The sequence below is a fragment of the Aotus nancymaae genome, unplaced genomic scaffold (genome assembly GCF_030222135.1).
Source record: "Aotus nancymaae isolate 86718 unplaced genomic scaffold, 86718_ANA_hifiasm-v0.15.2.pri h1tg000036l, whole genome shotgun sequence".
NCBI lineage: Eukaryota > Metazoa > Chordata > Mammalia > Primates > Aotidae > Aotus > Aotus nancymaae.
The window spans coordinates 26,012,241-26,156,419 of NW_026988450.1; positions in this window are offsets into that span (position 1 = coordinate 26,012,241).

Sequence of the window (144,179 nt, forward strand, 5' to 3'; positions counted from 1 at the left end):
CTGGTAATTGTTAGGAGAGAGGGAGAGAATGGATGGTGGGAGAGTAAAAAAGTATAGTGTGGTAGTGCTACATTTTATAAATACATTAATATGCTTGGTTTTTCATTCTTTTTATTTTAAAAAGGACTATTTATTCTGAACCAGAAGATGTCATTAAAACCCCTTTTTGTATTTGAGTTGGGTAGGTTGAAGTGATCTGTTCTAACCTACTTTAAAATATGTGTTGTTGTCTAGGCCAGAGAATTTTCCCTTCATTATCACCTCATAAAACAACTATGAGAGGAGACTAGGCTTCTTACTCTAATGCAGTTGTAATGAAGTGAAAGTTTTCTGGTTTGCTTTTGGATTCTTCCTCACAGAATTTTGCAGCTCAAGCCAGCACACACCTTGGCTCATGTATTAGCTCATTTTTCTTTCACCAAAATTAAAGTTTAGAGACTAGAGAGATCAAATAAAAACATGGAATTCTTTTTTTTTTTAATTGCATTTTAGGTTTTGGGGTACATGTGAAAAACATGCAAGGTTGTTGCATAGGTGCATACGTGGCAGTATGATTTGCTGCCTCCCTCCCCTTCACCTATATCTGGCATTTCTCCCCATGCTATCCCTCCCCAACTCCCCACCCCACCGCTGTCCCCCCCTCCTAATGTGTGACTGGTCACATACTGAGAAAAGGACTGAATTTCACAAAAAGAAAAATCCCTGTTAAGTTGTAAGAAATCTTCATAATAATACGAACTTTTATCAGGTTAAACATACACATTTTAGAGGAAGCTCCTTTACTATCAATGAGTGCCGGATTCTTGAAATCAGAGAAACTAATTGTAGCCTCAAATATATGCTTAAATTGATGAACTACTTCTAAGGAACTAGAAACTATTGACAAGTAGATTCAATATTTGTGTTGTGAAGTCTACATCTATCTTCTTCTGTTATACTAATTGAAAATCAATACTAGTTTAAACTCCACTAGAGAATTCTAATTGGCAATAGTGAAATTTTTGTTGGTTTTATCCTGAAATCTTACTACAACACCTTAGTCTAAAAAAGTTATATGAGTTGATCATAATCTCTATTAAGTGTTTAGAAAGAAAAGGAAGCAACTCCTTAAAGCACTTCTTTTATGCACTAGCAATTTCTACAGCACTGATTTTACAAACATGCCCCTTCAACTGCTCTCAGAAAAATTCTACTTTCTTGATAACTATCACTGAAGTCTTTCTTTAAAAAGCACACAACCACATACAAGCTCCTGAAGTCTTTCTTTAAAAAGCACACAACCACACTCATGGAGCATAAAACAGTGATTTCTACAGATATTTCACAGAACAAATTGTACAATATTAAATATATATTTTTCCAATTTGTGAAAGTTAAAGAGATGGTTGGTTGAACAAAATTATGTAACAGTGTACCCTTTATTTTGTTATTTGCATTTTAGTATTTAGGTATCAATTTAGGAGACAAATGGAAAAAGGAAATAGAAGAGTAGCCATTAAAGGTAAAATATTTTAATGTCACATTTTCTTGCTTTCTCTAAGAAATATGTTCTAGGATCGTTTTCTTTTTGACTTTCTGAGTAAATACCACTACATCTTTGAATATCCCTTATCAGTCCAATGTGAACTTCCAGTGTGTGTCTCTTTTCCTAATTTAAAGTTAACAAACACATTAAATATCTATTATGCCTTAATAACAAATATGATGTTTATTGAATTAAGGCAATTTAAAACTTTTGTGAAGACCTCCAAGGATTATATATATATGAAAATATTGTCATGGAAGAAAAAAATATATTACATTTGTGTCAAATTCAATTTAATTTCCAAGTAAGTGGCATGTTTAATAATGAATTTGAATATTCTTCCTAATTTGGAAGAAATAAAAGAGACTATAAAAGAATTCTCGTACCTGACAGTATAAGCTTTAGAAAGGAAAAGCATAGCCTAATTGATAAATTTATTTATGGACTTTATCACAAGTTATACATTATTTAATATTTGTGAGTGCCAGGGAATCTACCTAAATGTTACAGGAAAACGGAGCTGTCCAAGGCAAAAAACCTGGTCATGCACTCAAATGTATTCAATTGTGTTTGAAGGGGTAGTGGTGCAGTCTACTGGAGATCTAAAATATATAAAATATATTACTATATATATGGAATAGTCATTTTATTGTAAAAATAGATGAATATTGGCATTTTTTGGTTCAAACTAATGTCTTCACTCGGAGACTAAAAATCTCATGAAAAATAAAATCTTCGTTAGGTAAAAGAAAGCCCAGAGAGAGAATAGATTTAAATAGATTTCAATGTGTGCTAAAACTTAAGAGTGAGAAATCTGAGAGAAAAGAAGAGCTCTGTTTACAACAGTGTGTTTAAGAAAGATGAAGGAGACCTGGCACAGTGGCTCATGCCTGTAATCCCAGCACTTTTAGAGGCTGAGGTGGGTGAATCACAAGGTCAGGAGTTCAAGACCAGCATGGATAATATGGTGAAACCCCACATCTCTTCTAAAAATACAGAAGTTAGGCAGGTGTGGTGGCAGGCACCTGTAGTCCCAGCTACTCAGGAAGCTGAGGCAGGAAAATTGCTTGAACCTGGGAGGCAGAGGTTGCAGTAAGTCAAGATCCCGCCATTGCACTCCAGCCTGGGAGACAGAGCAAGACTTCATCTCAAAATAGAGAGAGAAAGAAAGAAAGATAAAGGAACAAAGCAGCCCTGCGTTATGGACCAAGGTTTTGTGAAAGTTATTTATCCACTTCAGCATGGGAGTGAGAGTGAAACAGTATAGAAATATCATGAGCTAATTCTCATATTTATTATTATACTTGTATGGGATGATTAATTGCTCTGATGCTTTTATTAATTTATTCATTCCCTCAATAAATATTTACTAAGCTTCCACTATATATTAGGAAAAATGAAAGGTTCTGGAGATAAACTTGGAAACTAAGTGCTTAATTTTGTTTCATATTATGTGATAACTCAAAAAAAAGATTGGATAATGTGAAAAAATATTATAACGAAGCAAGGATAAGATACTAGAAGAGTACAGAGAAAAAGCATATAACTAAAAGTATGTCATTCAAAAGTTTCTTACAAAAAGAGATATCTGAAACAAGGGTTAGAATGTTTAAAAAGACAGAGCAAGGAAGTGCTAGTCAATATCTAACTTCAGTATTTTTCATTAACAAAAAGACCTATTTCTCCTTTTTGTACATTGTCCATGTTCACAACCCTTAACGAACAATAGAATGTATGGTCACCTGGGTGTGACCGATGCCCGCTGTGCCCTGCATGATTCTGTGCCACCGCTGCTGCATAGTTCCCAGCCCCATCCTGTCTTGCTCACTCATGGGGGCTTCCAGATCCCGGCCCCACCAGTGCTTGTGTCATAGGGAGCCCTTTGCACTCCTTGTGTGTTGGCAAACGCAGTTAATAAAACAATGTTTTCTGTGAAAAAAAAAGAAAGAAAGAGAGAACTCAAAGAAATGGTCCCAGAAAAATTCAATAATATGCATAATTTACATAGTTTTGCAAATCATGTTCACAACATTTGGATTTATCTTAAGAGCAACAAGAAAAACACCAAATTAATCCAAAGAGATTGAATTGTGGGGAACAGACTGAAAGAAAGCAAAGCTAAAGCAGAAAAACTGGCTGAAAGACTGCTGTGATAATCCAGCTTAACAAGTATGATGATCCACGCCCTATCATTGGCAGTAGGAATAAATATAAAAGAATAGACATAAAGCTCAGTGTTTAATCAAATGGGTTTGGTCACTAATTTGTTGGTGATGGTAAGGGAGCTTAAAGAGTAAAAAAATATGTAAAGCCAGGCAGGCATCTTCTTGAATAAATTGTGATATTCATCTCATGAAGAACCAAAAATGGATTGCAATTATTCACCCTCAAAGTGATGTTCTTTAAATTGTGTTTGGTCTGAGATATCCCTATGCTGACTTTGTCATTCCGCTAACATCAGTATGATCAAGTTCCTTTTAGAAGTAGTTATATCAGATTCTGCATTAGTTTTGCTCCACTATCATTCCTCTCCCTCTCCCTCTCTCTCTCTCTCTCTCTCTCGTCTCTCTCGTCTCTCTCTCTCCTCTCTCTTTCCCTCCCCTTACTCTTATTTTTCGCCTTTGTTGGCAGTTATTTTTTTTTCTTCTTTTGAGACTGTCACCAGACTAGAGTGCAGTGACGCGATCTCGGCTCACTGCAACCTCCGCCTCCCGGGTTCAAGCGATTCTCCTGCCTTAGCCTCACGAGTAGCTGGAACTAAAGTACACGCCACCACGTGCACCCTAATTTTTGTATTTTTAGTAGAGACAGGGTTTCACCATGTTGGCCAGGATGGTCTGGATCTTTTGATCTTGTGATCCACCTGCCCCGGCCTCCCAAAGTGTTAGGATTACAGGTGTGAGCCACCGCGCCCAGACAAAAAATTTTAAATCTCTCTCTTTCTTTATCTTCCATTAGTTGCTAGTAAATTCAAAAGGCTACTACTAGCAAAAAACTAGCAAGGAGAATTTATGAATCTTAGTCATGATTTTGGTTTAATTTCCTATCCTAATTCTGTCCTTGCCTCAAACTGCTTTCCTGTTTGTTTTGCCTGTTTTATCTTGGAATGAGGGAGATAATAAACAAAGTGGAAATAGCACTACTAATAAATGGATATTACTGTGCTCTAAGAATCAGTTGTATACTCTAAACTGTTATCTTGAATGAGATCTAGATAAAGTAGGAAAAATGCAAAATTTAAAGTCAAAAGACCTAAACATTAAATTTTGTGAAACATTTATCCTTTGTGAGGGGATAAATAGCAACAACAGGAATTATGATACAGTTGAGAGGAGGTGATAAGTTGCATTGTGGCTTGGCAAGTGGTAGACTTTCAGCAAATGTTGATTGAATCCAACTCTACAATGTCTAGATTAAGATAATTGTAGGAGGGCCTTAAGATTTTTTATTGGAATCATTAAATAATGGAATCATTATTTGGTGGCCCTGTCCTCCTCCTACTTAGATTATAATCTATACCTCTATTTCACTCTCTAAATTAGTTCACAGCCCTGTAAAAAAGTACAAAACATCTGAACCCCAATAAAGTGACTCCTTTCATCCTCTAACTACTCACTCAGCCTCAGTCTTCATTCCAAATTTTTTGGATGAAGAATCCATTTCCTTTAACTCTAGTTAAAAGACCAATAAAGATAAAGAGAGATAAGACAAAACAAAAAAGATCTAACCTAAAGGAATTTGTAATAAATGTGCATGCTAACAATTGCTAGAGAAGTTACTGTTTTGCTATATGTCCATAGTCTGTCTTTTACTGATATCTCTTAAATATATTTTTACTTGCAGGACTAAGATATAAATCTTGCAGGTGCTTTTTCAAGGTAGCTGACCAAAAACTTTATGAAGAAATTGTGCCTAGAGTGGTTTGGAGAGCTGCTACTACTGCTGCTGAAGCACCAAGAATATTATTTGGAACCCTGCATTAGAAATGATCCTTCACTCACCTTCCTGTCAGACACTGTTAGGAGCTCCACTGTACCTCCCATCCCTGTTTTACAAGGTCACTCCTGGAAGCCCATACCTCCCCTTTCCTTCCTTCTCTCTTAATATTTTTTGTAAACGTCAGCCTTCTCAGCCTTCCCAGAACTCCTGGATCCTCTGGAAGTTCCAGTTAGTGATCAATTAACTTTATATATGTCTTAGTCCATTCTGTGCTGCTAAAACAGAATATCCGAGACTGGATAATTTATAATGAAATTTATTGGCTTCCAGTTTTGGAGGCTGGGAAATCCAAGATCAAAGTGCTAGCACCTCACAGGGACCTTCGTTCCACGGTGAAGAGGAGAAGGGCAAGAAAAAGCAAGAGGCAACCAAACTTGACCTTTTATAACAGCACCAACACCACCCATGAGAGTGGAAACCTCATGGCCCAATCACCTCTTCAAGGTTCCACTTTTTAATACTGTCTGGCAATTAAATTTAAACATGAGTTTTGTGGGGAACAAATATTCAAATTATGGCACCATTGTTTTAGTTAGTTATTTGACACCTCCTTTCTTTAAGTGAAATGAGATATTTCCCAAAATCGCTGCTTCCCTGGAAGTCTTTTCAAATGGAAGCTACGTTTCCAGTCAGCAATCTGACATTTCCTAGTAGAAAGTTGAAATAAATATCTGCTTTGCTCCCTAGAATTGCTTTAAAGATGTATATTCTTCCTGTAAAACCTCTTTTGAGGCTCCTGTCTTCAAGATGGAATATTCCGTCTCCATTGTCATTGCTAGTCATTCATGTAAATTTCACTGTCATTTATTTAAACCTCCAACTCTTGACTCAAAATCTTCAGAGTTACTGAAATCTAGCAGCTTTCCTGCCAATGTTCTGGCTACTCATATGGTTCCAGCTACTTTACACACACACACACACACACACGAGTGCAAATAGACTAACAACAACTAAAATTTTTGTGTGAATAATTACATGACATTTACAGGTCCTAAGTGCTAGATATGAGTCTCTGTAGAGACACAAAACTGAATTTAAATAATCAAACCTTAACTTATTGTGTCATGCTGGATTGGAGTGTTGCAATGCTCTCCCAATCTAGATTGATGTACAAGTAACTCCTCATGACTCCTGAGCAACACATGTCTTGCTTTCACCTTCACACTGCTTCATCTTTCACTCATCCTCCAGAGAATATAACTGCACCCTTGCTTAGGCATTCATTATACAGCAGGAGCGGCATTTATTGTCATCATATTATTTCACAGTGAGTAAGCCACTTCCTTGGTGATATTGGAACATGCCCACACAGGAACCTTATTTTCAGGACCTTTCACCTGCTCGGTGTGCTAGTTACAGCATTGGAAAGCCAGCTTTTTAGAAAAACAACCTATATATAACAAGAGTTATAAATACTTCCTTTTATCTAGCTTTTCGGGATAATTTGTCAAGAAATAAATGTTGGGGTTAATGAAGATGAGCACTTTATGGCTCCTAGCAAGGGTTAATGATCCCATAGATGTTTCTTTAGTTCTAATTATTATGACCATTTAACATATCGATGACAACTCCTAGATTTATATTTTTTCCACTTCAATTGCTGTCTCCATACATGAAGGCTTCAAAACATGTATGAATGGCACAACTTACACACTGATACATACTTCTTCATCCCAATGACTGTTTTCTACCTTCCATCTCCATTTCTCCCAGAAAAAATGTTAGACACATCTAATTTCTAAGATCTCTGTTGCTAAAACCCCACTCTCCAACTAAAACATATTTCTTTCCTGCTTTAGAAGTGCTCCTTCCATAGAAATATTTTGTCTCAATGCAAAAATCCATTGACCCCTACCACATTCTTCTCCCAATTTCTCAATCTACTTTATTTTTTTCTCCTGCTGCAGTTGTAATGAATTTCATTATAATTACTCCTTTGCTAATATCTTCACCTCTGTCATTCTATTTCTTTTGATGAAATATACATAATGTTTATTTCTCTAGATGAAAATTGGGACATACTTTATTTAATCTCTTGCATAGACAAGCCCTTCCTATTTACTGAACCAATTAGAAACAGAAGTTTGGTAGGTTATCATTTTAAAGACTATAGAATGGCTGCAGCACTTGCTCCCTGTTCCTCTTCATTCATCCGCTTTCCTTAGTGTTTCTCCTGCTAAACTTAGAAGTTCTGCTTCTCCGAGTTGTAATGTGTCACGCTAAAGGTGCTTTTTTTTCCCCTGTCATTGTTTATTGTTCCTGTCTGGCTTTAGAATCTGCCCCTGTGGAATATACTATCCTCTCGTTTTTTCCCTTCAAGCACTCCTGAGGGCAGTTTTGATAAGAGTTCAGACTATTTTGCTTTTTGGTAGGATTAACATAAATATTTGCATTCAAGGCATTCTTTCCATTTACTTCTTGTGGAATGATGCTAAATACTACATTGCATTCCTACAGCACCTACATATTTTGTTTTGTTTTACAAGGCATTTCTGAGTTGGCTTTTTAGAATTCAAGTATTACTGAAAAGAATTTTTTTTATGAACATAAGCATTTATAATTCCACTACCCACAAATATTTAAAAATTTATTATTGAATTGAATCTTAAATATCTTACTCATTTCTTTTGCTTTGTTTTATTGTGATATTGAATCTATTTACTCTCTTCATGAACACAGGTTAAGGAAGTTTCTCCTCCTTGTCTCACAAGTTTTCACATTCCTCCTGCTTTTCTGTCGTATTTGGATGTCTTCACTCAAGGAAGGGTAGACTCAGCTGCACATTATCTATATACCTTGATTCTTGAGTTGGAAATATTTCTGGGGGGAAGAAGCATTTAAGATGATAACACTAAATCTGTGCTAACCAATCTTAGTTGAATACAAAAAATGATTCCAATAGATGATGCTCAATTCTAAGTTACAGATCACCTCTTCCAATCATCTTGCCTCAAGCCCTCAAACATATACTATATTCCATATCTCTAAGCAGAAACTTTAGTCTTCTACTATATTGAAAATTTAGATGAGATTCAACCTCAACCCTTTTCCCTTATTACTAAATACTACTTGTATATAATCACCATTGTATACATCAGAGAAAGACAAACCATTCCTTTTTAAGGCAAGGCCATCATTTGTGATGGTTGATGTCATACTAGTCTTTCAATACTTCTTCAATAGTTATTTCCTCTGGCTTTCATGTATATTTATTTAACCCAACTCTTTTCTACTGGTCTTCAAATATTTTGACATTTCCTTAGGCTAGCACTTCTTGGATCATGATTTCTTCTGGATCTATTCCATATTCCAATCTTCTCAATTCCCATTAGCATCAGGTGACATGATTGAAACTCTTCCTTCTCTGACTTTGCTGGCTTGCCTGCTACAAACCTGGACTCTCTTGTCCTCCTAAATTTATGATCTTTTTTTTTCAATCTACCTCCCATTATTGCCCCCAGTATTGTTTCTTTTCACACACTTCACTTCAGTTGTAATGTCAGACATTTGTCAATGTTTCAACTGTCATTTCCATGCAAAAGTCTATGAAAGCTTTATCTCTAACTATATTTTCTTTCCTAATATGTGAAAATTCTTCTTTCCACTGCATTCTGGAGTGCTTCTCATGAGCCATCGGAAGAACTTTCAAACTCAGTGTTTTTCTTTCAAACTGTTCCTCCTCCTAGTTTCCCAGTCTCAGGCAAGAAGACTGCTGTCCTCTTTGTCTACACAATTACTTGAAACCATTATTCTGCCTTCTCAGTATCTTTGCATTCATTCCTCAGTTCTTCAATAGCATAAATTAGATCTCCACTTTCACTTGGACATAATGGTTTACATGTTCCTCACCTAAAAGCCTTAAGTGATAGGCTAAAAATGAATAAAACAAGACTAAAACAAAATAGACGGTAAAAGTAATTTAAGTGACAGGCTCTTTTGTTCCTTTGTTTCAATCAGAAATACTGAGTTTTATTCATAAACTTTAAATTATCACTCTCATCATCAGAAAACTTTGAAAACAACCTAATCACAAAAAGTAACTCTAAATATTACCCCAGATAAAACACAAATCAGTTAGCTAAGCACAATTATAATTACAAATGTTTTTAATGGCAGACTACAGAAAGTATTCTGATTAAAAATATTTCATCATTTATCTCTTGAGCAAACTCATCTGTAAAACTCCATTTTCTCTACATAAGTTGACAAAGAAAAAAAGTGTTCCCTAGCTCTTGCTCTCTTTTTCTTTGCTCTCTCTTCCCTTTCATTCAAAAGAAAGCATATTATTTTTGGTAAATTGCACTTAAACTAAGAGGGGAAAGATTGAAGTTTTGAGAGCAGATAAATGGGATGTTTTCTGCAGACAAGAGAGAGAAGAATCTTTAAACCTCTAAATCCTCAACTTTCACATCTGTGTCCCACTACAATTCTGTGTATGAGTGTACCTCAAAATGTGGAACTTTTAGAGGAGGAGAGGTTGCTGTAGTTCATCTGCTCAAGGAGGCTAAGAACTCTGAAACTGAGTGGTAGAAGTGAAGGTAGAAGTAGAACAGAGACAGAGAGAGAGCAAAGTAGTCATCTCACATTGAAATGTCACGCACATGTCCCTACATAAGTACAAACAGAAGAGCCAATGTAAGTGAAGAGCCTCAGTTGTGACACTGAGCACTGAATCATTCCTGAGAGATCACATGCCAGCTGAACAGACAAGTATGAGATGCAGTAAAGATTCACAGACCAAGTTTCTTTGTTTGATCAATATTGATAAAAAAAAAAAAAAAGCTAGCTACAAGAATGTTTGTAAATAAAGGGATTAAGGGATTCCATTACTATTTCTTCCTCAGAGCTTGTTTACCAAGAATACAAACATAGAAAGTATCCAATCCACAGAATTTCTCCAAGATAGTAGTTGAACGGTCATCTTCTTTTAATACAAATTTTGTATAGTTTCTAACACCTAGTGATGATGTGATGTGTCGGGTTTCCACTATTGATAAAGGATGTTACAGAAAGTCAATCCAAGTAATTTGTGTGTCTCAGCTCATAGCTCTATTTGTATGTGTATATATATATATATATATTTTATATATATATATATATATATATCTCCAGACAGAATGCTTTGAAAGCAGAGATTATAACTTCTTTATTCTTGTATACAACCTATTGTATCTGGCACAGTATCTTGTATAATAAACGTGCTCATACAAAATTATTAAATCTAAATATTTGATGTTTTCAAAATTAAAAAGATAATCTTTTCATAGTAATTGCTGCAGAAATAAAATTCAAAATACGAAAATTGTAAATATTTCAAAATATCTTCTATATCAGTTTCTATGCCATTGTATATTTTCATGGATGAGTTAGTGAATTTTACTTGTAACTTTCTTGCTGTACTATCAGAACACAGATGATGATGTTGCTCTTCTTTGGTATTTCCAAAAAAAATCATTCTAAAAGTATAAGTTGTTGAATTCATAAAACAAGCCACTTCAGACTATCATTCTTATTTTGTTTATAAAATATTAGCTATTGATAGATATAATCTACTAAGCATACATTGAATAAATGCAAGTGAAGTTCTAGTGGCTTTAAGTATTTAATTTAGGCTAACAGTCTACAGGACTAAAATTAACTTTTTTTTTTTTTTGAGACAGGGTCTTCTCTGTTGCCCAGGCTGGAGTACAGTGGCACGGCACGATCTCGGCTCACTGCAGCTTCTGCCTCCTGGGTTCCAGCAACTCTCCTGCCTCAGCATCCCAAGTAGCTGTGATTACAGGTGTGTGCCACCACACTTGGCTAATTTTTGTATTTTTAGTAGAGACAGGGTTTCACCTGTTGGTCAGGCTGGCCTTAAACTTCTGGCCTCAAGTGATCCACCTGCCTTGGCCTCCCAAAATGCTGGGATTACAGGCATGAACTACCATGCCCAGCCAACATTTTAAAACTCTAGAGATTTCAATTCTCCCAAATTTGGATTTTACATTATCATTTAAATTACTGTATTTTTCTTGTAGATGTTTTTGTCTTCATTTTCTGCTGGATTTATTTATTCATTCAACAAATATTTACTAATTGTGTTTATACACCATATTTTTTATATATATATATATATGTTACTGAGTTTATAACATTGAAAATACACATTCTTTGCCCTTACAATTCAGATTGGAGCCAGAGAAACAATTACAATATGCTGTGTCAGCTGCTTCACTGGAGGATGGAAGATATACAGAGGAAGCAGATGCCCCTGCCAGGCTAATAAGGTCTGGAATGTTTAATGGGGACATTCACAATTGAATTGAGACTCATGTAATATGTGGGATTTTGTTGAGATCAATGCAGATGAGGTATTACAAGGAAGTGCTCTCCAGGTGGAGTTCTATATAAAGGCTCCTAGCCAAGGGGTGAGGGGAAAAAATAAAGCTAAAATGTGACTCTGCGTCCATTTTCAAGGCCATCTTCCTTGGAGCACAGCTGATTCAAACCAAATAGAGAGATCCTTTTCTAATTTATCTGTTCAGAGTAAATATCCTGTAGTCCTTCTGTCTGTGGGGCAGGTGGGTGGTGGGCAGGAATTTTAAAGACTACATATGCAAAGCAACCTATATGGCATCAGAAGACATGGACAACTCCTTGCAAAAAATGTATGAGCTGGGAGGCAGCAGAGGCTATGATATTCAGGGTCAGAAAAAAGTGGTGACGGAAGGAAGCGTAACATATGATTTGAAATGCATCAAAGAGGTTAAGGAATTTTAGAATTTTAAAATATCCGTTAAATTTGGCAACAGGGTAATTACTGATGAACCTAACTAGCATGAATATGTTTAGTGGAGTGATAAGGGGTGAACCTGGTTGCGGCAGATATTGTGGTGATGGCATTGAGGCAGGAAATGTGGTAAAAAGAGACCTGCAAGGGGCAGGTTTGGTGAATATTATGTTACACATGTATATCGACTACTCAATTCAAGATATGGAAAATTTCCAGCTTCACAGAGGACTCCATTTTGTTTACTTCCAGTCAAAACCTCCCATCCCAAGAACAAAACCACTGTACTCACTTATGTCAGGATAGATTGCATTTGCCCTTTCTTTAACCTCACACAGGTGTGCAGGGATTCTTTCTGTCAAATGTTCATTGCAAAATTCATCCATCCAAAATGTGTTCTTTTCCATTCCATTGTATGAATATATCGGATAGTTTTTAGTCACTACTTTTTTAGTCACTATTGATAAATAATTCTTAGTTATGACATCTATTGCCCATTCTTGGTTATTACAATCAGTGCTGCCATTAATTCTTATAGCTTATCTTTTGGGAACTATGTACCCATTTATCTTGGGTATACATCTAAGAATGAAATTGTTAGACCATAGTGTAGGCATACATTTATCTTTAACAGAGAAATGCCAAAACTTTCCAAAATGATTGCACTCATTTACACTTCCACCAACAACCCATGAGAGTTGTTACGTATCTTCACTAAAATTTGTATTTTCCATATTTTTCATTTTAGCCAGGCTGGTTGTTAGTTTTCTCTGTTTCATTTTGGTTTCATTCAGTTTTCATTTGTATCTTTCTGAAAGTTAATTAAGTCAGTGTTCTTTTATGAAATGCAGATTCAAATCTTTTGATTGTTTTTCTTTTTATTATTGATTTCTTGGTGTCCAGTATATATTCTATGTACTTTTTCAATATTTAAAATAGAAAATATGAAAATTATGTTGCAAATATATTTTGTCATATCATGACTTGCCTTTCCCAGGTCTTAATTATGTTTTGATAAAAAGAGAAATTTTTAATTTTAAGTTTAATGAAGTTCAACTAATTAATATTCTTGTGTTCTGTTTACTGTGTCTTTTTATTCTGCTCAAAGTTATGAAAGTATTTTTGTTTTTGTAAAAATCTTATTATTTTGCTTTTTATCTAAAAGTCTACAATCTTTCTGTGATTAATTTTGTATATGCTATGATGTATGGATCCAGTTCCCCACTCCTCTATATAGATATTCAAGACAAACACCATCATTTATAAGAAACAAATCCTCGTACAACTCTTTTGCAGCTTTTTTGTTGTTGTTGTAAAATAGGTGGCCGTATGTGGCTGGGTCTATTTCCACATTGCCTATGCTTATTTCCTTGTCTATTTGTCTATTCTTGTACCAATACAATACTGTAACTTTAAACATTACAGTAACTCTTTAAGTTAGATACTATATGTCCTCCTTCATTGTTGTTGTTTCAATATTACATTAACTATGCTTGCCCCTTTGCTTTTCTACATAAATATTGGAACTACAGTCTGTACATAGAACTTGAATAAACTGCTGAGATCTTTTGTAGGTGTAGAGAATTTTTAGAACAGCTGGGGTACAACAGTAGTGGATTTTCGTATCCATCAAACTGAGTTCTTTATCCAATTTATTTATATGTAATTACTACATACTTTTTTGTAAAGAACATCTTATAAGCACATTGTATTCTATTTATTTCTTATTTTTTGTTCTATCATTTATCTTTTATTGAGTTACTATAAACCAATAAAATATTTTTATTAAATTTTTCTCGTTTATCAGTTTAATACGTATTCACTTACTATATCTAACCAGATATAGCCAAGAGATTTTTCAAATAAGTGAGTGTAGAATTTTGTCAGATGCCTTCTGAATCTTATTGAAGGGCAAGACAAACATCATGCCATAAGTTAAACTATTATAGCTCAACTCTGAAAGCTCTTGTAGCTCGTGGGCCACAGGAACATGACCATAACTGTCTTTTTCTTTTCATTGTCTTCTCTTGTACTTTGGCTATGGTCATATAAGAATCTACCCTGAGAACTTTGGGGACCAAATCATATTAGTTTTATTTATTTATTTATTTTTGAGACAGGGTCTTGCTCTGTCACTGAGGCTAGAGTAGAGTGGCACAGTCACAGTTCCTGCAGCCATGAACTCCTGGGTTCAAGCAATCCTCCCAACTCAGCTTCCCAAAGCCCTAGGATTACAGTGAGCTACTGCACCAGGCCCAATTCTAATTCTTGAGAGTCACTACTGGAGTTTCTGAGTGAGCTAGAGATTATAGCTAGATAATATAGATGGTAGCGAATGTGATGTGAGTGTCCCATTTGGCATTTTAATTTCACAAAATTGGTTCCTTGTGAATAACATGTGCTTTATTTAGTCTTAATATATCATCTTTAAAGGAAGAATAGTAAATGTTAATCAATTAATCTATTATAGTGCCCCTTTTCTCCTACCTACTGTACTCCGCCAGGAGCCCAGACAGTTCTGATCCAACTCCTTTAAGATTATGTCAGAAGTAGAGGATTAAGAGTGGTTTTTAAAAAGTATACTTCTAATTATCATGAACTTAATAGTTTTATTTTGCTTATCAAGATGAACTTTAGAAATATTAATAATCAAAACATCCTGATGGCAAGGTCTAATTTTCAGTATCTTTTATGTACTGAAGATAGTGTATGCGGAGCCAATACTAACTCAATGTGATTTTTTTTTCTTTACACATGGTGTATTAATCATAGACCCTATTGCATAGCAAACTATCTCCAAATCCAGTGACTTAAAACAGCAGTTTTCTGCTATCGTTCACATGTCTGTGGGGTTCAGCTGCTGTGGATTGTGTCTAACTGGGCAGCTTTGCTCTGCATCCCCCTAGGACTAACGGGCTAGCCAGGGCGTATTATTCTTATGGCAATGGCAGAGTGCAAGGCAGCAAGCAGAAACTTGTGAGAGCTCTTATGACCCAGGCCATAACTGGCATACTGTTGCTTGTGCTTATTTATCACTGGCTAAAGCAAATTACATATCTAAGCTCAAAACTCAGGGAACGGGACACGATACCACACCAGTCATGAGCCATGGCAGAAGAGTTGATGAATGGAGGGATAAAAACTGGGGCCAATCATGCAATGTACTTGTCCTCCTCTTCCAGTTTCTCATGCAGGGCTCAGGATCTTTCTTAGAAGTTACTCGTTGTTTGTGTAGAGAGAAACAAAGTGCAGAGGCTTGTTTGGTTGTCATCATTTTTTTTTTCTAACAAGCATAAGGAACATCTGGAGCATAAAGGCTTCTCTAACACAGAGTGATATTTATGTTCCTAACTACCCTTGAACTAAGCATATTTACTTGCATACCTGGAACTAAGGTAAGAAACAATATAGCAGAATGATGACAGAGAATGAGCTTTATAGTTAAAAAGACCTGGATTACCGTCCCAGCTCCAGGTTGTTTTAACTGTCAACTGTGCTGCTTGGCCATCATAAGTCTGTCTTCCTCATTGCCAAATAAGAATATCAATAGTGCTTACCTCTTTTTGTCTCTATGGGGATGTGTAATTAAATGAAATAACAGGCACATGGCTGGCATAGAGTCAATGATCAAGAACAATAGTTATAATTATTTCCACAGAATCAGTCTCAGAATATGGAGGACTGGCGTACAGAAGTAATGAATTACTCTTATGATGAGAGTGAGAATGCCTTCAAAGAGGTAATGATATTTGAAACAATGTTTAAAGGATTTTGCTGGTCAGTGAAATTATTAAAGGACAATTTAAGAATTAATTATCAGATTATATACATAAGAATGATAAAATTATTAAAGTAATGAGACTTATGAATTTCTAAAATTTTTAGGAATTTCTCCATGCCCTGTACTGCTGCTCACGAAGTATAGTATTTATCATCTTGTCACTCACCAATGCCTATGTGACATCTGCTTTTTCAGTTTCCTTCATGTAAACTAAAGCTGAGAAGGGCATGAGCCATGGGTTCTTTGAAACCAGTAAAGCTGTTAAAGCATTCGCTTGGTTACTAGAAACTGAAATGGAACTTTAAATAGCATTCATTAAATTAAACTGCAAAGTAATTTTCTTCAAATGCTATTACTCTATAGGTTTATAGAAAATTATATATTCCATATAGATAAACACACTATTTTTTTTCCCCACTGAAGACACAATGATTTAAGTTGAAAACCATGAAAATGTTAAGTTACAATCAAAGGCCACTTTCAACTTTGCCATTTAGAGGCTCACTTATTGTTCATAACTCTTATAATTGAATCCTTATTATATTATCCTGCTGCACAGCGTGATTTCCTGTTATTTGTCTAATGTTTTTTAAAGAACAGTAATTTAATAACTATAGTGATATTCATCCGCAGCTTCTAACAAATGTGCTATTTCATGAGGCCTGTTTGTAAAACACTGTTGGAGTCAACATATATTCCAGGCTAGCCATCAGGTGACTTAGAAAGCAATGTAAAGCAGAAAAACAACCAAAACATAATTTTGGGAAAAAAAGTGTTAAGTATTTACCTTTCTATTTCAGATTCTGCGATGAAATTGTTGAGAATAAGTAAATGTTTAACTTATTACGTAGTGAATGAGTAAGGAGAAGAGAGAGAGAATATTTTATATATAGTATTTCTTTAATTTTATGTATGTCCAAATATGAATCTTTCTGATGATAGCTAAGTAGATATCAGAATCCTAAGATGATATAATACATACACATTTTTAAGTATGCTTTTATATACTGGAAAGAAAAATATCAGACTTAGGGAGTGTTTTGTGTACCTTCCCAATATCTTGAATAAGCATCAGAATTAAGACACTTTCAACTTTTACACTTATTTAATTATGGAAACAAGTAACTGTGGTCAAAAACTAGAGAAAAAAATACCCCTATTTAGTAATCAAAATATAATATTAAGACTGTAAAGGAAAGAGGCTCTTAGGCTAGCTACACCATGCTGGAATAATAGGAATGTGTCTTCCTAGGAATTAAAGTAAACACAACTTCTCTAAAATCATACTTTTGGTATACTTTATGCTTACTTTCCTCATTCATTACTTGAGGCAGAAAATATACCTTTACTTTTCCAAACATATCAAACCAGTCCTTTATTATCATACAGTAATTTTGAAAATTTAAACCAAAAAAAGCAATAGAAACTTTATTCAAATTGATTATCTATCCTGAATCTAAGGAAAAATTATTTTCTAAAACTCTCCCATAATTTCTATCTCAAATAATTAGAATCCAAACATTCCTTTATTAGAATATTTTATACTAGAATTCTCTTATAATTTTATTTGATTGAATCTTATTTATTAATGAGTTTTGAGAAAGAATTCCTGACATGTAGCTGCCCAAGTTAGATTTTTTTTTAAGTTTGCAATTTCTGCCTATTGTCTTTTGGCTTGTGAGTCATTTTATTTTGTGAATTTCCAATCTGACAAGTACAATTTCAGACCTTTGAAAATATATTGTCTTTTTAAATATGTGATAGCTAAAGCCTTTAAGTTGTTCTGTTGGCTTTTTAAAAAACTATTAATACAAGCAAAAGATTGAAAGTTACATGATTCTGTCACATGAGTGTATATAACTAAGCAGTGAGGGGATATTCACATAGATTATCACTACAAACACAAACACCCAGATACACTGTCAACTGTTCTCACTTCTTAATGAATACTTGTTCAGTGAGCACCTCTGAAGTGACTCCAGCATGAGCTGGAGTTGTGGTTTCTGCGGCCTTCACTTGCTGGTAGTGACCAACAGCAGAACTAAAATCAATCTCTGTCAGGCTTGTAATTGAGCACTTCCCTAATTTATGAGACAGTTTTCCCATTAACAACAAAATCTTGAGAATTAAATAAAAACAGACCTTCACAAGTGCTGCTGCATAGGTGAGTGTGGAATAAACATTGATAAATGTACATGCCGGCTGAAAGCCTGACTTTGAAAAATTCTGTGTCAGAGTTTTAGGTCACATTCTGACAACAATTAGGAACACTGAAATAAATAGTTGCCAATCCTTCTTGGTTATGACAGGGGATGTAAAACCATCTTTACCAAGAAAAAGCCTATTTTGTGGATATGAAATTCAGTATGCCCAGCCATCTTGCTGTGACTGAGAATCTGTAGGCACATCTTTTATAAACTAGAATAGAATGCTTTTGAAGATTTAAAAAGTTTGGTTAAGCTGTTTTCACCTCATTATTTGTAAAATCATTGTGCCAGTGCAATTCCATGCTTCCTGTAGAACCCACAAAATGGTTTTAAAAAACCTTAAATGTCAAGTTAAAATTTATTTTTAGTATGGAGTATCTAACCATAATATTTTGTGAAATGTTCTGGCAAAATCTAAATGACTCAAGAGGGCTGGCTGAAATTCTAAGTCTTTAAAGTTTGTTCTAATTTGATGTCATTTATAAACTTCAAATTCACATGTTGAGAGCATAATCATTAGTTAATGTTTTTTGATTTTTAAATGATATGAATCTGTATATTTACATTGATCCAAAGAGGATAATTGATAACAGGAAACAGTGATATTTCATTGGTCAGATACAAAACTACCAGTCTATTTGGTCAGAAATTTGAGCAAGTCCTATCAAGAAGCGGCTAATTGATTATTTGAACTGAGTGTGTCAAATCATTGAAAAACTAATTAGTAGCTTCACATCCCATACAATCATTCCATTAGTCAACTTACCCAGGATTTCTCTGAAAAAAAAAAAAAAAAAAAAAATTAAATAAAACAAACAAAAAGCAGCTGTTAAAAATGCATTAAGAAATAAAAGTTAAAGTATTAAAAATTCTGGAAATTGCAATGTGATATACACAATCTGTAAATTTAGAGCCAGTAATTAACATGCATATAGAGTTCCATGTATAGCCGTACATGCAGACAATACATTGTGCTATTTTAAGTGGTCTGGATTATGGGAACCTCCCTCCAAATAAATAGATGAAAAGTTTGTTTTCCCCTCATATAACAGTCCGAATGGATTTCCTGGTTGGTGAAGATGCAAGCTTACGAAGCATGGCTCTTGTCTACTTGATGATTCAGAACCTTCAACTGCCTTCCATTCTGTGGTTCCACCACCCACCAGGGCCATGTTATGTAGCCTAGATATCAAAGAGAGCATGGAAGTATACTCACATCTTAAAAGCCATCACCTGGAAGTGGTACGTATTCCTCTCTCTCACATTTTATTGTCTAGCTGTCAGTCAAATGGGTACAGCTAACCACAGTCTAGCTATGATATCTGCTAGAAAGAGGTGAACATAGATTTGGTCTGCTGCACTTATATAACAACCCTCATTAAAATGTCAACTTTACCTACTTAAACTAAATATTTAGCAACCTTCTATAACTGGAATGCAGCAGTCATTAAGCAAAGAAGTGCTCAAAGCATCTAAAATAGATATTGCAAAGTATGGGAATTAAAGTACCTGAACATCACAGATTATAAGGACATTAATTAGAGAGATACTAATTAATTTTTGCTTCTAGTGTAGTCTTGACATATGTTACTTGATTTCTGAGTCTACCATAAATTAAAAGAAATAAATGAGAATTAGAAAAAGAATAGATGTTGCCATAGTCTTACACTGAAAACAGCCTCCTACACAAGTAAGGATATAAGACAGGTAAATAAATATATAATCAATCAATCATGGTAATTCAAAGCTACTTAGCATATGGTGCAACCTTCTAACCATCTTGGAAAACATATTTCCAGTATCATGTCCTTTGTAAAGCCTTCCTTGATTCTTAGTCAGAATTATCACCATCTTTTCTGAGCTTTGAATCCCTCAATATTTTTTACTTACCTCCACTATGGCGTTTACAACATTTTTTCCTTTTCAGAAATGCAAGTTTTTATAGACTGGAGATAACTGTTTTTTAATTTTACTTTTGGATTTTTCTCCAATCTCTGTGCTTAGCACAAAGTTTTCCATAAAAATATGTAAAATGAATGAATCAAACCACATTCCAAAAAATATCAGATAAAATCCAGTATGACAGCAGGGAAAAATACAAGTGCTGACATTCAAGACATTATCATATTAAAAGTGTTAAAACTTGCTTATTACATTTTGTTTGTAATGAAAAAAATATAATCCAATTTAGAAATGAATGTTCAGATTATAATTTTGTTGTCCTTATAGAAGCAAATTTTGATTTACCATAAAAGCTTATCTATCTACATATACTATGTAGATATTTATTTATAATATATGCTAATTATATGTAAATTTAAATGCATATATAATGCTATATATAATCAATTTATTATACTATTATTAAATATTAAAAATAGAAATAATTCTAATGCCAATGTGGCCATTATATGAATTTCACTTTTCCGTAGCTTAACTAGAACTTGTCTAGCATACATCTAGACATGAACAATTGAAATACTGTCAGTTAACCTTTCCACAGATTTCACTTGGAGCCTTTAGCACCATCTTCTATCACTTTCTAGGAATGGTCACAAAAAATACATATAACCAAGCATGTAAGTTTTCATATGTTCTATAATTCATCTTGACTTCTATGGTGCTAGGACACAATACCACAGTGAAATATTTATTTATAGGTTATTACTGCTTGAAGTCTCAAATATACATCTATGCATTAAATGAGTCATCTATGTCTAGGAAGCCCAACTAACTCTAAATTAACTGTTACTGGTTTAGAGACAAGACAGCTTTATATTGTTTAAATGTGCAAAAATATAAACCACACTTTATTAGTCAATTGTTTAAAATCCTTTTTATATCTTAAATTCTGCTAAGTGAACAAAATTGTCTTATATGAGGTACATTTATTTTTTTACATATTATGCTATCATATTTAGAAAGTTCTCTATTATGAACATTTCAGTAAAAGATCATCTTGATGGTAATTTTTCTATTTCAAAAAATACCATTTCTGTCAAATCTCTATCTGTGAGGTAGATAAACATATTTCCTTAGTCTTTGGAAGCTGGAAATCATCACAATTTTTATAAATAAAAACATAATAATATATGCTATTCATAAAGTGTTTAGGGTATTAAAACTACTTCTGTTGATATCACAATTGTGTCAAATTCGTTACTAAGACAAAGATCCCATAAGAATAGAAAATATCATTTGTTTTCCTGAAAATGTCAAAAGTATGGCAAGGATAGAGACTTCAGTTTTATTAACTTTTAAAAGCAGAAATATGTGGATCTTAGATGACACAAAGCCAGTTTTTTTCCCTTAAAATAAATTAAAACTGCTAAGATATATACTCCCTGAAAAATGGAGTTTATAATGGAAATAGAAACTGACCCTTAACTATAGCAGCACTACCGGATGCCGTTATAATAAGCTCCCCTAGATGCCATAGTGTAAATGTATTAGCTGTACTAAGAGACCCACTCCTGCTATAATTATGTTAGGAACCAATAAGACAGCTCAGAAATCAATATGCTAAGACAGATAGAGTAAAGGACCATGGCCAGCCCACTGGGAATAGATTATTCTGGCAGGTCCCTAGCTGAGCCATGAAGAAGGGGATATCTTTGCTGTTGTAGAAAGCCATTAATTGTAAATTTTCCTGAACAAGGAACTTGAAGGGAAAGCTTAAACTTCCTTGTTCATACCACTCAAAGAAAACTACAACTCTTATTGATCAGGAGTTAAGCTTTTTATTTTTATTTCAAAATCCAGTGGTGCAAAAACCTAAACATTCATAGGGATTTTTGAAGTTTTTTCCACAGTGCAACTAAAATTTCTCTTTGGTTATCAATTTGTTTGAATATTTTTAAAACTACTAGATCTATTAAATCATATTTAGGCAATGGACCTCCACACTAACAATGGGCTTTACTGGTGTGATATCAATTATCTAATCAATTAATATTCATGTGTCATAAAATGTGATAAGAGAAAGGATATATTCTTTCAGTGTTTTTCCCAAGTTGGCAATCACCTATTAAATATTACCAAGTTTAGTTTAATAATAACTAAATATTACCAAATCTAATAATAACTAAATTTAATAAATTACTAAATGATAAGGAGGAAAGACTGCTGCAACTTACTTCAACTATTTCTGATTGAGTTTCTTCGCATTATTAGCCACGTCTAAACTGCTTAATAGACAAACATAGTAAGATATTGTAGTTTTGCTAAGAAAGAAAAAGAGAAGGAAAGGAAGAAAAAAGGAGAGAAAGAGAAAGTAATAAAGAAAGAAAAAAAGAAACGAGAAGAAAACAAAAGGCCGACCTTTTGTGGTTACAGTTTGGCACATCTGCTCACGCCCAATCAAGCTTTCAAACACAGAGTAGTAAACAAAAGCAGCCATCAAGCAAGGACAAAGTCAGAGACATAAGTGGTTTGAATGAGTGTGCAATTTCTGCCCATATGACCATCCTGACACAATTGCTCTAATTTTCTTTCCAGAAATGACTGATAAAAGATTTAGGTAATTGCTATGGAGACAGACTTCCTTCCATCACTAGGTATCTTGAATAATACAGCCTCAGGGTCATAAGATGGAGTGTCAGTTTCTGCAGAGTCCTAAATTAATACTTGTCCCTGCCTGCTTTGGCTACACTTCCTGTACATCTAATGAAGTGAATGTAATTTATTTTGACAATGTATTGAAAATCACTTGATCAAATGACTATTCTATAATGAACACAAAAGGTAATATAGACTTGCAAACTATAAACTCCAAAGGAACATAAATATATATCAATTTCTCAAAGTACATTTTTCCTAAGAAACTGTATGTGTGGTTAGAATAAATATGAAACAAAATAGATTCTAAAAGCATAATAATTAATGTGAATGTGAATGTTAATTTTTTTTTTTTTTTTTTTTTTTTTGCTCTGATGCCTGAGATTGACCTATCTCCATTCAGCACATGACCTTGTCCCCTCTAATCACACTTAATTTGTCTGGTTGATCTTTGCATTTCTAAGTATTAAGCTGCCTACAGAAAGAAAAGCAGAAAGCCATAAATAAGCTAGTACTTACAAGGAAATTCTAAAAATATTATAGATCAGCCTTTCCAGAAATTTTACCTTCACCTGTGAACAGTCAATTTACAGGGGAATTTTAAACATGTCCACTAAAACTTCACAGCATGAGAGAGACTATGATTTTGCTGCCTCCTGAATGTTATGACATTACCAGTAGTTAATGAAATCAGCTGTGTGCTAATGAAAACTCCCTCTACTGACATCATAAATGATTAGAAGATTACATAATTTGTTCAAAGATTACACATGCAAGACTAATTTAAAAGACAGATTTTTGTTTGTTTGTTTAAATTACAGGAAAACTGACTTAGGTCTTGTGATAAGGTTTTTATGTTTTCCCCTAGTGGAAAATAATAACTCAGATTTCAAAATATTCAAATACTTGAATTACCATATAGTCAACTATACCTAAAGCAATTGCAAATTTTCTTTCCTTAGCAAACTAGAAGAACACCTTGGAAGCTGACAGAGGTAGTGTAATTGGAAAATTTGGTTTGCACTAAAATAAATACCCTTGGCACCATTTTGGCAAGAGAGCCACAGCAAGGCAAGTGTCTGTACAGTGGCACTGTGAAAGTACAATGTAGTGTTTAAATACAGCCAGGCAGAAGCCAGTGGATAATGCTCAGTAATGGGTTAATCAATACTTATTATGGTTTTATTGGTTCACTAAAGAGGGAACAGAACCTAGTGAGCACAGAGTCGAAAAAATCACTGCATCTGATCTAGATAACATCTACTCTCCCTAAGGGATTTCCCTATTCAAGAATCCAATTTAACATGCCTGATTGACAAGGATTGGATCCTAGGGAATCACATAACTCTTTTTAGGACCCAATAAAATCCTAATGGATTTGTCTGACTGGCCAGGAGACTTCTAGTTTTACTAAACTGAGGTGGTTTCTTGCAATTAGCCTTGATTCCACTTGCAGTTAAAAAACTAGGCTATTAGGAGTCATCCCCTCTTTATAAATGCTGGAGTCATGCTGGGATGTGCTTGCTGGAAGGAGATACTGTGCTGTATAAAGGAAGACCCTTATGGTAAATTGTAAACATTTGAAAGCTTCTGAAAAAATGGTAATCAAAACAGGATTCAAATGAAAAAGGTGGAAAGTCCAACAAAATTGCACCTTCAAAATCCATTTATAGGTCACTTAGCCTTTACAATTTATTTCTCATTCGGGTAACTGTATCAGAAAAGAACCTCTCTCTTTGGAAGAAGCTTTGAAATATACACCTTTTGCGATCTGAGCTTCTCCTTTAATAGCTGAAGTTTGAAAAAAAAAAACATTCCACAACAATAAAAATCTTGTATACGGTTGTCTCTGTCCCAGGTCTTTTTTTCTGGAGATTATGTTTTTACTAAGTAGCTAACTTGTTCAAGTACATTGGATTTTTAACGTGTCTTGGTGCTGTTAAGAAGTCAGAAAACAGTGTATATGATTATTTGAAGTCATGACTGAAATGCAGTTGAAGGAGAACTTTTAAATAATATAGATCATATTTTGAAGTAAACATTCCTTTAATATAAAAATCACTGGTGCAACCCATATCCCTATAGAATTGTGTCTGCTCTTTCATGAGTCATAAATGACACTTTAAATGTGTTTAAATTGAATGGACTTCTTAATCAGAAAGACATTCACTTGTGAAATGTCTTGGAATAGACATCGTGATTTACTCTTTTCCCCTTAGATTGGAGGGGTCTTGGTGATATTCAGAGAGATCACATCAGCTCACGTTACCAGCACCCCAGACTATAGTTTCCAACTCCAAAATCTCCAGTTAAAAGGCTGTGCTAATTGAGTGCAAAATACATACTTCCCCTAAGAGATGTGTAACTGTGATAATAAATATTGGAAATACAAAATGAACACATGAATTCAATGTTTAAACATACAAAATTATGTAAACATAGATGTAGAATACCTTCATATCTAACTCTATATAATATACTTTTTAATAATGGCATTCTAGCTCAGTGTCTGTTAGGAAGACAAACAAATTGCTGTGTATGATAATTATAGAGAAAAGCTGAAATAAATACAAAAAGGAGGAAAGGGGGAAGCAGAAGAAGAACAAAAAATGGAATAGAAGGAAATTAATAAAATATTAACATGATTTTTAAAGTAAAATTGCAAGTGATTTAAATTTAGGGTTTTTTTGCTGTACATTTAAAAATAAAGACGCTTTTGTTGTATAATAAGAAAAGTGTTAATTTGTTTAGAAATTAAAGAGTGATGTGTGATCATGCATGATGGTGTAAAATTATCTTTAAAAAAGTGTAATCGCCAGATAGCCTCCAAAGGGTTAGAGTTCTAGTGTAGGAGATGAATGATATTGGTCCTTCTGTCTTTATGTGGCCAGATTTATGTAGGGTTCAAGATTATGCTATAAGTATGGTGTTGAAGTTTTCTGTGGTAAGTTCCAAGTAATTCTATAACTCTAAAAATGAAATATTTTGGTCTGTTTCTAATGTATTTACTTTATCCTAGCATACATTGAAGGGTTTCCAGAGACTGAGAAACTTATTTAAAGATGTCAAAAGAAGTTAATTTGAATCAGAATATTTAAGAAATACTATTGAAATTCAAGAGAGAATGGTTCAGGACATGATTAAAATGTTCCTCATTAGGATCTTTCACATTTGTTTATAATTATGATTCCTGTTGTTACTGTATACCTTTAAATGATTTATTGTTGTTGGTTAAAAAATTAGTAAGAATTCTTTTATTTTACGTAATATCAATTTATTGCTCATATATGACTTGTTAATTCATATTATTGAATTTTTGTTTGCTGCTAATGTTACCTATGGCACAACTAGCAGTATTTAATTGACACATTACTGTAACGTAATTTTCAACCTCTTATAATTATTAAAGGCAACTCAATTCAAGAGATTCTTGTTCAAAAACATTAATATAGCTATTTTAAAAAATAAAAATGATTCTAGTTTTTTTGTTTTGTGTGTGTGTGTGCGTGTGTGTGTGCATGTGTGTGTGTTTTTAGACAGTGTCTTGCTCTGTCGCCAGGCTGGAGTACAGTGGCGCTCTCTAGGCTCACTGCAGAGATCAGGTTCAAGCGATCCTCCTGCCTCAGCCTCCCGAGTAGCTGGGACTACAGGTGTGACACCGTGCTCAGCTAATTTTTTGTATTTTTAATAGAGACAGTATTTCACATGTTCGCCAGGATGGTCTCGATCTCTTGAGCTCTTGATCTGCCTGCCTCAGCCACCCAAAGTGCTGAGATTACAGGTGTGAGTCACTGTACCCAGCCAATGATTCCAGTTTTAAAAAATGGCATAAATCATACATTCGTTTATCTTTTCTCATGAAACTCAACTGTAATGTCAGCAAAGAAATGGTTAAATATATAAACCCAGAAAAGAAAATAAGAATCAGACATAAATGAGAAAATATGAAGTTGAACAAAATTCTGAAACACAAAATAGGTGAAAGCATGTCAATAGATGAAAGAGAGGTGTGGAAAACTGTATTTTCCAAAAGTGACTACAGCAATATTTCCAACTCCACACGCTACTGAAGAAGCTTGCTTTTCCCTCACGAAACACTAGAATCTCTTTTTCTTCCCTTGAAATTGGGTGGACCTGTGTCACTGTAAGGATGTGTATAATATGGCCGAAAAGATGCTATGTGACTCCTGAGACTAGGTTGTGAAAGGATATGGCCTTTGCCTGGCTCTCTTCTTGGGACTCTTGCCCACAGAATCTAGTCCTAATGTTGTGAGGAAACCCAGGCCACATGGAGACATCCTGTGGAGTAGATATTCCAGTTACCAACCCCGTTAAGGTCTCAGCTGACAGCCGGTATCAACTGGGGTATATATAAGTGCAAAAATCTTCATATGATTCTATTCCTTAACTGTCACCCCAGCTGATGCCAAATGGAGCAGAGGCAAGTTATCTCTGTTAAGCCTTCACTAAGTTGGGATATCATGATCAAAATTAATGTTACTTTTCTTTTAAGTCATTAAGCGTTGGGGTAGTTTTTAGGTAGCAATAGGTAACTGGGTAGTGTGCTATTATTACACATGTAAAATGTGTGGTTTCGGGGTCAGCTAGCAGGTGGAACCTGTAAGAGCTTTGAGGAAGGTATTAGGGAAAGACTATGGAACCTTGAAGAAGATTATTAGCAAATCTTTGATGGCCCTCTAGAAGGCTGCTGGGTGGTGGCTTAAATGATAATGATGAAAATATCACTCAAAGCTGGAGAAAAGGAGACATTTGTTACATAGTGGCAAAAATTGGAACCACACCTTGTCTGTGGTAATGTGAAAATATACATAATGAACTGGATGACACAGTTAAGGAGAGTTCTAGGTAGAATACTTAAAACGTCACCTGGTTTCTTCTTACTGACTTTGATAAAATGAGAGGAAAAAAAGCAAGTTAGCTAAAATATTGTCATTTAAGTGAAATCGAAAGGAGCTATAAAGCAGCCAGGTCTCAATGAGTTCAAAAATAACAATGTTCCCCACCAATAAAAAATAAAATAAATAAAATAAATAAAGTGCTTCATATTATTAGTCTCTCTGAGATTTTTAAATGACAAAAAACTTCCAAGTAAATATCAAATTCAATGTGGGAAATGACATTATTCTTAATACTACAGAAGACTTAAGGATTGCCTGAGCAATTCACTTACTCTAATAAAGCCTTCTGAAAGTCTAATGGATCTTCTCTATTAAACAGTAGGGCTAAAATTTTTAAGGGTGTTGTATATCAGAAGGCCTGTAAGAAGCCAAATATGAAGGAGAATTTACTTCAAAAAGATTGTTGGGTATGACTTGGCTAGATAAACAACAAGATTCATGGAAAACCCACTGAATTTTTAAAAGGAATTATGTGGTTAGAAACATTACCAGCTTAGACAAAAAGATACAGTGACATTACAAAAGGAAAAGTGATTTTTAGATCCCTGAATCACTATAAACATAAAGCAAGTTGATAACATTATTCAGCTGCAAACAATAGCCGCTGTTTATGGAAAAGAAAGGATGACTCTGAGGATAATACCCAGAGTCTAAGAGTCACAGTGAAACTGTGGAGAATCATTCCCAGGCAGTAGTGCTGAGCCCTAATCAATGAGCTGAAATATGTGCCTGAATGAATCCCAGAATTATTATGAAACTTTGAATACTATGTGCCTCCCACTTTCTCATTTTTTGAACAGGAGTATGTATAGCAGTTATCCTATGACCCACCCACCACTGTTTGTTGAGTATATTAAAGTCAAAGAAGATATCCCTTTTAATTCACTGATCTATATATTGAGAACTATACTTAACAAGTTTTACCAAGGGAGACACACATGAGAAAATTTATTCACACCTAGATCTGATTTAGTTGACAAAATTCTGGTCCTCGAGCATAAAATGGATGCTATAACGGATGATAGTTTGGATTTCCTTGGGGGAAAAGTTGTGATCCTATCAATATTTTGCATGTGATGATGAAGTGAATTGTACTTGGAGTAAGGATAATAATAGATGGCATTTTCTAGCAGTGATTACTGCAACATTTCTTTTCCAACACATAAAAAAAGAAGGTTTTTTCTCCTTCTTTTGAATTTTGGAAGGACTTTGTAGCTACTTGGATGAATAGAATGCAGCAGAAGTGGCTGTGCATGACCTCTAAAGCTGAACCATAAAAGGTAATATGACCTTCATCTGGCTCTCTTGGATGATTACCCTTGAAATCCAGCCACCACATACTAAGGAATGTATCAGGCCATATGGAGAAGATGTCGTATTTTTGCCAAAAGCCTCATATAGGGTTTTAAATACCAGACGTGAGAAAATGAAATTTCAGATTATTTCGGCCCCCAGCCTTCAAATGGCTGCGATGAATACTGAGAGAGTCAAAGATGAGTTATGACTACTGAGCCCCACCCAAACAAGAGTTTAGCAAGCAGCATATTAATAATTATTGTTGCTTTAAGCCAATTGGTTTGGGTGGTTTGTTACACACATTAATAATAGAGCAAGAATAAGGGAAGACAGCACAGCCAATACAGGCAAATAGGAAGAAAGAATAGATTGAAGAAGGGGGAAATTAATTGAAAGTCTGTCTGGAGCAATGGTTATCAAAGTGTGGATCCATAGCATCCAACTAGCTGAGAACTTACTAAAAGACGAATTCCTAGACCACGCCCAGACATACTGAATCAAACACTCTGGAGTACATATGGCTACTTTGTGTTAGCCACACCAGATAACCTTTCAGATAATTCTAATAGACACTAAAGTTTGAAAACCAGAGGACTAGAAACTGCCTGTTAGTTCCCTCTGCAGTTACTGGAAGATAATTCATTAAATTCCCACTAACACTTATCTGAATGTATTATCTAGAAAGAACTAAGTATGCTAGTATGTGAGTTACTGTCACAGAGTAAAACCATTTTCCTTCCTGCTCATCGATATGCTTCTATTATATGCAGACTTTCCAGGAAGCCTCCCATTTCCATTTCCATTTCAGAGGAGATACTTACAGGGAATACACATTCTACATACACAGTAACAAAGGAAACCCACACCAGTTGCCCAGAGAAATCAATTAAAACTTGAATTTTGTAAATATGAATGATCAGTGAAGGATAATAATTTCCCTCGATAAAAAAAAGTAAAAAAGACCAGCTTACCCCAGAGAAACTAAGATAATTCAGGAAGAGAACTTATTAATAACTTAGTATAGCCTTGGAGAGATTTAAGAATATAGCACACCTACAAAAACAAAAATAAGATGCCTCAAAATAGAAAAAGTAGAAGACACTAAAGTGTATTTTTAAAATTTATAAAAATTAAATATCTAAAAAGTCAAAAAACTGGATTAACTATAAAATTAATAATACATGCCCAGATGTGGGTAAAAATAGCAGAACTGTTAAAAAACAGAGAAAATATTAAATATATAAATTCTCAATAATGGATGTCTAATATTTAATATATAGGAATTCAAAAAGAATAAAATCTAAAATAGAAGTAATGAAACTATGAAAAAGTTTAAAGATAATGTATCAGCTTCATCTGAAAGAGAAAGGGACAGCCCAAAATTAAAAGAAGGTGTCAGATTCCCAACCTTCTTTGGGCAGGAACAAGACTGAGAACACTTCTGAGCTAAAACAACTCATTTATTATGGGAAAGGTAGGACTCAGAGGGCTGAACCAAGTTTTTAGAAAACACAGCTGGAAGCTAAGTAGATTCCTTCTCAGGAAGCAGATTTGGATTTTAATGAAGAATATGATGACACGTGTCTGGCTAGATTTCAGTTTCTATGGGCAATTGAATTCTAAGTGTCTGCTGTTCTTTCTCCTATTAAAGAAAAGTGTCTATTGTGATTATTTGATGCCTGTTTCACCATAAAGTTTTGGAAATGTAGGGGGCAGGAAACTTGCCTATTCGCTATTAATCAAGTCCACAGAGAGAAAAATCACACTCTAAGAGCGTCATCTATACCTAGACCTGGTTTAGGTGATGGTAAACTAAACTTCAGTCCAATATATTGTGCTAATGTATTTAGGATCTTGGGAGTGGGTGGTATTTTGTACATGAAAAGAATGTAAATAACTTGTGGCCCAAGTTTGGACTATAGTACATCAAAGTTCGTTGCAAGTCTCGCTCTTTCAGATTCTCTCCAGTTGAAAGGTCTATGTTTCCTTCCCTTTAATTTGGGAAAGCTCTGTGACTAATTGACCTGTAGAATATCTTAGAACTGAAGTTTTGCCAGTTTCTAGGTCTTGACCTTGAAAGACTGGCAGTGTCTACTTTCTGTTTCTTGGATCACATGCTTAGAGGAGGCAGCTGCCACTCTGTGGGAAATCAAAGCATTCCCATGGACAGGCCCATGTGGAGACAACCTGAAGTCTCTGGCCAACAACCCCCACTGTGCTCACAGGTGACAGCTAATACAAATTGCAGCTATGAAGGAAGCCTATTTAGAAGTGGATCCTCAGCCCCAGTTGAGCCACTTCAGGTGATGTTGTGTTCATCAGAAACTAGCCATCCATACTAAACTCTGCCAAAATGCATATTTGTACACAAAGAAATTATAGCTATTTTTAAGTCACTAAATTTTAGCATGATATTTTATGCATCAGTAAGTAAACAGAGCAAAATATTTAGTTCTGTAATTTGTTATACAATAATAGGTACAATATATACTTGTGAAACTTCAGAATAAAACATTAAAATATATTTTATATCATTTTTATATGTACTTATATGTAATAAGGGTGAAAAGTCAAGAAATTTACAAAGAAATAAGATCAAATTGATATTAGACTTTTCTTCAGCACATGATAGAATACATTAGATCAATGCCTTTTAAGTTCTGAAGGAATAATTTTGAATCAAGAAAATAATTTTTTTAAAGTATATATACAGGAGTGTGTGTATACACACACACATACATATACACACACACATATATATATACACGTACACATACACATACAGATATATGTATGTGTTCTCTTAAAAGAAACTAAATAGTTATAATACATGATATATAATCAATTGTGTTGTCATTTTACCACATTAAAATTTTACTGCTTTTGTTGTTTCTTTATTAGCACAACAGGTTATGAATTTGTCAGAGTTACATTGTACTTTTCCTTACAGATCTCAGTGCTCTGTAATAACAATAGATGAAATTTTATTTTAAAAACTCAACTAGGGATGAAGTGAGGATGGTGGTTAGAATTGGGGACAGATTAGAATTCCCTCAAACTGTAACTATTCCTTTTCCTATTTGCCAAGTTTTTTTTGATTGTTTAGAAAATGACTCGAAGGACAGCATCCCTATCAATGTTGCAGAAAGAGAGCTCATTTCCGAGCTTTCCCTTTGGTTAAGCCAAAGAACAGCTGCCTAAAACACATCTAATTACAGTAGTAATTAAAGTTCTTACCTTACCTGTGTAGTCAAGGACACAAGGACTTCTAATGGGAACAAATCTAGATACAAAGGCTTGCTGTCAATTAGCCCTGATGGTTTGAAAAAGTAATGAAGGAGAATGAAGGTTGAGTTACAGCTCTGTACAAAACAAATACAGTAATTCAGCACCTCTTTCTTTTCCTGGATCCAATGCAAGAGTTTGGAAGAAGAAAGACAAGAAGATTATTTAGGTAATATGATCTTAAGAATATCAATGGATAATGGTGTCCTCCGTCAACTTTGCGCTAGTGCTTACCTCTAACAAAAGATGGGACTGCTAAAAACACAAGCCCTTCAATCTGAAAACAACACAACTGTTCAGGCTCTTGTCACAGATTCTGTCAATAGAATGAAGACAAAAAAAGGAGAAAAGAAATGTGATTCGGCTGTTGGCAGTGTTTTCTGCTCCATCCTCTCTGAGCAAAATTGTCTTTCCTGATAAGCCTGACTTTTTCAAGCTGATAATATATTTAGAATACGTTTTTCCTAGGCTTAAAAAAATTATTTTCTATTTTGATAGGGAAAGAATTATAATAAAATGTGAGAGAGCTAAATTTATGTAATGAAAATTGTTAAGGTATTCTTTAAAAAATAAGTGTCTTGGAAAATCTTTTTCATCCATAGTATATCTTGACTGTATTGTGTATTAATCTTAAAAACAGATATTATATGTATTATTTGAAATGTTGTTGCTTCTATGCCCTCCCAAATTTGCCACTTGATGCAGAAGGTAATCTACATACCTGTCTTCTTATAGATTAATATTATGGACAAATCCCAGAGACTCTATGACCAGCAAAATGTAAATGTTCAATCTGTTTTGATCTTGTATTTAATGTCAATTTAAATTTTGCATTAATTATACTAAATACACATTATATTGATTATAATGAATATCAAGCATTTCATTAAGAATAATTATGTATGCTTTATGCATTTCATATTTAAGATTTTCTTTCAAATTTTATTTTTGATGCAGAAGGTCCATATGCAATTTTGTTACGTGGGTAAATTGTGTGTTGCTGAGGTTTGCTGTATAAATAATCCCATCACCCAGGTAGTGGGCAGAGTACCCCTTAGGTAGTTTTTCAACCCTCACTCTACCCCTCCTCTCCCCGCTCTAGTAGCCTCATGCCCCAACAATAGATATATTGTTCCCACGATTATGTTCCTGTATACTTATCTCCACTTATAAGCGAGAACATGTGGTATTTAGTTTTCTGTTCTTTATGCTTTATTTATGTTTTGTTCTTCTCCCATTTTCTCACTTATTCATACAGAGGGACATACGTTTATTGTGATGGTTAGTTTCACCACTTTGGCTAGGCTACAGTATGGAGTTTTTAATGAAACACTAATCTAGGTTTTGCTGTGAAGATATTTTGTACATGTGGTTGTAATCTACAATCAGTTGACTTTAAGTAAAGGAGATTGTCCTTGATAATTTGAGTGGGACTTCACCCAAACCATTGAAGACCTTAAGAACAAATATTTGGGTTTTCCGGAGAAGAAGAAATTTTGCCTCAATACTGCAGCATTAACTCCTGTTCTCTGAATTTTCTACAGATTTCAGCCTTGCCAGTTTCCACAATCTTATGAGTTGACTTTTTAAGATAAATCTAGGTATATACAAGGAAGACTTCCAAAGTTCATAGGAAAAATAGAATTAAAAGATAAAAATGTGAAATAAACTTTTTTTCTCAGCATTAAGTTCAGACCTTTTTTTTTTCTTTTTTTGAGACAGAGTCTCGCTCTGTCACCCGAGCTGGAGTGCCATGGTTCTATCTCAGCTCACTGCAGCCTTCGCCTCCTGCGTTCAAATGATTCTCCTGCCTCAGCCTCCCTGGTAGCTGGGATTACAGGCACCTGCCATCATACACAGCTAATTTTTAGTAGAGACAGGGTTTCACCATGTTGGTCAGACTGGCTGGACACAGTGGCCACTCCCGTAATCTCAGCACTTTAGGAGGTCGAGGCGAGTGGATCACCTGAAGTCAGAAGTTCAAGACATTTTTATAAGCAATGGTATCAGCCATTTAGTCTATCCATAAAGAACTAAGGTACCTGGGAATTTAAGCATGTCAATGTAGTTTTTTTGAAAGAATTAACTAAAGAAAAAATGGTTCTCTTTAATATCTTCTTTAAGATTAGGAAACAAAAAGAAGTCAGAAGGAGAGAAATGAAGACTGTAAGGTGGATGCTAATGAATTCTTGTAAAAATACTCACAAAATTGCCCTTACTTGATGAGAGAAATAAGTAGGATTATTGTTGAAGTTAAGAAAGTCTCTCTTTCATGCTAAAGCTTGGCTAACTTCCTTAAAACACTCTCATAAGAAGTAGATACTGTCATTCTTTGGCTCTCCAGAAAGTCAACCACTAAAGTGTGTTGAGCATCCCCACAAAATGTTGCCATTACCTTTGCTCTTCACAGGTCTGCTTTTGCTTTACTGGGTCACTTCTACATCATGGTAGCCATTGCTTTGATTGCGCTTTGTCTTCCAAATCATAGTGATAAAGCCACGTTTCATCTCTTGTTACAGTTTTTTGAAGAAACACGTAAGGATCTTGATCCCAATTGTTTAAAATTTCTGATGAAAGCTCTCATCTTGTCTGCAGCTGATCTGGGCCCAACAGTTTGGCACTCATTCATAGAGTGGAAAGTTTGCTTAACTTATTTTTCAGTCAAAATTGTTTAAGCTGAAGTAACTATGATGTCTTTGTTGTTGACTACTGTGTCTGCTGTTAATTGTTGGTCCTCTTTCAATTCTTGTTTATTCAAAAATAAAGAAGATGATGTTTTTTTTTCTCACAAATCGATGTGGATGATCTGCCATGACAGGCTTTGTCTTCAACATTGTCTCCTTCCTCCTGTTTCTTCTTAAAATGAGTTACCTGTTTGTAAATTGCTGGTTTCTTAGGTGCATTGTTCCCATAAACTTTTCGTAAAGCATCTATGATTTCATCATTTTTCCACCACAGCTTCAGCAAAAATTTGAATGTTTACCATAAATATTCTTGTGTCATTTTAACAGAATTTATGTTACTCTGACAGGGGCTCTTTTCAAACTACTATCTTATCTTTCTTTTTCTTTTGGAGTTGGAGTCTTGCTCTGTCGCCCAGGCTAGAGTGCAGTGGCATGATCTCAGCTCACTGCAACCTCCGTCTCCCAGGTTCAAGTGATTTTCCTACCTCAGCCTCCTAAGTAGCTGGGACTACAGGCACATGCCACCACACCCGGTTAATTTTTTGTAAAGACAGGGTTTTACTGTGTTAACCAGGATGGTCTCCATCTCCTGACCTTGTGATCTACCTGCCTCAGTCTCCCAAAGTGCTGGGATTACAGGCATAAGCCACTGCACCTGCCCTGTCTTATCTTTCTTAATGCCTCCAAACTAGATTCTGTTCTGTTCAGACATGTTATAATAAGTTAGTAGGAGTTTATGTTCTTGCAAAAAATGTTGAAATTCATGATAGCTTTTTCATAACACACATTCTTTATGAACTTTTGAAGAAGCGTGTGTGTTTGTTTGTGGTGGGGTGTGTGTATGTGTGTGTGCGTGTGTGTGTGTGTTTTCCTGAAGAAGGCTTACTAATATATAATTTTAAGACAAATGGAATATATATGAAATTTTATAATTTCAGGGAATATCATGAGTTTTTATTTGTCTCTATGTTTGTCATTTACTGCTTTATGTTTTAATACCACATCTTTGTAGTCAGTAATAGAAATGCAAATATGTACTTTGAAACTATCTAGAAAAATATTTTAAAAGATCAATATGAAAAGCTCATGAATTATACGTTTTACTGTATCAATTAGGGGAACGATTTCAATTTCTTTCACAGTATCGTTAAACATTGAATTGAGTTTACTTAGACAATGCTTTTTAAAACAGATCATCTTTGATGGTTTATAACTTAAAGCAATGAACAATACTAAAAGTTTAAGAGTATGTAAGATTTTTTTTCTATCTCTCAAATGAATATGGGCCAATAAACTGGAATAAACACATACAGCATCAGCATATCTAAGTACATAGATTTTCTAACCTATAATTTTCAATTTGCATGAAAGAATGTTAGGGCTTTAAGTATTATCAATATATTATCTAATTTAGAAAGAAGATGCTAATTATCATGGATTGCAAGAAATGGTGGATCTTCATATTGTATGAATTTTGAGGCTGAATCCAGTATCAGATAGAAATGATTAGGATGTCTGGTATGGACATGGTTTGGAAGACTGGGTAAGGTCAGGTAATAGCAGTTGTTTAAGTTATTTAACGGAACTGATCAAATCTATTTTAACGTACTTAATCATTAAAACAATTTTATAATTTCCTTAAATTATCTAAGTATGTTAAATTCTTATCCAAATAGAAGCATTTCAAAATAAATAAATACTATCACTTATGCAGAAAATAACTCTACATTAAACAATAAGAAGAAACATATTTTATAAATTCTAAGGCCTTAGAATTTATAAATATGAATTTAGAATAGGTCCTTCTATTGGTAATGCAGCCTTAGGCCCAACTCACTTCTCTAATAACCTTAAAGAATAATTACATTAAACATCAATATTGCTCTTACATTAAAAAAAATAAATTTAAGACACATTATTCTGTGATTGCATATTGACTCACAATTTTTTGGTTATGCACATTATCTACAATGCCTACAAACTAAAACATAGTTTGAGGTAAATGTCTATCCCAGTTCCCCATAGTTCTTGGTATTGAAACTCTTCAGACTAACACAAAAATTGTAACATAAGTATTAGAAAAATACAGATTGTAAGACTTGGAAAATACTTATATATAGTTGGAATATATGTGTGTGAGTGTATACATAGATTTTCCAGCTATAATTTTACTATATATGGTAAAATTATATATATATAATGTTATATATTACATATATGTTTATAATATATTCATTTGTCCACCATATATATAATGTTTTTGAATCTCCAGGTTGATTACTATTGTCTTCAAAATATGTTCATCTACCATACATCATATATATATTATATACGGTAGAAAATTTTTGTCTACTATATATTATATAATGTTATAAAACATTATATATTTGATACATTACACATATATGATAGTATATATTATAATATATATTATAACCATATATATTATAAAATTTATAGCAGTAACCAACCTGAAGATTCAAAAACAGATGGAGCTTCCCAATTCACACTCTTGATGACATTGTGGGACAGTAAGTCTTCAGCAAAATGCATAAAATAATGATTATATTGTTATCATTTTAATTCCTGTTGTTTTATTTTTCTTAGAAAATAGATCATTAAGAAATATAATGGGTGAGACACCTTACAAGTTTTCCTGAAATGTCAATATAATCATGTCTTTTCTACCAGTACAAAAAGTTGTCATAGTTTTCTATTACACACTGGCTTAGGTTTAAACTTTTCTGATCATCTTCAAGGCTCCTCAGAGTATGCTCAACTCTATCTATCCATATTATTTCCCGATAATTCATGATATTATTTTCCCTTTGTGTTAAGCAGGTTTATCATCTTGCTAATTTCTTGAAACTTTTCACTTTTCTTCCACTTATAAAGCCTTTATTCTCTGTTCTCCTGCCACTTACGTCTCTCTATATCCTTTTTGTTCCTCAAAGCCCAGCTTAAAATCTTGCCTAAACATAGCACTCAGTCAGAAAATAATTGTTGATTGTCTGTATGAAAGAATAAAACTACACAAAAAATGACTCAAACTATAAACTATAGGCAAGCGAGTTATGAATGATGGAGGTATACACTGCATGTGACAAAATGATAAAATGTGTTATAAAACCTGTAACAAGTATTAGTTATATTATATAATCTTTGTTGGCAAATTTTCATATCTAATAAAAGAATAATAAAACTCATAGTGGTCTAATAATTTTAAAAACAGGGAAATTGCAATATTATAACTAAATTAATAATATAGAATGTCTATATTTAGCCAAGTATTTTCTCTTGATAGCTTCCATTATTCCACATTTTATTCTCTACCTCTTGTTCATGCTATGGACGCATAGTACCAAATGAGCTTGTTCAGGAAAGAGGTTGTACCTTATTCATCACTGGATTCCAAGCATCTAACATTGGGCCTGACCATGTTAGACACTAAATAGATATTTGTGAAATAAAGAAATTATTACATTTTGTTTTCTATGAATTGCGATGTTTTCAGATGTGACATAAATTTTTATTTACTTTTTGTATTTCTCAATTGCTTATCTACTTCCCTTTTTACCAGCTTACAAATTGGAACGTATCTTTGAATTTTCCCCAAGTTTGGATGATGTTGGTTGTCCTTGCCCTACTATTTTCACTCTTTATGCTGTTTGTGCTTTTGCTCTTACTAATTTCCTAAACTATAAAGCATTCATAGCTTTTTGTACTCATTGAAATCTTACAACTCCTTCAAGGCCCAGCTCATTTTTTTTGAGAACCCTAAATAATAATTATATTAAATAAAAATCTTACTTTACATTTTTTAAAAAAATCTTAAACTCAAGACACAATATTTTTCTTTTTTTAAATTTTTCCTTTTTTTATTTTTATTTTTATTTATTTTTATTGCATTTTAGGTTTTGTGGTACATGTGAAGAACATGCAAGATTGTTGCATAGGTGTATACGTGGCAGTGTGATTTGCTGCCTTCTTCCCCTTCACCTATATGTGGCATTTCTCCCCATGCTATCTCTCCCCAACTCCCCATCCCCCACTGTCCCTCCCCTATTTCCCCCCAACAGACCCCAGTGTATAGTGCTCCCCTCCCTGTGTCCATGTGTTCTCATTGTTCAATACCCACCTATGAGTGAGAACATGAGGTGTTTGATTTTGTGTTCTTGTGTCAGTTTACTGAGAATGATGGTTTCCACATTCATCCATGTCCCTACAAAGGAGGTGAACTCATCATTTTTGATGGCTGCATAATATTCCATGGTGTATATGTGCCACGTTTTCCCTGTCCAGTCTATCATCGATGGGCATTTGGGTTCGTTCCAGGTCTTTGCTATTGTAAACTGTGCTGCAATGAACATTTGTGTGCATGTGTCCTTATAGTAGAATGATTTATAATCCTTTGGATATATACCCAGTAATGGGATTGCTGGGTCAAATGGAATTTCTATTTCTAGGTCCTTGAGGAATCGCCACACTGTCTTCCACAATGGTTGAACTAATTTACACTCCCATCAACAGTGTAAAAGTGTTCCTATTTCTCCACATCCTCTCCAGCATCTGTTGTCTCCAGATTTTTTAATGATCGCCATTCTAACTGGCGTGAGATGGTATCTCAATGTAGTTTTGATTTGCATTTCTCTAATGACCAGTGATGATGAGCATTTTTTCATATGTTTGTTGGCCTCATGTATGTCTTCTTTTGTAAAGTATCTGTTCATATCCTTCGCCCACTTTTGAATGGGCTTGTTTGTTATTTTCTTGAACTGGAAAAAACCACCTTAAACTTCATATGGAACCAAAAGAGAGCCCGCATAGCCAAGTCAATTCTAAGCAAAAAGAACAAAGCAGGAGGCATCACACTACTGGATAACAAACTATACTACCAGGCTACAGTAATCAAAACAGCATGGTACTGGTAACAAAACAGAGATATAGACCAATGGAATAGGACAGAGGCCTCGGAGGCAACACAACATATCTACAACCATCCGATCTTTGACAAACCCGACAAAAATAAGCAATGGGGAAAGGATTCCCTGTTTAATAAGTGGTATTGGGAAAACTGGCTAGCCATATGAAGAAAGCAGAAACTGGACACCTTCCTGACACCTTACACTAAAATTACCTCCAGACGGATTAAAGACTTAAGCATAAGACCTAACACCATAAAAACCCTAGAAGAAAACCTAGGCAAAACCATTCAGGACATAGGCATAGGCAAGGACTTCATGACCAAAACACCAAAAGCATTGGCAACAAAAGCCGAAATAGACAAATGGGACCTAATCAAACTCCACAGCTTCTGCACAGCAAAAGAAACAGTCATTAGAGTGAATCAGCAACCAACCGAATGGGAAAAAATTTTTGCAGCTTACCCATCTGACAAAGGGCTGATATCCAGAATTTACAACAAACTAAAACAGATTTACAAGAAATATTTTTCTTTATATATTGCTTAACTTTTTGGCAATTTAACATATTGTTTCCTACCAAATGAAAAATAATGCCCTCGATCATTATACTATTTTCTATAGTGTGTACAAAACATATAGAGCAAATATTCATTAAAATTGTCCTTGAATAAATCTGAAAAAGACTTTGGTCAAGAAAAATTACTACATCCTAATTATTAGACATGGTGTACCATGACCTGTGTTTAGTGGCTATAAGTACTGGCAGAAAGTATGACATAATAGTGAGCATTTTTCTTTGCAATAATAATTGAGCAAAATGGCTTTAAGATTAGAAATAAACAAAATCATGCAATTAATTTGAAAATATTAACTACAATTAAATACCCTTAAGTGCTTAAAGAAACCAGAAAAGATTGTTAAATATAAAATATACATATTTTTAATAAAAATGTATGAAAAATAAAAGGACTGGTTATCATATGGAGAAGTATCTCATATAGAGGTTTTTAAATGTTTTGGTCTCAAACCCTCTTCACACTGAAAAATTATGAAGCACTTCAATTAATTTTCTTTTTTTGAGTTATATTTACTTATGGACACTCTTAAAAATAAAAGCATGCATTTAAAAATATTTATTTCTTTATTTTAAAATAACAATAATAAGCTTATTTTATTTTATTATAAATGTAATATTTTGTTTTTAAAAGTAGCTATATTCTACTTTTTAAAATTTTGATTATATTTTTATTTTTTAGATTTTTAAATTTCTTTAATACTTGGCTTAATAGAAGACAGCTGGATTCTTATATCTGTTCAGCACTCAATCTGTTGTGATATCATCACACATTACATAGGACCTGATAAACTCAGTGTATATTTGCTAGAAAAACTAGTGAAGAAAAGGCAAATCACCTCTAGTGTCATTATACAAGTTTTTTATAACTTGAAAAAAATCAAGAAAAAAGTCTCATCTACAATAACCACAATAAATAAACAAACAAACAATATACCTAGGAATTAATTTAATTAGCAGCAGGATAGATCTCTACAAGAAAAGCTCTAAAACACTGATGAGAGAAATTGAAGAGGATATCAAAATATAGAAAGACATAATATGTTTAGAGATTGGAAAAAATAATATTGTTAAAATGATCCAAAGAAATTTTGCAATCCCTTTCAAAATATAAGTGACATTATTTACAGAAGTAGAAGTACAAATTATAGAATTTGTATGAAACCGTATAAGACCCTGATTAGCCAAAGTAATCCTGAGCCAAAATAACAGAGTTGGAGGCATCACACTACCTGACTTCAAAATATACTACAAAGCTATAGAAACCAAAACAGCATGGTACTAGCACAAAAACAAATGAAACAAAATGCAGTATATATACACAATGAAATACCATTCATCCATAACAATGAATGAAATTCTTTCATTAATGGAGACATAGATGAACCTGGAGGATATTATGTTAAGTGATGCAATCCAGGAACCAAAAAGACAAATACCACATATTCCCAAATATATTAGAAAGGAAAATAGTTGGTCTCATAGAAGTTGAGAGTAAAAGAGTGGTTACAAGAAGGTAAGAGGGATAGAAAGAAGGGGGAAATAAAGAAAAGTTGCTTAATGAAATAAAATTAGAGCTAGACAGGAGAAATAATTTCTAGGGTTCTATAGCCCCATAGAGTGAATATAGTTAACAACAATTTATTGGATATTTTCAAATAGCTAGAAGAAAGAATTCTGATGTTCCCAACTGAAAGAAATTATAAATGTTTGCAGTGAGGGATATGGTAATTAATCTGACTTGATCATTATGCATTGTGTACATGTATCAAAATAGCACACTGTACCACAGAAATATGCACAGTTATATCAACTCATAATAAAAAAGTCAAGGTCCTAGACAACTTCCTACCTTTTAACAGTAAAATTCATTTCCAATAAAAATATAATTATGCTGACAAAATAAAATTTACTAAACCACACTTTGAGAACCACTGCCTGCAACTTCTCTTTCTCATTTGATTATAAATCCTTTCAGCAAATGCTAAAAATAGCCAGTCATATTTATTAAATTAGGAACTGCCTCCCTCTCTGAACCAAACCATACATTAATATATTTTTTAATTGAAGGATGAAAAACTAAAGGCAGGATTTATCCTGCCTTTCTTTTTTTATTCAAATGATGTCAAACAAAGCCAGAATAGCAACTGCAGTGCTTCTAGCCAACTACATGAAAATGTGATTATTTAATTTTCCATAAGTTTTTGAGCCGTACAGCTGTCATTACTAATCAAAGGAGTAGGAATCCTAGTGTTACCAACTCCGTGCCACTCCACCTCTAAAGGCCAAACTGGGACGCCATTTCAAGGGGCAGAGTTGCACTGAACCCTTTCAGTTTTGTTTGTTTTGTTTTGTTTTGTTTTGTTTTGTTTTAGTAGACACTGCAACCACGGTGAGATCTAGCAAAACTTTCAAGACTTTGAGGAGCAGTAGCTTCCTATTCTCTTACAGGAGAACAAATAGCAAGGAAGCATGCTTTCAAAACCACAAGAGAAACATTTGCAGGTAAAACATTTGCAGACACACTGTGTTTTACTTTCTTCTCTGAGTTACTTAGCCTTTACGGAAGGCATACAGATATCTTAAAATTTGTTTAAAAACCATAGTCATAGTATGTTATTACCACTTTACCTTATAAAAAGAAATAATAATTACAGGGCAGCATCCCAAGTGTTTCCCATAATCTTTAGACAACTAATTTCAATTTTAGTTTTTAACAGTTTTAACTAATGTTTTCACTTTCTTCAAGTGTAGCTCTTTTGTTTCGAATACACAGAGTCTATAAATTTGTTCAAAGAAAAATTAGAGTTTATCGTAAAGCCTCATAGAATCTAGGAACCTGCTATTCCTTTTCTATCTCACAGGCCACATGATATCTTCCTTATGGCATCTCAGCTTTCCTCCGTGTCTGCCTCCTATAACTTTGCCATGATCTCTTTTTGTTTCATGACTCTTCCTATACGTATATACAACCATGTATAACTTTAACATATTAAAGAGTTTTCCAATGTATTTTAATACTTTAAGGATATTATTTCTCTATATTCTGATTTTTATTTTTTGCTATTAAGAAAACCAATCTCAAGCTTATTTTTTTTTTACTCTTATTAAAGTAATATATTTTTGTCAGTAAATGGTTTTAAAATGTTCTCTCTATAATTGTTTTTTTGCAACTTTGCTCGTTTTCTTTGTATTAATTTTGCATGAGATCCACAGTGATTCTTAAATCCGAAGCTTGATATGTTTTATCAGTGTCAGAAAATTCTCAACAGCATTATCTTTTTAAACATTGATCCTGCCTATCTGCTTTTCTCTCTCTTTCTAAAACTCCAGTTACATCTATCCCTGATCTTCTTTATATACTATTTATCTCTTTCCTGCTCTTTTAAAATGCATTTTTCACTCTTTTATTTTTCCATGCTTCTTCTAGATACCTTTTACTGCCGTATACATTATGTAAGTGCTTCTGTTTGCATCTGTGTCTAACATAATGTTAAACACATTCATAATTTTAAATTCATTTACTGATTTTTTTTTTTAATTCATGAATTTTCATCTGGCATATTTTTGTACATTTGTCAGTCAAAATTTTCAATCTTATCTTGAAATCCTTAATGATTTCAAGCTCAACCATTTCAAATTCTGTGTCTCATTATTCCATTTACTGGATTACCTTAGATTGTATTTCTACTTCTATTGTTTTCCTTGGTTCTAAATCTTATAGTCTTATTACATACCTTGTTATTCTGACAGAGTGCCAGGGTTTATAATATCGTAGAAATAATTTGAGGGCTAGAATGGTTATACTTTCCTTTATAGAGAATATACTTTTGTACTTGCAGATGGCTACAGGCACTTGGAATTTCAGATCACATAATCCAATTTCAAGGAGATGAGCAGAAACTGTGCTTTAGTCCCTGAAATGACTAAACTATTTCTGATTAACCCTTACGTCTATCTTGTAGACCTTTATGACCTAACATAAAGCCTGAGGGCCTTGGATTCCAGTTTCTGTCCTCAGGCTCCATAAGGCTGTCAAAGCTTTGTTCAGCTTCTCAACCCTTCAGTCACCTCTGCAGTAATCAGAAAAATCCCCTAAGTACAAAATCTCCTAAGTAAAAGCATTCTAAAATGATGGGCTGATCTCTTTAGGTTTCGTTTCTCTTCAACTATTTTATATCTTGACCCCATATTTCCTTATTAGCTTCTTAACTTTCCAATGTCTTCAAACAGCTTTATTTTTCCAGCTTTTCTAGGTGTTTTCAATGTCAGTATTATTCTGAATTTCCTACTGCACAATTAGTATTACTAGAAATGGCCCCTCCTAAATTACATTTTTAATTAGACTAATTAACAAGTAAATAAAGTGATAAATAACAAGTCAGATGCAATAAAAACGAAAGCTAAAAACAGGAGTAAAAATCATTCCAAATCCACTACTCATTAAAGTGCATAGTATTTTTTAGCTATTCAATAAATCATTATTGCTATTTAATAAGGATTTTTCTAGAAGAGATATGAACACTGAAAATAAAAGGTTTTTAGAATATAATTAAAACTAGGGTCTGTTGATAATTATGTTTTTTAAAAATACTACTATAAGAAAGAAATTTCAATTTTCATTATTTGATAAAGATTTTATGAAGTGAGTCAAGCTCAAATTTTCTTTTGAGGTAAGCAACCAATGTATTAAATTAACTGGTGGTAAACATACACTTGACCTAAACAATATGAATTTGAACAATGTCGGTCCATTTGCTTGCAGATTTTCTTATGCTTCTCCCATCCCAAGATAGCAAGACTAACCCTTCCTCTTTCTCCTTCTTCTCAGCTTACTCAACATTAAGACAGCAAAGATGAAGACCTTTATGATGATCCACTTCTACTTAATGAATAGTAAATACATTTCATCTTCCTTCTGATTTTCTTAATAACATTTTCTTTTCCCCAGTTTCCTTTATTATAAGAATACAGTATAAAATACATATAACATTCAAAATGTGTTGAATGTTTCAGTTACCAGTAAGGCTTATGATCAACATTAAACTATAAGTAATTAAGTTTTTGAAGAGTCAAAAACTTTTGGAGAGTCAAAGTTATACATGAATTTTTGACAGCATGGAGTGTTGGCATTCCTAACTCCCACATTGTTCAAGGCTCATGTATATAAGCATTATAAGTCAAATGAAAAAAATAATCAATGGAATAATTGGAATTGCACTGAATCTACATAAGATCCTTGAAAGAACTCAAAGATGAAATAATGGAAATGACTAAAGTTATATGTTATTATAAGTGGACATTCTTTTGAAGTATTGGCTGATTGACTATTAACTCCCTATAGAGGCTTTAAAAGATGACCTGTAAACCAAATCATCTCATGTCATAGTTGGCAAATTTCCTAAGATTATATTCAATAGTAGGGATCTTCACTGCATAAACAACTCAACCTACTGGCATTTTATGAAGCTTATGTCAAAGGAAGTCAATATTATCTGGAACTATTGTAAGGAATAAAGTATGTACATAAAAAGAGGTTATTTTACCTTTGCATTCTAAAAATTAAAAATAGAATACTTGTAACACATTTCTGTGATGGTTATCTTTCAAAACGACACTAAAAATTGGAGTTTAATTTAAAAAATGTGTTTGATTATTTTTCTAAAAATTTTATATCAAGGAAACATCTTCTAGCATCTTAATGTCATAAAAAATTCTATTAAAATCCAAAGTTATATTTAGTAGTTCAGGCATATTTTTAGACTCAAAGTAGGATAGGATAGTTTCAAATCTAAAGTAAATTCAATAGAACTTTCCATTTTAAGTTTTTAAGAGTAGATCTTGAGATGTTTGGCATCTGCTTAAGATGAAAACTGGAACGATTATCACTCCCATATAACAAAATAATGGCAAAGAATGCAAGTTCAGAGCTTTTCTTATGCTTATCAGAGAGCTGAGGTTAAAAGTTAACTAAGTAACCCCAAGTCTAAAAAAATACAGATGTATCAAAGAAGAGGCATAATGTGAGCACTTATTCATCAGTGACAGATGATGCTGGACACCATAAAATTGGGAAAAAATTTATTTTTAAACAAATTGTTTAAGTGGCTAGCATAAAAATATAGAAGCCCTAGTAGCTGCAGGCACAAGAAATACTCACACTGACTCACAGCTCTTCTCTACATACATCACTAGGTACTCACAAGAAAGATCAAGGACAGGACAAGAGTTCTGAGAAAGTGAACTCTCATGATACAGGCTCGGGGAAGGGAGCAACAGTCACTACAATAAAAACATAAAGCTCTTCCCAAATTCATCTTCTCTCTCTGTCTAAAAAGGTAAAAGCTTTCAACCACCTGGAAAGAGCAGACAACTTCGTTGCCCTTCGGACACTTTGAAGACCAACAGAAGCTAAGGGAAGGAAAAAGGAAAAAAAATAAATATATACATTTTTTACCCTTGCAGTGGAGCATACATTTACCCTGAAACCAGACCATTAGACGTCTACTACTATGGTTAGCAGGATAGGACAAATGAGAATACCCTATACCAGACACCCAGGGAAACAACGGATGCCTCAGACTGACACATAAACTGAAACCAGAAGAGCAAAGAACATTCTCTTCCCATTCCCACCACCAGGCCAACAAGCATGTTGAATGACATGTAACAGAAGGCTATCTGAGAGCAGGGAGAGACAGTCTCTGAGGCATGTCCACAAAAGGAAGACCTCGAGGTGAAAGTAGAGTAGATATTAAAAATAATCCTCTGGAAAACTAGCCACCATTCTAAACATAAAATAACACAGAGAAATTGAACACTTGTGATGCACTGAATGTAACCATGGCAACAACAGCTGCCAAAACCATACCCAACAGGAGAAGGTATATCAATATCAGAGACTTTAAAACAAAGGATATTACCAGAGACAAAGGAAAATATTATGTAATAGCAAATGGTTAACTTTCCAAGAAGTTATAACAATCTTAAATGTATAGGTACCTATCAAGAGAGCTCCTAAATATAAGATGTCAAATATGATAGAACTTTTAAAAAAATAAAAATAGATAACTCTACAACTACTGTCAAAGACTTTTACAATTTTCACTCAGTAATGATGGTGCAAATGACCAGAAAATCACCAAGGCTATAGAAAAGCTGAATACCACTATCAACCAACTTGGCCTAATGAACCTTAGGCCAGGTGCAGTGGCTCACACCTGTAATCCCAGCACTTTGAGAAGTCAAAGCAGGCGGATCAGCTGAAGTCAAAATTTCAAGACCATTTTCGCCAACATGGTGAAACCCTGTCTCTACTAAAAATGCAAAAATTAGCCTGGGCGTGGTGGCACACACCTGTAATTCCAGCTACTTGAGGCAGGAGGGTGGCTGAGGCAGGAGAATCACTTGAACCCAGAAGGTGGAGGTTGCAGTGAACAGAGATCATGCCACTGCATTCCAGCCTGGGTGACAGAGTAAGATTTCATCAAAAAAAAAAAAAAAAAGTATAGAACACTTCATCTAACAATAGCAGAATAGACATTTATTTCAAGTACACATGGAACATTCACTAAGAAAGAGAATATTCTGGGGATAAATAAATTAACAAAATTTTTAAAATTTAAATTATTTAAACATACAAACCACACTGTAAAATACCTAGAAAAGCAATAACAGAAATATATATTTAAAATCACCAAATATTTGTGTTATGAGTTGAATTGTGTCTTCTAAAAATTCATGTGTTGAAGCCTCGACGACCAATACTCCAGTATGTGACCATATTTGGAGATAGAGCCTTTATGGAGGAAATTAAGTTAAAATGAGGTCATTAGGGTGGGTCCTAATTCAATCTGATTGATGTTCTTATGAGAAGAGAAGATTAAGACAGACAGAGACACCAGGCATGCATATGCATACAGAAAAAGATCATGCAAGAGCACAGCAAGAAGCCAGTCATCTGCAAACAAAGGGGAGAAGCCACAGAAGAAGCTAAACCTGCTGATACATTTATCTTGGACTTGTAACCTCCAGAACTATAAGAAATAAAATGCTGTTGTTTAAGTCACATCATCCGTTATGGAAGTCTTAGGTAAATTAGGCAACATATTTCTAAATAGCCCATCAGTCTAAAAGAATATATCAAGGGAAATTAGAAAATATTTATATTAAATAAAAATGAAAGCACATTGAATAAAAATTAACAGGATGCAACTAAGGGAAATAGACATTTTAACTGCTTAGGTAGAAAAGATGAAATGTGTCACATAAATAACAAAACCTCCAATATTAAGAACCTTCCAAAAAAGGAGCAAATTTAACCCAAAGCAAAAAGGAAAAAAAAAACTTTTTGAAGTAGAAATTGGTATAACTAAGAACAAAAAAAAATTTAAAAATTAGTAAAAACAAAACCTGGTTCATTGTAAAGATCAGTAAACACGATACATTCTTAGCCAGTCTGACAAAGGAAAAACTGAATAAATATATATTACAGATAAAGGAAATAAAAGAGCAGGCATCACTGTAAATCCTATGGGCATTTAATGGATAATCAAAGAATAGTACAAACAGTGCTAGGCCCATAAATCCAACATCTTAGATAAAATGCATAAACTTCTTGAAAGATACAAACTGCATTGTAACTATTTTTAGAAGTGAATTGAGTTAAAAATGTTTTAACATAGAAAATTCCAGGTAAGATGGTTTTACCTAGAGAGGAGCTTCGAGACGGCTGATTACAGGCATCTGGTACTCACGTTCTCCACAAAGAAGAGCCAAAATCACAGGTAAATAATTATATTTTAAATAGATCATCTAAGAGCGAAAACTGGAATCCAACAGAGAAGTGATAGAGAACACCTAAAGCGGGGAAGGAGAGGTAAATGAGACACCCTGCTCTGCCAGGATCAGCTGGGAGTCTGGGTAGGCTTCTCAACGAAGGTAAATGGTAAGTGAGAGAATCCCAAAAGGCCACATGACTACTGCAGATTCCTTCAACCCTAGCCACAGGAGAACCCCTAGACCATAATAGGCCCAAGTCTAACAAAGGAAGCTGTCTGGAGACTACAAAATAGCATTGTTCCAGAAAGGGTCTCACACCCCTAGTCCTAAGCAGCCACAGCAGGTGCCAAATCGACAGCCCAGCCCCCAGCATACTGCCTCCTGCCTGGGGGCCCAACAGCTCCTGTTCATATCCATGAAGCCCCACTGACAATCCCCATGTCCAGTCACCACCAAAGGTAGCTACTGCTGCCAGGGATGAAGTACAAATCACTGACAATTACTCCACTGCCTACAGTGAAGCACTCATGCATTTTCACATGCCCCAAGGACAAACTCCCCTGCCTACAGACACTGCTGCTGTGGGCTGCCACCACTGGGGCCAAAATGTGAGTGAAGTGCATGCTACCCAACCACCTACATATGTCTGTTGCTGCTAAAAACAGCCCCACCCTCCTCAGTAGCAGGGTTGCAATACAGCTGTTGATGTCTCTACCAGAACATTCCACTGGAGGCATGGGACATCATCCTGTCCCTGCCTGACACGGACACCATCTGCATGCACCATCAGGGGGCCAGAGGAAAGGTCTATCCAGCCTGGTATTGCCCCCAGTCAGGGCCCAAGCATGGCATCTAGGGGCCTGGGAACTGCCCAGTTGACTCTGCCAGCTTTACCTTAGCACTCCTCCTGGGGGGCTGAATTTGGACCCACCCAACCTGCCACTACCACCACAGCTAGTACCTTCACATGTCACTGGTGGGCCTGGATACTGGCCTGCTCAACGCATTACAGCTACCATAAACACCAGCATGGACCACTTGAGAGCCAAAGGCCTGTCTTGTCATTACTACTGCCATTGCTCATACTATGTTTGTTTCCCATTGGCCAGAAAACGTGCCCACCCACCAGGCGCAACACTGCTAGTACTGACACCTGAGTAAACTCCTGGAAGATCAAGAATCAGCCAGCCTAGGACCAATAACACTGGTGCCAGCACAGGCCACCCTGGGGACAGGCAAGCTCAGCCTACCACTGCCACCACTGGGACCCAAAGATATAGTGTACGCAGATCTAGTTACTGCCTCCATCAAAAATTTATCACAGCCTCCACTATAAAAACACCCCACACCACCAAGAAAATCAGACACCACTGACATTGTTTAGAGCTGCAGAAATAATGCAGAGATTAAATTACTGCATGTACCGTGAATCAAAGCCAAAGCACTCTTTAAAACCAATAGCATAGATACATGTTCAGGAAAAAGTTCTCCACTATAACAAACAAACAAACAAACAAACAAACAAACAAAATGGAAGAAGGAACTGTTACACCAGATGCACACATATCAACATGACACAAGAAATGTAAAACAGCAAGACAATATGACACTCCAAAGGAAAACAATAATTCTCCAGCAGCAACAGATTCCAATGAAAAAGAGATTTATAAAGTCCCAAAAAAGGAACTTAAAATAATGATATCAAAGAAGCTTGGTAAGATTCAAGAGAATATAGAAAAAACAATATAAATAAATCAGAATGATTTGGGAATATAAATGAGAAATTTATCAAAAAGATAGAACCCCCCCAGAAAATTTTGTAACTAAAGAATTTATTAAATAAAATACAAAATACATTTAAAAGCTCCAACAATAGACTAGATCAAGCAGGAAAAAGAAATTCAAAAATTGAAGACAGATCTTTTGAAATAATCCAGCCAAACAGAAATAAAGAAAAAAGAATTTAAAAGAATAAACAAAGCCTACATGACATATGGAACATCATAAAATTACCAAATTTTTTAAATTTTCTGGTGTCCCAGAGAGTGAAGACAAAACAAAAAAGATTTAAAAACTCCTACTTAATAAAATAATAGCTGGAAATTTCGGAAGTCTAACAGAAGATGTAGACATCCACATATTGGAAGCTTAGAGATTTCTAAACAGATACAATTCAAAAAGGTCTTCTACATGGCACATTATAGTCGAGTAAATTCAAAGACAAATAGAGCATTCCATAAATAGCAAAAGAAAAGTAACCTGTCACTTATGACAGAACCCCCGTGAAACTAAGAATGGACTTCTCACCAAAAACCTTACAGGCTAGTAGAAAAAATAGGATCATATATGCAAAGTGCTGAAAGAAACAAACTTCCATAATTAATAATATACCCAGTAATGTTATATTTTATAAATGAACAAGAAATGAAGTTTTTACCAGACAAGCAAAAGTGAAAAAAATTTATGACCAGTAGACCAGCCATACTAAAATTGCTTAAGGGAGTCCTATACCTGGAAGCAAAAGGATGATAGCTACAATGAAAATACATGAAAGTACAAAATCTGCTAATAAAGCAAACACACAGATAAGGAAAAGAAAGGAATCAAATGTTACCAATCAGTAAACCACCAAATGACAATGATAATAAGACAGAGAAAAAGAAACAGAAAAAATACAAAACAACTAGAAGTCAATTAAAATAATGATATTAATCATTTTAATATCAGAAATCAATTCCTAATAAAATAGTAGGAATAAGTCTTCACATATCAATGATAACTTTAAATGTAACGGATTAACCTTTCTACTTGAAAGATACAGAGTGGCTGAATGAATAAGAAAATGACCTAACTATCTGATGTCTCCAGGAAACTCACCTCACCTGTAAAGATACATACAGATTGAAAGTAAAGGGATATAAAAAAATATTCCATACAAACAAAAACCAAAATCAAGTCTGAGTAGCTATACTTTCCTGAGATAAAACAAACTTTAAGTCAAAAACTATAAAAAGAGGCAAAGAAGGCCTTTATTTAATACTAAATGCATCAATTCAGCAAGAGGATGTAACCATTCTAAACACATGTGCTCCCAACACTGGAACACACCCAGGTATATAAAGCTAACAATATTAAATGTTAAAGGAGAGAGAGATTTCAATATGATAATGGTTGCAGATGTCAATACTTTAGTCTCAGCATTAGACAGATCATCTAGTCAGAAAATTAACAAAGAAATACTGGACTTAAATTGGACATTAGACCAAACGGACCTAAGAGATATTTACAGAATATTTTATTTAACAACTACAGAACACATATTTTTCTAATTAGCACTTGAGAGTTCTCCAGGATAGACCATATGTTAGGACACAAAACAATTCTCAACAAGTTGAAAAAAAATCAAAATCATGTCAAGTATCTTTCCAGACCACAATGGAATAAAATGAAAAACTAATAACAAGAGGAACTTGGGAAACTGTACACAATCATGGATTTTAAATAGCGTAGTCCCAAATGACCATTGGGTCAAGACAGAAATTAAGCAGGAAATAAAAAAAATTCTGGAAACAACTGAAAATAAACAAAACATAAAACCTATATGATAAAACAAAGTCATTGCTAAAAGAAAAGCAACAAATGCTTACAACAAAAAAGTAGAAATATTTCAAATAGCAGTAACGATGCACCTCAAGAAACTAGAAAAGCAAGAAAAAAATCCAAAAATTAGTAGAAAGTAAGATATAATAAAGATCAGAGCTACTCAGGAGGCTGAGGCAGGAAAATTGCCTGAACCCAGGAGGCGGAGGTTGAGGTGAGCCAAGATCGCGCCATTGCACTCCAGCCTGGGTAACAAGAGAGAAACTCCGTCTCAAAAAAAAAAATAAATAAATAAAAGAAAAGAAAAGAAAAGAAAAATATCAGAGAGCTAAATAAAATAAAAATGTCTAAATCATCAACAAAATGAAAAGTTGCTTTTTCTTGAAAACATAAAGTCAATAAAGTGCTAGCTAGACTAACAAAGTAAAAAGGAGAGTAGACCCAAATAAACATAATCAGAAATGAAAAAGGAGACATTACATAGGTAACACAGAAATACAAAAGGCTGGCTGAGTGTGGTGGCTCACGCCTGTTATCCCAGTTCTCTGGGAGGCCAAGGTGGGTGGATCACGAGGTCAGGAGATCGAGACCATACTGGCTAACATGGTGAAACCGCATCTCTACTCAAAATACAAGAAATTAACCAGGCGTGGTGGCGGGCACCAGCTACTCAGGAGGCTGAAGCAGGCGAATCACCTGAACCCAGGAGGTGGAGGTTGCAGTGAGCTGAGATTGTGCCGCTGCACTCCAGCCTGGGTGACAGAGCAAGACTCTGTCTCAAAAAAAAAAGGAATAATAAAAGGCCATCAGAGATTATTATAAATAACTGTACAGCAACAAACTGGAAAACCTACTGGATATAAATTCCATAGTCACATACCACCACAAGACTGAATCAGGAAGAAATAGAAAAACTAAACAGACCAATGACAGGTAATTATATTGAATAAGTAATAAAAATTATACACAAAGAACAGTTCAGGACTGGATGGTTTCACTGTTAAATTCTACCTTTCAAAGAATTAAAAACAAATTATTCTCAAAATAGTCCAAAAAACTAAACAGGACAGCATTCTCACTAACTCATTCTATGAGACCAACATTACTGTAACACCAATACCATCTAAAACACAAGAAAAAGAAAACAGGGCAAAACACCTGATGAACATATATGCAATAATTCTCAATAATGTACTAGCAAACTGAATACAACAACATCTCAAAAAGATAATACACCGTGATCAAGTAGAATTTCTCCTAGGAATGCAAAGGTGGTTCAACATATACAAACCAATAACTGAGATATATCATATCAACAGTATGAAAGGCAAAAACAATATGATCATTTTAATAGATGTAGAAAAAGCATTTTATAAAATTCAAAATTCCTTCATGATAAAAACTCTCAACAAACTAGGCATTGAAGGAACATATCTCAATGTAATAAACGTCATACATGACAAACCCACAGTTAACATAATACTGAATGGGAAAAAGCTGAAAGCCTTCCTTCTAATAACTGAAATAGGACAGGATTTCTACTTTTATCACTCCTATTCAGCATAGGAATCCTCTGGATGTCCTACCTAGAGCAATTAGCCAAGAGAAAGTAATAAAAGACATCTAAATTTGAAAAGAGGAAGTCAAGTTACCTCTCTTTGCCGATGACATGATTTTATATCTAGAAGAACATAAAGACTCCACCAAAAAGCTCTTAGATCTGATAAATAAATTCAGTAAAGTTACAGGATAAAAGTAAACATGAACATTAGTAATGTTTATTTATATACACTAATGATGAACTAGCTGAGAAAGAAGAAGGCTAGCTAATTTATAATAGATTAAAAATATTTATAGCTAGGAATAAATTTAGCCAACCAGGTGAAAGAACTCTGCAAGAAAAACTATAAAACATTGATAAAAGAAATTAAAGGGGAGACAAACAAATAAAAAGACATCCCATACTCATGGACTGAAAGAATTAATATCATTAAAATAATTATACTACTCAAAGTAATCTATACTCAGTGCATGTATTATCAAAACACCAACATCTCTTTTCAAAGAAATAGGACAAACAATCCTAAAATCTGTATGGAATCAAAAAAATCCCAAATAGCCAAAGCAATCCTGAGCAAAAAGAACAAAGCTGGAAGCATCACACTCCCTGTCTTCAAAATGCATTACAAAGCTGTAGTAACAAAACATCATAGTATTGATATAAAAACAATCATATGGTCCAATGCAACAGAATAGAGAACCCAGAAATAAATCCACGTATTTACTGCCAACTGATTTTTGGCAAAGGCATCAAGAACGTAATTTGGGTAAAGGATATCTTCTTCAATAAATAATGCTGGGAAACTGGATATCCATATGCAGAAAGATGAAACTGGACCCCTATATCTTATCATATACAACAATCAACCCAAGATGGATCAAAGACTTAAATGTAAGACCTGAAACTGTAAAAGAAGAAAATATTATAAACACTCCAGGACATAGGTCTAGGCAAAGATTTTATGGTTAAGACCTCAAAAGTGCAGGGAACGAAAACAAAAAGAGACAAATGGGATTATATTAAGCTAGAAAACTGCATAGCAAAAATGATAATCAACAAAGTGAAGAGACAACCTCTTGAATGCAAGAAAACAATTGCAACCTATTCATCTGATAAGGAACTAATATCCAGAATATACAAGTAACTCAGACATCTCAATAGTAATAATAATAATGATAATCCCATTAAAAAGTGGGCAAAGAACATACATATATATTCCTCAAAAGAAGACATATAAGAGGCTAACAGATATATTTAAAAAAATGTTCAATATAACTAATCATCAGAGAAATCCAAGTCAAAACCATAATGAAATATCATCTGACTCCAGTTAGAAGATCTATTACTGAAAAGACAAAAATATCAGATGCTGGTGAGGATGCAGAGAAAAGGGGACTCTCATGCACTATTGGTGGGCGTGTAAATTAGTTCTGCCACTATGGAAAACAGTATGGATAATTCTCAAAAAATAAAAATAGAATTATCATATGGTCAAGCTATCTTACTAGTGGGTATTTATCCAAAGGAAAAGGAATTAGTATATCAAAGAAATGCCTGCATCTCTCTCTTTATTGCAGCACTATCCACAATAGCCAAGAGATGGAATCAACCCATGTTCATCAATAGACAAATGAATAAAGAAAATGTGATGTGTATACAAATAGTGGAAAACTATTCAGCCATGTAAGGAATGTCATTATGTCATTTACAGCAACATGGATGGAACTGTGGTCATCATGTTAAGTGAAATAAGCCAGGGAGAGACAGACAAATGTTATATGGTCTGACTCATGTGTGGGAGCTTAAATAGTTGATCTCACAGAGGCAGAAAGTAGATTGATACATATCAGAGGCTAGGAAAGGTATGTGGATTAGCGGAGATTGTGTCTACAAAGAGTGGTTTATAATGGATTAATGAGTATAAACATACATTAGATAGAAAATAAATTCTAATGTTTGATAGCAGAGTAGAGTGACTATAGTCAACAACAATGAATTGTGTATTTCAAAATAGCTATGAGACGACTTGAAATGTTCCCCACATGTAGAAATAATAAATAGTCAAGGTGATGGACAACCCAAATACCCTGAGTTGGTTATTATACAGTCTATAAATAAACAATGTCACATGTACCCCATAAACATGTACAAATATTATGCATCAACAGAAAGCAAAACATACAGAGAGATGGCTTTCCCCTTGCCAGTGAGATAAGGGAAGTAGTAAAAAGACATAGTCAAAAAGATGACATGTAATTGTCTGTATCTTCAAACATTATTTTGAATATAGAAATTCCTTAAAATCCATTAAAAAGCTACTAACACTAATGCAGAGTGTTTAGCAAGGTTGCAGAATACAAGAGCAATATTTAGAAGATACTATTTTCCCTTCAACACAGTTAATGAAGCATTTTTCTAATTAATGTTATATAAAAAAGACTTTCAGTTGTTATTCAAAACATTTTATTCCTTTCCTAAGCCTCTTTTATAAGTAACTATTACCATAGTTTAATGTATCTCAGATTTAAATCTATTGGCAAGACCATGGTTCTCTCTTCAAAACTTTGTCATTTTTCCTCCATCTCCACTGTTACCATTCTATTCCAAGTCACCATGAACTCTTTTCTTATATTACTTATGATTCCTTCTAATTTGTCTCTCTCCTATTTTCCTTCTTACTCCCAAAAAGACCTTTTCCAGATAGTAGCCAAAATAACTATTTTTAAATCTTAAACAAGATCATATTACTCCTCTGCTTAAAATTCTTTAAAAGCTTCAAAATGCTCTAAAAATAAAATCTAAGCTTATCTTGCCCTGTGACATAGAGCAGCACTTATCAAAATGTGCTCTGCAGACCCATGGGGATCTTCGAGACACTTTCAGGGGATCTGCAATGTCAAAACTATTTTTATTAATAATACTAAGATGTTATTTGCCTTTTTTACTTGTTCTTATTTTTACTGACAGAGAAAAAGTAATGGTGTGTAAAACTCAGTGCTTGACAGTTTCCTAATTTGTAATGACTTTTCTGTAAGACAGGAGATACCATTAACGTTGTTTTAAAAATATCATATAAAGAAATGTGTCAACATTTGAGGGCTGTGCAAAACTCAGTCAACCATTATTTTCCAAATAACCAGTGCATAATAGTATAGCATAATTCATGGGTGAGATGCATTTAAAGTGTAAGATAAATCAGTGGATTTTAATGAGACAGAATAAAAGTTTATTGGGACAGTTTCAGATTCCACACTGCAAGTAACCTTTAAGAAACTACAAGTTGGTTTTGGTGTCATGCCAAAAAGGAATATTAGCAATTATCTAAAAGACTATTAAAATATTACTCTTATCCAACTATTTCTCTGTGTGATTTCTTTCCCATGTGGCAACCACACAATATGTGACAATAGATTCAGTGTAGAAATAGATGTGAAAAGTCTATTTAAAAAGATTTTAACAAGATTTGAACACATAGAAACAATGCCAGTTTTCTCTAAAATGTTGTTTTGGTTTGGAAAACAGACTTTTAAAATAAAAATGTTATTTATATTAATATATTATGGGTTTATTATTTTTACTCCTCAAATAAATTAGAAAATAGATATTTTTAAAATTCAGAGTTCTAATATGTAATAAGTATTTATAGATATAAGTGACATACACAAAATATTTTGAGTACTTTTTAAGAGTGTGAGTTCTGAATTTAAGCAGTCTGAGGACTATTCTTATAGTGAAATTCATCAGCTTGATTGAACACTGTGTATCGTCTTTCATGATTTTGCTTCTATAGGCAAAATATATGAGGAATATATATTTAGTTCATAAAGTGCTTGAGTGTACTGTGTCTGATTTTAATTCATAAATTTAGTTAAGAAAAAAACATTTAAATATAAGAAATGTGTTTTTTTAAATGAAGCCATGACACTTGCTGCTATGTAGAGACAGAATATATTTATTCTATAAATTTTATTGAAAAGTATTTAAAGTAATTTGCCTTCTCCTAAAGGGATAATATAATAAGGATTCAAACATACATATACTCACATGTTCATGCAAATCAATTCACCTATCTCTTGTACTATATATAATTTTATAATCTGGTTGAATCTGATTGTAATAAAAATGAGAGAAATAACTACAATTTTACATAGTTGGAAGATAAATCATTAGAGTTTGGATCTGAGTCCATTCCAATACACTGATTAAAATTGAAGGGTCCATCCCAGCACAATTGTAGAATCCATTAAACTCTTTCCCCTATATCCAACTACTCACAAGACTGCCTCATAAATGTCTTTCCTCCTTTTCTCTCTCTGCCTTATCCGTTATTTATTAGAATTTAGCTTTCTATCTCTTTCTTATAGAATCAAACTCTTTCTGTAAATTACACTGGTTCAACTGTTTTCTACTTCAGGAATTTTGACCTTGCTATTTATTCTGCATAGAATAGTTTCACTCAGCTCTAGAGATTACTTTCTCCTTCTCACTCTTTATTTCTAAAGTAAAATATTATTCTTTAAAGGCATCATCCTTGACAAGTGTGTCTATGAGGATGTCAACCTTCCTACCTGAACCTCTCAGTATCTATCTCTACTCTTTACTTTTATACTACTTCATACCACTCTGAAAAACCCTGGTTTGCTTTTTCACTTGGCTATTTTCTTCTTCCTACCCTATATTCTTGTGCAGGAGAAACACTGTGAGTCCTTACCGCTACATATGTCTCATTAAATGATCATGTATAGATTAATCAGTAAATGAATGAGTCAAGATTGAATTTGTAAAGAGTATATTTATAAGAGAAAATATTCTACTAATTAAATTTACCTTCTTGAAGTCACTTAAGTCTCCAGACTTTCCACTACAAAACATAAATAAAGTTGCCATGAACATTAAATTAGTAAAGCATTTTTGAAACAAACTATTATTGAGATTATGTGAAATATAACTATATATGTATGTGTGTGTGTGTGTGTGTTTGTGTGTGTATAAAATGGTCTGTGTTTCTATTCTATTGTTTGGAATTAATAGTATTGTATCATCTGGAATTCAGAAAATTTGAAGAATTTGTAGAAGGTTAACATTTGATATTCAGATGTATGTTTCAATATGTTAAAGCATATACTCTATAGAAAGAACTACAGTATTTATTTATTAAATCCAAATTTAATTCATATTTTATTTTAAAATTATCATTGTCTTTACATCTGTGAATCACTGAAATATTTTAATCTGGCACCTTGACTTACTCTAAATAGTTTCCCTTTATTAGAAAAACTGGTAGCTTTTTGAAAGTCATAATAAACATTTTCAAAAATAGTTTATAAATTGGAAAGAGTTTAACTTGAGATTCATATATCTTTGAATTCTAATCTAAATTATAGCACTAATTAATAATGAACTCTTGTTCAAATTACTTGGCTTTATTTTTCTCATTTATTAAGATGGGGACAATAGCACCTAGTTACTAGGGGTACTGAGAAGATATCTTGTAATTGTTTAATATTTTCTTCACCAATGGTAAGCACTGTGTGCACATAAAACATTTCTCAGCTATTTGCCCTTGAAAAATACTTGTTGAGTAAATAAAATAAATACATACATAAAAATAAATATGCAAGAAAATAATAGCACATATAATTTGAATGATTGAGTATCTAAAATAAAATGGGATCTCAATTAGTGGCAAACATAATTGCCATTCCAATTTATTTATTTATTTATTTATTTTTTATTGCATTTTAGGTTTTGGGGTACATGTGAAAAACATGCAAGATTGTTGCATAGGTGCATACGTGGCAGTGTGATTTCTGCCTTCCTCCCCTTCACCTATATGTGGCATTTCTCCCCATGCTATCTCTCCCCAACTCCCCACCCCCTGCTGTCCCCCCACTCCCCCCCAACAGACCCCAGTGTATAGTGCTCCCCTCCCTGTGTCCATGTGTTCCCATTGTTCAACACCCATTTATGAGTGAGAACATGCGATGTTTGATTTTGTGTTCTTGTGTCAGTTTACTGAGAATGATGGTTTCCAGGTTCATCCATGTCCCTACAAACGACGCGAACTCATCGTTTTAGATGGCTGCATAATATTCCATGGTGTATATGTGCCACATTTTTCCTGTCCAGTCTATCCTCGATGGGCATTTGGGTTGATTCCAGGTCTTTGCTTTGTAAACTGTGCTGCAATGAACATTTGTGTGCATGTGTCCTTATAGCAGAATGATTTATAATCCTTTGGTTATATACCCAGTAATGGGATTGCTGGGTCAAATGCAATTTCTATTTCTAGGTCCTTGAGGAATCGCCACACTGTCTTCCACAATTGTTGAACTAATTTACACTCCCACCAACAGTGTAAAAGTGTTCCTATTTCTCCACATCCTCTCCAGCATCTGTTGTCTCCAGATTTTTTAATGATCGCTGTTCTAACTGGCGTGAGATGGTATCTCAACGTAGTTTTGATTTGCATTTCTCTAATGACCAGTGATGATGAGCATTTTTTCGTATGCTTGTTGGCCTCATGTATGTCTTCTTTTGTAAAGTATGTGTTCATATCCTTCGCCCATTTTTGAATGGGCTTGTTTGTTTTTTTCTTGTAGATCTGTTTTAGTTCGTTGTAAATTCTGGATATCAGCCCTTTGTTAGATGGGTAGGCTGCAAAAATTTTTTCCCATTCTGCTGGCTGCTGATTCACTTTATTGACTGTTTCTTTCACCGTGCAGAAGCTGTGGAGTTTGATTAGGTCCAATTTGTCTATTTTGGCTTTTGTAGCCAATGCTTTTGGTGTTTTGGTCATGAAGTCCTTGCCTACCCCTATGTCCTGAATGGTTTTGCCTAGGTTTTCTTCTAGGGTTTTTATGGTGTTAGGTCTTATGTTTAAGTCTTTAATCCATCTGGAGTTAATTTTAGTGTAAGGTGTCAGGAAGGGGTCCAGTTTCTGCTTTCTGCATATGGCTAGCCAGTTTTCCCAACACCACTTATTAAACAGGGAATCCTTTCCCCATTGCTTGTTTTTATCAGGTTTGTCAAAGATCGAATGGTTGTAGATATGTTGTGTTGCCTCCGACGCCTCTGTTCTGTTCCATTGGTCTATATCTCTGTTTTGGTACCAGTACCATGCTGTTTTGATTACTGTAGCCTTGTAGTATAGTTTGATGTCCGGTAGTGTGATGCCTCCCACTTTGTTCTTTTTGCTTAGAATTGACTTGGCTATGCGGACTCTCTTTTGGTTCCATATGAAGTTTAAGGTGGTTTTTTCCAGTTCTGTGAAGAAGGTCATTGGTAGCTTGATGGGAGGATACAAAGTCAATGTGCAAAAATCACAAGCATTGCTATACACCAATAACAGACTTAAAGAGAGCCAAATCAAGAACGAACTGCCATTCACAATTGCTACAAAGAGAATAAAATACCTAGGAATACAACTAACAAGGAACGTAAACGACCTCTTCAAGGAGAACTACAAACCTCTACTCAACGAAATAAGAGAGGCCATTCCAATTTATAATATAAAAATTAGATATTATTGACCACTAGGACAAGTTTTTAATGTGGTTTTTCTAGATTCTCAATAGTAAAATTGAACAGCTCAATAGAAAACATTTAATAGAGCTTTTCCTCATCAAATACCTGATAAGAATGCCAGCAGTTTTTAAATATAATAAAACATTTTCCATGTCTCTATCATTTCTAAGGCATCTATTTACTGGTGTGCTACTTCCGGATCTTTAAAAAGAAAAAGCACTAATTTGTAATTTTTGTCTTATTCTGTGATATAAGAGAAAAATAACTAGATATTACATCCTAGTTTCTCAACTTTTCAATACCACATGATGAACAAATTTTATATTTTTTTAATAAATGAAAGATATCAGGAGGATGTGCTTAGATCTATTTAGCAGAATTAAATTTGTTTCTTTGTTGGGAAAAGCAACAAAGGAGAAAGGACTTACAGAGTGCCTACATAAATTAGTTGTGAGTAACATATAAACAAGGAACAACAAACTATGGAAGGCTGCAGGAGGCCTCTGAGGAGGAAGACCTCTCCGTGCCTCATGTTCCAGTGCAGGGTGACCTAGGCTTTGTTACCATAAACACTGTGCTCAAGGACATAAAACCCCTTTGTAGCACTATGACATAGCCAGACTTGTAGTCTCCTTGTGAGGCTAGAGTTCCACCAGCTGTACATAGATAATAAGCTAAAGATGACCACATGTTCTTGTTTTGTGAAACTCCCAAACTGCCACTTTTGTCATTCCTTAGGATGACACACCAGTTCTGACTCACTGATTCACTTTCAGCTCACTGATTCACTCCACAATCACTCCACCCCTACACTGCAGATTAAAGTAATTGTAACCAATAAATAGTGTGGATGATCAGAGCTTGGGGCATTCACTGCCTCCTCCAGAGTAATAAGTGATGGCCCCCTGGTCCCAACGTCTCTCTTAATCTGTCTTTTTCTCATTCCTTTGTTGCCATCAAACTCGGGGTACCTACAGGTGATGTAGAGCTGGCTCCCTACATTCTGGTGTCCAACTTGGGGATCATGGGTCCCTACATTCTGGCATGCAGTGTCTGAAGCTCATGGGTTCCCTACAAGTTTCAAAACATCCTATCTGATTTCAAATTCTAAATTTTTCTTTTATTTACTAGGTAAATACAGGAAACATGCTCACAATCTCTGCTTTCTTAGTATCCTTAGATACAAAATCAGGTAACCACATTGACTTACTCACAGATGCACAAATGCTAATTTGTTACAATGGAACAGACACATTTCAACGGGTTGTAGATAATATTATATATAACTAATCCATAATATTATGATTTTTTAGAATAATACTTGTTGAGCCCCTGGTATGTACTAGTTACTAGTTACAAATCTTAATAAGCCATTACTTTATGATTTCTATTGATGTTCCAAGCTCTTTTTCTCTGCGTTAACATAATATAATTTTTAGCTTTTTTAGAATTTTGCATTCTCTGATCTAAACATGGTATAGTTATTCTCTGTAGGTCTCAGTATGTACTGTACTTAGTATTTACTGTCCCAAAATAGATGTAATGTTCTAGATTAAATTTCACTACAGTAGCCTAAAGAGGACCGGATAACAATCTGCTTTGTTCTTGGTAAATGATGTTCAAAATTCTAGCTCTGAAGTGATGTCACCAAGATAGAAGACTAGCAAGCTACAGGACCTTTTTCTGCAACAGGGACACAGAGTTAGCAATAATATACGGACCAAAATATATTTGGGAGAACTGCAGAAAGCAGTTGAGAATCACCCAGGCCATTGTAAAATAAAGAAGAAATTCAAGTGAAAGGATATCTATATATTGCTTCCCCTTCTTGAACATTGGACTCAAGTTCTTCAGTTTTGGAACACAGATTGGTTCTTCTTTCTTTGTACCTCAGTCTGCAGGTGGCTTATTATGGGACCTTGTGGTCATTTGAGTTAATATTTCATACATTCATATATATATATATATATGTATGTAAATATAAATACGTGTGTGTGTGTGTGTGTGTGTGTATGCAGTGTGGCAATTCCTCAAGCATCTAGAAATAGAAATACCATTTGACCCAGTAATTACAAGGTATATACTCAAAGGATTATAAATCATTCTATTATAAAGACACATGCACACGTATGTTTATTGCAGCACTGTTCAGAATAGCAAAGACTTGGACTCAACCCAAATGCCCATCAATGATAGACTGGATAAAGAAAATGTGACACATATATATCATGGAATACTATGTAGCCATGAAAAAGAATGAGTTCATGTCCTTTGCAGGGATGTGGATGAAGCTGAAAACCATCATTCTCCGCAAACTAACACAAGAACAGAAAACCAAACACCAAGTGTTCTCACTCATAAGTGGGTATTGAAAAATAAGAACACATGGGCACAGGGAGGGGAACATCACACACTGAGGCCTGTTGGGGGTTGGGGAGCTAGAGGAGGGATAGCAGGGGATGGGGGCATTGGTGAGGGATAGCATTAGAAGAAATATGATGGGATGATGGATGTAGCAAACCACCATGGCATGTGTACACCTATGTAACAAATCTGCACATTCCGCACATGTACCCCAGAACTTAAAGTATAATAAATAAATTTTAAAAAAAACATATAAAGCATACTTTGAGAGAATTCAAAAGAGAAATAGACAACAGCACAATAATAGTAGGAGACTTCAAAGTCTTACATTCAATAATCACACAAAACACTAGACAAAAATGGAATAGAGGACTTGAACAATACTATAGACCACTGGACCTAACAGACATATAAAGAACACTCTGCAACAACAATAGAATATACTTTCTTCTCAAGTGGACATGAAGCATCCTGTAGGATAAATCACATGGTAGGACACAAAACAATTCTTACCAATTCAAGAAGATCGAAATTATGCAAAGTATCTTATCTGATCACAATGATACAAAACTAAACATCAAAGCACAAGAAAACAGGACCAAAATAAAAACATGAGGAAAATAGAAAAATTCACAAGTATGTAAAAATTAATCAACACCCTCTTAAACACGAATGAGTCAAAGAAATTACGACAGAAACTAGAAATTACCTTGAGAAAAATTAAAATTAAAATAAAAGCACAACATACCAATACTGATGGGATATAGGACCCTTATAGTTATAATTACACACATGACAAATAAGAAACCCCTCAAATCAAAGAACTAGTTTTACAAATCAGGAAACTAGAAAAATAACAACAAACTAAACCTAAAAGCTAGCAGAAGAAAAAAAATAGATTTTAGCAAAGATAAACAGAATAGACAATAAAAGTAATAAAGCAATAATTTTTAAAGATCAGCAAACTGAAAAACTCTTATATTAAGAAAAAAAGAGTGAAGACTCAGCTACTCAAAATCAGAAATGAAAGAGTGGCTATTACTACAGATTTCACAGATATTAAAAAGAATTATAAGAGAATGCAGTGCACAATTGTATGACAACAAATTGGATAACCTAGAAGAAATGGACAAATTCCTAGAAACACACAACCTATCAAAACTGAATTATTAAGAAATAGGAAGTCTGAATAGACCAATAATACATAAGGAAATTGGAACAGTAATCAAAAGCTCTACCCACAAAAAAAAAAAAAATCAGAATGAGATCTTTTGACTGAAAAACTCTACTTCTAAACCTTTAAAGAAGAATTAACACCAGTCTTCTGGAAACTCTTCCAATAAATTGAAGAATAAAGAATAGTTGCAAGCTCATTCTATGAGATCAACTTTACCTTAATACCAAAGCTAGATAATCACACTACAAAAAAAGAAAACTAAAGACCAATATCTTGGAAAAATATTGATGCAAAAATACTCAACAAGACACTAGCAAATCGAATTCAACAGCACGTGAAAAAGATTATAGACCACAGCCAAGGGGGATTTATACCTTGAATACAAGGATGTTGTCTAACATTCCAAAAAAATCAATCAAGGTAATATACCACATTAATAAGACAGAGGTGAAAACCTACATGGTCATTTCAATTAATGCGGAAAGAGCATTCGACAGAATGAAAAACTTTTTCATTATAAAACACTGAATACACTAGAAATAGAAGAAAATTTCTTTAACAAACTGAAGGCCATTTATAAAAGGCACACAGCTAACATTATACTCAGTGGTGAAAGACTGAAATCTTTTTCTCTAAGATTGGAAATGAGGCAAAGATGCCTACTGTCACCACTTCTGTTCGACATAGTATTGGAAGTCCTAGCCGGAGCAATTAGAAAGGAAACAGATACAGTCATTCAATTTGCAAAGGAAGGAGTAAAATTATCTCTGTTTACAGATGATATGATCTTATATATAGAAAATTGTAACGATTACAAACAAACACTCATACACACAAAGCTGCTAGAACTAATATATGAATTTAGCAACATTGCAAAAAAGAAATCAGCAGTCAAAAATTAGTTATCTTTCCATATCTAACAATAAACAATACAGAAATAAAATTTAAAGAACAATTATATTCATAATAGCATTAAAGATAATAAATTACTTAGGAATTAACTAAAGTAAAAGATTCATATGATGAAAACTACAAAAATTGCTATAAAAACTTTAATAAGACACAAACAAATGGAAACTATCCCGTTTTAATGGATTGGAAGACTTAATTTTGTTTAGATGCAATAGTACCCAAAGTAATCTACAGATTCAATGTGAGCTAGGAAAGGATTTGAAGCAGGGTCTGGGGTGGCAGCAGCTGCCTGAGGAGGAAGGTTGGGGGTACTGAGCAGAGGAAGGTGGTATAGGGGATCCTATGCATTGGAGTTTTTAGGCATGGGAACTAGCTTATCTTTCAGAGGTGCTAGATCAGGTTCTTCCCAGGTTGTCTTTAAAGGAAGAAGGAGGACAGGTCCTTGTCTGCAACAAAGAGCATAGTCTATCTTTTCTTGAGAGACTGAACTTTTATCATTCACATATTGAAGTAAAGCTGACATATCACATCCTCATTTGATCCAAACTTTGGCCAGAAGACAGGATTTGAGGATGGGTTCTTGGGTCCAAATAAAACAGCAATATTTTATCATTTGTTGCTTTTTCTTATTTAGTCTTTTCATTATGTTTTTGATATTTTAACATAAGATCTAGCGGACTATAAAGGGGAATATCATTGCTGTTAGTTTTATCCTTTTTACTCCCTAGCTTACCTGAGTTATTTCCCATTTTGGGTGCTGGTCAGGCTCAATCCCTCATATTAGATATTTCTTGCCTTTTTACCTTGGAGGTCTGGGGTGAGACTCAATCCCTCATATTACAGATTTCTTGCCTTCCCTTCTCTAAAGGCTTAACCCCACCTATTCGAGGTCTCGCACTCTTCTCCTTTCACTTCACCCTCTCTGGTGCTTCCCCAGAGGGAATTTAAGTCCCTCTTAGCATTGGCAGATTCAGTATAAGCCCCTGACCCAGACTCCTTTACACAAGGGCTGCCATAAGATGTATGAGGTGACCACAGAAACACAGATTGGACTCATTCACTCAGCACTCAATGTGCTTGAATTTCATTCACGCACTTTCAACCTCCAAAATATCCCGACCACTAAGAAAATACTTTGTCGCCCCCAGGATGTTTCTTACCTTGGTCTGTGCAGAGTTACTTGGTGGCAGCAGTGTATGAGAATCCTTACGCCCACGTTGCTGAGAGTTGGGGTTTATTCGTCACTCTGGGGGACGTCTCAATCCCCTTCCCCCTGAGGCCACTGCAACAAGGCAGTGGGACATGTCTCCTCACAAGAGATGATCAGGGATCTCTCTTGGAGGAGAAGGGGAATCCTGGACAAGCCCCCACGTTGTTGGAAATAAGAGCTCCGAGTCACAAAGAAAATGAGCACTTGAAGAGAAGTTTCTCAGCAAGGTATATTTACTTCTGCAGAAGGGTGCTTGCTACTCGTAAGTCTGGTCACCACAAGAGCACAGTGAACAAAGGACGGAGGGAGTTTTCATCCCTGACATAGTTAGTCCTTGCTTCTGTGTCCTGTCCCCATTGGCTGGAGTCAGAATGCAAAATTAATCTGATTCCAATTGGCTACTTCAAATAGAGCAGGAGTGGGATCTATAGTGGTGGGTAAAGCAGTTTTGGAGAGAAGGGAGAGGCTGTTTGTTACAATATAAGATATGTCTAGGCATGTCAAGGCATGGCACAGACAGACGGGAGGGGCCAGTTTGCAATAGCAGGGAGGTACAAAGAACAAGGAAGTTAGGCTTTGAAAAGCAAAGAACAAAGAACAAGGAAGTGAAATAGGCTGAAACTTTGAAGAGGAATTCACTGTATGTAACACCAATTTCTCATAATAATTATATATACTTATATTGCTTATTGGTTCTTTTTCTCTGGAGAACTCTGACTAATATGGATTTAGTAAACAAAATAATGTTGTACTTATGTTAAGACAGACACATAGACCGATCAAAAAGAATAGAGAGCCCAAAAATAAACCCAGGCATATATAATCAAATGATCAAGAAGAGTGCCAAGACAACTACATGGGAAAACAAACTGTCTCTTCAAAAATTCTGTTGCAAAAACTGGATGCCCATATGCAAAAGAATAAAGTTGAAACCTTATATTATACATATATGGAAATTAATTCAAACGTATTAAAGATCTCAAACTATAAAACTTCTAGAAGAAAATATAGGGGAAAAACTTCATGACACTGAACTTGGCAATGATTTCTTAAATATGACACCAAAAGCATAGGGAATGAAAGTAAAATTAGATGCAATCACATTAAACTTTAAAACTTTTGTGTCAAATGACACAATTAATAAGGGAAAATGCAACCTATGGATGACAGAAATATCTGCCAATCATATATCTGATAAAGAACTCCTACAACTTAACAAAATTAAAATAAACTAATTTAAAAATGAGCACATGATGAACAGACCATTCTCCAGAGATTGTATACAAATTGTCAACAAGCATTTGAAATGATGCTCAGCATCACTAATCATCAGAGAAATGCAAAGCAAAACCACTGTAAAATACAGCCTGACACACTTTAGAATAACTACTATCAAAAACACAGAAAAAAACAAGTGTTGACAACAATATGAAGAAATTAGAATCCTTGTGCACTGCTTCTGGGATTGTAAAATGGTGCAAATGTCAGAAGCGTTGAAATCCAAGTGACTTCATATTGAATAGAGACTGGGGAAAATAAGGCTTAGACATACTTAGCTGCATTCCCAGGAGATTAGGCATTCTTAGTCAGAGGATGAGATACGAGATCAGCAGAAGACACAGGTCAAAAAGACCTTGCTGAACATAGGGCCATAAAGATCATAAAACAGAGTGCAGCAAAGAAACTGGTCAAAACCCATCAAAATCAAGATGGTAACAAAAGTGACCTCTGGTTGTTCTCACTGCTCATTACATGCTAATTATAATGGATTAGCATGTTAATAATAGACACTCCCACCAGTACCAAGACAGTTTACAAATGTCATGGCAGTGTCAGGAAATTACCCTATATGGTCTAAAAAGGAAACAAACTCTCAAGTCCAGGAATTGTCTACCGCTTTCCCAGAAAACTCATTATTAATCCACCCCTTATTCAACATGTAATCAAGAAATAACTGTAACTATACTCAGGAGAGCAGCCAATGCCACTGCTCTGACTATGGAATAGCCAACCATTCTTTCTTTGCTTTATTTCACTAATAAATTCACTTTTACTTTAACCTAAGGACTAGCCCCCAAATTCTTTCTTGTGCAAGGTCTGAGAACCCTCTCTTGGGATCTGAATTGAGATCCCTTTCTAGTAACCCAACTGTTATGACAAACAGGATGGAGCTTCCTTAAAAACTGAAAAATGAAAGTACCATATTATCTAACAATTCCACTTCTGGGTTATAACCAGAAAAATTGATAGCAGGGTGTCAAAGGGATATTTGTACTTCCATGTTCATAGTAACACCATTCACAATAGCAAAGAGATAGAAGTGACCCAAATGCCCATCAATAGAGGAATATACAAACAAAATGTGGTATACACATATAATGAAATATTATTTTTACAAATAGAGGTAATCCTGTCATATACTACAATGTGGATGAACCTTGGGGACATTATGCTAAATGAAATAGGCCAGTTGTAAGAAGACAAATACTGTATGATACCACATGTGAGATATATCTAATATAGTCTAGTTCATAGAAACGGAAAGTAGAATAGTTGTTACCAGAGGCTGGAAAGAGAGGAAAAAGGGATGCTCTTAGATGAGTATAGAGTTTCAAATTTGCGAGATGAAAACATTTTGGAGGCCTGTTTTACAACAATGTGAATATACCTAACATTATTGAATTTTATGTATAAAATGGTTCAGATGGAAAATTTTACGGTTTTTTTTACCATGATAGATACAAAGATAGATAGATGACAGATAGATAGAAATGATAGATTATATATATATGTATATATGTATGTATTATAGCTTATATATATGTAAATGTGTGTGTGTATATATATGTGTGTGTGTGTGTGTGTGTGTGTGTGTGTGTATATATATATATATATATATATATGTATGTATGCATGTATTTCTAACCCACAATAGCCTGACAGTCCATATTTCAAACCCAGATTGGGTAAAGTTTTTTCTAAGCATATTCTGAATTTGAGCTTTGGGCTTTTCTCAATTTTAGTTTGGCTCTGTGCAAAGTTGCAGAGATATACAAAGATCTTCTAACTTCATTTGGATGTTTTTGGTTACAGTGCTGCTCTGGTTCTTATTTCCAACTGTCTCAAGAGTGTTTCAAACTGAAGAGTTGTTCTATTATTCTAATTCTTTGCTTAATCTCTGCACTTGAACTGTAGTGACCACTTTGCATCTTTTTCATTGATGCACCAGCTGTGACATCTGAAGGTTTCCAGATTTAAAGTTCTTTCCTAGACCATAAAGAGATCCTTTGTTTCTGTCTGCTGCAGCTGTCTACCTCATAAGTAGTTGTCTTTCAAATTTATAAATGTCACATGTTCTTTGTCTACTGCTAATTCACTTCCATGTTTGTAAATATATAAAATCTTTACTGTTTGGACTGTTTACATGCAATTTAAGACACCTAACATTGCAACACCTAGCATTTCTTCATGTTATTTGAAGAAAAGCTAAAAAAAAAAAAAAGATGGATATATTTCTTTCCAAGATGATGTTACTTTAGTAATTAATATTCATTAGGTAAAACACTAAACTAATGATAAGCCTGCCTATTGCTATTATCATACAGTTCACACATTTTCATCTTGTTCAAAAGATTTAAAATGCCTTGTTAATCTAAATATGCTGTTTCTATATCAGTCCTCTGGAATACCAACTTAGACATTATGCCAAAAATAGGGAATAAAGACAGTCTGCCATACCTTATGCTTAGTGAACACATGCTCACTGCTGCTAATTATGACCTTTCCCAGTACTCAAAAATCATCCATCCATTTCCTTCAAATATTTTACTGAGCATAAATGTCAAGATCCCTGGTCTACAGTTTTAAGACTCAGCCTAACCTTTTCGTAAACTTGGAACATTTTCCTTTCTTTACTCTCTTGGCAGCTCCCCAATTATCAATAGCTCCTTAAAGATTACTGACATCGATCTTATCTTCAAAATTACTCAGCACCCTAAATTAGATACTTCCTAAGCCAGAAAACTAAGTCATTTAGAGGATTGGTTATACTTTTTCTGTTCATATTTCTTCAACTATTGGAGAAATTTCTCTTCATCATTTTAATTTCATCCTTCCAACATGAGGATTATTACATTTGAAAAAAAAGATGAAAACAAAATTGATGTTTAAAAGATCACCTTTTTCTCTTTAGCTATTTGTTATTATAGTATTTGGCCTAGAGAGAGAACTTTCACAATCTGGTTCACAATATAAGTAAAAACTTTGCTTTTCTAGGGAAATATCAGTGCACTTTGAGATTTAGCTTTCCTATTGCTGTTCTGAAATACACCTGCTAATGTCTTGCCATATTCTTTAATTTTTTTCTTTGCTTTTTTCTTGTGTATTTTTATTTTTAATCTATGTTTACCAGAGAACCTTATAGAAAGAACTTTGATCTTCCCACACAACTCTCCCTGTTCTTTTTCACCAAGATCACTCATAAATCCATGGTCAAAACACATTTTGAAAGTTTCCTATAAAAGATTTCCCCATGTAGAGTTAAAGTATAATTTCTATGAATATATTGAATTATTCTTGCCAAAGTCTGATATTAACATGAATGTTAACATTTTACCACTTCATTTATTCACTTAAAATAGGTGTTGAGAATAGCACTTCAAACAGCATATATAACCACATATGATATAATCAATTTTCCATAAGTGACATCTTTTGTCATTTCACAAAACGGATTTTCTCTATTAGTTAATTTATATCTAGATCTCATTGTTTCTTTTTTTAAAATCTTCTGAGATATAAAGTGGTTTGCAAAGGGAAAAAAAATCACTATTTTCTCTCAGTATCTGAAAGGTTAGAACATATACCTACTGTTTTTCTACACTCTCACACAGAACACTTCAGGCCCCAGAAGTTGGAGATTTTTTGATACTCACCAATTCTCTGACACTAGCTGGGTGTCCTACAATTAAATTTGATTCTGACACTGTCTACCTGGAATTAGTGTCAGATCCCAGAAGTTAAGGGCTTTGTTTCACAAGTCTTCCACTGCTGAGTAGACTTACCACAACTCTGACTGGCTATAAATTCAGGGTTCCCATGATCCTCTCCTTATTTTCCGTAATATGCTACAATGGTTCATGGGATTCAGGGAAATTTTTGTTATGCTTACTTGTTTATAATGAAATATACAAGTCAGGAACAACCAAATAAAAGAGACGCATAGGGCAAGGTATGAAGGAAGTGAGATGCAGAGCTTCTAAGCCTTCTCTGGGCAAGACATGCTCCAAGCACCTTGATATATTCACCAACCTGGAAGCTCATCAAATCTCATTGCTCAAGAGATTTTATAGAGCTTAATTTTCAGCCCTATCCTCCTTTCCTGGAGGTTGTTGGATGGGGTTTAAAGTCCCAATCTTCTAATCTTCTAATCACTTGGTTTTTCTGGGGAATTGAACCCAGCCTGAGGCTACCTAGGACTCCACCCCCAGTCACCTCATTAGCATAAACTCAGGTATGATCAATACAGGCTCATTATAAATAACAAAATACACTGCTATCACTCAGGAAATGCCAAGAATTTTTGGAGCTCTGCACCAGGAATCCTGAACAAAGACCAAATATATTTCTTATTATACCACAGTACTTTACTGATATTTGAAGGTCCCTGTGGTATCATTGACTCTTTGCAGCTCAGTTTTATGATCTATATCTGGCCAAGTATTTATAGTAAAGGCTCCCACATGTCCATCTGCTGGCAGTTTTATAATCGTCTAAGAAATAAAGCTGATTAAATCTATCAATTCTAGATCCTAATTTCAAACATTTAAATGCAAGAGATTGAGGCCAGGGCTATGAATGACATTTTAAATAACTGCCCAGATGAGTGTGAACATAAGCCATATTTGGGAAACATTCATTTACATCATAATTATATAAAAATGTAACTTTTATTATTCCTAAATTATTTGCATCCATATACCCTCTTCAAGGCTGTCACTATTAAATTTTGGAATTTCATATAATCTCATATTACCATCCATTTCCAATCAGTTATCTCTCAGTATCCATAGGGGATTGGTTTCAGGGCACTTCTCAAATATCAAAATCCTTGAATGCTGAAGTCAGTGACATAAAATGGCATAATATTTGCATATAAACTATACACATCCTTTCATATACTTTAATCTCTGGGTTACTTATAATACCTAACACAATGCAAATGATATATAAATAATTTTTATGCTATATTGTTTTTTAAATTTGAATTATTTTTTACAGTTCTTTTATAGTTTTCTTTTTCCTTGAATATTTTTGATTCATGGTTGATTGAACCCTCATGTGTGGAAACTGCAGATGTGGAAGACTCACTGTATTAACAAATCTCCTGAGAATTATATGATTTCCCCATCTGTTTTGTTGTTGTTTTGGTTGATAGGCAGTTTGATAGTTGGGAAAGGATAAACACAGTCCATTAATTTAGAAGGTTCAAGGGGCCAGAAGGAGAGTGAAATACTCAATTACAATTTCTAACTGTTTTGTTAAAAAAAAAGCATCAATATTCATAAATGTGAATAGAAAAAACTCAAAGATTAAAAAATTACTGATTAGTATAGCTCTCTTTTTTCCCTATAATCTCCTTGTGTAACCATTGATATATACATAAACAATAGACCAGCATTAAATAGGCAATAATTTGTCTTGAGCCATCCAGATGTAAGACAATGAATTAATCCCATTTACTCGTAGATATTTCCTTTACATATTTACCTTTCTCTTCCAAAGTGTTGATTTTTGCCCCTAAATTATCTCCTCTCCCGCTTTTTCCTGTGTGCTTTCTTATGTACTCACTTTATAACCCTAACCTTGATGCCCTCCACATTTGTATCCCTTTAAAGTTTCTGCTCACATTTCTTATATTTGAAGTGTTTCCTTAAATCGTTAAAGCTGTATTATGTTTATGCTTATAAAGTAAAATTTTGTAATACTTGGCAAAGTTGAGATTGAGTGAGGAGTTTCCATTGCATAGACAGCCCATAGCCCAGAGAGATGTAACTTCAACTCTATATATGAATGTACATATGAGTGGAGTATATAACTCTCATCTACAGAGAACACATGATGTAGTTGGGAATTCCAACAAATGAATAAGAAGTTACCAGATAGAATGATGAGCTCTATGGTAAGAAAAGGCAAGATATCTAAGCACCAAAGAATGGACATCTAAACTGTACGAAGAGATCAAACTTCCAGCAAGTCTCATCCTGAGGTCAGTCACAAATTTCTCAAGGATTCCCTTTAAGTAAAAAGGAAGTTTTTTTTCTCTCTTTTCTTCTTCATAAAGCTAAGATGCAGGTTTACCAGAGACAGTCTCTTATTTGTTTGTATCTTCTCTCCCACTTTTTCCTGTGTGCTTTCTCATGTGCTCATTTCGTAACCCTAACCTTGATGCCCTCCACCTTTTTTACCCCTTTAAGTTAAATTTTTATAACATCATAATTAATATTAAATACCTAGTTCAGCATCTCACAACAAAAAAATATTTATTTTTATTTACATCTCACATGAACTTCACAATAACCTTGTAAGATTTGTACACTTATTGTAAGATGGAAAAACTGAGGCAAAGGGTTTAACTCATCAGGGTCACCCAGTCAGTAAACAGCAGAAGCAAAGTAGCCTGAGAATGCTTTTATCCACTCCGTCATGCTATATTCATATCTCAGATGGAAAGTAACAAGCAGAAAAGGTATTGTAGTTTAGCTCCCATGCCTACTAACAAATGTAGTTTTCAGAATATTCTTAGAAAAAACTTTACCAAATAAATGACAAATGTATTTACATTAAAGCAAAAATATTATTCAACAGAAAAGTATGGTTCTAAGGTTCATGCTAAAATTGAAATGTCCTTTCCTTCCTGTATACTTATCAAGAGATTTTTGTTTATCTTAATATTGAGGCATTTGTACCTTCTTATTTTGACCTAATAAAATACTAGTTTTTATTATACATTTTTTATCTTTTATATTATAATGGTTACTTAAGATTTAAAAAACCTGAAAATTTCTGTGAAGCTTCAACAGTTAATATTCAAAACATGAAATCTGGGCTTGGATTCCAATTTCCTTCTAATACAATATTAAAGCAAAATATGTATAAAATATTAATGTTTATTGGTTTTGAATTTATTTTTTATTTCAGAATAAAGCCTTTCTATCTAGATGATTTTACTTTGAAGGACATTTGTAAAGCACAGTTATACTTCTTGATAACTTAATAAATATTTTGTAATAATTAAATAATAATTTATTGTAGCCATATTGGAAAATATCTTACATAGAATAAGGTTTTATATTAAAAGCATTATGTAATGCAGGGAATAAATTATACAATATGATCTTTACTTTTGTAGACGTATTAGGAATTAAATTGAAACACTAGTGTCTCATTCAATATCAGGCATATTTCATCATTAAATTTAATTTTAAAGATATCTGCCATATTTAGCTTTTCCAGTGTTTTGAAACACCATATTAATTGTATAATAATTATGTAGGGATGAATTCTTACTCTAGTACCACCTTCAATGTGTAATGGTTTCATAATTTTTTAATTTAGTTGTAAGGTTTCCAAACACCATTCTAACAGAAGGAGGAAATTCCACTGTTTATTGAAACACATCCCTTAGAATGAATTACATGATTGTGTTCTTATACTGAGTAGGGTCTTTTCTGTTCTAGCTCATGCTTATATTTTATGGAAAAAAAATTAAATTTGATTCCATAACAGAAAATGCCTAATTTTTTATCAAGTTTTTTGTTGGTTTGTTCGTTTCCTACTGGGAATACATGAAGACTACATTTCCTAGCATTCTTTAGCTAGGCATAGCCATGCGCCTGAGTTCTGGCCACTGTAGTATGAATAGATGTGACATATACTGTTTTCAGGTCTGGTCCATAAAACCCTCCCATGTGTGACTTTTCATTCTCTTCATCTGTTTGTCAGTTGAGTGGAGAAAATATTGAAGACTTCAGAGGACAGTATAGATACAAAATAAAAAGATCCTGAAAATCTGAATCACTATATGGAGTAAGCCCCTGATGACCTAAATTAGATTGTTCCATGAGGAAGAAACAAATATTTATTTCGCAAAGCCACTGAAGTTGTGTATGTGTGTGTTTTAATTGCAGCAATAAGTTTACTCGGGGTATTGCCGATACTAAATTCACTTCACACATCAAAACGTGGACAGAGAAAATTAAAATTTAAATGGTAAAAAAACGACAAAATTTGAAACATTCTGGAAAAGAATATATGTATTTAAGACATCAAGGTTAGTTTCTTTTTTTGTTTGCTTTTCTTCCTTTCTTCCTTCCTTTCTCTCTCTTTCTTTCCTTTCTTTCTCTCTCTCTTTCTCTTTCTCTTTCTTTCTTCCTCCCTCCCTACCTTCCTCTCTCTCTCTTCTCTTTCTTTCTTCTTTCTTTCTTTCTTTCTTTCTTTCTTTTTCTTTCTTTCTTTCTTCTTTCTTTCTTTCAGAGGTGGGGTCTCTTTATATTTGCCAGGCTGGTCTTGAACTTCTGGTCGCAAGCAATCCTTCCACTTTGGCCTCCAAAAGTGTTGGGATTACAGCTGCGAGTCACCACATCTGGCCCAGAATAACAATGTAACATACAGAGATATACAGTATAACAGTCACATACATTTCAAATACTTATAGTACACAAAACATGCATATATATGCAACACAATTACAACAAAAGTGAAAGAGGGACAAATATACACAAATATAAAAGAGCAATAAACATAATATTACTCTCTGGGGTGGGAACAAATTAGGGAGAAACTCACAAGTAGCTTGTCATTTCTTAATCAAGTTAGTTGTCACATTTTGCTTTATCTCATAACAATTTTTAAAAATATTTATGACATTATTTAAAATTCATATTTATTTTTAAAACAGCAAATTATTTTTACTATTATTTACTTTTATTTAGTTATTCAGTGTATTATATTGTATACAATGATGTTTGCTAAATTCTTTAGAAGCAGAGATGGATAAGATACACCTCTTCTTTCATAGAAGTTGCTATTCAGGAGTTTAAAAGAAAAATCAGGACTTTGTTCTTCCATGTCCACAGATAATGAATTTGTGCTCTGCTGTCAGTTTTCCCTACTATACCTATGGCAGATGCACTAAGCAGGCAGAGTAATCTTCATTCTGACCCTGAATATAGGCAGATATTTTCAACACAATTCTTCAAGAAGCTATTACTACCTGGTTACAGTTGACACACAATTTTAAATGTATACTCTCCTTGCTCTTTCACATTTATAGAATCTCGAAATATGTGTTTCCACATTTTTAAGTAAAAGCATTGATATGCATAGAGTACACGATGAGAAATAGCTTACAAAAATCATTTAATTATTTTGCTATAACAACACTATTTTCTTAATACATTTGGAGTTTGGTAGAATGCTTTGTAAGCAATGTAATTACTTCTGTGGTACAAAAAAAGCTATTTGAGAAAGGCCATTTTTGCAATAGAAACAATCACAATATAAAAACCATCTGTATGCACCATTTTATTTGTGATTTAGGAGTTTGATTTCCATACATGTCTAATATATCATTTTTACAAATGACTCTTGATACAGGAATTTTCATAAGTGCCCTAACTCATTTGACTCACACCACAAAATATAAAGCATTGTATCAGAGTCTAAATGCAAATTAAAAACAATAATGGAAAGTACTTAATATATTTTTAATGTAATAGAAAACATTAACCAGTTATTTTATAGGTACACTGGCAGAATTTTCTCTGGAGTTGGAGTTAGAATGTTACAGGAGTATAATTTGCTGAGATGGGTGAGTTTAAGAGAGGACCCAGATGTTAAGAAGTCAAATATGAACCTAATATCACTGTCAAAATAGTGCATTTGGGGGTAAAGGAAAAGTATGTGCACTCTAGTTAACATCGTTGAGTAGTTAGACTACCACAGTATTTAAGAACACAGACCTTGTAGGTAGGAGATCAGGAGAACTTGTTTTCCAAGCTATGGTCACAAGACCCAGCTGAACAAAAGAAGAGCTGATTAAAACAGGATGCTGCAAAGAAACTGACCCAAAGTAGCTAAAACCAAGATGGTGACAAAAATAACCTCAGGTTGCCCTCACTACTCATTATATGCTGATTATAATGTATTTGTAGGCTAAGAGAAACTCCCACCAGTGCCATGACAGTTTACAAATGCCATGACAACCCCCAGAAGTTATGTTATGTGGTTTTAAGGGGGAGGAATCCTAGGTTCCAGAAACTCCCTTCCCCTTGTCCAGAAAATTTTTGTATAACCCACACCTTACTTAGCATATAATAAGGAATAGCCATATATATGTGTGTATATATATAGCCAGCAATCCATGAAGGCTGCTGCTGCTACTCCTACTCTGTCTCTGGAACAGCCATTTTCCTGTATTTTGTTGCTCTAATAAACTTACTTTCATTTTGCTTTGCTAGCTCACCCATGAATTCTTTCTTGGCAAAGCCAAGAACCCTCCCAAGATGAGTCCACTTTGGAGTTTGCCTGCAACACTTGGAAGTACACATACAAATTTAAAAGTTTGGAGTCTGACAATCTTCCAGGTTAAACCACCTTCTCCAATTTGCTTTGACACCAAATCTCAATTTTCTTATTTGGAAAAGATGGGATTATATCTCTTCCTCAAAGATCTTTTTGAAACAAATGTGGTACTTCATGCCAATAATATACCACAGTACTCAGTAAATAATATGAAGTGTAGTTACTGTCTAATTTTCTCTTATTGTATAGTTGATATCATTTAATTGGATCATCATCGGGAAACTGATATTCAGAGTGTAAGTAATGTTCATGATAATACCTAGCAGTATATGGCAGAGCTATAATAAAGCTTCCTCCATATTTCCTATGTTTTGTCCATTACAACACTTTGCTTCCAAAACCGATTGTGTCTTAAGCAGATCAATTAATACCTTTGATTAAATCTCTGCACACCTATCATGTATTAGTTTTGTTTTTGTTTTTAAATGGACTCTCGCTCTGTCATCCAGGCGGGAGTTCAGTGGTATCATCTCTGCACATTGCAATTTCTACCTCCCAGGTTCAAATGATTCTCATGCCTCAGCACCCCCCAAGTATCTGGGATTACAGGCATGTGCCACCATACGTGGCTCTTTTTTTTTCTTTTAATAGAGACCAAGTTTCATTATGTTTGCCAGGCTGGTCTCAAACTCCTGGCCACAAGTGATCTGCCTGCCTTGACCTCCCAAAGTGCTGGTATTACAGTCATGAGCCACCACACCTGACCCAATGTATTAATTTTTAAATTCCAGAACCACAAAGGCAAAGTATTTCTTTTACTCATTCCTGTTCCAGATAAAAGCAATCAGAAAGGGACTAATAACAAGGATACATAAGGCATAAAGAAATGGGCATAGTCCTAGTAAGAATTGCAACAGAAAGGTAAGCATGGCCTTATCACAATACACAGAAATGAATGACTCATGAAGTTTTTCAGTATGAACGTCCTTCAGAAATGCCACATTAATCTTATTCATGCTTAGAGGAAATGTGCACAATCACAAGAGATTTGAGTCTTTAATTCTGAATTAATGCATCATGATTTTTGGGTAACTTGTGTTTAAGAATAATTTATACAATAAATTTGAATATTTCATTTCAAGTCATCAGAGGAAAAAACAGGTAAAATATTTTCTTTTAGCAGATGATCAAGAATGGTGATTGGGTGTGTGTGCATGTGTGTGTGTGTGTGTATGATTTTAAATTAACTGGGACTTTTTAATAACCATGGTCAAGTCTATATTGGTATATTCTGTGTTAAAGGAGCATAAAAGAAGGATGACGTTTCTAAGAATTCAGAAAAAGAGGGACTGATTTTCAAAACCATTCAGAGAATTTCAAAGAAAGCTAGAACTAACTTGATAAACACGATATATATTCATATATGTATAGATACATGCATTTGTATTAAATTCTCTTGCATATATATGTATATGGTCAAAATATAAGGGGCAATGAAATTTAAGAAGTCTACAGGAGTGATTCAATCAACAAATATGGGGAGATCCAAGATGGCCGCTTAGGAGGAACTCGGGAATGCAGCTCCGAGAGAAAGCACAGAGGGTGAGTGGACGCCGTATTTCCAGACTGATTTTTACTGCCCACAGAACAGGAGATTCACACGCAGAGAAGCCACACGGGTCGCCAGCGCCGCTGGCGCCGCTGGCTTGAACGGCGCAGCCGCTGGGCCGGCACCCTGAGGCAACAGCTCACTGTATAAAGTGAGAGAGTCTGAGTCCCCTATAAGCCAGCAAGGGGAGCTGAAACGGGGAGTCAGGCCAGCGCCACGAATCTCAGAGCCGCGGCTTTAGCCAACGCAGCGGCTCCGGAGGCAGATCGGATGAGACGGTGTCCCCTCTTACCCAGCAAGAAGACCTGAAACACAACTGAAACCGGGACGGTCCAGCTCTGTGGAGGAGGGGCGTTCTCCATAGGCACCCTGCTGTTCTGTACCAAGGCAATCCGCCACTACAGAGACTCCGTCACTACAGGGGCGGGCCAACATAGCGGAAGCAGTTCTAACTACACCCAGAAGTTCACACGGAAGCTGGGTGGAGCCCACAGCAGCTTAGCGAAGCCTCTGCAACCTGAGTGTGACTAGGCTGCCACCTTGTGGGCAGGGAAAACAGCAACCGCACAGGGGAACATCAGAAAACAGTAACTCCCTGGGACAGAACACCTCGGGGGAAGAGCAGGGGGTTTATGAGTTCTGCCACAGCAGACTTAAAAGTACCAAAATCAGAAAGACAACAACTACAAAGTCAGCAGGTGGAAAAATCCACAAAGATGGGAAGAAACCAGCGCAAAAAGGATGAAAACACCCAAAACCAGAACACTTCTCCTCCTACAAGGGATCACAACTCCCCACCAGCAAGGGAACAAGACTGGACGGAGAATGAGTGTGATGAAATGACAGAATCAGCTTTCAGAAAGTGGATAATAAGAAACTTCCGTGAGCTAAAAGAACATGTTCTAACCCAATGCAAAGAAACTAAGAACCTTGAAAAAAGACTTGACGAAATGCTAACAAGAATGGACAACTTAGAGAGGAATATGAGCGAATTGATGGAGCTGAAAAACACAACACGAGAACTTCGTGAAGCATGCACAAGTTTCAACAGCCGAATTGACCAAGCAGAAGAAAGGATATCAGAGGTCGAAGATCAACTCAATGAAATAAAACGAGAAGGCAAGATTAGAGAAAACAGGGTAAAAAGGAATGAACAAAGTCAACAAGAAATATGGGACTATGTGAAAAGACCTAATCTACGTTTGATAGGTGTACCTGAATGTGACGAAGAGAATGCATCCAAGCTGGAAAATACTCTTCAGGATATTATCCAGGAAAACTTCCCCAACCTAACAAGGCAGGCCGAGATTCAAGTCCAGGAAATACAGAGAACACCACAAAGATACTCCTCTAGAAGAGCAACCCCAAGACACATAATCATCAGATTCACCAGGGTTGAAATGAAGGAGAAAATACTAAGGGCAGCCAGAGAGAAAGGTCGGGTTACCCACAAAGGGAAGCCCATCAGACTCACTGCAGATCTCTCAGCAGAAACCCTACAGGCCAGAAGAGAGTGGGGGCCGATATTCAACATCCTTAAGGAAAAGAACTTTCAACCCAGAATTTCGTATCCAGCCAAACTAAGCTTCATAAGTGAAGGAAAAATAAAATCCTTTGTGAACAAGCAAGAACTCAGAGAGTTCATCACCACCAGACCAGCTCTACAAGAGCTCCTGAAGGAGGCACTACACATAGAAAAGAACAACCAGTACCAGCCACTCCAAAAACACACGAAAAGGTAAAGAGCATCAACACAATGAAGAATCTGCATCAACCAAAGGGCAAAACAGCCACCTAGCACCAAAATGACAGGATTGAATTCACACATAACAATATTAACCCTAAATGTAAACGGACTAAATGCCCCAATCAAAAGACACAGACTGGCAAATTGGATAAAAAGCCAAAACCCATCAGTGTGCTGTATCCAGGAAACCCATCTCGCATGCAAGGATACACAAAGGCTCAAAATAAAGGGATGGAGGAAGATTTACCAAGCAAATGGAGAGCAAAAAAAAGCAGGAGTTGCAATTCTCATCTCTGATAAAATAGACTTTAAAGCAACAAAGATCAAAAGAGACAAAGAAGGACATTACATAATGGTAAAAGGATCAATGCAGCAAGAAGAGCTAACGATCCTAAATATATATGCACCTAATACAGGAGCACCCAGATACATAAGGCAAGTTCTTAAAGACTTACAAAGAGACTTAGACTCCCACACAATAATAGTGGGAGACTTCAACACACCACTGTCAATATTAGACAGATCAACGAGACAGAAAATTAACAAGGATATCCAGGACTTGAACTCAGACCTGGAACAAGCAAACCTAATAGACATTTACAGAACTCTCCACCCCAAATCCACAGAATATACATTCTTCTCAGCACCACATCACACCTACTCTAAAATTGACCACATAATTGGAAGTAAATCACTCCTCAGCAAATGCAAAAGAACGGAAACCATAACAAACAGTCTCTCAGACCACAGTGCAATCAAGTTAGAACTCAGAATTCAGAAACCAACCCAGAACCGCACAGCCTCATGGAAAATGAACAACTTTCTCCTGAATGTTGACTGGATAAACAATGAAATGAAGGCAGAAATAAAGACGTTCTTCGAAACCAACGAGAATGAAGACACCACATACCAGAATCTCTGGGACACATTTAAAGCAGTCTCTAGAGGAAAATATATAGCAATAAGTGCCCACATGAGAAGAAAGGAGAGATCTAAAATTGACACCCTATCGTCAAAATTGAAAGAGCTAGAGGAGCAAGATCAAAAAAACTCAAAACCTAGCAGAAGACAAGAAATAACTAAGATCAAAGCAGAATTGAAGGAGATAGAGACACGAAAAACCCTTCAAAAAATCAATAAATCCAGGAGCTGGTTTTTTGAGAAGATCAACAAAATAGATAGACCACTAGCCAGACTAATAAAAAAGAAAAGAGAGAATAACCAAATAGATGCAATAAAAAATGACAAAGGCGATATCACCACAGATTCCACAGAAATTCAAACCATCATCAGAGATTATTACAAACAACTCTATGCACATAAATTAGAAAACCTGGAGGAAATGGATAAATTCCTGGACAGCTGCCTCCTGCCAAGCCTAAACCAGGAAGAAGTCGAAACCCTGAATAGACCAATAACAAGGTCTGAAGTCGAGGCAGCAATTAAGAGCCTACCACCCAAAAAAAGCCCAGGCCCAGATGGGTTCACAGCCGAATTCTACCAGACATACAAAGAGGAACTGATACCATTCATACTGAAACTATTCCAAATAATCCAAAAAGAGGGAATCCTTCCCAAATCATTTTATGAGACCAACATCATCCTAATACCAAAACCTGGCAGAGACTCAACAAGAAAAGAAAACTACAGGCCAATATCCATGATGAACATAGATGCAAAAATCTTCAATAAAATAATGGCAAGCCGATTACAACAGCACATCAAAAAGCTTATCCACCATGATCAAGTAGGATTCATCCCGGGGATGCAAGGCTGGTTCAATATACGCAAGTCTATAAATGTAATTCACCACATAAACAGAACCAAAGACAAAAACCACATGATTATCTCAATTGATGCAGAGAAGGCCTTCGACAAAATTCAACAGCCCTTTATGCTAAAAACCCTCAATAAACTAGGTATCGATGGAACGTATCTCAAAATAATAAAAGCTATTTACGACAAACCGACAGCCAATATCATACTGAACGGGCAAAAACTGGAAGCATTCCCTTTGAAATCTGGCACTAGACAAGGATGCCCTCTCTCACCACTCCTATTCAATATAGTACTGGAAGTTCTAGCCAGAGCAATCAGGCAAGAAAAAGAAATAAAGGGTATTCAATTAGGAAAGGAGGAAGTCAAATTGTCTCTATTTGCAGACGACATGATTGTATATCTAGAAGACCCTATCACCTCAGCCCAAAAGCTCCTGAAACTGATAAGCAACTTCAGCAAAGTCTCAGGATACAAAATCAATGTGCAAAAATCACAAGCGTTCCTATACACCAATAACAGACTTAAAGAGAGCCAAATCAAGAACGAACTGCCATTCACAATCGCTACAAAGAGAATAAAATACCTAGGAATACAACTAACAAGGAATGTAAAGGACCTCTTCAAGGAGAACTACAAATCACTGCTCAACGAAATAAGAGAGGACACAAACAGATGGAGAAACATTCCATGTTCATGGTTAGGAAGAATTAATATCGTGAAAATGGCCATACTGCCCAAAGTAATATACAGATTCAATGCTATCCCCATCAAGCTACCAATGACCTTCTTCACAGAACTGGAAAAAACCACCTTAAACTTCATATGGAACCAAAAGAGAGCCCGCATAGCCAAGTCAATTCTAAGCAAAAAGAACAAAGCAGGAGGCATCACACTACCAGACATCAAACTCTACTACAAGGCTACAGTAATCAAAACAGCATGGTACTGGTACCAAAACAGAGATATAGACCAATGGAACAGAACAGAGGCATCGGAGGCAACACAACATATCTACAACCACCTGATCTTTGACAAACCTGATAAAAACAAGCAATGGGGAAAGGATTCCCTGTTCAATAAGTGGTGTTGGGAAAACTGGCTAGCCATATGCAGAAAGCAGAAAATGGACCCCTTCCTGACACCTTACACTAAAATTGACTCCAGATGGATTAAAGACTTAAACATAAGACCTAACACCATAAAAACACTAGAAGGAAACCTAGGCAAAACCATTCAGGACATAGGCGTAGGCAAGGACTTCATGACCAAAACACCAAAAGCATTGGCAACAAAAGCCAAAATAGACAAATGGGACCTAATCAAACTCCACAGCTTCTGCACAGCAAAAGAAACAGTCAATAGAGTAAATCGGCAACCAACAGAATGGGAAAAAATTTTTGCAGCCTACCCATCTGACAAAGGGCTGATATCCAGAATTTACAACGAGCTAAAAAAGATTTACAAGAAAAAAACAAACAAGCCCATTCAAAAGTGGGCGAAGGACATGAACAGATACTTTACAAAAGAAGACATACATGAGGCCAACAAGCATATGAAAAAATGCTCATCATCACTGGCCATTAGAGAAATGCAAATCAAAACTACATTGAGATACCATCTCACACCAGTTAGAATGGCAATCATTAAAAAATCTGGAGACAACAGATGCTGGAGAGGATGTGGAGAAATAGGAACACTTTTACACTGTTGGTGGGAGTGTAAATTAGTTCAACCATTGTGGAAAACAGTGTGGCGATTCCTCAAGGACCTAGAAATAGAAATTCCATTTGACCCAGCAATCCCATTACTGGGCATATATCCAAAGGATTATAAATCGTTCTACTATAAGGACACATGCACACGAATGTTCATTGCAGCACAGTTTACAATAGCAAAGACCTGGAACCAACCCAAATGCCCATCGATGATAGACTGGACAGGAAAAATGTGGCACATATACACCATGGAATATTATGCAGCCATTAAAAACGAGGAGTTCGCGTCCTTTGTAGGGACATGGATGAACCTGGAAAACATCATTCTCAGCAAACTGACACAAGAACACAAAATCAAACACCACATGTTCTCACTCATAGGCGGGTGTTGAACAAGGAGAACACATGGACACAGGGAGGGGAGCACTATACATGGGGGTCTGTTGTGGGGGAGTGGGGGGGACAGCGGGGGGGTGGGGAATTGGGGAGGGATAGCATGGGGAGAAATGCCAGATATGGGTGAAGGGGAGGAAGGCAGCAAATCACACTGCCACGTATGCACCTAAGCAACAACCTTGCATGTTTTTCACATGTACCCCAAAACCTAAAATGCAATAAAAAAAAAAATAAATAAAAAAAAAAAAAAAAAAAAAAAAAAAAGAAACATCCTCTTGCTATGAAACTAAAACTAAATCCTATGTTTTAGCAAAGTTATTAAAAGTTTTCTCTCTAAAGTAAAAAGAATTTGAAAGCATTTTTATACATGTAAAGTCCTTTCCAACAGGATATATTTCAAATATATAGTTTGAATTACCTATTTACACATAACGCATGTTCTTTATTTACTAGTTGTCATTAATATATTGTTAACTATAAGGAGGAATAATACTATTATGTTCATCTGTCACAAGTTTTCTTTTTTTGTCCCGTTTGCCTCAGACCAAAAACAAGTTACCAATTTGCTTCCTTGAAGTCTCATGAATTTACAACTCATTTTATCATTCATTTTTACAAACCCTACAAATTGATACAAAAATCATTTTTGTTACTTGAAACTAATCAGATTTTTTTTTTTACAAAATAGACCTTCTGGGATACACAGAAGTATTTTCTTCATAAAATAAAGGGTGAGTGTTCTAATGAAAATATTCCTTAATAAAGGACTTCTTTAAAATAAGGCTCCATAACACTACATTCTATTTTTAAAAGAAAAAAAAATCACTTGTGAGTAGTTTTATATAACCTGAATTACTTAAATCTGTTAATGGTTAGGGTGTGTTTCAAAAAAGTATTTAAATGAAAGAAGAAACAGAAAAAATATTTTTCATATGAATCAAACTGTTTTCTAACTTAGAAGCCAATGTAAGGTGTTTATTAGTTAGAAGAAATACTACTCTTTTTTGTAACATTTCCTTTAAGTGAATTTCCTCCACAATACTTTTTGTCTGATTAAATAACTAATAAAAACAAAATGTATACTGCACCCAAAAAATTAAGACTATAAAGGAATAAAGCTTGATGTAAAAAAAATCAAAATGTAGTTTTAAAACTTAATAAAGTCAGAAATTCAAAGAAAAAAAAAAAAAAAAAAAAAAAAAAAAAACAAATATGTCTATTAAGTATTCTTTCTAAATTTTCCTATAATATGCATGGCTCTATGCAATCATAATGAATGAGGATATATGTTAATTATTAATGCTGATTGCCTTATATTCTATTTTTGTCTTTTTCTTGTTTGTTATAAAAGTCTGTGGTAAATTAGGAATATATCAATTTTCTTCTGAAAGTAGGGAAAATTCATGTTTTCTTAATAAGCACCCCATTCTATCATTTGGTATTTAATTATTGTCTTTCACAGACTTTGATTAAAGTTAGATTGGACTGTATTGAAGTTAATAATTAAATGAACTTAAATGTGTACTATTCCAAAATAACATGTTGGATCTTTTCCCACTGGAAATGAATTATCTAAACTCCAGTGAGGTATTGTACCTTGTCTTAGGAGAGCAAATTTACCTTTAAGGGGCAAGTTTCTTCATACCTGAAACAGTCCTACAATTTAGAAGTCCTTAAATATTTGTGGGTTTTTTCCTGTTAATATTTTGTCATCATATTACTTATGATAAAAATTAACCTAAAATAAAGTAACCTATAAAATAAAGAGGATGAGAATTTACAATCTAGACATAAAATTAAAACTAAAAGGTAGCTATAGTTTGTTACAAACCCCAGAACAAATTGCATCTGAAAATAAGGTAAAAAGGAAAAAAAACCTCTGATTTTCCATGCCAACAATACCTGTTCTTACTGTTTGGTAGTTTGAACTGAGTAACATACTGCTTTAATTTGTGGAGATACCAAAGTTTATAATAGTTCATATTCTTTCAGTTACCCAGTGAATTTAAGATACACCAGTGACTCTCTTACCCGTGAGTCTATTTTTCTGGAGGATATGATAAGTAGATAGTAAATACATCATTCTTTTGAGTTTGAGATATTGGTTACTAATGATCTAGAGATGAAAGGCTTTGGAACCCAATTATAATTTCTTTTCTTATCCAAATCTTTTATATATGATTTTAAATAATAAACCACATTTTATATATATTATGGAATCATGAAGGAAATATAAATGAACAAGATATCTTACCCAAACTGCTTATATATTTTATGAGATTATTCATTGGTTTTGAGTGGATTTGTTATACAGTCTTTAGGCATTCTTAAGCTCACAGCCTAAAAGAGGAAACGATCTAAACATTAAAAAGGAAATAAGAAAATAGTGCCTTCTTAAAGGATCTCAGTTTTGTAGCCAGAATTTTACATCTTCCTCTTTTGACTCAGTCAGACCACAATCTCCAGTATTTTAAACAAGCAATATAATGGATTGGAGTAATTGCAGGAATATCGTATGAAATATCTTAAAGGAAGCCTGGTCAAAGGAAGTTTTTTAACGCTATTGACGCTCTTCCACTCTTTAAAACCTGATCCCTGCCTCTAATATAATTTTTTAAAGCATATAAAAATTTATAGTCAATAAAAAAATTTCAAAACCAAAACATGCTCAGTATTTCTGTTAATGGTTTCTCCTTTCCTTCAGTTTATGGAATATTATTTTATTGGTTAAAATAGAGCATTGATTCCATGTGTTAAGCTCTCAAACTTTTTTATTTTGATAAAAGTTTCTTTAAATGTGATCATTTATAGATCTTTGAATTAGGAAAAGGAGAATGATTAAATGAATGAATGTTCTAAATCAAGAGATGTTTCAGATGATACTATATATAATATGTTCTTATAAGATGCGTGCTCTAATAAAAGATATTCCTTAAACAAAATAGTGAATAAGACTTGATGGCACAGATTTTTGATGTTTTAAAGAATCAGCGTGGCCCTCATTCTATAAGAAGCAGTAAGTTTAATGGCACTTTCAGACTTTTTATTACTATTATTTTGCAGTCTAAAGTTTAAAGAGAATTTATGCCCAGATGTAATTTTTTAGTTTTGTATTCCAAAAATAGACCCTATATGGGTACGTTTAATCAGTTATTGAATTTTTTAGTGTTACCGCTTAATACTAGATTACAAAGAAAAGCCTATTTATGAAGAAATTTTGACTTTATGAAAGTAGCAATGTTCGGGAATTACATGAATGGACTTCATTCTCCATTTCAGGCTGAGTGGATGTACACACTGTGTGTGCTTCATGTATGAAAGAAATATCTCCCCTTGCCCATCTCCAACTCAGCGTTTCCTTGAATAAAGGAATTCTGACTTTTTCTATAGAAAAGTCAGGCCTAAATGCTTGATTACTTACTTTCGTTCATCAATTTTTATTTAATGTATCTTCCCTCTGTCATTCTTCAAAGCTAAGTTGATCATATAATTTATTGTCTAAAGCTGGATATACTTTAAAGTGAAAGTGGACATTATTAATTATTGTATGGAACAAGAAAATGAGCCACACTGCCTGATCTTGGTAAACCAGGATAGATAGACACCCTATGCAAATGTGACCAATGAGATTTTAGGTTGTGAAACTTACTTTGCTTGAAAATAATCATCATAAACTCATACATTCAGACATATTTGACACATTTCAATATTTGCAATTAACGGTTGTGGCACAGTCCATTGGTCATGACCCTATAAATCATTAGAATTGTCTTTTCATTCTAGTATGACAAGACTTTACAACATGATATGGTATATTTTCTGCCCAAACATGAAATCAGCCATTTCTGCAAAACCCTTGCTTTCTCACTGTTAGAATTGGTATGTAGACACCGAAATCTGGGAACCAGGTTGTTTATTGCTACTGGTTTGGTTGTTTCTGAGCCTGTTGGTGGACAGTTAGAAAATGTATTTTAAAACATAAAATAAATTGTAAAATCTTACTTTCATATTTAATTCAAATTCAAAACTATAGGGTTTCTACTTAACCTCTTTAATCTTATTTTTGTATCTTGTTTTCTCTAAGTTAAAATCCAGTTTCTTAATGACACTAACATAGCTATTCTCTTTCTCTCACTAGATACATGCAGTAATTTCGGAATAATACTACTAGTACTACTTCCAACAATGTGATTACTGACAGAGTTTAAATTTTGTCTACTTTTGAGTTTCATTTGCAGTTCTTTTTTTTCACAATATATGGACTAGGAACATTTAATCTTATCACTGGGTTTTAAAGTATCTTGAAGTAGTTCCTCTTTGGTGGTTATGAATTGCACCATCAATTTGATATATTATTAGGTTTATTTGCTTCATTTTGCTTTACATTTTAATGGATGTTTTTTAAAAGTAGTTTTAGTTATATAGAATATTTGTATGATTCAAAAGTCAAACCTATGAAATAGATATATTCAGAGATGCCTTGGCTGGGCAAGGTGACTCATGCCTATAATCCCAGCACTTTGGGAGGCTGAGGAGGGTGGATCACCTGAGGCCAGGATTTTGTGACAAGCCTGGCCAACATGGTGAAATTCCATCTCTACTAAAAGACACAAAAATTAGCTGGGCAAGGTGGCATATGACTGTAATCCAAGCTACTCAGGAGGCTGAGGCAGGAGAATCACTTGAATCCAGGAGGTGGAGGTTGTGGTGAACCGAGATTGAGACAGTGCACTCCAGCCTGGTGACAGACTATACCTCCAACAAGAAAAAAGGAAAAAGAGATGTCTAGCTTCTATTGCTTACAAATACACACACACCAAAATGCATATAAATATAAATTTACATACACACATCGCACACACAATTTTCTTTTCCCACTCACATGAATGACTCTTCACGACTGTACTTCCCCTTTCCCTGTTTTTATTTGACATAAGAAAATGTAACTTATGTGCTTTTATTCAACCTTTCCTGGAGAACAGTGACATATTTTATGCACTTTTCTCTTCTTGCTTTCTCTTTAAAACAATATACTCTGAAATGACTTCACAATCATATAGAGCTACTCCTCTTTTCCCCTTTGGAACTACTTAGCATTGTGTGACAATAATGTTCTATATTCTAGTCCATCATGGATGGACAATAAGTGATTTGCAGTCTTTTCTTCTTTCAAATAGTATTGCAATGACAGTTTTCTGCATTCTCTCTTGTATATTTGTCTGCATAAGTTAAAAAGAGAATTTTAGAAGTGATATTCTCATATCAAAGGATAAATGACTCTATAACTAAATATTACCCAAAGGCTTCTCCAGTGATGTTAATTTTTTATACCCACCAAGAAAATCTGATTTTACCAAAAACTTACTCACATTTTATATTATCAGAATGTTTAATATCTGGGAGATGGTAAATCATACATGTATCTTATTATAAGTGAATTTATACTGTATTTTTATAAATTTACATTTATTTTTGTGAATGTTTTACTTTAATTGATGTTATAATTATCCATATTGTTTATGGGTTTTAACAATAATTATGAAATATTTTCCTGTAATCACAGAAAAATGCACTTAGGTATTCTAGAGCTTTCATGCCCTCACATTTTACATTAAAGTTTCTGGTGAATTGGAATTTTTTTTTAATTTGTTTTATGACAATGAATCCAACTTTATCTTTTAAAATACATAACTATGCTTTCATATTATCTTCACTGATTTAAGAAGCCATATTTCCATATACAATTAAGTATATGTCTGAATTTATTTTCTACATTGACTTCTCAGGCTATACATACACTAATATTACACTATTTTAGTTACGCTGTCTTTACAATGTGTTATAATATCAAATAGGTCTAGTTGTCCTCCACTGATTCTTCCCAAGTCATTTCCATATCAGGATTTTTCTGATTATCTTTCCTTATTTGTTATTACAGATGATCTTAATTTTAAAAAATTACCTTGTCTAGATTTTGGGAAACAAAAAAAAAAAATTATATATTTATTAGAATTGTGCATATTTTACAAAGTAACAAAAATCTGATCATAGATAGAGTAGATAGAGATGTTCTATTCAAAACATGTTAAGTCTTTACATTTATTCAAATTTGTCTTTGAACCCCTTAGGAATGTTTCTTAAATTCTTTATTTGTACTCCATCTATCTATCTATCTCTAATAGAAATTAGATATTATCATCCATTCTAGATGTTATTCATTTTAAAATGTACACATAAAGATTACGAATTTTGTATATTGACTTTATAAGGTACTACTTTAATAAATTATCTTATTTTTTGTAGTAATTTTCTCTATAATTTCCACTGGGGTTTCCAGATGTATTATCCTATCATGAGAAAATAAACACAGCATTTTCTTTCCCTTTCCAACTCTTTCTTCTGCTTCTAATTACTTTCTCTTTTCTAATAGCCTTGCTTAATACCTGCAACACAGATGCTGGGTAGTTAGTTGGAATCTTAATCTTATTTCTGACTTAGCAGGAAAATTTCTTGTGCTTCCACATTAAGTATGATGCTGTCTTTTAGTCTATGATACATATTTGATTATGTCAAGTAAGTTTCTATGCAATTCTGTTGTGTTGAGGGTTTCTAGACATAAAAGGGTATTAATTTTCTGCATCTATAGAAATGATAAAAAAAGTTCTTACTTATTCTGTAAATGTGATGAATAATATTAATGAATTTCTTAATATTAAACCACATATCCATTTCTGAAATAAATCCCTTGGACTTGGACATGCAGTATTATATTTTATAAGTGTTGTGTTTCTGATTAGCCATATTTTGAGATAATTATATCGATAATCATAAATATAGTTTAATTTTGGGTGGCCTTTGACTTTTGACAGATTTAGGAAATCAGTAGTGTATAATTTATTTTAAATCAATTTAAAAATTTTATTGCTTTTCTAGTGTAAGTGAGTTGAAGTAGAATTGTGATTATTGACCTTTAAGGGTTTGTTAGATTTCACCTGTGAACCCATATAGGCCTGGTGTTTGCTTTTCTTTTTCTTTTTTTCTTTTTTTTTTTTTTGCACTTTACTTTTTGTGCTTCTAGTGTGGTGATTTAGACTTTCTGTCTATTCTGTGGGAAATCATGTTCAATTTTACTCTTTCAGAAAATTTATTTTCATAGATTCTTCAAAGTATATTCATGATTTTATATTTTAACTTTTATATTATTGTTATTAGGCATTTTGTATAAAATAAAATGCACAGCTTGGTAGTTGTTGACAAATACTACAGTTTTTTTATTTATTTATTTTTTTTGATGTTTTTAAAAAGTGTCGGGAAACTTCTCTTTCCTTTGCCTCTCAGGTCCTTGTCCCAGAGGTAGATTATAATCCTCACAACCTTGCCTCAGCACAGAGCTCTTGTGACAGATAGATTGTTAAAGTGGGTTCATGACCTCCTCTGCTAGAGTGTAGGCAGAATCTGCGTTTTTTTCATAATGAATAAAATAGGGCCAAACTGGTAGAACAGATGTAATTACATGTACTACACGACTATGATACCTAAGGCTGTAGCACTTGTCTTACTGAGTTTTTTCTTTCCCCCACTGCCTCATATATCCCCCACACACAGTTTCCAACTATTATCTACATGTTATATTACCATGATACCATTTGTTTTTATTATCTTTTCCATGATGTCTTTTTTCTGAACCAGAATATTCTCCAGAACTCCACATTACATTCAGTTATCATATCTTTAGCCTCCTCTGGTTTGTGAAGGTTTTTCGGATTTTCTGTGGTTTCAATAACTTGGAGGATATTAAAGACTATTGGTCAGATATTTTGTAGAATCTCCTTCTATTGGAACTTGTCAATGTTTTTATCATGATTAGACCAGAATGTTGGGTTTTGAGACAAAGATCACAAAGGTTAAGTGGCATTCTCATCACATTTTATCAAGGATACGTATAATCAGCATGACGTATTACTGATTGTGGTAACTTTGATCAACTGGCTAAGGTATCACTTGCCAGGTTTCTCCACTGTAAAATGACTATTTCCCACATTTCCATTCTCTCATATTTGATAACAAGTCACTTATCAGACCCAAGTAGTGGGAAGTTAAGCCACACCTCCCTAAAACAAGTATTTTCACATAAACTATTTGGAATTTTTCTCTTCAGGAGATTTGTCTTTCTCCTTCATTTACAAAATTATTCAATAATTATGTCAGTGCTGCCTCATGGGTATTTATTTTATACTTTGAGCCATAACTCAATACCACATTACCTGTTTTGTTACTCAGAATGTTCTGGTGGTATATATTGGGAGCCTTTCCAAGTTGTCTTCTGTGTCCCTTTGACATATCCTCATCATTTTGTTTTTCATTTCTTGCTTCCTTACTTTCTGGTACTACAAGATGCTCTAGACTCACTGGCATACTTCCCGGCCTAGCCCTAGATATAATCATTTCTCTAAGGAACACTAATTCTTTCTATTGGCAAATGGCATTAGAAACCAAGATCCAGACACTGGGCTTGCTCATTGCTAGACTGAGCATTCTTGCTTCTATGACCTCTCAGTGGGCAGAGCCAGGAAAGATATGCATGCATATCTACTCCTGTGTACACACATATCTATAATTATTTCTGTATATCTACTCATGTGTACATACATATCTATAATTATTTCTGTATCTGTCTATCTGTATTATATTAAGCTAAACAAACATCCATACTGATATCCCTCACTGTCATCCAGTACAACGTGATTTATTAGGGCTTTTTAGTAAAAAGCCTTTTGCTTACCTGTACCGCCCTCTCCAACAATGAGAAGCCTGGCTCCCGCCCTCCACCTCCATGAATATGTTTGTTCAACTCTCATTTACAGGTATAGCAGTTTAATTGATAACTCATTCCCACCTAAGAAACAATTTTACCAACTAGGTACAGTATGTTTGTGCAGATCCTTTTGTCTTTAGTCTTACCGTTTCCTGTCATAGCCATTTTCCAAAGTTACTCAACTTGGCACTAATTTTCCCACACCAGTAATACGTGTCGTGTTAAAGTGCCAAGTTTGTGGTAATTTATTACACAGTGCTAGAAAAGTAATACCCTGTTATCTAGCAACAATGTTTTAGGTGACTAGTTTTTAGATTTCATAGGTTCTAGAATATTCCATAATCATTCAGATTTCCTGTGGTTTCCTTGTTCTCCTCACACGTTGGAGCTTGTGGAGGCCACTGCCTACTTCAGCTATTGCTCTAACCAGTCCACAGGCCTCTCATTGAAACTATTGGTTAATTTGTGATCTGCCAAATCTTGGTGACTTGTCTACAGTCAGTAGTATTTGGGGCTTAAGAGATATTTTACCACCTACATTTGGTGTGAAAATTTTTAGGATTTTGATTTTTTTCCTATCTTGTTTCTATGGGCTCTTAAAAAGAGGTACAGAAACGCCGGGCGAGGTGGCTCACGCCTGTAATCCCAGCACTTTGGGAGGCCGAGGTGGGTGAATCACGAGGTCAAGAGATCGAGACCATCCTGGTCAACATGGTGAAACCCCGTCTCTACTAAAAATACAAAAAATTAGCTGGGCATGGTGGTGCGTGCCTGTAATCCCAGCTACTCAGGAGGCTGAGACAGGAGAATTGCCCGAACCCAGGAGGCGGAGGTTGCGGTGAGCTGAGATCGTGCCACTGCACTCCAGCCTGGGTAACAAGAGCGAAACTCCGTCTCAGAAAAAAAAAAAAAAGAAAAAAAAAAGGTACAGAAACTATGTTATCACCTCTTCTGCCTTTCCACATTTTAGTGCTTTTTTTCACAAGTATTTATTTTTGACTAATGAGTTTGCAAGGGACTTTTTTCATCATCTACAAGATGAGAAGAGGTAACTGAGGTCTTAAATATAAGGCATCACAGTTAATTATGGCGAAAGAATTAGAGCCAGGGACTCTAGATTAATAAGACAAATACATTCAGCATACTCTGCTGCTTCTCTTATGCCATTCAGAAATGTCTTTCCGTTTTTGGTGAGAGGCAGGATTTTTGCTCTCAAAATGCATCTGGTTGTTTTAGGAATAATTATCAAATATTCCAAAACGTCGAATTTCACAAGAAAAGACAGATGCATACGGAAAATCTGAGCCTTTCATTATTCTGCTTAAGTAGTATCTTAATCATTTTTTACTATGCCAATTTAATTTAATGCCTAGAATAGTAATTCTCAAATGTAAATGTGTGTGGATCATTTTGAGGTGTTTTATAATGTTTGGTCCAGTAACTCTGAGGTGGTACTTGAGGGTTAGCATTTCTAACGAGCTTCTGGGTTGCGTTAATGCTGACGATCCATGAAACTCACCTTGAGCGGCAAGGACCTAGAACAATGGTACCCAATCTTTTTTGGCACCAGGATGTATTTTGTGGAAGACAATTTTTCCACGGACCCGGGGAACAAGGTGAGGGGAGTGGTTTTGGAATGAACCAAGAACATTACATTTATTGTGCACTGTATTTCTATTATTAATACATGGTAATATATAATGAAATAATTATACAACTCACCATAACATAGAATCAGTGGAAGCCCTGAGCTTGCTTTTTTGTAGCTAGATGGTCCCATCTCATGGCAATGAAAGACAGTGACAGATCATCAGGCATTAGATTCTCCTATGGAGCATGCAGTCTAGAGCACTTGCATGCACAGTTCACAATAGGATTCACGCTCCTGCAAAAATCTAATGCTGCCGTTGATCTGAGAGGAGGCTGAGCTCAGACTGTAATGCGAATGATGAGGAGCATCTCTAAATACGATGAAGCTTCACTCACTGGCCCACTGCTCACCTCCTGCTGTGAGGCCCCCTTCAGGCCATGATTGGTACTGGTTCATGGTCTGGGGGATTGGTACTGGTTCACGGTCTGGGGCCTGCTGTGAGGCCCCCTTCAGATCATGATTGGTACTGGTTCATGGTCTGACCTAGAAGACTCCTTAATGGGTTTCAGGTAGTTGTGCATTTTCTGATTTTATACATACATACAGAGCAGGGGAAGAAAGCAAGATAAAGAGAGATAATTCATAGTTTTCATAAAATTTAAAAGGATTTATGTAAAAATGTTAAGAACCATTATCCTACAAGATAAAGTTCAAATTCATGAAGATAAATGTAAAATCCTTCATTCCATTTTGTTTTTCTCCATTGTCCTTTTAGTATCTCATAGTCCAGCCATGCTCAGAATTTACCATAAAGTCTAGAATGATACATGATTTCTAATAGCGACTACTTCAAATAGAATTAGCCATATTTTATTCTCACAAATCACCTTTTATATACATCCATTCATTCTTTCAGCTAGCATTTACTACTTTATATATATATATAGCGTTTTGTAGTAAGTATAAAGCATATAAAATAGGCAACAGTCTCTATTTGTGAATCTTTGTAGTCAAAAACTGTTGTAATTATTTGTTAAGGATTATTTGCTCTAGTGGAGTAATTACCCTGGAACAAAATGTAGGTTGAATAGGTGAGAAAGAAGGAAAGGGAGAGAGGAAGAAAGGAAGGAAGGAGGGAGGGAGGGAGAGAGAGGGGAGGGAGGGAAGGAAGGAAGGGAGGGAGAGAGGGAAGGAAGGAAGGAAGGGGGAGGGAGGGAGAGGGGAGGGAGGGAAGGAAGGAAGGAAAGAAGGGGGAGAGGGAGGGAGGGAAGGAAGAAAGGAGGGAAGGAAGGGAAAGAAAGAAGAACAACAGAGAGGGAGGGATGGAGGAAAGGAAGAAGAAAAAGAGAGAGGAATGGAGAAAGAGAGGGAGGGAGGAAGGAAGGAAGGAAGAAAGGAAAGAAGATGTAAAAAAGAACCAGAGTGGCAGGTGTTGAATTTCAATTGGAAAGTCTGAAGGGATGTGCTATTTGTTAGAAATAATTCAAAAAATTTAAAATAATTTTAGTAAGTGAAGATTTATAATATCAGAAAGCTGTATAAGAAATTGTTAATATGCCATCAAAAGCCATCACCACATTCCATTATTTTTTATCCTATACACAAGAGAACCATTAAGAAATAAAGTTAGCATTAGTCTCTTTTCAAATTTCTGATTTGGAAGGAAGCTATCCAATAGAATGGCAGGTACTAAGCAAGAAAACATGGGGACATGATGTTTGAGTGGGATTGCCATGTTTCACTGACACAGATTCTCATTTGGTTTTCCCAAAGGCTTCTGATCATTGGGTTTATAAAGGTGTGAGATAGGGTCTCCAAAGCCTGGCTTATAATTTGTAATGGGCTATTTTTATTCAGGGGAGTTGTTGCTGCTAGACATGTGCCTTCATTGCTAGGACCTTTATGCAGATAAGGGAAATGGAAGCATAGTAGGAGACACTGGAAGGAAATTTTGCAGCTTGATCCACAGAATTGCTAAGAGTGGGGAAAGGTCCATTTGCTTTGATAATCCCCGTGGAATGTATTCCATGGGATGAACTAAAAATAAATAATTCCTACAGCATGCTAACCTGCTAACCTATTGTGAGGAAGTACAGTGAGAAGTGGGTTGACAAATGAGAGCAAACAGTAACAACTGAAATATTTTACCAAGACTACTTACAAAATAAGTCACTAAATGCATGTACAGGCATTTGAAGTTTGATCTGGTGGAAGGGTTGTAGAGAATATTCATTGTCCACCTCAGTGTGTTTAATTTCCTTCTACTCATTGTACCAAGGTTTGGCCTCATTATAGTCATGCTATTCCAGGTGAATTGAAAAGAAGTTGCATAGTTACCTTGCCATTATTAATCACTGCCTCTATTGTCAAAAGCTATTTTCAGATATTTTATCTCATTCTATCTAAAAATTATTCTGATGTATTTATGGTTTGCTCTTCTTTTGTACTACAATTTGGTACATGAAAATGGTGCTCTACAAATCAGGGAGTAGTGAAAGTAATAATTTGTCCACATAAATTAGACTCTGATGTACTAATATTCTCTAATGTCTCTCATATTCTTCTTTGCATCACCAACCACTGTGGATTTTTTCAAATGTGCAAAGAAAATTGCAGCTATTTAAAATAACCTAGAGAGGGAGAATGATAGGCAATATCCTAACTACCTTAGCCCTTTACATTTCAACAGCCTTGTTGCCAAGGAAACCACTTGGGACTTTAGGGAAATTTGTGGATATTTAAAATGGATTGTGCCTGTACATAGATAGACACTTGTACAATTCACATTGCAGAATAAAAAGCTTCCAGCCCTGCAATATTAAGCCCAGAATTTCAAGGACTGAACATGGAAAATAACAAAATGCAAAGGTTTATTCACTTATATGCCAACATGTATGCTGTTTATAGTATTTCAGATTATTATTAGGCTTGGCTGTTAAAAAATAGAATCTATCTAGAAGAATAAACAATGCAATATAAACCTCATAAAACTTACACTTTTATTTGCATTTGTGATTTGCAATTTTAACATTGCATCACCATTTTAACAATTAGTTTCCAAGGTATGTTGCAGTTTTTAAAATCTAAGCAGGAATGCAGATAAATTCCTTGCTGACTTGGCTGGAAATTGACTGAATTCTATATAGAGTGCAGACATGAATCTTTATTCATAATACTGTAAGTAAAATGCAGACATTAGAAGGGAAAGAAGCTAGGCTGACATACGAAAACCCCTTGAGAGAGTTTTTTAGTTTCTATGTGTTTCTGTCTGCCTTCTTATTTTTATTCCTTTACAACTTTCTGCTGAAGATGGAATATTCTTAGTGGAAAACTGACTGCAAAATAGAAAGCAGGTATACAAATGGACTTTCATATATTATTTTCACATATACTCATTGTCAATTTTTGAACCTATTCTCAGTCTTGCTCTCCCTAGAAATGCAGGATGACTTTCTCATATTCTCCTTACATTTCCATCATATGGCAGATTCAGCTTCACCCCATCAGTTCATCTTAATGAATTCAAGAGCATCCATACAGAAGGTCTGCAAAGTGAAATTCTCTGGTCTGACAATATATGTGTTTGTTTTAACAAAGATTTAGCTGAGGTATGGTGACATGGGAGCTCTGACCTCTGATAGTTCCAAAGTGTGAATAGTGAAAATTAATGAGTCAGAAATAAAAGACTGAGTAATGGTTAATTTTAATGTGCCAACTTGACTGCACCAAAGGTGCCTATATATTTAGTGAAGCATTATTCCAGTTGTGTCTGCGAGAGTGTCTCTGGAGGAGATTAACATTTGAATTGGTGGACTGAGTAAAGCAGATTGCTCTCCCCAATGTGGATGGGCATCATCCACTCAGCTGAAGCCTCTATAGAACAAACGGCTAAGTAAGGGAGCGTTTACTCACTCTATCTGACTGACTTCAAGCTTGGACATTGGTCTTCCCTTGTCTTCAGACCCACACTCGGACTGGAACTTATATCATTGATTCTCCCAGGACTCTGCTGTCTTCAGACCTTGAAACTACTCAGCCTCTATAATTTCATGGGCCAATGCTGTATAAATTTCTTTACACACATATATATGTTACGTATATGTGTGTGTGTGTATATATATACACACACACATGTTTTGCATTTATGCATATATACATAACATTGCATATATATTTATATATTTTTAAATTGTGTATAAAAACATATTCCCCTTTGGTTCTGTCTCTGTCTGGGGAACCCAGACTAAGACATATGTATAATTTAATGATATACAGTTTCTGTATCTTATAATAATTCAACATTATGAGGTGTTACAATTTCAATCACATTCATTCATAAACATGTGTTTTCAGCAGAAGATAAACATTTATATAAACATAACTTTTAGATACTAGCTGAAGATTCATAATGAACCTAGCTAGCTAACTTACCTATTCTAAATTATTTCTAAAATTATTTAAATAATAGAAAAAATAGAGATATCATGCATCAGGATCCAGAATTAATGGAAAGTATAATTTACCTAAAAATAACATGGAGGAATTTCAGCTAGATATCTTCCAGATAGGGTTCAATTGAAAATTTAAAAACAACAACAACAAACAAAGTAAAAACAGAAAGACAAGAGAGGAATATTTGGATGCAGCAAATGAACCTGACTGCTAGAGGCAGGAGCTAGAAAGAGGGGTAACCAGAGAACATTTGCCTTGGAATTCCTTTCTCCAGTAAGGATAAGAATATTAGAACGTAATCTATAGGGAACTCCAGAAGCATCTCCAAGTAGAAAACCCAGTGGGCATCAACAGCCGTTTTCTGCCCTCCTCAGCATAACTGGGCTTTTCTCTGGATCAGCAGGCCTGCTGCAGGCTACAGTGGGCAATAATACCAACTAGACTTTGAAGAGAAAAGGTTAATATATGCACTTGATTTTGGAGATATTGGTTACTGATAATCACCCCACCACTTGTGTGTGGGTAGAGAGGGAAAAATCATAACATATAGCATATAAAAAGAGTACACACAATAAGATGAGGTGAGCCCAGCCTCTCAAAATCAGAGGAAAAAACCTACTTAAAAAGTTTTTTACAAACCTACAGAATAAAGAAGTAGATTTTAAAAAGTGCCTGCTTTGTCTTGCAGTAAAAAGAAAAAGAATTGAACACCATGAAACAAGAGATGAAAGATGAGAGGATAAGACAACAGACTGAGATATAAAATGGAGCTAGCTGGGAGCCAGACAGAAGGGCAAAAGGAGCTGAATGAGATAAGGAAAAAAATGAAAGGAAACTCAAGATACAATAACTAATTTTAAAACTGCTTTGAAAGCAGTAAAGAGAAGAATCCGTACTGTAAAAACCGAATCAGTGATGTGGAAGCTGAACTTTTGAGCCTCTTAATTTTTTTATTATTAAGCAAATAAATTGCTCAGAGTTAGACCATGTTTTTAAAAATTAAAAACATAAAATTAGCCATAGAAAAAAATCAGTGAATGAGAATTATGGCAGGGATTGATATATTTTTAAAGAAACAAATAAATAAATTTTAAAATAACCACTTTATTTAAAAAATAGGAAAGCACAATGTAGCTGAGAAGCCTCTAAGTAGTATAGTTAAGCAAAAAAAGAAAGAAAGAAAAGAAATCTAAGATACATAAATTTAAAAAGGTTAAAAATAAGCAAGGGGAAAGAAACAGATATATGGAAACATAAGAAAGAAATGCCTATGCTAATACTTTTTAAAAGCTCATGAAACACAGTGTTATAAGAAGGTATAAATTAACAAAAACGATCTCCCCAATGTTTAGTGATTTAATAGAATAATAATAATGAAAGATATTTGATAATTGATATTCCAGATTTCCCAAGGAAAGTTTTCAGATTCATTTGGTATTATAATTTCTTTGAAATCCACAAGAAACAAAACATTTTCTCCTGGAAATGATTCCAGGGCATAGAAAAAGAAGATAATTGTGTTAATTTGTTTTTAGAAGATAACATAACCCATTAACCAAAAACAAGACACCAAAACCTAAAGATAGAACCTGATTAAGAATATTTTTAATGAAAACTAGAAAAGCAATCCAGAATGTTGTTATTCAAGTAATAAAAACATGACCAACTAGGCTCTAGTCTAGTTAGATAATGGAGAAACAGCATAAGAAACTCTATTAACAAGTAGTAATATCAGATAAACAAAGAGTAAAAATGGCATCATCGTCATAGGTGCTGAAAAGGATAAAAGTGGTATTTGCCAACAGAAAAACAGAGTCTGTTAATAATACAAAGACAGTGCATAAAACTCTTAATATTTCAGCGGTGTCAGTTCTTGCCAAAATTACCTACAGATTCAGTTCAATCTCAGTTTAAGTCTCAGCAGGTATGGAAGTGTGTGTGTGTGTGTGTGTGTGTGTGTGTGTGTATGTGTAAGTCAACAAGCTTATTCTAAGATGTATATGAACAATCCAAGAATATATAAGCAAATGTAGAAGAACAAAGTTTGTGGATTTTTCATTAATTAGTAATATACAGTAAAAAAAAAAAAAAAGACAGTGGGGTGTTTGCACAAGTGTAGATAAGTAGAATGAAAAACAGAACAGAGTTAGAAAGTAAGTTAAGAGTAGCAGAAGTCAGAAAGAAGTGAGGGAGTGTCTAGGTTATTTCAGGCCCTTACAAGGAATTTGTCTTTACTCTGAATAAGATGGGAAGCCATTGGAGTACACTGAACATAATGATAAGATCTTATTTATGTTTTTAAATGATCACTCTGGTTGTTGTGTTAATAACAGATAGTACAGGGACAAGGATGAGAGCTGGGAGAACAGTAAGAAATCTACTGCTTTATTCAGTTAAGAGAGAACAATGATGAGAAGTGGTTGGACACTACATATATTGCAAAAGTGAGGTAGGAAGCCTGCGGCTAATGAGATACAAGGTATAAAGGAAAGAGCACAGTTAAAAAACTAAGTCTAGATTTTTGGCTTCACAACAGCTAGAAAGATGATAGTGCTACTTAGTGAGTTTGAGGCAAATTAAGAGGACTAAATTTGAGAAACAAAAATCAAACTTTCTCTTTAATGCCTGCACTGTTGAGATCTCATTACTTCTCAGGCACGAATCTACAAATCCGGAATGTCAGGATGAAAGCTCAGGAGAATGCAATTATCAAGAGTATAAATTAAGAAGAGATAGAGTTTGAGGACTGAGTGCTGAAAAAAAGAGACAGATTCAGGAAAGTGACACAGGAAGTAAACTTTATAGTTTACTTAAAAGCATAGTGAACAGAAGCAAAGTAAAGAAACTTTCCTAAGAAGAAGAAGAAAGATCAAACTGTCAAGTCCTGCTCGGGTTAAACTATGTGAGCCCAGCAAGATGAGTATTAGATCTGGCAAGTGGATGTCATTGCTGACCTAGAAAAGTTTCTGTAGAGCAATGGGGATGAAATTCTGATGAAAACATGTGAAAGAGAGAATGAGACACTTCCATTTCTAGTCATGTGGTTGACTAGATTTTGCAGGGAAAAAAAAATGTTTGCTAGAGCAGAACACCTAAAAAGATTGCCTAAAATATAAGTAACATCTTTCAAAGCATGGCTGAGATGTCAGTAAAGTAGAGAAACAACTAAAATGAGAAACAATAAACATTTGTCATTGCAAAAGAGTATACCCTAAAGACACTGCTCTACTCTTGAAGCCTAAATCTGGGTTTAATGACCAACAAGCATTAGGAGACAAAGACAAATTTTGGGCCTATGCAAGTTGGAAGTCAGGATAGAAACCAAATATTAAGCCAGGACACTCTTAGTGGATGCAGTAGTAAAACATTCACTTCAAACACAAATACTTGATTATATTAGTCTTTGCCATAGCTAAGAGGGCTGATGAAGAAAGAAACTTATGAGAATTCCTAAACAAAAACCAGTATATATGTGACCTAAAGACCAGAATGTACATCCTCTGTGTAGCCCAAGCCAAAATTTACAGTAAAGTGGTCACAGACTTGGAGTGTCACCAATCACCTAGCAAAAGCAAAGTTAAATTCTCACTGGAAGAGTATATTGTAATCTGTATCGTCTGAGAATTTGAACAGATTAAAAAAAAAAAAGCAGCATGAGTGGTCTCTCTCTCTCACACACACACACCCCCCCCCACACACACACACACTCCTCACAAGAAATCAAGCCATCAAGAACAAAAGCCAGCAGAAACAACAACCAGCAGAAACTAGGCCCATGAAAACTACATATTTTGGTATGATCCCATTCATAATATAAAATGAACATTTGTCAAACACTTTAAAACACTTGTTTCTGCTGGTTGTTCAAATATTTTACATATAAAAAAAGGAATTCAGAAATAGAGTAAAAGTACGAGACATTACCAACAGCAACCTGGATATTTTTAAAAAAGAAGTAAGTAGAGCATCTGGAAAAAATATAACAATTCAAATTAAAAACCAAATTTTTATAGTAGAAAATGATATTCACACTTTAGGAGATTGTGATGATCAGTTTTATGTGTCAACTTGGCTAGTCATCTCCAATTACTTAATCAAGGTATATTGTTGTGAAGGTATTTTGTAGCTATGACAAAAGTCTATAATCAGCTACCATGAAGTAATAGGGATTCATCTATGTCAACCTGGCTAGATTTATGTGTCAACTTGGCTAGTCATCCCCAATTATTCAATCAAGCACCAAGCTAGGCTTGTTGTTATGAAGGTATTCTGTAGATGTGACTCAAATCTGTAATCAGTTGTCATGAAGTAATAGAGATTTTTCTGGACAATCTGGATGCATCTGAGTAAGTCACATGAAAGATTTCAAGAGCAGATCTAAGATTTCCTTGAAGAAAAAGAAATTCCGCCTGTGGAACAGGAGCTGAAGCACATGTTAGGAAGTTACAACCTGTCCTTCCTTACAGCCTGCTCTGTGTATTTGAATTCTCCTTGCTAGCCCCAGTATCTCATAAGTCAACTCTCTGCAATAAGTCTTTTAACATATATTGTCCTACTTGTTCTGTTTCTTTGTTTGCACCATGTGACTGATGGAGAAGTGGTTAATCAACTGAGAAAAGATTTGAAACTCCCCAAATGTAATACAGATATGGAAACTTTGAAAGTAAGAGATACAAAGGATAGAAAATGAAATCCAATACACATTTTTGTTATATTCAGAAAAGAACAATAAAGAGAATAGCCAAGTGAAATACAGAAATAAATATTGCCTGTATTTTTACCAGAATTGATAAAAGATAGCATGAAGGTTAATTTTATGTGTCAACTTGGCTGAAATATCATGTCCAGATATTTCCTCAAACAGCAATCTAGATGTTGCTATGCAGGTATTTTTTTGGATGTGTTTGATATTTAGCTCACAATACCTGGGGCAAAGAAGATTACCATCCGTACTGCGGTTGAGCTGCATCCAATCAGTAGAAAAGCATAACAGAAAAAACTGAGGACCACTGTGAAAGAGGAATTCTGCTTCCAGACCGCCTTTGGACTCCAGCTTCAATGACAACTGTTCCCCGGGTCTCCAGCCTGTCAGCCACCCTACAGATTTTTGACTTGTCAGTCCCCAAAATTTTGTGGGCCAATTGCTTAAAATAAATCTCTTTCTCAGTCTCTCTGTCTCTCTGTCTCTCTGTCTCTCTCTCTCTCTCTCTCTCTCACACACACACACACACACACACACACACTCTCTCTCTCTCTCTCTCTCTCTCTCTCTCTCTCTCATACACCTTACTAAATGTATTCTCTGGAGAACCCTGACTAATAAAGATATTAACATTTAGATTAAAGAAGCTAAAAATTTCAGGATAAAATGATATTCACATTTCAGTGAATCTACAAATCTCCAAAGGCAAGAAAAAAACATTTCAAAAGTAGTCAGAAAAAAACTACCTACAAATGAACATTAATTAGAGTGACAGTGGAATTCTCAAGGCAAAAATGGAGCAAATGAGAACTGGAAAAATTTTTTAACTTAAATAAAAATTAATACATACATAAAATATCTTGAAAGTCTCATAAAAACAGCAGTAAAGTATTACATAACTTTAAAAATTATATTTTAAGGAAAAGGTGAAGTGATTATCAAAGGGGAAAAACAGAATATATTCATTAAGAATAGACATTCACTAAAAGAAAAATCTAATGGATACATTTCAGAAAAAGAAAGAAAAATGGTCCTCAAAGGAAATCTGTGAAATGTTAGAAGAAAGGATGAGAAAAATTAAATAATAAACTTTCTGATGATCCAAAATTATATGGCTGATTAAATGATAACGATTATGCCTAATTTTTAAGCTTAAAGAATAGGGGAGGGATAGTATTAGGAGAAATACTTAATGTAGATGACAAGGTGATGGATGTAGCAAACCACCATAGCAAGCGCATACCTATGTAACAAGCCTGCACATTCTGCACATGTACCCCAGAACTTAAAGTATATTAAAAAAGGAATTATGACAGAAGAAAGAATCCTGACAACCATAGCAAACAAATCAGAAGAAATATAATAAGAGCAAAATATTTTCTAGGAAGAGTAGATATATAGATGAAATTACATTATTTTAAATATACGGGCTAAACTTTCTCAGAAGAAAGTAGACTAAAGCATGTATATTTCTAGCAGGTAAGGAAAAGGCAAAGAAAGAGGAAGTAAAAAAGAAAGAAGGAAGAGAGAGACAGAAGAAGGAGTGGAAGTAGAAAAAACAGAAAGCACAAGAGATGATAGATGGAAATATAACAGTAATCACAATCCATTTAAAGGGACAAAAATCTTCAATTGAAAAACTAGAAAGTAAATTAAACTGAGCAATGTAGTGTATATGAGAAACATATTTTAAAAATAAAGACTCAGAAAAAAATGAAAATTAAAAGTCTGGGTAGAATTAGGAAATCAAACTACATAGGAATTTGAATAGGGGAAGTTCAATATAAATAAAACTAAACTTACGATAAAGCTGTAATTCTAAAGATACAATGAGAACTCTATAGGGTATTGTGTTAGGATTCTCCAGAGAAACAGAAAGAGTAGGATATACATAGATATGTAGAAAGAGATTTATTATAAGGCATTGGCTCAAGAGGCTGTGGAGGATAGGAAGTCCCACAATCTGCCCTCTGCAAGCTGGACAGCCAGGAAATGCAGTGGTGCAATTCCAGTTGAATTCTGAATGTCCAAGAACTAGGTATCAATGGTCCAGACCCAGTCCAAGTCTGAAAGTCTGAGAATCAGGTGTGCTGATGTCTGATGGCAGAAGATGGATGCTCCAGCTCAATCAGAGAGTGAATTCACCTTTCCTCTATATTTCTGTCTTATGTGAATCCTCAATGGATTGAATGGGCTTACCTACACTGGTGAGGGCAGATCTTCTTTATACAGTCTACTCCTTCAAATGTTCAAATGCTAATCTCTTCTAGAAACACCCTCACAGACATACCGAGTAGTAATTTTTTTTTTTTTCTTACCACTTATCTGGGCATCCCTTGGCCCAGTCAGGTTGACATATAAAATTAACCATCACAGGTACCTATGGCAGAAGAACATCCAAGAGAAGACTAAGTTGGAGGATCTCAAGGCTGGATGACAGATGTCATTGAAGAAGCTGTGATTGCTCCCCATGGATAGTGCAGTTTGCTGTTCCTAATTCACTGTGTAAGCAGAGAAAAATCCTCCATGTGCAGGTGAGCTGAGTTGTTAGGTTGGTATGTAGCAGGAGTAAGGGCATTGGGAGCCTACTATCCGGGAGCACGTAGTTTGTGTCAATTTCTACTGAAATGTAGGCAAGCCAAGACTGGTGAACATTAAGCTTACAATTTTCTGTTTCACTTATCCTTATACACTAATGGAGTACGGGTAGTCAGATATTGTCAGAGGATGCAGTAGTGAGTGTGTAGAGTGCCCTTGCCCTCATGGGACCAAACGTAATGTAAGGTTTGGCCCTCCGAAAAAGTAACAGTATATTATTATTTATGGGTGCATTTGTTTATTTATTTACAATTTTGGAGACAAAGTTTCACTCTGACATCCAGGCTGGAGTGCCATGGCATGATCACAGCTCACAGCAGCCTCAACTTAGTGGGCTCAAGTGATCCTCACCTCCAGCCTCCCGAGTAGCTGGGAGCTGTGCCACCACCATGCCTCACTATTTTTCATTTTGTAGTTGAGACATGGTTGCCCTGTGTTACAAAGGCTGGTCTCAAAATCATGATCTCAAAAGATCCTTTTGCCTAGGCTTCCCAAAGTTGTGGGATCACAGACATGAGCCACTGCACCCAGTCAAGAACAGTATATTACACTCTAGAAATAACATTGTATCCCATATTAAAGACAAGTAAATAAATTATCCTTTAGCTTTGATCTTATCTAATTTAACATCACAATTTATTTACTTTTCAGGGAATCAATTTTCTCTCTTTAAACACCGCTGCTTCTCTTCTGTGAATGATCTCCAACATTTTTTATATGACTTTAGCGCAGTGAATGTAACAGAACATGTAAGTACATGAACATTGACATTTTTATCTGGTTCATTCTCATGAGATTCCTCTTTTGATGTGTTTAAAGCGGGTTAAACTTCATGTCCAACCTGTCCTTGCCAAATCTACATTTGTTCTGGAGTTTGTGCTTCTTTCCTTCTGTTTTATTTTTTCCTGCTTATGTCTTAATTGGAGAATTCTTGTTTTCTACAACATAATTGAAATACTAAGTAAATCATTTTTTAGCAACATTTGATGTCAGAGGACACTCTTAAAGTAACATTCATGTTAGCCCAAGTTTTTCCTAAGTCATTCCTTTTGGTATTTGCCTTCAAGTAACGTTTATGACTCATCGAAGAATCAAAAGGAACATGCTCCAGAGCAGGGTGTCATTTGGTATAGAATTAAGAACCTTCTTAAAATTATATACACATACGTATTTTATCTTATATGCCCCTTTTGCCTATGTAATCTGTCTGTGACTTATGTTCTTGGCAAAGATAGGTGTTGTACCTGAAACTTTTCTAGAAGATCACTAGATTGATTCTGATTATTTTATTATCTTCACAGTTTTACACATTGAACTTCTCTAATCTACAGAATAAACTTTTCTTGCTTCTTCTAAAAATGGGAACAGCATTATCTCCTCGAATTCTCCCATAAATTATCAAATTTTTATTATCTCCCATCTTCTAAGTAATTATTTGATTAAAGTCTAGTGTAGATCTCTTTCTCCATGTCACCGCAGGCACATTTGATTCAGACCTTTCTTTTTTAAACAAATCAGATAATAAAAGGAGGAACCAAGTATTGACTACCTAAATGCTAAGTGTTAAGAAGTATACTACATGATTTGCATAAACTGAGTTTAATCGTCTCAGCATTGTATCAAGATATTAATTATGCTCATTTTATAAATAAGGAAATAGATGCACATAAAGGTTCAGAGGCATGTAACAGAATGACAATCTCATATATTCCTTGCTCCAGTCTGTTCACTTGATTATTACTAAGTTTTTTCACCTTTTTTTATCACTTTTCCAAAAAACACATGAAGAATGCTTAAGATTTTTGCCATAAATCTTGCACTGATTACATATATTAATATATGAATATCATATATAAACAGATATAAATATAAATATATATATATAGAGAGAGAGAGCTTTAATACTTTTATTCCTAAATTCAAAACACTTCAAATATTCTTTAGAATCTATTTACCTATTGTTTTAGACTATCTGAGAGAACAGTACTGTGTTTACCTTCAAGGAACGTTTGTCATACGGGTTTTCAGAACACTGGAAGCTTCTAATCTTGTCTCCAACACCTTTTTCTTGACTGATCTGGGTTAGTCACCTGCATTCTCTCTGAGACTCAGTTTTCTCATAGACCAATGAGAGAAGATGAACTTGAGAATTTGAAGCCAATTTCAACTCAAAAGTTCAGTGTTGTTTTGCACTTTCTTCACTTAGACCAGTGAACTATTTTTATTACAGCCATAAAAAGTGATTGATATGGGCTTGGCCTAGTCCATCCAAACCATTGCATGTATATATATATACATATATATACATATACACATATATGTATATATATTTACATGTATGTGTATATGTGTATATATATGTATATATATGTGTATATGTGTATATATATGTATATATATGTGTATATATGTATACATATATATGTAGATATAGCCTGGTGGAGCAGGAACTGATAACTGACAGCAACACAGGACATTTATGTGGATCTTTGTTTTCATGCAGCATGTGGGTAAGTGGAGAAGGTGCAGTTTTTATTTGATCAATCCAGAGCACAGCTATGTGTGTGCTCTCATTGCTCTACTTAAAATTCTCTTATGTTTTGTCCAAAAGTGACCTGTTCTATTTCATATATGAAAGCTTCACATTAAAAGAATATGAGGTAGCAAATATCTTTACTGAAGCGCTGTTGGCAGCTGAAATCACTGACAACTTCCTGGCTGTGATTCATAATCTATATTGGTGCCTTTGAGACAGCGGGCTATTGATTTTTCCCTGTCTATAATCCAAGACCATATACAGAGCTTGTTAGACATCTGTGGGAATATAAACTGAGTTTTGATACAAGTTAGGAAGGTTCTCTTAGCAGTGCACTTAGTTTTTGTCTTAGAAAAATCTTTACACAACTGTAATCTTGGTGAACTTTTTAAAAACAAACGATTCAATACAAGCCAGGTCACAGACTTGTAAATAGAGAATAGTGTCAATGTTTTGTTGTTGTTTGGGTTATTTTTGGGGGGATTGGGGGTAGGTATTGCTTTGTGCCTAGAATTTAAATAAAATTACTTTCTCAAGTAGGCAGGATTAAAACTGAGACCCAGTTATTTTGGGTTTGGCCATGATTATGTAATACCATGGGCTGCTGGTTCTTTCTCTAAACCCTGGCTAAGCTATTGGGGAAAATATAAATATAGAAACAAAATGTGGCCAAGAAGATAAAATATGTTTAATAATATACAAAAACAGACACAAGAAATGCCAAAGCAAGAGCAGCAGTAACAACAAACTAGAAATATCTGAGTCAATGGATGATGATTCCTCTGAACTACTATATGTGGGACTGGAGAGAGTGGTTCAAATTGCTAGATCCAACTCCAGAGAGTTTTTAAGTTAAAAAATACTATAAGATTCTATTCAGAAAAAAATGAAGAAATGATAACTGCAAAGAGAATTACTGGCTTAAACGTCACTGTGACACCAAATTTCAGAGAACAGAATTTTCAGGGTAATACATTAATTCCCCATAAACACATTTCACTGTCAGTCAAGACATCATGGTTGTGAAAGTGACAAAAAGACATTCTCATATGTATACCAAAAAAATCACCTGTAGTCTTTAGCATACAACTTGGAGAAATATTCCAGCTAAAGAAGATAATAAAACTTATCACTGCACAGATATGTAAGAAAGTTGTGATATGTAAAGAATTGACACTTACTCCTGTCTTATCAGAATATATCCTTGGTAAATAATCCAACAAATTCAAATATTATATGGGTAACCCTGTTATTATGTTAGGCAACAAACAAAAAAACAGACAAATGGATATTAAAATGCTCTAAAAAATTAAAATGACTACAAATTATACTGACATTCAAAGTTACTTTCCATGAAGTGGAATTTTTATTGATATGGAAAATATTTATGATTGAATCTTAAGTAAAATAACACAAAATTTACATACATTAAAAGTTTTTCATAATATCAGTAACAGTTCATAAAAATATTGCAGGAAAACATCAAAGCATTTGGTTACATATCCTTATAATTTTAAATAATGAGGAGTATTTTTAATTTTTACTTTATAGTTTCATACTTTTCTACAGGAAGAATTTTATAATTGATTATAATAAAAAAACTATTTTTAAAAACTGGGTAAAAGGATTTGAAGAAAACACCTAAGGAGACTCTATAGCAAAAAAAAAAAAAAAGGAGAAATCTATAAATATCTGTGACTCTGAAGATTAACTTTGAATGGGAGGCATCCTTTTTTTAAAAATATATATATATAATATATATAAATATATATACATTTCAGTATATATATAAATATATATTTCAGTATATATATAAATATATATATTTCAGTATATATATAAATATATGTATTTCAGTATATATATAAATATATATGTATTTCAGTATATATATATATATTGAAACCTGACTCCTTGAAGACAGACTGTGCTGAAATCATTAATGAATGTCATTGGCACACTGAAGTTGTATTTATTGTCAATAGACAATAAATTTATAGACCATAAATGTTTATAGACAATAAAAAACATAGACTATAATTCACTAATGTTGTATCACCTTACTTGTATCCTTGGAATCCAGTGCAATGCTTGCTTTATATTTCGTGCTTGGTTTGTATAAAAAGGATAGAAGAAAGTGGAGAGAGAGAGGGAAGAAAAGATGAAAAGAGGGAAAAGGAGAGAGAGGAAAGAAGGAAAGGAGGGAGGGAAGTAGGGAGGAAGACAGAGAAAGAAAGACTTTGAATCATGAAGGGCAACAGTGGAGATACTCACAAGTCAAGATGGACAAAAACAACAAAAATTGTCATCAATAGGAATTATTTCTACTTAATAAGTATTCACTGCACACATTACCAGAACAAAATTTGAGCTCTTTATTTCTAGGTTCACTTTCATTTATGCATTCATAAAATATTTTCCAATAGCCTACTATGTAGGGTAGGCACTGATATACACTGAAAAGCAAGATGGATGCTATTCCTCATCTCATGGAACTTAACATATCACTTGGTCACTTGGGCTAAAGATGCAGAACACAAAAATATAAGCAAGTCCATGGCAAAGGAGTTCATGCAATTTTCATATTTTGGATAGATTGTCTTTTGAGTATAAGAGTTTATAGGGAAAACATGAGAATACTTGATGCAATGAACTAAATAGTTAAACCACAACGGTATTTTTGCTACAGAGGCCTCAGCTCCAGTGAACTTGTCTTTGGATGTAAATTAAATTTTATATTGTATGTCTTGGTGAGGATGCCTAAGTAAGAAAGACATTACAAACTACAAAGACAGTGGTATTATTTTGTTTTTTCTTCCAGAAAGAAAGGTTTTTCAGACGTTTCTTTCTCAAAACTTGTCAACCTTGTTAAAACAGGCTATCTTCTGATAGGGAAAAGTAAGACCTCCAGAGTCTAATCCATGAGACGTAATCATAACCAGAAAATTCTTAAGTGGTTTAGCCTACAGGTCATAAGCCAACAATAACAAATAAAAATTAGTGATAAAAGTATCAACAAGAAAGAAAATAAGGCCAGTGATGATATAAAAAAATACTGCAAGAAAGTAAAATAAATGCAAAATAACAGAAATCCAAACCAAAAATCAAAAAGAATGTATGGAAATACATTCATTTGTTCACTGAAGAAAATATATTGAGGATCTATCATATAAGAGGTACTATACTATGTCAGGTATTTGTAATAATAATAGTGACAGTATCATAAAATAATAATAAATGAGATGATATTAGTAAATTGATTAAATAAATTTGGATAAGATATTGCCAAGGGCTTTATTATAGGTAATTTCCTTTCCTTTTCACTACAATTCCATAAAACACATAAAAAACAATCTCCATTTTAGAGATGAACAAATGGACTTTCAAACTCAAATATCCAGACTTTTGACCACTCTGTGTTATGTACATTATTCATACAACTAATAAAATTGGGCATTGGGTCCATTTTATAGAATATTTAATTTTTTTAGCTAGCATAAAAACAGGGATACGATATGTAACATAAAGTTTATAGTCATACAAGTTTAATTCTAACCTCAGTTCTAGCATTTAGCAACTATGTGAGATAAGACCAGTTGTTTAACATATCAGAGTGTATTTCTTCACCAGTAAAATATGCAAAATAAAGTGTGCCATATAAGGATGTTTTCCAAATTAAACGACTAACATGTTCTATAAAAGACATAGGTATGTTGGACTTCATTAAATTTAAAAACTTCTGCTCTGTGAAAACACTATCAAGGGAGTCAAAAGACAAGTCACAGACTGGGAAAAATATCTGCAAAACACATATCTGAAAAACAATTTGTATCCATAATATAAAAATATTTAATAGTCAATAAACAACCCATTTTAAAACAAGCAAAGTACATGATAGGCAGCTAACCAAAGATGATATAGATAGCAAATAATCACATGAAAAAATTTGCTCAACATCATTTATCACTAAGGGATTAAAGCAACAATGAGATACCACTACGCACCTATTACAATGACTAAAATCTAAAAAACTGAAAATGCCAAATTCTGGTGAAGATACAGAGAAAGGAGAACTCTAATTTTATAACTATATTACAAATGTTTGAAACAACCTCACTGAAGAGAATGGATGAAAAGGTGCTATTTGAAGTAACTTTGAAATAATTGCTAATAAACACTGTACTCCAGTTGATAAAGTTGCTTCTTAGGAGGGTTCAATTTTCATACTGATTTTCATGTACACTGGAATGGAACAGTGAAATAAATAGAAGGTCGATGGTGGAAGCCTGGATTCTTTCTGTTGGAGTGGGAGTTTATATATAAGCAAAAACAGGAGACGAGAATAAACTATGTGGTAATGAGTTAAGAGAGTTGAAGACATCAGTAAGAACTTATATTTAACTTTATAAAGATATAGTTACCTATAGAAATATTTGTACATATTTGTGTACATATGATGTATTATTCCATTTTCATACTGCTATAAAGAACTGCCTGAGACTGGATAATTTATAAAGGAATGGTGTTTTGTTTTGTTTTTTGTTTTTTTTTTTTTTTGAGACGGAGTTTTGCTGTTGTTACCCAGGCTGGAGTGCAATGGCGCAATCTCAGCTCACCGCAACCTCCGCCTCCTGGATTCAGGCAATTCTCCTGCCTCAGCCTCCTGAGTAGCTGGGATTACAGGCACGCACCACCGTGCCCAGCTAATTTTTTGTATTTTTACTAGAGACGGGGTTTCACCATGTTGACTGGGATGGTCTTGATCTCTTGACCTCGTGATCCACCCGCCTCGGCCTCCCAAAGTGCTGGGATTACAGGCGTGAGCCACCGCGCCCGGCCCAGGAATGGTGTTTAATTGCCTCATAGTTCAGTGTGGCTGGGGAGTCCTCAGGAAACTTACAATCATGGCAGAAGACGAAGAGGAAGCAAGGTACCTTCTTCACAAAGCATCTGGAGGAAGTGCCAAGCAAAAGAGGAAGAGTGCCTTATAAATCCATCAGGTTTCCTGAGACCTCACTCACTATCATGAAAACAACATGGAGAAAACCAGTCCCATGATTCAATTGCCTCCACCTGGTCTCTTCTTGACACATGAGAATTATGGGGATTATAATTAAAGATGAGATTTGGGTGGATACACAAAGCCTAACAGTATCACATGAGTTAGTATATACACACATTTCTTTGCTTTGTCAACTGAGAGGATCTAAAAAGTGACTTCCTACTTGCAACAAGCACACATACTGCCCAAATCTAGATTTTTTGAAACAATTTTCCATTAAAACAAACCTCATTCCTTGAAGAAATCACTGATTTTAGAATAGGGGCAGAAAATATACAAGATGAGCTTTGTAGTGTCAGAATTTAACAAAATGCTCAAAACACACACACACACACACACTCACTCACACACACTCATTATAGGGTACGTCAAAGAGATGCAGAAGCCAACTAAGCAATCTCTCAAAGACCAAACCTGGAAGAACTGGAGCAATAAAACAAATGAAATTGGATTAGATTATAAACCAAAGTGTAAAATGAATAGCCATGAGCCCATGCAGATATAAATGATTGAATAAATTAATAAATGGGAGAGAAGAGAGCAATCTTCTATGCAGAAGAATTCAAAATAAATTATGTAGATACTCTACTGCATAAGGGGAAGGACATAACTTTTCACCCCTGAAGTTTAGGCTGAGCATAGTGACTTCCTTCCAAAAGGTACAATATGGAAAGGGAAGGGGATGAGGGCGAGAGCAACTGCATAGTGGAGGAATCTTACAAACACACATCAGCCAGGCTACCAAGGTTAACAAGAACATCACACATCATATTGATACTATGCACTCATGGTATGATGTAATGAAAATGGACTTTACCTCTGTGGTCTTTCTTCTAAAAATTTGTAATTCCAGTCTAATCTTTAGGAAAACAACAGATGAATTTCAATAGGAAGGCATCCTACAATATACCTGAATGCTATACCTCAAAACAGTCAACATCATCAAATACAAAGAAAGTCAGACACTGTCACATTCAAGAAGATCCTAAGGAGACATGGCTACTAAATGTAACATAGTATCTTAAATGAGACTTCAGAAAAGAAAAGAGAAACTGAATAAAGCTAAGACTTCAGTTAATAATAATGTATCAATTTCAGTTAATCCAGTATAACAAATGTATTCTGTTAAGTAAAATGCAAATAAGGAAAAGTGTGTGGAGATGGTGTGGAAACTTTTATAAAACCTGTTAATATAGACTGTAAAACAAATGCATGATTAAGTATGTATTGTTCATCTCATATAATAAGACATACAAGTAGCAATTTGGTATCTAGCAGTTTGAATATCAGACAAGGACAACAGAATATCCTGAAATGAGGATGAATATACATTCCAAAGCTAGCAAATTGTTGCCATCTCAAATTCAACTATCATTGTCATACCTGAAGACTGCATTATTAATGGAATAAAGAGCTGTATTGTTTGACTTGCTGCTTAGTAAACATTATTTTTTTTCAAATTGCTATTAAATAATTCCCAAAGAAATATTTTGCTGTTGTTACTGTTGTTGCTATTGAGTGGTTCATCCTTTGAGTTATGTTCAAAGAAATATTTCCTTGTAAAAGGAAATTAATGGGTTATTCTCAGGGCTCTAATGTCCTAGAATAAACTGTATAATCACCTAGAGATAATGTCACCTTTACATAATGGGTAGAGAAGTCTCTGTGTGTGGGAGTTAGAGTTTAGAGAGAGGAATCTGAAGCATAGTGTGTGTTTCAAATAGGAGAACAAAATAGGAACCATTACAGTACTTACTTTTAGCTAGTAAATGAATGTAAAACCATTTTTTTCTATATAAAGAACTCCAGATATGCCAATGATAATTACTTTCTTTTTATCATCATACCTGATAGAAAGAGTCCACTCTATTAAAATCCTAATTATTTATTCTTTTTTACGGAAAATATTGAGTAGAATAACATAAAAGATTTGTATAAAATCACATCATTCAGTTCCTCAGGGATTTATTCACAATTCTATATAGTTTCTTCAATGGGGTTGATATCTAATGCCTGATATCTATGAATATTTGTAGAAGATTTAAATTTTTCTTTATTATTCAAGAAGTTTTAGAGTATCATTTATTGTGAAAACTGATGTATTTCATTCATTATGTCATTAATTTGTACAAATATAGAAGACTGATTATGAGAAAGTTCCATATGACAAATATGACTGGATGTGGCAGGGGAATAGAAAGAAATAATACAATTTAAAAATACTACTCCTTGAAAGGTAATTCCCTTTCTAAATTATTTAAGAATCTGAAAAACATTTAAGGTAGCAGTTCTTAGAAAATGAGTGAGCTTACCTAACAATACAAAAATAAAGTTGAATTAATTATTATTCTACATTTAAAATAATTAATACTAGTTGACTCTTTAAACTTAGAATCACACTTACTAATTTGTGACTAACCAGGCATTTTTCAAAAAATTAACAGAGAATTTGTATCTGATGGACTCTGAGTATCTTTTATCTTCACATGGAATTCACTGGGATCTCTAGCCACTTTATAGTGTGAATAATAAGAACCAATTCTGGAATATTATCCTAAGATCATATATTTCTTTAATGGTCACTGTGAAACAGTAACATTCACATCCAAGTCATAAATGCTGGCTGTTTCTGAATTTGTCTGCTTTACAGGGCAAAAATGGGAAGAGCAGAGAGATTCAGCAAGCCTTCTATTCTTCAGAGATTAAAAAGACATGCTTTATTCTTTCTTCAGTTGAACCAAGAACATTCTGTTTTTCTCATCTCTTTACTTTGAGTATGAGCAGAAAAATCATTTGGTCTTTAAAAAAAACTGAAATTCACTAAGCCCCAGTGTTTCTCTACTAACTTTTAATCATTCATATACATAAATGTAAATGTATGTGAGAGATAGAGACAGACTAATGAGATAGTTAGAAAGGGTTTTCTACAGAGAGACACACCAAGGCAGAGAGAAGAAAAGAGAGCTAGCTCTCTCTCTCTACTGCAGTCTTGATTTGCTTTGCCTATTTGTGAATGCAATACTATTGCTCATTGGCAACTTAAACACAGGTAGCACCCTGCAACCTGCTATCACATCCACACTAAAAAGTCTCATTAATTAATTATTGATTATCCACAGCTTATCTAAGGCCATACTGCCAATTACATGTGATACATAAGACATAAACCCCACAACAAGGGGCCAATGAGGATGTAAAGCTTATTTGCAAACACTATAACAAATAGTACATTACGGTATAATGAGAGCTACATGAACTTCATTCTATGGTCTGTCACTGACTCCTCTTTCTGTTTTCTCTCTAGGATGCTGTGTATCTTTGTACTTTCCCTCATCCCTGTTTCTCTTTTCCTTCAAGTGTAATTAAGTTCAGTTAGTAATTTCAAAAGACTTGCTTACTTTAAATCCATCCTTGAGGCTAGGGAAGGGGAGATACTGATGACTCAGTGGTGGCTAATACTTCATTCTACCTGGAAGCTAACAGTAGGGCAGCGCTATCTGAACATAAAATGATTGGGGAAGTTGGACCCTCAAACAAAATTAAGGGATTTTAATGAGATTCTTGTAAATAAATATTGAGTAGTTTTAAAAATTTACTTTTGCATAGTTTATTAGTCTATATATGATCATTTTCTTCATGACTCATTTTTTCACCATGCTTTACACACATCAATCTTCTAGATTTTATGAATCTCTATACTTTCATCCAGGGAAGGACCTTTGAGAATTCTTTTCTCCTACTTGAAATTATCTTCTCATCCCATTCTTTGATTCTCCACCCCCTACTCCCCACTTTTCTCTCTACATAGTTTCTTCTCATTCTTTGGTGTCAAATTAAAATACAGTTTCTCAAAATCTGTTCCATTCTCTGCATCTAATGAAATCAAAGTGTATCCCATATTTTATTATTTCATAGCACTGATACTTTCCTACAATATATCCATCACTATATTAATATGAATATATAATTTATGGTGGGACTATTTTTAATGACCAATGCCTCCACTATAATGGCATAAGCTTCATGAAAGCAAGAACGTTCTCCCTTTTGTTCACTGCTCTATCTTGAACTTGTAGAACAATGATTGCTGCGTAGGAAGTATGCACTACATATTGTTGAAAGCATGCAAGAATGAATGAATAAATGAATGGGTAGCAATGCTAATTTTAATGATAAAGTTAATGTAATTTTTTGCAAACAACATAATAATATTTTATAAATGTGAAACTTTGTTATTATCTTCATGATTATTATTAGCTGGGTAACAATAAAGCTAACTCCAGGGCAAATCAACAAGTATTCAATACAGTTCCAAGACTAAATAACAAGGTAAATCATTGTTATTATGACTTTTGCAAACCATGTATGTTGCTTTGGGGAAAAAAATGTAACTATTAAAACTTTAAACTGAAGGGCTTTTGTTGTTGTTTGTACTTATTTTTTCTTGCTGGTTTAATGAAATAGTTCCAGGTAAAAGTAGATTGAAGAAGAATCCTAGGAAATAGTTAATAGAGAAATACAGATGCAAAATAGAAGAAACAGTCTCTAAATCAAGGTAGCATTCTGTCAATGATAGGGGACACTTATTACTATGCCAGACTTCTGACAAGCAGCTTCAAACCAATCTACAACCAGGAATAGCCACTTGGCCTCTAGTATTCCACTCCAGAATTCTAATTCCTTTTCTTCCATTTGTTTTCTCATTCTTTAATTTTTTAAATATCTTCCCATAGCATGACCCTACTACCTCCACCGGTGAAACCTAGTAAGGATGACATTATTTAGTACCCCTCATGTTATCCCAAGACTCCACACTACCTCTTAGACTGGATCAAATACTGTTTTCTTGGTACCCAAATCTCATTCCCATGTTGCTGATTTCACTCTTATTCGGTCTCGTACACTCTTATATTGGCAGTTGCTGTATAATCATTTCATTATAGTTGTGCTAAACACGACAGAGTTTGTATTGTAGTAAAGTCACTTATACATTTATGCACTCATCTTCAGATGTTACCACGTGATTACTTTGTATTCTTTTACTCAAATTACTAATTGCATTTATTTTATTGTTTTAACCATAACATATTTTAAAACCATATTTTGTATTTTGGATATTTATTAGTGTAAAAATCAGCATTTTTACAGTTCTGTTTCAATGCATCATGATTTTTTGTAACACTGAAATAAGCATTACAGTGTGAAAGGCACAGTAATGAGACCCAGGAGAGCTGAATTCTCAGGAGCTCCTCCTACCAGCTGTAGGGAGGGGAGGAGCCATTTAAATCTCATGCATCTCTATTTCACTTAAACCCAGGATTTAGGCTAAACGCTCATGAAAGCCTTCCTGCTCCAATGCTCAATGATCTCACGTGTGCTGTGCCTTCAGTAGGGAGGTTCCTATACAAGACAGAATACTTCCAGGCTAAGTTGATTTGACATTCGGGTATTGTTATTTCTGCCTTGGCATAAAAGACTATGTTCTCTCTTTGTAGAAACATGGTTAATTGTACCCTGCTTTCCTAAGCCATGGTGTAAGTAGAGCTAGTGGCGCATGAGATCAATTAGGTAGACGAACTTTTAAATTTTTAATTTAATTTTTTATTGTAAAGTATATATGATCATATGTATATATGAATTATCACATCAAACTTTTGATTTTATACATACTGATATTTAGATTGAGGCTTAATTTACTTAAGATTTAAATGTGAGTAAATCTAAAGAAAATTATTTTGTAAATGTGGTTTTTATTTGACCCAGGTGATAGTTATAGCAAAAGCTATGAAGGGTATTTGCAAAAACTCGAAGCCTTGAAATCACCAGCTAAATCAATCCTAAAAGGTTTAAACAGGACCCTGACCTGTTGGCTTTTTGCAGCATTATACGTTTCTTCCACAGTCCTATAGTGCTGCTTTCCAAAGTTTCAGAGACTATATTTACTCTTTTGTGTGGTCTAATCTTTCACTGAGACATAGAAGAGTTTGTTGATGATGTTTGTTTTGACTATTTGTATGTTTGATCTTATCATTATTAAAATCGTTGCTAGCTTTGCTTCATTGGAGAATACAACATACATAGGCCCTTCAACATTAATGGGTTTTCTACTCTACTGAATTTTATTGTGACTTTGCCCTATCTCTAAAAATTGATCTGACAGCATAGGCAACACCACCACACAGGAACTGACAGTCAGTGACAGTTATTGGGAGGAAGAAGGGGCAATGGAATGTAGAATTAAACAGGAATCTTTTATAGAAATGCATCTGCAAGGCTACAAAAGGCCTTATTGTTTTAGGAATCATAGCTTCATTAATAGATAGGGAGTTCGAAGCTGAATTCAGCAATATTTTGAAAAATTCAAGTTCTCTTCATTAAATTGTGTGTATCCAAGTTATAAAGAATTTTTTAAAGGGCCATTTCACTGCAACTCTCGGAGATAGGTTAACTGAAATTCATTATCTTCTCAGCCATATTCCCAGACTAACTTTAATCAAAGGGAGTTTTATACTGAAGACATACAATTTCTATTTAATTAGATGGGCTAAGGCATATAGATGAGCTAATATTTCTAGAGGCATCTCTAAGGCTTTTTACAAGGGCCATTGTGTTGTACAGTGTCACAGAAAAAAAAGGAAGTTAAATCATGATTTTTACTAGGGCTGTAGGAAAAAAAAAAGCAATTGCCTTGCATTGTAAGCAGGATTATTCGAACTCCTGCTTTAAGCAAAATGTATAAGGTCAGTTTTTAATCAGGTTATTACATAAAAGTTCAATATTTTCTCAGTTTTTAGAAGATTGCAATCTAATTCATTTGGCAAATTTAAGCATAATATCTAGATACTCAAAGAGTATTGTGAAGCAAAAGAACCAGTCTGATTTCTGGCAGTTGAAGACATTTAACTCATATCGTCTGGGTTCCTGGGTTTTTATGTATGGGTGTCATTTATTTACTGTTCTCTGTTTAAAGTAATCTCAGCAGTGAAGGATGTAAATAATACTAAATCAATATTGAATGGAGTTTAATAAATGGAGCTCTGCTTTCACTCTGGTCTTTATAGTATTTCTCAAACAGCTTTCTGGAGTTTTTGAAAATGTCTTACAGTTACTGTAATGTGAGTGATACAAGCAGGAACATACATTAGTGTTTGATGTAGATGATACCTGTTCTGCAGCCTATCTTGAGATTTTAGTCTAGCTATTATGCTAATCAAAAATTATTTTGAATTTCTCTCTAATTTTATACATTATAAGAATAAATACAAAGTAATATTTATGTATGGGAGACCAAGTGAACCTTTGTTTAAGTTTCTTTAAATTTGTCCTTAAATATCTTATCTCCCTTTAGTTATTATTCTTTTTCATATTTGACCTATATATATATATAAATCTTTTCTGATTTGGGGGAAAGGAAATGCAATATTTTTGGTTGCTGCAGTAGTCTTTGTTACACTGTCATGCTCAACTTTCCTTTAACTTTATTACAAATATACATTTTCTCTTTTAGTCTATTTTAACTTCAAAAAAATGGTGGAATCTTTGCATTTCTAAAATAAAATCTGAAGGGAAAATTCAATGTGCTGTATTAGTCAATAAATCAATTAGAATTTATTGAGCACTTAGTATGTGCCAATAATCATGCTTAGGAAACATATACAAAACTTTCAGCAGCTAAGCTACTTTTCAGCTTGAGATACAGCAATAAAATATATAAAGACAAATGGAGAGCATTCTAAAATAATTTATTACTGAGAATTAGATTACTGGAGAAAAGTGTTATAAGCTTTGAAATTAAGAATATAAGAATAAGATAAAGACAAGTGGAGGGTAAACTGCATGGGGGCAGGAAAGATGCAAGGAAACTGAGGAAAAATAAAAGAAAAGCCAAGATTTATACCACAGTGAGGAGAGAAGAGCTGGTTTAGGAGCACCTCAAACGCTGAAAAGTCACAGATGAGCAACTGAAAGTAAATGTAAACTCTTCACCCTCATGTCAGAACTGTACAACTATCAAGAGGTAGTTATCACTGGATTTTGAGTTTGATTCCACTTGATGGTGCTATTTTGTTATTCAAGATTCAATACATAAAATTGATTACATTTAAAAATAAACTTTCCATAGTTAATTTTATTTCCCAAATAAAATAAATATTAATGCCAATTTGTTAGCATTAATACTTGTTATTTCACAAATAAAATAAATATTAATACCAATTTGTCAGCATTAATACCCATTAGAATACTTAAAACTATGAAAATAATGTAATAAAGGAGATACCAATTTAAGCCGGAATAGAAGAAATATACAATATATAATAGAAGAAATATACAATATAGATTTATTTGTTAATCTATATGCAATTATTTTTAAAATAAACCTATGACATTCTGTATTTTGTTATAAAAATAATTTTTTTCTCATATTTTTTCTTTTAAATTCAAAACATCAGTATTGTTTTCCATATAGAAAAGCAAAGTTTTAACAACTGCTATGGATGGTAGCAACTGTTTATCTAATCTTAAATGGCAAATGATCTTTATTCTTGTTTATATTTTTAATTTATTTGGTCTTGTACTCAAAATATACATGATCATACTGGAAAGTTTGGAAAATTCAAGGAGCATAAAGGAACAGAAAGATTATAAACCATTTATTGATTGATTTTCCAAATATTTACCAATCCTCTACTCAGTCAGCACTGGCAATACCACAGTGAATCAGGCACCATAGCTGACCGTAAGGCTTCAAAGTCTAGTGGAGAAGACAAACATGGAAGTTGGCATTTCGAAGCAGAATACTATGGATACTACAGAATCACCGAATGCCGTGTAAGCTGGACAGAAGAAAGATTTTCCTCAGAATGCAACATAGAAACTGAATCTTAGCAGTTCTTTCTTGTTTATTTTTTTCTTCTTCTTCTTTCCATTGTCAGCTTGCAGCAAGAAGAGAGGCAAATGTGTGTTTCTTGTTTTGTTTTTTCGTTTGTTTTGAGTCGGAGTTTTGTTCTTGTTGCCCAGGCTGGAGTGCAATGGCACGATCTCGGCTCACCATAAGTTCCGCCTTCCGGGTTCAAGCAATTCTCCTGCCTCAGCCTCCCGAGTAGCTGGGATTACAGGAATGCGCCACCATGCCCAGCTAATTCTGTATTTTCAGTAGAGACAGGGCTTCTCCATGTTAATCAGGTTGGTTAACTCCTGACCTCAGGTGATTCGCCTGCCTCCAAAGCGCTGGGATCACGGGCATGAGCCACCTCACCTGGCCTAAATATGTGTTTTGATTGAAAGCCAGATGGAAGAAAATATTTAAAGACAGGTGATTGGAGTCCGGAGCTTGGGGTGTAAAGAGAAATTCTAGTTAGGGGATTGGTCACGAATAGTCAGAGGGACAGACCTCTCTTTTTCTGAGACTAATAATCATTCTTTTTTGATGTTGTAGAAGGACAATTGAAAATGGAGATAGATATTGAGGATTACTCCTTGAGACAAGTAATAAAGACTTGAAGTCGTTACTGAAAGGAAGCAGGGAATGAATTGATCAAGGATTACTACAAAAAAATTAGCCTGGGAGTTGAGGGTCTGAATCTTGAAAAAGGTGAATTTGCAGGCTTCCTGATTATCACTGTTTTTGTGATTCATCAGGAGCATCAGTGAAAAAGGAACATATCTCGCATTTAAAACCTGATAGCAGGCTGGGTGCAGTGGATCACACCTGTAATCCTAGCACTTTGGGAGGCAGAGGAGGGCAGGTCACAAGGTTGGGAGTTTGAGACCAGCCTGGCCAACATGGTTAAACCCTGTCTACTAAAAATACATAAATTAGCTGGGTGTGGGGGCAGTCGCCTGTAATCCCAGCTACTCTGGAGGCTGAGGCAGGAGAATAGCTTGAGCACGAGAGGCAAAGGTTACAGTGAGCCAAGACTGCACCCTTGCACTCCAGCCTGGGCGACAGAGCAAGACTCTGTCTCAAAAATAAATAAATAAATAAATAATAAAAGAAAACAAAACACACAAACAAAAGAAAACCGATAGCTATTACTATTATCATAGTAGTATTGACCCATTGTTGGTTTTTATTAAATTAACACGAAAGTATGGAGAAGGCAGAGAGTGGAAAAGTGCTGTCAAGATTATTTTTCTCAAATATAAATTGGAATCAGAATGGAAGCATTGACTAGGTCTACCTTATATTTAAGTGTTACTCTAGAATTGTAAGAGCTATAATATACTCTTGGTAATCTTCTTTATACATATTTCTTCATCACACCACCTCCCAAGAATATTTCTAATGTATTTTAGCCTCAACTCTGCATCTTCAAAATCTATCTATCAGTCAAGGCTAAAGTTCAATGCTATTTTCTCCTGCATAAAACATCTCTTATTTGAACTCTCAGTTTAGACAAAAAAATAACTTTCCTTCATGTAAAAATTCAGTATTTTGTTATATGTGTCCATTTCATGATAGAAGATGGTATTGAAATTAGTGGTGGGCAGACTTAATTTCCTCTACAACCTACAAATTATTTAGGATTGAGTGCAGTTCCTCCAGATTCATACTGCCCAGTACATGCCATAATTCATCCATCCATAATTTAAAAAAAAAAAAGTTAACTGACCAAATTGAATAATCAATTTTTGGTTTCCAAAAATATTGGAGCCACTGGCAAGGGATGAAATGGAAATTTAGCTTTGAATGGAGGAGTTCATAGTGCAGTGGAATATACTTTGAAATGCTGTATCCAACTGTTGTCACCATGAAAATTACAGTTGTCCATTTATTGTGCAGTTTTTTTATACTTTGCCATTTTTCAAGTTTTGAGAAAGACAGATTATAATCTTTTGTATAGGAAGTATATTCAATGACCATTTGTTCACTCATTCCATTTAAAAATGCAAGAAGATTGGTACCCTCATAGGACAAGTTAACATCTATCCTAAGCCTGTTACAAGCTTCTTCTTGGCACTGAATCTGTCAAAATGAACTGTGCTTTTTTACTCATATTCACATCTCTTGGAATAATCTGTAATTTCATACAAAACCTGGTAACTTAGTTCTGATCTATTTCCAATTCATTAACTTTTTTCCTTGATAGCTTCCTTGTGATGAGTATTTTAGTTTATATGAAATTTGAACATTTGATCCAATAAATGCATTTTTATTTTCCTACTTTGAAAGAGCTATAAGAAAATTTCATAGAGCTTTATCATAGGAAACACAGTCATTTAAAAGTTGATTTTAACCACAATTTGCTTATAAACTAGAATTTAAGCACAACTTTATGCCATTAGACAAGTTTTTTTTTTTCACTCTGTCTTTTCAATATTATATCTGGATTTTAGTTTTACCTCAAGTACCATAAAATCCATAGCTTTTGTGTTTCTGCTTGGTTTCCACAACTGGAACCAATACTTCCAATGTGTTGGTGACATATACTACATCGAAATAAGCAAACTATTGAAAACAACAGGGATATTTCAAATAATCACCATGGCATAATGGAAGATTTGTTTGGATAAATTGGCACAGCACTCACCAGTTCTGTTTATATTATTTGCCTGCTGATTTTGTTCCTGAATTTCTTATTGTTTAATATACAGCAACAAGCTCAGGAACCTGCAGCCACACTCAAAATCAAACAGGCCTCCAACTACAGAAAAGCAATTTGTTTGCATTTTCTTAATTCAAACAAAAATTTATTTTCTTCGATTTTTCAAAGTGTATGGCACAGCATGCCCAATTTTTACAGAATTTCATCCAAATAGTGTTTCAGTGGCAATGTTGATTTTTCAAACAAGATTACTCTGAGGAGGAAAAAATAAATAAAGCCGCAGCATTCACTTCTTTGGGACAGGCTCTGAAAACAAGCATCTTCTCCCAAACCACATCAGGTGGGTCCGGCTCTGCTCTCCAGAGGAGCAGCAGCATAACCTAGTGGAAAGACCCCACACCAAGGCCAGAAGATGTAAGTTCTTAAGTCTAATCGTAAACCTACTAATCACTCACTCAGGCTCTGTCGCTAGCACAGGGAGAAACAATGAGCCAATGTAATCAACTCCCTGAGAGAGAAGGAAAGAATGGAGACTTGGCATTAAGGTCATTATAACACCTAATAGAGTCGTTTGTGTTTTTTGCATAATCAAGTGAAAGTATACATGTAATCATCTTCCAAGTACATGCTTCTAATCTCAGATAAATGATAAAATACTGTTCATTTATATATGAAACTTCAAACTCTGGATAAAAGGTGCGTATAGATTTAAATAAATGTTTTTGTCTAAGTAGCTCATGTATAGATGACTTTGAATTTTATTTTTAAAGTATTATTTAAAAACATGATATATATCTGTGCCTGTGTGTCTATGTGTTTGTTTATATATAATGTATATTTATTATCTAAAATCAAAGGTCCACTTCAAGTCACATGGTACATTTTCTTAAATGTAAACCTTCTAATGTTTTATGATATTATGTAAGAAATAGATTTTAAATTTGTCTCTTTCTGGAGTCATAATTCTTAGTAAATAATTTTATTTTATGTAATCTAGAGGCTCCTTTATATAAATCATTGCAAAATGTTTATTGGCATAGGCAGTGCAGAAAATATTTAAGACAAGAGAAAACAGATTTTCTAATTTTTTTTTTCATCAGGCAATATATTTAGATAGCTTATATTCACTTGGATGTCATTAAAATTATTTACAGATGCACAATTAAAATATAAGGACATTGGAGATTGACAATGAAATTGTATTACAAATCTCAAATCCTATCTATATATTGAGTACAAAGATAGCCATATTAGAATCACACATATTCTATATATAACCTGTGACTTCAATTGAGATATATTGGACATCTTATTTCTGGATACAGAATTTAGGAGCAAAATTCGCTGTAGTATCTGTGAACAAATATAGTAGGAATAGAAAACGTGCCTGTAAAATCACAGCTATCACCCTTGCCATTTATATTCCTTTCTGGATGGATCTTTAGTCAGTGGTTCATAATTTCACTGGGATTAATTTGCCAGCATTCTGAAGACACTTATCTTATTTTCTGGAATTCAGAAAGGGATCAGCCTCCACACAATCTATTTCACTTATCTTTCAGAACAGCAGCACATGATGAAAGGAGATTCATGTTGAATGAATATATTTGTCATTGTCCATGGTGCCTAGATTATATGAATATGACCCAGATGTTTTTATTTTTTCTCAACACAATGGGACATACTTATGTATAAATAAATCCTATGCAATTTACTAAATATCATTCTTACTAGTTTTCCTTTTTAGTCATAATTGATATCTTTACCTTGGTCATAAGTTTTTTGCCTTATAAGAAGAATATTTCCTTAATTATGAAAGAAAAAGTGGAGTTTTCTATAATCATTTATATAAGACATTGAGTGATCTATTTTAATACGTTTATTTTTGAACAGATTTCAATTGTAACTTGCCTTGCTAATAAAGCATCTAAATGTCAAAATACACATTAATTTTTTTTTAGTTGTATACACACACACACACACACACACAATTTAAATAGTAGAGAAGTTAAGGTAACACAATTATTTCCAAATATTTCTGGCTTTCCTTTTACATAAATGAACTTGGTTTCTTTATGTTTTTCCTCATTTTATAGATGAGACGGAAGAGAGAAAGTAAGAGACAAGCAGATTCAATAGAACATAAATCAAAGTGCGAAACTTGCGAAATCTTGATAGATACAACTTCTCCAGTAGTGACAATATAGAGGACACATTTCACTTTTAAACTTTTTTCCATTAGTTTTTTGACAGGAGTACACTAGTTCAGCTTTAATGAGATTCTAGTGTAAAAACTTCAGGGCTAAATAAAAGAAACAAATCAAAAGGACCGAATGATTGCCATTTAATGTGAAAGAATGAAAGTACAAACAATCATTGTATGACATCTAGCTGGGCTAGTCACTGCAGAATGACAGGTAGAACAATTCAAAGTTACTGATCTAAAGACGGAATAACAGCTTATATGTTTGAAGTGCTCAGAAGATGAAGAAATAAAACAGACTCAGAGATAAGACATGGTTAAACCTTTTAAATTCCATGCCCTATTGTCAGTATCATTTGAATGGTTTTGTACACATTTTTTTTTTTCTGAAATCATGTGATTTAGGGAATTAATTTTAGAGCCTATTTTATGCTTTCAGACTTTAGGCTTCAGAGATTTTTTAAGCTAAATAATAATATCACATATAATATGCTTGCGTCATCAAAAATTTCTTTTACTGGTTTGCTACTTTATGCATTGCATGAACTCATGGTAAGGGAATACATTGGTAAGTAAATTTACATTATTCAAGTTCTGCTTTGATTTGAAAGAAGATCAATGACTTTAACACCTAAATATGGTTTTAATTTCATGTTTTTCTTTTTCTTATTTATTTAAAAATTAAAGAAAATCACCAATTCTTTCAATAAGCCTTTTTATCAGTGAAATAACCTGTTCTAGTTACTGCTGGAAACAATAATCTGTAATTGCTGCTTTCAGTCCTAATTTGGCCTGTCTCTACTTTTTCATCTCAATCTAATCTAAACCTATTTGAGCAAATAAAATGATATTTACCTCATCCTCTGTTACAAGCTTTCAAGATTGCAGGCTTCAGGAAAAATCAATACAAAATACCAGCTTAGCAGCAGGTTTGTGCTCAGTAAGAATGCTAACTTTTTTCCTAGTATTTCTGACTCTCAGCTATCCTGGAGCGAAAGCAGAACTCATACCATTAAAAAAGAAAGAAAAAAAGAAGAGAAAAGAATCCCACCAGTGATGCACTTGGTGCTGGGTTAGTAGCCACGCTCAGTTTACAAGCCAAAGTGGAGTGTGTGGTCAAGCTCCCAACCTTTAACTCTTGTTTCTGCATGACACATCTTACGGAGTTCACAAAAAAGGAGGTTCTTGACCTCGCAGATGATTTTTTCAGACTCAAATACCATCTTCATTTATTATTTATTTGCTTCAAGCAGTTGGGACTTGAGGTATCATCATACCTGACTGGTTGATTTAAGGAAGCGGCCACCTCTCTGTGGGGGAATCTCATGAGAATAAAATCCTATTACTCTCCAAAAAGATTACTTCATTAACTTCCCAGAATAAGCTTTTGATGAAAACATTAGAATGTTGAGTTTGTAAACAACCAAGAATTCTCAGAAGTATTGCCCTTTTTTTGAGGTTTCAAATACAAGCTCATTTTTCCTTTTTTTTTTTCTTTCTGGTTTATGTCCTTTTTAAACTTAGGACTTTGTGAACACAAATAGGTTGGGCCTTGTAAGCAGAGACCTTGCAGGATATTGAATTGTAGCATGTCTGTGCTCTTTAATGGTCTTTCTACCTTTTCAAACTGCTCATAGAAGTTTACTCTTTCTCTTCTCATGCCCAACTATCAACTTTGTTTCTTTTTAAGAGGATTCTTTCTTAAATGTTTTATGGATATAGTTTATGTCTGTTAAGGTATAAAGGTGCATGATTACAATACTTTCTTTTTTGTAAAAAATCAAGTTGTAGACAAAAAAATTTTGAAAACTTATATATCCTTTTCTCCTATACTCTCCTTTAATAAGAAAAGTGCTAAAAAAGTCTGGTAATCTTTTTCCCTAAGCACCACAGGAGAACAAGAGAACAGTAAACACTATAGAATTCTCAATAATTTTTGAACAAGGACCATGTGTTATTTTTCCATTATTAAATAGTATTACTTTTAAGAATATCATATGGTACACAATTAAGTAAACAACTATATGAGGAAAGCTAATAATAAGATTAGAATTCATTTCCATAATACAGAAAAATTCCACTGTAAAAATATCATTATATGACCACTTTTAATGTAATAATATCTGGTATTAGAAAGCATACTTTTCAAGACATTGCTTATTAAAGGTTGTTACTCTACTCATAAAGATGGTTTTGAACCTTTCAAATGGTATAATTATATAATACCATCATATAGAGAAATGATGTCTCTCTCTCTCTCTCTCTCAAATTGGTATTTATTAGGTTAAAAAACATACATACGGTGAGCCAAGATCGCGCCATTGCACTCCAGCCTGGGTAACAAGAGCGAAACTCCGTCTCAAAAAAAAAAAAAAAGAAAAAAAAAAAACATACATACAACACTGCTATTTTCTGGTAACATAGAATTTTCTATTAAGGAAAGTACATGGCTTCAATGATAATCTCAGGTTAAAGAATTCCCAGGACTAATTTGTTACATAGTTTCAGTAATATTCAGTAAAACAAAATGATAATGCAGTAAAGCAAAATAATTTTTATTATCTTTCAATTCTTGCTATAATTCATTCATGACTAAATTACTAGATAAGTATATTAGAATATTTTCTCAATTCTTCAATCCTAATTGCTGTATCAACACTAAATAATCCTACCTCAAAATTCTTGTAATGTAGAAGTGTAGAATAGTACCAAAAATTTGGATAAGCATATAATGTATGCATTTGGAAAATTCCAAAACAAACAGGGTCATTTGAAAACTGCAGAAGAAAGCAGTGAATAAGATCTGGCGGCACAACAGGATGACCACAGTCAACAATTATCTATCATACATTTAAAAACTAAAAGAGTATAATTGGATTGTTTGTAACAAAAAGAAAGAATAAATGCTTGAGGTATGGATACCCCATTTACCCTGATGTGATTATTATGCATTATATGCCTATATCCGAATATCTTATGTACTCCCAAAATATATGCTTCTACTATGTATTCACAAAAATTAAAAATAAAAAAATTTAAAAAGTACGTAAGAAAGCAAAAACACATTTTCAATGTATTGTACACATTTATAGCCACAAGATGATACAATTTGACGGCATGAATCATCAACACAAAAACTTTAAAGCCATATTAAGCAGAACTGAAAAAAGTATAAACGTGTGTGTGTCTGACCATAAACATAATCTCTAACCTAAATTATCTAAAACAGTCTCATATGCTAAACACAGACTAGTAATGTCTGTAATTCTTTCTGAAACTTTGCTGTTATATGGTAAATTTCATCTATGCACCATTTTTAAACAGAGAGCTAATTAAAATGACTAAATAATAGGACATTTTTCCTTTGGTAAAATTGCTGCTGTAAAATACACAAAACCATTTTTTTGTCACATAATATAGGTTCATGTAAAAATCACTGAATCAAACATTACTATGAAGTCTATTTCTAAAGCTAGATTAAATAAGCTAATTAACATATCCACTCTTCCAAAGTGTATACACATATCGTAGCATCACTTTGTATCCTGCAAATACATATAATTATAATTTGCCAATGTTCAATTAAAAGGTTGTATAATTTAAAAAAATAAAGTAAAGCTAGTCAATTACCAAATCACCCAGACTTATAAAGTAGTTTTATATATTTAAGAAAATAATTTTAACTTCAACATTTTTTGTTGTTCTGCATTTAGTCATTTCTTTTTGTTGAAGACTTTATTTAATAAATCTGAAAAGTATTATTTCTAAAATCTATTCCCTATTCTGTGTACTGTGAAAGTAGCATCCTGTTTTTTTTTTTTATAAGACGGGGTTTCACCATGTTGGTCAGGCTGGTCTTGAACTCCCGACCTCAGGTGATCCGCCGGCCTTGGCCTCCAAAGTGCTTGGATTACAGGCGTGAGCCACCGCACCCGGCCGAGTAGCATCCTTTTATAGATAAATAACAAGTTATAATTATGCCAAAATTATTCCTTGACTTCTCATTTTGTGGAACAAATGCTTTAAGAATGTTTGTTTGGAGTCATTCTTATTAGAGATTTTACTACTTAATATGATAGGAAATCAAAGAAATTAACAAAAGAATTCCAAATTAATTTCAAATGAATGGTGAGAACATACCATCAGAGTGATAGAAAATATATTTCTAAAAGTTTCAAAACTCCTAAGAGACTTTGCCATTATTTCTCATGTGTCACTATGAGAGTAAGCAATAAGAATCAGCAATTCCATTGTGCTAAGTACAAACCCAAAGAAGGAAGGAGTTAAATAACTTGTGCGTGGAGCTCATAGTGAAGATAACTATCATCTATTCACAATGAGACATGGTCTGCTTCTGGCTTAGCAGGACACTTCATTACAATGAATTCAGGTGGCTGGTCATTTGCTGAGATGCAGCAGAGAGTATGTTGATGACCTGCAAGGGTGTGGGAAGCTAAGTGAAAGGTAGACTGCCATTATAGTTTCACTGCTCTGGAGACGCTTTTTAAACTAATCAATAAAAATATATAGCAGTTGTAAATATTTTAGCTAATTCGGTTATGACACTATAAGATGAAAAGCCCAAGACCTGCTTGGTTTTGTCGGAAATAAGAGCATTGTTTTGATTTTTCCACTGACTGATCCTTTGTGATTTTGAGTGATTAGATAACTTCATCCAGGTAAAATAAAACTCATTGGTGCCTATAGGTGCCAATCCTAACAGGCAATTTAAGGAATGGAAGGGTGTTTGAAAGTTGTTTTTAGTAATTATATTGAAAAACTGATGAAAATAAAAAGGAGCAGCAGGGGAGGTAAGCAATCTAGGAGTGGTTCTATCAACATGAACTTCATGCAACCTACTTTTCAGTTTTTCTTTTTGTGATAAGCAACATGAAAAAACACACAAATCATATAAATATACATATACAGTTGGCCTTTCCTATATATGAATCCTTCATCTGCAGATTCAGCCAATTGCAGATACTATATTAGGAAGTCAATAAATAATAACAATACAATAATAAAAATGCAAATAAAAAAGAGTGCAATATACTATTTACATGGCATTTACATTGCATTAGGTATCATGAATAATATAGAGAGGATTTAAAGTCTGTGGGAGGATATGTGTAGGTTATATGAAAATGCTATGCCTTTTTTAGGGGATGACTGTGTACACACGTACAAACACATATGTAGATACATACACACTATTTAGCATCACAGTTAATGGGAATATATTCTATGTTCAGCATCTCCACTGTGTAAATTCTCCAGCATTCAGTGCTTATATGAATACCACACACATTAGTAATAGAACTGATATTGAAGGGTACATATTGGCTGTTCATATGTTATCCATTTATGGTGCAATGTAAAATTGAGCTTCAAATTTCAATTGTGTAGAATAATGAACTCTTGATACTCATTTTGAATTTAATTTTTATCTACAATACAACTTTTAGGAACTAATTATATTTCTGAATACTCACTGTCTTAGTATAAAGAAATACTCGTATTTCAGACTTTTATTAAGAATTAACATTGTTAGATGTTTTAGGACTTTTAAAACATAATTATCACAGCATTGTCATATTTAAATTAACAATAATTCCTTGATATCCATTTTTATTCACATTTTCTTGAGTGTCTCACACATATTTTTCTTATAATTGGTTGGTTAAAATGACCGCCCAAAGTCCACTTGCAGAATTAGTTGTATTTCTAAGGTCTCTTTTATTCTGCAAGTCTTTCTCCATTTTTTTCTCTTTCCTTTCTTTTTTTTCCTCCCTTTTTTTGGTAAAAACTGAGTTATTTAACTCGTATAATGTCCAACTGTTTCTTTGTGGTGAAATTTAACATCCTTTTATTCTTAATATTTGAATTGATTAAATTAAGTTCCTATTGTTTAAACAAGAATGATTCACAAGTTGTGTTATGTCCTTCCTATTATATCCATCATAAGGCACATCATTCATCTTACTTCGTGTCAGTGAGTCATTAATACAATAATGTTATGGAACAAAAGAAAGTCACAAAATCTCAGTGGCATAAAAAATAAGCATTTATTCTCATAAATCTGTGTGTCAGCTGTGTTTCGGCAAATCAGTACATTAGGAAGGTGATTATATATAGGTATCAATGGCTGGAGGAGCTCTACTTGGAAATTCTCTCATCCACCTTAGAGCATCAGGATTGTTCTCAACAGAATGGAAAATGAACAGGAAGATAGGTGGAAACCCGCAAAGCTTCCTAAACCCCAGTCTTGAAATGGGCATAGTATTTCCACAAATATAGCATCAGCCCAAACAAATCACAGTATGTCCAGACTAAGTGAAATCTGTCAATAAAAGAGGGTTACAGAATTGAGATAATCATCAACAAACAAATGGATAAAGAAAACTTAGTAAATATACACCGTGGAATACCATTTGGCTGTAAAAAGAATAAAATTATGCCATTTGCGGCAATGTGCATTGGACAGGTGGTCATTATGGTAAGTGAAATAAACCAGGCACAGAAAGACAAAGATTATGTTTTCTCACTCATACAGTGGAGGTAGAAAACTTGGTCTCATGGATACAGGGAATACAACCATAGATAACAGAAATGGGGAAGAGTGGGTAGGGAGAGAGGAGGATGAAGCGAGGTTGGTTATGGGAACAAGCATACAGAGGACTTTTTCTAAAGAGTTCTGAACTTTGTGATACCAGGGTGACAATACATAGCAACAATATTAGGTAGATTTTGAAGAGAGGATCTGAAATGATACCAACACATAAAAATGATAAATACTTGGGATAATGGATACCCCAACTACCCTGACTTTATCATTACAGGATCTCTATATGTAAGGAACACTCACATGCTCTCCATAAATACATAAATTATTATATATTAACAAAAGACAAAGAATTAAAAAAAAAAAAGGAATTGGGACCATTCATCCAATCCACCACACACTTTAGGTGATGCTAAAACGAATTGTTGGGTTCATGTGGTGTCAGAATGATTTTTCTAATAAAAATATGCCCAGAAGCCTTTTATCTCAAGGTTTTAATATCCGTGGGTGATTGTAATCTAGGTGTATACTTTTCATTTTTAAAAGCATCCAAAATGCTTAATTTTTATTTTACTCTTTCTTCTGCTTTTAACAATCAGAATTCTTTTTAAAAGACTTTTCCCTTATTGTTATAGACTGAATATTTGTGTGCCCCTTCTCCAAATTCGTACGGTGAAGTTCTAACCCCCAATGTGATATTTGGAGTTAGGGATCTTGGAGAGATAATTAGAGTTAGTAAAGTCGTGAAGGTAGGACCCTCAAGATGGGATTAGTGCCCTTGTAAGAACAGAACCATGCTTTCTTTCTCCAATAGCACTCACTTAGGAAAGTGATCTCTCTGTCTCTCTCTCCTCCCCCTCAACCCTCCAAGCTGGAGTGCACTGGAGCAATCCTGGCTCACTGTAACTTCCGTTTTCCCATTTCAAGTAACTCTCCTGCCTCAGTCTCCCAACTAGCTGGGATTACAGGCATGCACCAGAGATGGGGTTTCACCATGTTGGCCAGGATGGTCTCGATCTCTTGAACTCGGGATCCACCCACCTCCGCCTCCCAAAGTGCATGACACCTGCCCTGCCTTTTTTTTTTTTATTATTTTTTTGAGATGGAGTCTCACTCTGTCGCTGAGGCTGGAGTGCAATGGCACGATCTTGGCTCACTGCAACCTCCAACTCCTGGGTTCAAGTGATTCTTCAGCCTCAGCCTCCCAAGTACCTAGGATTACAGGCGCCCCACCACGCTCGGCTAATGTTTCTATTTTTAGTAGAGACGGGATTTCACCGTGTTAGCCAGGTTGGTCTTGAACTCCTGACCTCGTGATCCACCTGCCTCGGCCTCCCAAAGTGCAGCCACAGGCCTGAGCCACCGCTCCGGGCCTGACTTTTCTGCAATAACAACAAATGGAACTTACTGGCCTCTTAGTCTATGGGAGTCATTTGTTACTCTTATGATAAGATTGCTCAAAAACTATTGTGAAGAATAAGAGGTCAATCTGGAAATGTCAAAACTAACAATTGTAATCTAGTTTACAGGAATCCATTGTTAATATATTTTAAAAACGGATCATCATTTCTATGTATCTGTGAAGTAGAAAGCTCCAAGTATCAAATGGTTTAGAAATAGTATGCTGGTGTTTTGGGGAGGGGAAATACTTTCATAGGTTATTTGTTAAAATGTTTTAACTAAACTGACTAGATTTAAAGGCTACTGTTAAATTGAGAGATCAGATGATTTATATAATGCTTATATAATTAATGTGAATCAGTTTGAGAGAAAAAATAGAAAATACATAAACAGTGTTATTATATTTGACATTTTTGCCACAATAATTGTCAAATCATGTCAAATCAACAATCCTGCAAGATCTGCACATGTACCCCATAACTTAAAGTACAATAAAAATAAATAATAAATTTTGAAAAAAAAATTAATCTGTTACATATTTTAAAAATAGCTAGAAAAGAATAGTTCAAGTACTCATAGCAGAAATAAATGATAAATATTTAGTGATGGATAGCCTAATTACTCAGATTCAATTATACAAACACGTTAAATTATCACACATACCCATAAAAAATGTGTCTATTATGTATCAATAAAAGTAAATAAGTAAAAGACACAAAAGAAAAAAATAATGAGAATATTGAAGAGTCCAAGAAAATTCATTCCTTGATGATGGAATCAGTCATATAATAAAATATTCTACATTCATTTAACTTTTATTCATATTTAATATTACTGTTGTTTGGATGTGAATTCTGTCAACTGTAAAAGACAAAGACGTTTAAATGTTGGTTCCTATTGTTAAGTTCTTTACATCATGGGGGTCAGGTACCTCCAGCTCACCATGAATGCCACTAGATGGCACTGATGGCACTCTGACACCCTTGACACGTAAACCAGCCACCTGTTTTTCGTGGTTTGGAGACCTCAGAAATGGCAATTGCAACCCTAAACAAATTACAGTCTTTTACTGCAAAATATATTCATAAAAATAGTTAATGTCTTTATGTTCTCTTGCATCCTATCTTCAAAGTATGTTATTTGCATCAGACATTTCACTGAGAGAATTTTGCAAAGTATTGGAACAAGCTAGAAAACAAATGCTTCTCTTTGATTTGAACATGCATATATTTCTGATTGTTCCCAGAAATTTACCATAGATAATACTTTTGTTATTATAATTAATAAGAACTAACTATTTTGGAATAAGTTTGGTAGAAGCCATGGTCTGTTTGAGACAATTAATAGAATGAGAACTACTTAATAATTAAGAATGTAGCAAGAATTTACTCTCGATCAAAACTAGGTACCATAAGAATGTGCATTCTCTCAGTGAAATATCTCTGGATGTAAATAACCTATTTTTTATTTATTTGATTTCTGTGAGCATCATTCTATCTTAAATCTTCATGGTTCTTGACTCCATAGGAAAAATATCTTGTCTTTAAGATAGCTTTATTTTTACTTAATTAAAACAATAGCAATTTATAATTAAAAGGTGTAAGTATAGTGTTAAAACAATATCTCCTTGGCTCTTCTTAAAATCTTTTGCAAATTCAAACATGAAAGCCCAAATATGGCCATTTATGTTGTCTCCCAAAACCCATGACATCTCTATTCCTCTCTCAGGGTTAATGGGACAAAGATAATTCTGATGTGTATACTTTGTGCTTTGTATAGTCTTTGATATTATACTTGTAACTCACCTTTTAAACATGAAAAGAATAATTTATTTAAGGCAATATGTTCAGAGCAAACGAGAAATATACTAAAGCTGAGATGTAATGTCTTGTGTTGCTTGAAAAATAGTTTACTGAGTAATAAGAACATATACCCTATTACTCAAAACCAAAACATAGGCAATGACACATAACTGGCATAGCCATGACACAAAATTCCATTTGCTCCACAGCATCTCTCATCAGTGGGCTCCAGTGGGCTACCATTTTCACCAGAAAACTGTTTAGACAGCTTTCAGATACTAAAAGAACTAAATGTCAGTCAAAATAATACTTTTACAATTCTATGCATAGCGATCAAAAAAGGCATTCCAAGTAAATATTTCAGTTAGAAAAACCAGATTGGCAAGTTGGTAACTTAAAAAATTGTTTAAGTAAAATTTCTGCTTTAGTGTGTAGAAATTACCTCAACAATATTTTATATAAGATTATATTTGCATTATAATTGAAAAGAAGTAACCTATTTGGCTTTGTTCTTGATTCCTGGGATGGTAGACCAGGATTTTTGTTTGCAATTCGAACAGTTGTGCCTCTATATGTTGTACATTTATTGCATCAGAGAAAACTGTCTACCCCTAAAGTTGATTTTTTTTAAAAATTTATTTATTATACTTTAAGTTCTGGGGTATATGTGCAGATCGTGCAGGTTTATTGCACAGGTATACATGTGCCACGGTGGTAGTGTTGCACCCATCACCCAGCATCTACAATAGGTATTTCTCCTAATGCTATCCCTCCTTAATCCCCTCGCCCTCTACTATTCCTCCCCTAGTTTCCCCCTCCACCACCCCCAGGCTCCAATGTGTAATGTTCCCCTCCCTGTGTTTTTAAATGTGCCTTTCTTTTCACTTTATTTTAGCCATAGACGTTTCTTGAATGTTCATACAAGTGAAGTATCTAATTTAATTTAATTTTTAAAAACTTTTTAATAAAGAAGTTCCTGGAAAGAGCTCACTTTAGTACTACACAGCTAAAGTGCATCTTAATTAAAGGATGGAAAAAGAATCGCTAAGACTTTACTGCAAAATTTTGTAAGAATGATAGACATGAAAGAGCTAAAGTTAACAGATGTTTCAACCAAGGTAATATAAAGCCCAGATGTTTGGCACATTCACATAGTATTAACTGGATAAGTAAGAGTCATACTTTCCTCTTTTGAATAATCATTATGCTTCCCCAATTTAAAAATTCTTTTTAAAATAAGGATTGTTGGTAAAAGTAAGGCAGAAGTGGAGAGAAAAAAAATCAACAACACAACAAACAATTCATTCTCTCTCACGATTTTCTACAATTGTGTGGTGAATTCAAAAGAGAATATAGATGTTTATATTTAAGTAATAAATATTTTTAAAAAGCATCACTGGAAATGATATATCATGAAAGGAAATGATATTTTACTTTTTGGTGGTTATTTTAGACATATATTGGGACAAGTCTAGCTCATGTAATTTTCCTCTGAAATTTATTTATTTCTATGTTCCTAGACAGGAGAAGACAAGTTTTGGAATCACTGAAACGTATTTCATGTTTCCTTGTAATGGAACAAGAAAAGCTGTACTTTAGTGAGACCATATAAGAATATGCATATATAAGTAATTCTATAAGGCAAAAGCTCGTGCTGTCTTGTAATATGTTCAAGTGATGTAAAAGAAATTGAATTTTATTAACAACTTTAAAATATTTAAAGTATTTCCCTTTAAATTCTCTGGGAAATTTGTATTTATACCATTTTCATATTATCTGTTGTAGAATGAGAGAAAAATATAGCAGCATTTTAGATTTCTCAACCTATTCTTTTCCAGAAAGTCATTTTTTAACAAATTAATTTTCAGAAATTTGTAGAATATATGATTCTTAATTTTTAACTACACTTCCTGCTTTAAAAAAAAAAAGACAAAAAAGGAAGAAATAACCATACACTATGCAATAAAAATATGCACTAAAAATACACTTATTTATATAGACTCATTATAAGGTTCCGAAATAGAATTATATTTTCTTTATGGAAAGAAAATGAAGTTTCTCCTTTGATAGACTATATATACCAAGATGATTTTAAAGTATTTTCACTTAGAAATGCTAGCTGCTATTACATATGAATTTTCAAAGCTTGCCAAAGCTTTGGAAGGAGTGATGAAAATTACTATTGCACGACCTTCAGGTTTTCTTTGTTTCATAAAAGGCTAAGATAGCATTTTTGTCATTTTTCTTTCAGCTCTGGTCTTTCATCATAAATATCAAAGCATGCAATTATACCTTCTCAGTTCCTACCATATTCTGCCTGTTTTCCTATCCATGGTAATGATGTTTTATCTCTTTTTCACACGACTTTTTGTTGATTGACACTCTGAGAAGAATTTCATAATTTGTTGAATAAAATAAATAGAATGAATATCAATAAATACAATGACTATTAGACTGATAAAATATGATTAAAACAATAACAGTATTTTTATCAAAGGCAGCATCAGACACTGAGAGATTTCTCTACTATGCTGAGTGTCACATAGACTGTATTCATATGAGAATTATTTGACCTACAAATAGGGTGTTATTATTAATGTTTATTATGAGATGTCTCCTCATCTTGACCTTGTGCTATCTTTAGTTTTCCTACTTTAGCTTTACTTCCCATGTTAAATTTGCCTTCTGAATGGGTCTTATTTTTCTATCTCAATATATGTTCCAGGTATTCTACCCTAGATCTATGTATGGTTCTTGAATGATTATTATATTTGTCTTAAATAAGAAATATCCTAAATAAGTCAATATGATAAATTTGCAATAGTTTTCCATTGGATGCCAAAAACTATATATTAACATAGAATACAAAACAAATTAAGACAACAGACACAATCATAGTTTCATACAAAATATTTCTTTCTATAAACCTTGGATAAAATCCTGAAAATGTATAAGTCAAATGAATTTATATATTAAAATCTATTTCAACATTTACTCCCATTATTATTTCAGAGATTACGTTTGTAGGAAGATAATTTGACCCTCAATATAATAGAAATTATACTTATGCATCTGATTATTCACCTGAAGAAGGAAACACAGTGAAAGGCTCTGAAACCAGACAGATCTGATTGACTTCCCTGTTTCTTCTCTAGCAAATGAGCTATCTTTTGCCACGTTATTTAACTTTTCTAAGCTTCAATATCTTAGTTATAGAATGGGCACACTAATACTAAAAACATCAGAAAGAAATTGGAAGTATTAAATAAGAAAATACATGTGAAGAATTTGGCCCACTATCAGACAAGTTAGACTCATTATTATTTATTAGCTATTATTATTTTGTTGTTTTTGTCAGTTCCTTCCTTTCTTTCTTTCTCTCTCTTTCTTTTTCTTCCTTCCTTCTTTCTTTTCTTTCCTCTTTTCTTTCTTTTTTTTTAAACGGAGCTTCACTCTTTATTGCCCAGGCTGGAATGCAATGGCATGATCTCAGCTCACTGCAACCTCCGCCTCCCAGGTTCAAGCAATTCTCCTGTCTCAGCCTCCCAAGTAGCTGGCATTATCAGTACCCACCACCACACCGGCTAATTTTTGTAATTTTAATAGAGATGGGGTTTCACCATGTTGGCCAGGCTGGTCTGGAACTCCTGACCTCTGGTGATCTGCTCGCCTCAGCCTCCCAAAATCCTGGGATTACAGGCGTGAGCCACCATGCCTAGCTGTCAATTTCTTATATTCATTTTACCCTTGTAAAAAAAATTTAATATATAATTATGCAAAATAGCTTCGTTTGATGAAGAAGTATGACCGTCCTTCTTACCTCCGTATGGAAAGCTGGCTTTAGAAAGCTAAACTGAGACCAGAATGAAGTCTCCGGCTTTGATCTATGGTCGGGAGATTCTGCAAACAAGGATGAGGGAGAACGAAGTGAAAAGAGATCAAGCAAGACATACCACGGAAAGGACATAGCTGAAGATTAAGCAAAAAAGTGAGAAAGCATACTGAGTTTGGTAAAACCGTACAACATTCAAACACATAAAGCAAGGGAAGCATCACATGTTGGAGAATAGCTAGGAGAATAATATTAGCATGAGATTTTCTTACATTGGTTACCAACAATTTGTTATTGCTGAGTTAGAGCACTTAAAATGATACTTTAGATTGCATACAGTGGCCAGAGACACAATTTGTGTAGGAAGAAAACTAGTTTCTCTGAGATCTGGGCCTGCATTCAAGCATGTCCTCCCCCTTACCACATGAGTCTGGTTCAACAAGCTAATAACCTCTCTGATCTCGTTTCTGATATCTAGGGTTGTGTTGAGGAAAGAGTGAGCCATTGCCAGGAAAAGGCACTACAAGACAACAGGTACAGAAATGTTCATCACAGCACTTTGTAAGAGTGAATAACTTGAAACGACAAACAT